This window comes from Hydractinia symbiolongicarpus, chromosome 1, assembly GCF_029227915.1.
Source record: "Hydractinia symbiolongicarpus strain clone_291-10 chromosome 1, HSymV2.1, whole genome shotgun sequence".
NCBI lineage: Eukaryota > Metazoa > Cnidaria > Hydrozoa > Anthoathecata > Hydractiniidae > Hydractinia > Hydractinia symbiolongicarpus.
The window spans coordinates 17,591,425-17,734,613 of NC_079875.1; the positions used below are offsets into that span (position 1 = coordinate 17,591,425).

Genomic DNA, 143,189 nt, shown 5'->3' on the forward strand with positions numbered 1-143,189 from the left:
GGGATTAACACTGCTAGATATAAAACACTACTAAATATATTTTTAGGAACAACATTGAACTTTTAAACTGGAGTTGTTGCCACATGACTTAACACCTTCAACATTAGAAAAAAAGTAACGAAAAAAGAAAATATTTGTGGTTTATCTACTAACTTGCTGAATAGTGTACCGCAACTCATTCATATCCACATAAACAATTTTTCCTCAAGATATGATCGAATTTCAGCGTCAAATTTTCTATCACTTTTGATAATTTCAAAATGTATGTCCAATTGGAAACTCAGCGAAAATGTTTAAAGAAGGGAGATGTTTGCTTTAATCGCAGAAACGTTTAGTACAGACAATTTCGCAGTTTTTGGCACTGAAACTTTCCACGATCAATGTGTGAATGCGAGTGTTTATTGGGTACAATCTTTCTAAAGTGGCAAAAAATGTTCCACTAAATTTTTTTAAGTTTGCCTCTTTGAATTGCCTAATTTCCCTTAAAAACTATGCAAAAATATGACTAGACTTTGACTAGACTTTCAACGAAGCACTGATGCTTAAACAACATATATATGTGTAAAGAAATAATCAAATAATATTTTCTGACAAATCATAAATCGCGAAAGTTTTTTTTGCAAAATATTTCCTATTTCGGATATCACTAATTTTTTCATTTTGTAGATTCAAGTTTATCCAAACGATTTTTAAATTTAAACTATTTTTTACTACACTTTCCTGTAACGTTACCTCGTTTCATTGCTTATCAGCTTGTGTTAAGATTCATATTTTGAAATTTTATTGATAGATGTCATTTAGCGTGTTCATTCAAGTATAACATTTTTATCATAATGAAAGGTGAAACTAGAATTTTCAAGTTACCGGGAAGATTACATATGGAAAATCTAGCACAATCTCGTCCTCATCGTTTGTCGATAGCAAAGAGAAGTAATAAGTACTATGGCACATGGTCGCATCGAGAATTTTTGACATCGAAAATTTTTTCCGTCCACCCACATTAGGAAAATGATGCAAAGTTAACAAACAGAAAAACAAGAATAGGTCAATCCGCAAAATTAAAGCCACGCGAAAAATCGAGAACAGAAAATTTCGCAAACATCATAAAAAAACGCCGTTAAAACTCAACCGCAGAAATAACACAAAGGGTATGATTGTACCTTCAGGGGCGTAGCCAGCATCAGTCGACTCTGCGATCGACTGACCTACTTTTTTCATCTCAACACGTCGTTTTTTCCACCGCCACCGCCAACACATGGATGGGCGCACCAATATTGTGCATCTTCGGCCACGACAAATCTTTTCCCGGGCGGCGCAAAAAAGCTTCGTGCTTCGCACGTCGTTTTCGCAGGATTTAACAGTATCCACTTTGTTTTGCAGGCTGAGGTGTTGAATCTCTACTTTGTTTCGCAGATAGGCTTTTTCGCAGGATTACCTGCGAAAATTATGCCTATGTACGGTCTTGTGTCTTCCATTTATGGTATTGGCTAGTAAATTTCGTAGAGAGGTTAAAAATTCGCTCCATGTATGGCTATAGAAAATACGCAAAAAAGTTAAAAAAACAAGGCTGGCGAAGTTGTGAAGGTGAAACGTTAGAGCTTCACGAAAATTCTCTGTACTTGAACCATCTAATTTTTGTATCTGTATGTAAATCTTCAGATTTGTTTTCCTGTGTAGAAAGCACTTTCAAGTTTTCAGTTAGCTAGCCATTCCTCTTCTGTAGCTAACTTTGTGTAGACAGCCAGACCTTATACCTACACAGAATAAAGCTATTCTTATAGCCCTTTACAGTTTATTTAAGAGAAATATTTTAACTTTTTATCCTGATTGTGGTCATCTATGATTCAAGATGGTTGTAAATCAGAAGATTTTTCCTCATCTGCCTTCAAATGAAAATTTACAACCAGTATCTATTTTATTTTGCGATAATGACAAACATTCTGGGCAATTTAAACCGAATTCGTTCAGTTTTTTTAAGTTTGAGTAAAGCTACGTTAAACCGTTCTGCTCAATATTTTTAGCTAGGTCATACGTTATGATGACAAAGCAAAATAAAAGAAAAAGGAAACGTGTTAATCATCTCGAAGTTGTTCCTTTTGCATTAGCCCAAATGTTAGTTAATCAATGTTGCACTTCTAGCACTAATGACGAGACTTCTTCCATTTGTAAAAAGCAAACCTTTAACTTAAAATCTTTTTCGTCAAAGGAAATTCTAAATCGAAACCTATTAAACCTAAACAAGTTTTATCTGCAAAACCTTGGTAGATTCATTCCCTTCAGGTTCTATTAACGGTATTGGAAAATATAATGTAGGCACGCACTACAATAAGCTCCACACCTCAGTGATCACGATAATTCTTCCCATTGTAACTTGCGAAAGGACGTCTTAAAGTTTATTCATTGTATTGATACATATACAGAATTGATAAGGTCAATGTTATGACGATGCTGGCAATGTATCTGTTAAAATTAATAGTTGTCATGCTAACATTTTAAAGCAAAACAGATTAGCTTTATACATATCCTTGTTCTTCTCATTGCTTAAATTTAGTTGTTTGTAATTCATGCTTTGTACATTATTTCTGAAACATGAAGAATTGAATCAAACGTAACATATTTTTACAAATTTTCCAAAAGTAGGAAAAATTTTTTACGGAAAAATGTTTCTTACTTAACTAATAATCCCAACTATGCCCATAATTTTAATGTTTGTAACACGATGTGTGGAACAGATTATTAGCATAAGGATTTTCAATGATTTGTATGAAGGCATTTTGTCCATGGTTCCATTTCATTATATTTTTGAATTTTTTATTATACTTATGAAGAAAGAAGATTTTGATTTGGTTATTTTTTTTAATAACCTCCAATCTGCAGAAAACGTTATTTTAGTGCTAAATATGAAGAAAGAAGAATGAACATTCTAATTATTGCTGTAATAACTTTCAATCTATAAAAAACATTATGATGGTGTTGTGTTGTCTTATTGCTGGTTTGATTACAACCTTGATAATAAAGATTTTAATGTATTTTATGTTGTCATTTATTCCCTTTTTCGATCAATTGTTCAGAGTACTTAACGTCTATCGCGTATGTCAGAGAGTCGGTTTTATGGCGTTTTCGTGCTTAAAGGGCGTAAAGATAATAGCTATAATACATTATCTTTCACCAAAAATATCCAGCCTCAATAATTCCTCTTTAAATTAAAATTCATGAATAATTAATTAGTTATTATAGTAACTCGCCGTAGAATAAATGTGGTAAAAAAGTCAAATATAAAAAACAATTTTTAAAATAGCATAAGCTTTTCGGTTAAAATTACGTTGGTATGGCCATCGACAGAAAATTTATGTATTTTTTATGAATTATGAAGGTATTATGCAGTATTATGCAGTATTATGCGATATTACGTTGGTATGGCCATCGACAGAAAATTTATGTGTTTTTTATGAATTATGAAGGTATTATGCAGTATTATGCAGTATTATGCGATATTACGTTGGTATGGCCATCGACAGAAAATTTATGTGTTTTTTATGAATTATGAAGGTATTATGAAGGCATTATGCAGTATTATGCGATATTACGTTGGTATGGCCATCGACAGAAAATTTATGTGTTTTTTATGAATTATGAAGGTATTATGCAGTATTATGCAGTATTATGCGATATTACGTTGGTATGGCCATCGACAGAAAATTTTTGTATTGTTTATGTAACGACAGAAAGTATTATGAAGGTATTATGCAGTATTATGCGATATTACGTTGGTATGGCCATCGACAGAAAATTTATGTGTTTTTTATGAATTATGAAGGTATTATGCAGTATTATGCGATATTACGTTGTTATGGCCATCGACAGAAAATTTATGTACTTTTTTTGAATTATGAAGGTATTATGCAGTATTATGCAGTATTATGCGATATTACGTTGGTTATGGATTATTGACAGAAAAAATATGTATTTTTTATGTAACGATAGAGAGTATTATGAAGGCATTATGCAGTATTATGCGATATTACGTTGGTATGGCCATCGACAGAAAATTTATGTACTTTTTTTGAATTATAAAGGTATTATGCAGTATTATGCGATAATACGTTGGTTATGGATTATTGACAGAAAAAATATGTATTTGTTATGTAGCGACAGAGAGTATTATGAAGGTACTATGCAGTATTATGCGATATTACGTTGGTATGACCATCGACAGAAAAAATATGTATTTGTTATATAGAGAGGATGTCGGATAATGCGGTTTCATTTGTCGGGTCCATTTGGTTGGAGAAGTATGACTGAACGTCTGTCGGCTTTTTATGTCGATAAAGTATGAAGGTTGTTAGTTATGTTGTACGTTGTGTGTCGGGACCACTTAGCCCGGTGCTAAATGAAGTCGTTGCCATTAATAGAGATGTTTTCGGTTTTTCTCATCGTCAGCATGTACTGATAATGAGCAAACCAGAATTTTTATATATTTTATATTTTTCCTATTATGTATTGTAATTGTGCCGTTCGATAATTTTTTCCCAATGTTTACGCATTTTTGTACATAGACATAAAAACAGGACTACATGGGACAAAATGGTTGTTGCTCAAATTCATACAGATTTTCGATCACTGAAACTCAACTTTCACCAACTATGGGGAGGAGTGCACATAGCTGTTGTTCTCAATGAATAATCAAACATACGTCTCACGGAAAGTAGGCTATAGCAGTTAGATCTCGCACGTCGGTTGCCATAGACGTGCTTAAAATGATTATAGACTTGCGATTGAATAATAACAGTTCTAGACCGTCACTTCACCACGTAGCTACAATCCAATTTGTTACCATAGCAAATGTTTTTCAAAAATTAATTTTTTTTAACTGGTTAGCTATTTTATGAACAAAATATATTGCTGTACATTTAAATCGAAGATAAACATCATTTTTATATGAACAACTAATGCCCAAACTTTTAATCACATGACATAAGCATTACCGTCAATTAAGGGCTAGTGAAGAATTATGTAACGGTGAAGAGCTACCTGAGCAATTACGCACCATACCAATGATTGCTGTTGATTGATCTACAGTTTTTGTTGAGGCATATTTATTAATCTATGCACACTAAGAAGACATAAGTGGCAAAGTGTGTGTGCATTGAAAAGAAAAATATTGACGATTTTTATTGATGCTTTTATAAGACAATCATACTAACTTCAGCGGTTTTATAAATTAAGATTAAGAAAACTTACACAGGTTTCTTCTTCTTTGCAAAAGTTTGTGCATATTTCGACAGATGTAATATATTGGCAAAGGTAAATATATATTTGTTTTATCTAAACATGTATGTTATGGGAGTATAAAATGAGATTACTTTTACGTCAACAGCTATTCCCAAAGCTTAATGCGTTGAATAGGACGTGCTCAAAAAGCCTGACGAATCAGAGTAAATAACAACCACAGTGTGAGTATGGAATGCCGTTATTTTTCCTTTAATAACGGTTTTTGTAAACAAAATTACCACAACTATATCTATAGACAAAAATAAAGGACGAACTAAGTATTTAAATTCATCTGCTATCTTGCAAGGAAGTTAATTTTGCAAATAAACAAAAACTAAACAGCTGAGAGCACCAAAAGTTCAACGATGTGGAGCTATACAATTACGCACCATACCAAGAAACGTTGTTTATTGTTTGAAAGCTCATTAAATATCTTTATCATCACAAACCAATTAAAGCTATTGGTGGCAATTTTTGTATTTATCGAATTTAGAGTAAGAATATGTTACACGACTTTACATTATTTTTTACAGACAAACAGAACCCCATAATGTAAACATAGATCTTATATAATTTTCGTCTTTATGTACATATCAATATTGTTACAGAAGTTTACGTAAATGTTATGCAAGAACTGTTTAGATGAAATTTTGATTTTTAAAGAAGACGGAAGTGCAGAAATTCTATGTCCACTGAAATGCAAATCCAACGTGAGAATTGGTAGAGGAGAGACCACAATTTGTCTACCAACAAATTACTCACTTTCGGATATTGTAGATCAGACAGAAGCAGACAGAGAACCGTAAGTTCACCTTTTCTTTCTTATCTGAAAAGCAAACAGCACAACGTTTGTAAAAGGTCGTTGAAATGATGAATCAATGAAATGCTATAGTCTAGGTCGAGGCAAAAAGCCCCATCTTAATTGTGTACGCCACCAAAGATTAGCTTTATTTAAGATGTCAAACCAAACCAAAGCAAAGTAATATCATTGTTAAGCAGTTTGTTTACAGTAAGTATTGCAAGGCAGTACTCCAAGTTAGATTACATGCTTGCGTGCAGTACGGTAATGTTGCAAAAGGGGATTAATGAAGCCTATTTACATCTTCATATTTTAGATCATAAATAAAAATTTCACCTTGTATTTAGCTCGTCATGTCATCAGTCTAAAATTTGTCAGCAGTCAACACAGTGCAAGAAGAAAGTTACTTTCTCCTGTACAAAGTGTGGAATGAAGATTTGTGATCAGTGCCAAATTGTACATTCTTGCAAGGCAGGATCATTCACTGCAATAACTTTCGATAAAAAATCGGAAGTAATAAAACCGGTGTGTGAGCAACATAACTCGCTTGCAAATAACGTTTGCATTGAATGCGAGAACACGTTTACATGTGTCTATTGTATCAACAGGCAACACAAAAACCACAAAAGAAAAACAATTGTTGACTTTGGAGTTGAAGCAAAGAACTGGTTCCAGTCATTTATACAGACATTTGAGGACACCAAAAGGGTATTACTGGAAACCCTAAACCAGAAATATGGCGAAGCCTTGACCGGATTTCAAAATAGCAGAGAAGAATTAGTTCGTGAATTGGAAGTGAGAAAAATGAAACGGGTGAAACAATATCTTAAACGTTTGAATAATGAACAGGAAAATATACTAAAGCAATTTGACGAAGACTTTAAAGCCTTCAAAACCAATGTTATTGCAAATGGTTACACAGATGATAAGAAAATCAAAGATCATTTAGAATATGTGAAGGCGTTCAACGCCAAATCTTCCTTTGAACTAGTAGCTGAAAAAGTGGAGATTGAGCGAAATCTTCGTGAATTATCTACTATTCCCGCAACTGTCCCTTGTTTTAATTCACATCTACATAAATTGAATGAACATAATTTAGTAGTAAATCCGTTAGGCGAAATAGAAGTTTCTATTGATAATGTAAACCCTGTTAAGGATGCTGGGCATATTAATGTATATGATTGTCGTATCACTGAAACCGAAACACATTGTAATAAATTGGAATTACAAAAAAAATTAATGGATTTAGTTGGATGTCTAAAAGGTAAGTATTTGTTTTAAAATTATTATTCACCTGCAGAATTCGAATTGGCTCTTTCACCTTTACCTCTAAGTTTTGCACGCACGGTTACGAGCCTATTTTTGGTAAAGAAAGTCGCCCTTTTTTGACCTCTGATTATTTTGAAGTCACGAAGACAAAAAAGCTATTATAATTAACATAAGTTATGAAGAACCAGTTCTTTCGTAAAAGTTGTGCCATTAATTTTAAGGAATTGCGAATCCAGTTGGTGCCACTGGTGGTCTGGAAAAGGAAAAAAGGTTGGACTAATAATTACATTTTTGTTATTTGTACTATATATAACTAGAAACCCCAAAATTTAATTGCTGTAAATTTAAATTGAAAACAAGGTAAACCAATTGGACATCCCTTAAAGTCAGGTGTGGCATTTGAAACACGTGCTATACTATTATTGTTACTAACGTTGAATTCTTTAAAAGTTTAGCAAATTCTTCTCCACTTAACGGTTTCCATGCAGATCTTACAGACAAAGTCAGTTCTTTTAAACTTTTACGGCGCATACAGAGCTAACAACAAACAACTCATCAGGCCTTATTATGTCCTCTTAGTTAAGACACACTATTTTGCATGAAATTAAAACAGGGAAAGCAAGAACGCTCTGAAGACTTTGGTAAAAGTTAAAATAAGAAAATTTAAAGTAAATTTGAGAATTAAAAGTGATAATATATTGTGTTTACTTTTTAGTAATCTCATGCTAGGAAGAGAAGTTAGAAAGGTGTATACATTTGAAGGTATTATATTTTAATATTATATTTCCTAGGAACCTAGCTGTACATTTCCACTCATTTCCAAATCATAAATGTGATTTGGACGTCGTTCCCTGCTTGATTCTCTTTAAAGGATTTTAAATGATTTACTGGTTTTTGTACTACTGTACCCGGTAAATTTCGAGAACATTTAACGAAATACTTCTGTAAATGCACTAAACAATAATTTACAGTCTGTAATTTTTATTGTTATTTATATGTTATTTATATGCAATAAAAACTATATTTTTTATGTTATTCATTATTCGGAAAAATTATATAAGAATTAGCATGCGAATAAGTACCAATACTTTTTGGTATTTTTTCATGCGAACATCAAAGCAACGCCGCTTGATCTTTCTTGATCTATGAGCTAAATGTATCATTTTAACTTTAAATTAAAAAACCAATGCTGTGATCATCTCAGTCGTAGAAAACGAAGCACAAGACATAAAAATAGTCAGTTCAGGAATAACAATTTTAAAGAAGACAGGTGGTCATTGCAACAGTATATCGCAAAATTTAGAGTCTTTGGTGACGTTAGCACATAGACATGTCATCAAATATGAAAACTAGGCTATAATTTTTGATATTCTACGATAGGTAGCATACCTGCCAAGCAACTATGAAAGCAACAGTAACTCAAATTTTTACAAGTAACATCAACAGAGTTAATTCTACTACCCTTTATTCTCGCATACCACATAACGATTAGCTAAATAGTGGCCTTTTTTCTTTATGTTTTCTTCCTGTTGGTGTTTTTTTTTTCTTTTCTACGTTACTACTATATCATAATTTGCAACAGAAATTGTTGAGCTTTTTTATTTAAACGGCCTGAACAGAACAAGGCCCTGGACCTAGCCATTTATGTGAAGAATTTGATTGGCCGTAGAACCTAGCAAAAATGAAACGCGCACAACGAATTATTTTAGGGGCAAAATTATGTGGCGAGAAAAAATGAAATTTCGAGAACTTTAGAAATAGTTGTTGTTGGAGGTGTTGCGTTGGGTTGGTGTTGGTCTTCTCTTTCCTATAGCCAAACAATTAGTATATCATCACATAATCTGTTTTAGAACTTGTGAAAATCATTAAAAATGGTGATGTCAAAAAATTCCAATTAATTCTTATTGATGATCCACCTATCGTTGAAATGAGAGGTGATAATAAAAGCACACTGTTGATACAAGCTGCACTTTATAACAATCCATTAATAGTGAAGTGTTTGATTGATGCTGGTAGTGATGGGTATGCTGTGGATGTATATGAACGTAATGCATATCACTGGAGTGCATTTCAAAACAATCATGATGTTTTAAAAGTTTTAATTAATCTAGACGTCACACGCATTAATAACGTAGACAAATTTAATGACACACCATTACATGATGCATCTTATAATGGTTGTATTGAATGTGTAAAGTTGTTGTTGTCTGTACCACATATCGATGTAAATATACGAAACATTTATGGTAAAACTGCTTATGATGTTGCTTGTAATGACACTACCAAACGTTAATTACAAGAACATCGAATGAATAATAACTAACTAATAAATTACTTTTTTATTTTCTTACGCAATTTTAAGTCGTGTTTACACATTATTTTATATAAGAATCTAGTTTTAAGATCATTTCGCTGAGAAAACATTCTGAATATATTGCTTGAAAGGATAATCGGAAGTTGATTTTAATATTTTTTTGGAAATTTGATGAGTAAAATGATTTAGGAAAGTGTACAAGTTTGTAATATGTTAGAAGATATTTAATTTACTTAAACAATTTCAAATTAAAAGCGAATAAGATGAAATTAAATAGGATTTGTATAACTATTGCTTAGAATTTTCTTTTTTCAAAAGAATTAGTATGTTTCTTCTTCGTCAGCAATTCATTTGACATTTTTTTAATCTCATTTATAACAGACCTACAGTGTAGCTACATCACTGAAATGTGCCGCACAGTTATTAACCCTTCTCCATTTTTCGATGACTATGTATTGAGTATTATTATTTATGAAAAATACCGAACTAAAATCGCATTTATTTTCAAATAAGAATGCAGAAAACTACAGGATGTTACGTGTTATTTTTATTTGATATTAACAGTGCATCCCCGATACACTTGAAGGACAATAATTATAAGCTTTAAAGGTTTTTAAAGTAAATTTGAAAGATTTTTTATATAAATTTACAAGGTATCAAAATAAAGCATGAAGTTTAATTGACTAGTCGTTATCCCGTGAAAAGATCTATGGAACTCGCCCGTCAGCATAAAGTATTACTTTACAGGAAGGAATGGGCGAAATAAATATGTGCAGAAAAGAAATACGGGTGTTAATGATAGAAATTAACTGCAGGAAAGCTATTGCTTGTATTAAAATTTGAGGTGAGAAGACAGTCGTTAATAATTTTACTGCGAATTGAATAATCATCGGATAGTAAATTACTTGTTTTGTTTGTTCAAAATGTCTGCGCACATGTTCATCATTGTGGAACAATGTATGCAACACACGTGCAGGCTCTTTAGGAAAATAATATAAAAAGAAGAAAAAAAGAAGGGATAAATATTTAAAATGGTGCTGGCTTATCGACTAGTCAGTCCTCTGTGCGTCTGTGCGTCGGTGACTTTTACAAAGTAGATGTTTTTTTTTCGTATTTGATTTTATTGACGAATTGTCTTTGTCATGATGTTAATACATAGTTTGACGTAAATAACCTGATTTTAATTAAGTCAATTAAGTTAAAAAAGGGCGAAAGATACTAAGGTCATTTCCTGCGTGAGTAACTATTGACCGCCTGTAACAAGAATGCAACCAATTTCCCGAAGCTCGGTCATTCTACCTGTTCTGGAACAGGTGTTGGAATCATTCAAAAACTTTAATGGCTTAATATCTCTTTAACCGCTCGTATATAACAATACGGTAACGGTGTAACAGGCAAAGCGGACGTGTTTGTTTTTCTTTGAAGTCGTCAAAATGTTATGAATCAAATTAGGCCTTATTTACATATGATTACAAATAATTTAAAATAAATCATATGCAGTCAAGGAGTGAAGCAGAAGGTGGAGAAACCTTTGTTACGGACCGGCGAGTTCTCTAAAGTGATTGGTGCACATATGGCATAGATAATTTATTCACGCGTAATAACATTGCAACGATTTGCTTTAAAGATGGCGGAGTTTGTTGCAAAACCATTAAAACATGAGAAAATTCCTTACTTTGAAAAATGCTCTATGCATTGAACAAAAAATGGGAAGTCGTGCAGTAAATATTTTTATAAAAGATGTCATTTTAGTATATTCCTTTATTGTTAACATTATAAATGAAAATAAAGGTTATTTTCACAGCTAAAAAAACATGGATTATTGCAATGTGGTGAGGTGAGAAAAGACATGTCTCTTGCTAACATGTACATGGACAGGTATAAAGCCGTTACTAAATAAAACTAAATCTTATTTTTTAATATTTTTTTACTTAAAAAAACCATTAGTCCTCTAAAATTTTCGTTTTAGTCGAGCTAAATGCATCTTCCAACTTTAAACAACTGATGTGACTATTTCAATAAAAGTTTAAACCTTGTTGCTCTGTTATGTATAGCTAGTAGACACATCATCACACTTGTGCAAAGATTTTCCTGTTTATTCTCTGTACTTCCAAACACAGGAATAACATTGGTGATAAAAAATTATGAGAAGCAAATTTAGGATTTCTGACGTGGTTTTCAACTTGCATGTCTAAAAAGAATATGAAAAAGATTTGCAACTAAAATAAAATTATTCAAAAGACATACGTTTAAAGATTTTCTAAAAAGGTACAAACCAAGGGAAAAGATTGTCATACAATATGACATTTTGACGTTCTGTTCATAAGTGGTGAATATAAAACACTAAAGGTTAGTTATGTGAAGGAGGAGGAAAGGGACCGATCATACCATAGATGTAAAGCCTAAAAATTGCTAAGCAATTTGCCTAATTTAAGGCCCAATGTTAAAACTAGTCTTAAAACACATTAGATGTTTTGCTTATCAAGCTAGCCTTTGGTAAAGTTTATTGTTTCCTCATTGAAATATAGCACGCTAGCTAGATGTCATAATCTAGGAATTACTCCTTTGTCTCAAAGGGGTACTTGACTTGTAACTTGCAAAAAACTGTTACAAAAACTTAATAAATATAGCGAATTTTGCCAAAATGTGCCAAATTAAATCCACGCTAAACTTAGCAGTTTGACTATAGGCTAAAGTAAATACATGCCAGATTCAAATAGGCTATTACGAAACCCTTTTTTGTGACGGATGGACAAACGACACTTTGACCTGTCATAAGTTCACTGGTAATATAGAGTTATGAGTCTATATGTGTAATAGTTAATAAAACGATCCGTGACGGATGGACAAAATAGAAATTGAGAAAAAGGGTAATAGAACATTTTGATTTGTTGCATCTCAGATTCTTAACGGTACATAAAATTTGATACTTCTGAAAAAACTTACATATATCAGTAACTCTTTCAAATAATTTTTTCTTTACAAATTTTAAGTTTTTCTGAAATTTATGACTCATTGTTAAGTGTACTCCAAGCGTGAAGGATAGACGTGACGGATGGGCAGTAAAATGTCACAAAATTAAAAGTATCTTACTATTCGAAAAATCATTTTCGTTATTATAAGGATGCTTGTGAAAAATATGTTTTAAGTAATTAGTTTCATTTTAAAAATTACGCGTTAGTAATTTCCAAATATTTAAAAGTGTTCATTCGTCACGAAATTCAAAATTTAAGGATATATGAACTTTGCGTAAAATATTGGCAATTGATAAAATAAAAAAGGGTAGTATAATCATGTAGTATAATCTACTTGTGGATGAAGTGTTTGCTAATTTTAAATATCTTATTGAATATCTCCATTATAATTGTTCATCCGTCACGGTTAATGAGTAAAATATAAATAAACTACTTCAAAAAAAAAAGTTTAATTTGGAAACTTCATCTTACAAAAATGTTTTTAAGTCATAAAACAGCATTCATGGAGTCATTGTTTGAAAATTTACAGTAACGGGTATATCTATTTTTTCGTGATGGATGGACAAAACATCTAAATGTTGATAGAAGTGTTTTAAGAATAACTGTCATTTTTTTATTGAGAATTTTCGTTAAACGGTATAACTGAGAGATAGTGAAATGATAAATTTAAAGTATAGACTAAAAATCTCTTTAGTTACGGAAACTTTTATCATCAAACTCTGTGATGGATGGACAAGGCCGGACCAATTTTCTTTAAATTGAATGGAAAAATAAATGCAGAACTCGATGTTACTTTTTATAGTTTGGATTTTAACTGGAGAATCCAGAACAACTCAAATTTTTGGCATATGATAAGTGGATTCCTCTAAAAGTTTATTTTCTTGTGTGTCCAATCGTCACACTCATATGAAGCTATCGAGGTACTTCTCGATAGAAAAATATGCTATATCATTATTTGGAAGTTGAAATTTGGATATTTTTGTAAAATTTAAGGATCAACCTTATTAAGAAATTAGTTTTAACTAAAAATTTAAAACTTTATTTTTTTCATGTCTATGTTAACATATTTCGTAAAAGGCTTCAAATTTCAATTCATCAATTCAAAAATAGAAAACAAATTGCATTAATGTGAAATTCTAAGGTAACGCTTTCAACTAAATAAAAAATGATGAATAAACAGCAAATAATTATGAACATTGTAATGACGAAAGCAACACCTGAAAATATCTTAGTTATCCTACTGACCATATGCAATTCAAAATATCGAAATGGTTCCTTACATACGTTATCATGATGCGCTTGAAATGTCTCTGTCTTTTGGATGTCTGATTTTAATTAACTGCTAATTACATCTTTTAGTTTACTTAATATTGTAAAACTCTTTTCCAGATTTGTCATTATCTTTATTACACTCAGCCCTGTGATTTTGTGTGTGTATTAAAACGCAAACCCAGTTTTTTCGTTCGAAAAAAAAGTTGACTATCTCCTGTTCCTTTTACGCGACACTCTCGGATGAATCTGCGTATACAACGTTAAGAGCGAAAGTAGACTTTGAATTTGGTGTTTCATTACACAGATACGTACATAGGCTGTTGTATAAAGTATTCTAAAAATTGCATAGGCACAACTAAAGGCATTTAGCTAGCTAGCTGTTCATTATTTGTAATATCTATGCTTTTATATTACTACGGCTGGCAGTAAAAGTAGATAGGTGGAACCACTACTAAATTTTAAGATCGTTTAAGGTTAGCCAGCTGTAAATCTTCAAGCATAAATTTTCAGGATTTCATAAGAGAGACGACACTTGATGGATATTTGTTTTATATAATGAAACTGTTCATGCGGGCCCTTGAGGAACAGCTTTTTAAAGTTATCTATTTACCAAATTGGAAACCCCTAAACAAAGGAATGGCGAATGCCGCCAAATAAGTGAAACAAGACCAGTCCAAAATTGTTCAAAAAATAAATTTTCTTTTGTTTAAAATACTTGTTCAATTTTAATAACAAGAAACATGTGAGTACAAGTACCGAAAAGAATATAAGGTAGAAATGTCTAGCAAAGGCAGCACTATAAAAAATAAGACTCAAAAAATTTTATTGAAAATTGAAATAATGACCTGAAACATGACAGGCATGTTTTAAGGCAGGTTTGTTAAGCCAAAAGAAATAGCCACCATTATCATAGTTTCAGTGTTCCTGATTTAAGCAGTTTTAAGGGAACCTGATTTTTTGGCAGTATAGCAATTCTGACAAAAATACATGTGCAAGAAACAGTAAAATCATTTTTTATGATCAGATAGCGTCTTGATAAAATGCATGTCAAAATTTCTCGCAAAATTTATTTCTTCGAAAACTTTAAATAATCGTGTTTCGCAAATTCGCAAAATTTTCACAATAATAAAAACATTTTCTTTTATCGCTTAGATGGTTCCAGCTGTATATCTGGAGTGTCTGCTGTCGCTGACTCCCTACATGTCTTCAATGACTGAAATGATTATTCTTTTGATGAATCTGATTAGAACAATTCGATGTGGATGAAGCGCTATTTCAACTATTTGATAAATAGTTCCAAACTTGTGCTAGAAAAAAGCATTAAGCATCCAAATTTTGGAACAATCTCAGCTCGTTCGCGAAATTAAATTCTCGCAAATATTTATTCCATTAATGTTTTTTTTTTAACTGGAATTAACTTTAATGATACAGGTTTCCTGAATTTCATGTGTTTTAAAATTTTCGAATTTTGATGTTTTGACTTTTGGATCATATTCAGCATCATGTAAGTGACAATTTATCACTTACAGAGAAAGGGGACCTGAAGACAAGACATATTCAAAAGTCCCAGCTGCAGTAGCAAGCTGGGACTTTTGTAGAAAGAAAAAATAACTACGCAATACATTTTTTTAAATTTAAAAAAACAAAGGCGTAATTTTAAAATAATTAGGCTGGGATTAAAATTTAATTAAAACACATTCCAACAAAACACATTGTTTTTAACAATAGAAGCTTGGGGAATTTAAATAGGAGTTATCACAATATGCAATTACACAAAAGATTTTGAAAAAACAGCAAATATTGAGACCACTTTGTCATTTATCTTTAAGCATTGGCGAGTAGAGGACGTTGTCACTACCTAGAACTAAAGATGTTGATTGCACGTGCTTTGATAGTGTTTTTCTGCTTTACCGTTGTGACAAGCTATACCCCCAACCGGCGTAATTTACGCTCTTCGTCATTTCTCAACGATTATGCGCCGTCCAATGATCAGAAAGAACGGAAAGAACTGTTTCCACAAAGAGATTTATTCCGTTCACACATGGCGGATAATCAGAGATTTAACAACCAAATGAAGAGAGAGAGGCTGCCGTACTCTTTTGATTTTGTGAGACCTAGATATAGAGCAGTTGAAAATGGTTTTGAACAACGGCGACGTGATTACTTCAAGAGAAATTTCCAGTTGCGACGAAGTGATTTTTTAAAACGAGAAATAGATTACCAGAGGTGGTAAGTGTTTACTTTAACATTTATTTTATTTGGTACAAATTTATTTAGGCCCGCTGACCATGAATTGTGATGGATTGCATTTTTGACATTAACATAATTACCATTTTGTTGACAGACCTATGTTATAATATATGTGATATGTAAAAGGCCAATTATTATAAAAAAATGGTATATATTGGTTTGATAAGTATTTAATTTCCCCAAGGATTGTTTTCTAATTTGTTTGGGCTCCACATCAATTAAGATAAAAAGAAAAAAAGTTCTGATATTGTTACGGCCAACCCAATTATAATATTGTTATCTAGTAAATTCTTTACTATCGTATCTCATTTGTTTTTCGTAGTTTTAATTCATGCAAAGACACTCCAAACCCGACAGGGTAAGTATGATTTCACCATTTCAGCTTCTCGGGAGGTATAAAGTCGCTACCTTGAGAGAATTAATTTTCGCGTTTTTTGCTCGCATAATATCTGCATAATTTTTCAGGACATTAATTTTGCGAAAGTAAATTCCCGCAAGGATATACACATTTAGTGAAATTTTAACATTGACCCTACTTTTTGCTGTGCATATTGCTGCAAGCTATTTATAATAAAAAAAACAATTTTGTTAGCGCTTTATTTGCGTATTCCATTAGAACGAAAGATTTATTTTTTTGTACATTTAGAAGAAATTAATTTACGCTAAAAACTGAATTCTAAAAAGCCAAAATTTGTTCCTTGAAAGTACACTGTTCAAGCTATCCGTGTCACATATCCAAAAGCAGCCAATTCACAATTTAATTTAATTCAATTTTTTTGCACTGTTTAGTTTTGTTATGGTTCATATTTTTAACTTTTTAATTTTTTGTTTCTAGATGCTGTCAAGCTATATGTGTAAGTACCATTACTGGTGTTGGTCGAACCCTTAAGTTTTGTATCTCAACTCCGCTAAAAAAGAGATTAAGCTTTGTATATATTGGTTGAAACAAAAATAATAGCACTTGAATAATTCTAGGCCAAAAATGACAAAAATTTCTCAGACAAAAGCAACTACCTGGAAGTTGTCTTTAAATAAACAAAATTGTACACACAACTTGTGTAAACCTTTGTAAAAATCTTTCTAGCTCTGTCTGCTAAAAAAGCTAGCTAACTGTGGAAAATTACTTATTCATCATAATAAATGCTATCCGTTATTATTCATAACTCGTCTTTTGGGCGATCTTTCGACAAAAATCACTTCAACCAGGTTTTGTTCCCCATATACCAAGCCCCTATTATTAATTTCGTTTTATTTTATTTTTCACGCTACTATGTTCATTGCTTGATTAACGTATCCTCCATGCGGACTGGCATAAAAGCTGAATTTGTACCCCTTGACCCAAATATTCGCTATATGCAAACATTTTGGTCTTTTAGGATTCCATAAGTGGATTTTTATATGTTCCGCTTATTTTATTTTACCAGATAATTTATTTATTAATTTGTTTTGTTTTTAGAAAACCGTTTCCTGTTCGCTATAAAATAGCGAAGTGACGAACTGAAATTTAACAGAAAGTTTTTAAACTTTAGGATGTCATTTTTTTCTGAGTGTGAGTGAAAATGTGTATAATTGATTCCTGGTTTGTGTCGTTAATTATATTTATAATTTTTTTCATGGGATTGTGCTGTTTAATCTGATGAAATAAACATTTGTTGAATATTTATGTTATTAATAGTTCTTTAAATTATTTTCTGTCGGCTGACAGTCAAAGAAAGGACAAAGAAAATAGAGATAAACTAGTCAGTGGCGCCAGGGAAAACAAGGTTTGTTTGACAAGGAAATAATTAAAAATGCTTGTAGTTTTTGTGGATCGGGTGTGCGTTTTAACCTTTGAGTCAAACGTATTGAGACAAAGTCAATTATAAGCATTAATTAGTATTCAGGGAATTCATAAATTAGTCTTAATTGGAACGCAGATGTTAGAAATGTGAAAATCTTAATCTCCTTAAACAATGACGAGTAAAAAAATTCTAAATTGCTGCACTTAATGAAAAAAAAACTTTATTTATTTTCTAACTTCTGACACAGAAAAGACTCAAGAATTTCGACTAGTAGTGGCCGACATCTTAGTGGTATAAGAACCGTGTAGTTGTAACAAAATATATCAGTTACATCTGCATCTGTTCCGAACTAAAGTGCAACAATTAATTTACTAGCAAAACGATTCCGAAAGCTACACCGGACTAAATAACTCTTTCCTAAGGGGAGACATATCCTTGGACCTAGTGCTGCAGCCACTAACTCTCTAAGGTTAAAGGTAACTTTAAAAAAGCTTCGATGAAGAAAAAAAACATTATAAACCATACACAACAAAACATGCTGATATTACAGATGGACAAACAGTTTTAACATTTACTGGTAAAGAAATAATTGACATGTGCAAATGTTCAACCGGAGTTATTGTCGTGGAAGTAGGCGTTTAGCGGCTTCGAGCATATTTTTTGGCAAAGCGTAGTCGTTGCACCGACCTCGCAAGCTCGATCGCCACTTAGACCTCGGGCGATATTTTGCGGTATAGCCCGGGGTAATCGGTTATTATTGTATTACTTGTAGCATGTCAGACTGTGAAAATAGCTTCAGGATAAGAGTTGTTTAATTAAAGAGGCTGGAGATGAAATATAACTGAAAATGACAGAGAAGTTCCCTACATATATTAGATATCCATGATTTATTCGATTATACTTACACTGCTTTTAACTCAAACTGTTTTATAAAATAAACTTCAAACCTTTTTAACTAGCTAGCTAGCTAGCTAGCTAGCTATATCCTCCAAAATTTTGCATAGAAACATGTAAGTTTATTAAACAAAAAGCCTGTGAGCAATGACTTTAAAATCTTTTTAAAGGTATTGATTAACTTCTTACGGCTCCTCGTGTTGTCTTTGTACCCTCGTCAGAACAATCTTTAGATTTAATGATATTTAAAATACTTTTTAGACTAGAACTTATTTTACCCCCTAAAACTTCATAAACAGACGTCTATGTGGTTCTAAAGTGTGCATAAATTCCTGTACCTTGACCTTTTAAGTGTTTCGTTTATTACACGCTATTAATCGGAAAACCCAACGGAACTCTTAGTCGCAGGGCTGCAATTTGGAGACAGAATATTTTTGACACCATATATTCCATCAATCAAAAAATATATTACGGTTACATCGTAATTCCGTATTTAAAAAAATCCTTGTCAAGAGTCAACCAACTGTTCTTGAGATAACATTGTAATGTTGTGAAAAATTTGGGAAGGGGAAAGACTGGTACTGTGGACAACGTTAAATGTGTTCGAAGGTTAACTTTTTCTTGGGTGCCTTTTTCTTTTTCAAAGCAGGATTCCCCGCAGCCTTCATCTTTTTTTGTCCTCCAAATCCCTGCTAAGATTGTCCTACAAGTATTTGTAACAGCGGCCTATCCAACTAGAAATTTGTCTGTAAAACGGATACATTTATTTCGCTTTTCCAAGTAATTCATGACTTAATCATTTTTTTCAAGATCTTGTGATTGATCTATCTTGCAACATTTAAACTATGTGGCTGTTTGTGGCCTTCACAAGGCTGGCTTTAATTGGTGGAAAAAGCTCTAAAGATTTCTCCACTCGAGAGAAAAATGCAGTCATATGGAAACTCACCTTTATTCAGGTATTCTTACTGCTGACATCAGCATTCTGAGACATTTATATGCTATATCTCAGTGCGCTAGTTAGCACAAGATAACTTCATAAATGTACGCAGGGGAGAATTACAAAATTATCATATCACCTTAATCAATGATGTGTTGAGAATTACATTAATTAAATATAATTAGATTTGTTACTCTGCGCCAGATTTTTTTGTCAGTAAGAAGGCTTTTAGTAAACCAAAAATGGCTGTAAGGAAATTCCACATTGTGTCGAAATCTATTTAATTAGCATAAATTACTTCGCGCAACTTTCGCGAAAACAAAATTCGCGCTAAGGCTGCGAAAACTGTAGTCGTATAGAAAATCACCTTTATTAAGAGATGCTGACATCAGCTATATATAAAAAAAATATTATCAAATATTTTCTTTAATGTCCGCCATTTTCAAATATTTAACTCTCGCTATCAGATCACGTGACTATGAGCATTGTTTCATTAAAGGATTCCCGCTAGAGATAGAGAAATGTTCCTTCTGGCACAGTCGACGTCGACCAAAGGGAAATTTCCTAAGTCATCTGCCAATAATCGACACAAAATAATATTAAATGATATATAATAGTATATTTTCATATTATACAGAATATGAGTAAGGGAAATTCCCTAATTGTACTGCTAGTAACCAACACAAAATCATATGAATATACCAATAACCAACACAACACGTAATAATAGTAATATATGCTGACATCAACAAAAATAGAAATATATATGACGTCATCAACGCATAGGTGAAATCATAATATTATATAATATATAAATGCAAGTCACCAACACATACTCATATTATACAGAATATGAGTAAAGGAAATTCCCTAATTGTCAATTACCAGAGTTCTATCAAATAAATGACTGAATATTGCGATGAATGTGGGATTGATCTTGATAAATATGATAGATGCGAGAAGTGTGGACGGAGGTTACTTATATGTGGAAAAATGCTGTGTTGGCAGCATTATATGATGTATATATCGTATAACGGAGGTTATTGCAAATGTAAAAATCCTTAGTTGGGCCCTGGTTATTATAATAAAAGGATGTTCAAATTCTATAAAGAACCAACAGTACTTGATATTAACGATGTTAAAAATTGAAAACATCGTAATCAGCGATCCCATCCAAGCCAACAAGGGTAAGGATGAGCGATTTGTGATCGGTTATAAATATGACAACAACATATCATCGTTGCTAGTCATAACACCAAAGGGATTATATAGCAATGGTGCATCCAGATATGACGATGGATCTTCGCTTACCATGGCACTTGACATACATCAAAATCCTGAATGGCTGGAAAAATTTAAGTGTATCCTGGACAGGATACAGCAATTGTATGGTAGTGAGTTAGTTATTGGTGTATGATATCATTTAATACGAGTTTGTGTTAGTTATTGGCATTTATATATCATTTAATATTATTTTGTGTTGATTATTGGCAGATGACTTAGGGAATTTCCCTTTGGTCGACGTCGACTGTGCCAGAAGGAACATTTCTCTATCTCTCCGCTGCTGACATCAGCATGCTTGGATCATCATTCGCTATAGACCATCGCAATATATTTAACTAGTCGTTAGCCCGTGGAAAAATCCACGGGTTCGCCCGTTCTTTTTATACCGCATTGCGTGCGTCTTGCTACTTGCGCCGCTAAGCTACCATTTTGCGTGACAGACGAAGGATTGCACATTTTAAAACTTTCGTGTTTCCGTTACGGGACACGGCTTTCGCGGACACACAGACAGACAGACGGAATACGGCTATTATTAAAGAGATAGTACAGTTAGAATCTCTATTTGATGCTGTCAAACATATTTTTGTGTCCCCTTTTGACATAACTTTATATATGCCATTTTTTAGCTACATATCTGCTCTTCTCTTGCACATTTATTGTTTTCCCTGTACAAAATAACTGAAGAAATACTTATTAGAAATGGACTACGCTTGTTAGCACGAGATAAGTTCATAAATGTACGCACGGGAATTTCAAAATTAGCATACCATCTTAAACAATGATGTGTTGGGAATTAAAGTGTGGATAATGACATTGTAATTTCATTTAATAGCGTTAAAATCTAAATAAATTGAGACTGTTTTGTCTCTGTTTTCTATCAGTGAGGACGTTTTTGTTAAACCAAAATGTTTATTGTACAAGTCTTAACTTTGCGCTGCTCTTTTGCTCACTTTTTGCCGCAAGATCCAACAGGTCGTTATGGAAGACACGCTCCTTTATATTCGAACGATTATGTAGAGTTAAAAGGACAAAAGAGAACAGCATCAAAAACAAGCACTACAAATGGCGGATAATCAGAAATGGAACAAACTTTATAACCATATGGATGATATTTATTTTCTTGAAACCATGGATGAAGTTCCAAAAAGAAACCTAAATATGCGCCAATTTAAAGACCTGAAACAAGCAAGTAGAAGAGGACAACTGGATTTTGCCGAAGGTAGAGATAAAGCCGTGAAAAGGGAATTCGAATCACGAAAACATCCTTTATACAAGCGCGAAATGTATCATGGGAAATAGTAAGAAAATATCCCGTCTTCTTAAGGGTGTTGTAAATTGCTACGTCGATAAGAAGGCTCTACATATGCTGATTAATTTAGTTTGAAAAACCCTCTTAAAACATTTCGTGTTTAGCCAAAAAGCCGCTATTAATTTATTTTGATCTCATTAAATCCTTGATCGAGACGTGATGCTTCAATCAGAGAATCAGATTCCCCTAATGATCTTTATATTTGCTTTGATTTTGTCCCACTTAATTTTTAATTTGTCCCAAATGTTACTATTACACAATTTTACTCTTCCTTTGAAAAAAGAATGATTATACAAGATTTGGTGTAGTCAACTTAAAACCAATCACAATTTTTATAATCTCAATAGCCGTATTTTGTCTGTCTGTCTGTCTGTCACGCAAAATGGTAGCTTAGCTGCGCAAGTAGCGAGACGCACGTGATGCGTATAAAAATGACGGGCGAAACCGTGGATTTTTCCACGGGCTAACGACTAGTTATATATAATTCGCAAATTTCGCATTCGCAGATGCGTACTCTGAAACCTGAGGTGTAGTAGCTGAGGTTCATATTATATTTTTTACTTTATTACATTAATAGCGGAAAAAACTTTTGATTTTGACTGCTTTAAAATTTGTTCACGAGAAATAACTTTTACAAACTAGTCGTTAGCCCGCGCAACAAAGTGGATAAAAATATGTCGCATTTTCGTGTTTCCGTAGCACGATTTTCTAATTCAGTGGGGGTCCACACAGAGACAGACAGACAGAATACGGCTATTATTAAAGAGAAGTCGTTGCCCGTGGAAAAATCCACGGGATCGCCCGTCCGTTATATTAACCCACCGCAACAAAGTGGATAAAAATATATCGCATTTGATATTCGTGTTTCCGTAACATCATTTTCTAACTCATCGGGGGGTCCGCGCAGAGACAGACAGACGGAATACGGCTATTATTAAAGAGACTAGTCGTTAAGCCCGTGGAAAAATCAACGGGTTCGCCCGTCCTTTTTATACCGCATTGCGTGCGTCTCGCTACCTGCGCAGCTAAGCTACTATTTTGCGTGACAGACAGACGGACGGACAGACGTATACGGCTATTATGATAAAGATAGTCAGCTCGTGGAAAAATCCACGGGGTAGCCCGTCCTATAAATTAACCCGTTGCAAAAAAGTGGACAGAAATTTATCGCATTTGGTATTGGTGCGCATTTTAAAAATTTCGTGTCTCCGTTAATGTACACGGCTTTCGCGGACACACAGACAGACAGACGACGGCTATTATTAAAGAGATAATTATTAAAACAATTAGTTGCTGGAGTTATATATGAAATTCCATCCATGTAAGTCAAATTGAAAAGTTGAGTAACAGTTAATGCTCGAAACTTCACAAATTATGGATGAAAGTGATATAAAGATATTATCTGGCAACAATTTTAAAAGAATTTAGCTTTCGCAAACCCTAACCCTAACCCTTCGTAATCCAACTTTCGCGATCTAGGCCAGAATTTAATTTTCGGCTTGCAATGTAGATGGCTGTGAGAAAATTTCACATTGCGTTAACTTATTTAAACATTCATTTTAGAGATAACATGGTTGAAGATTGACTAAAACTTTTTAGGAACTTTTATTATTGTTAGCTAACTTTGTACAACTTATTTTACCCTGGTTGTTTCGTTTGAGAAAAAAAGAATACATTTAGATACATCGTCTATTTACTTCTGGCATATGTATTTTGTGTCTACTTATGATGTAACTTTCACAATGAACTTTTTCGTAACAATAGCTGCGGCGTGCAGCTTTGTTTTGGACCCCACACCCGCCACCCAATGCAACCGCCCAACATTCAGGTTTTGAAGAAAAACAAAAAAATTAAATGGACATTACACTTTTTTAACAAAAATAACAATAAAGTTTCTCATCTCCAGGCAGCTCACATCAACTCCATATATGCTATTTTCTAGCTACATATCTGGCCTTTGCTTCATTTTCATTGTTTGCTTTGTACAAAATAAAAGAAGAGATTATTTTTAGATCTAGACTACGCAGTCAGTTCAAGTTTAATAAATTATTTTTTTTTATTGTTTATAATTAAATTTCCATTCATGAAAAGACCGGATTGGAACGACACGAAAAATACTTTTATATCATTGAGTATTCTGCTAATTATTTTTATATTTTATTCCGTTCCTGTCTGCACGAAAAGCAAGAAAAATCAACCAATCAGATTTTAAAATATACAATTATTTGTTCAATTCCGTTCAATTTTTGACTCTAGTAGAATCTAAAGCAGAGTGAGGACTTATTTCAACGCACATCAACACTAGGGACGACAGGTTCATCGAGTTCAAGTGAAACAAGTTAAACCTTGCATTCTACACAAAAGAATTAAGATCTCCAGATCACTGTTCTAGTGTCATAGTGAAGCTAAATTCAAGAAATTCAAATTTCGTGAACAAATACTAAAAATAAATTGATGAAGGGTTGTGTTCGACAAGTTACGAATCCTATCTTAATCTTTGAACACAGTGTTAAAGAAATTAAATCCACGCACTTCAAACTTCCGGGTTTCAAGTGTTAGTCACTATAAAAGTTATTATTATGCAGAATGTGGCAAACACTAGATTTGCCTTTCAAAATATAAAATAAAAGTTTTTATTTATCAATCAAGTACTAAGAATGAAAAACGTCACATTCGTTTAAGGCAGGCCGACGTTGTCAATAGTCACGTTTCGGGTAGACCTTCAGATTAATAATTTTTTTTGTTGCTATCATAATGGAAATAAGAATTAATTATTGTGTTTTAGTTAGAAAGCATGCATCCAAGGAAGATGAAGTAAACATAACAGGGACAAGAGAAGCTTTGGAAACCTTTTTTTGGTATCTGTAAAGATTTAAAATAAAATTAACAATAAGTAAAAACAGTTTGAAAACATTTTAGCTAAATTTGCAGTTTTTGATTTTTTACTTGTAGGGTATTCAAATACGCCCTGCAGAATCAAACAAACTTTAATACTTATATTCACAAAACCGAAAAGAACGCTCGTATTGAATTAGCATATACAGAAAGCATTTAAAATTTGCAATATAAATTGAAGATTCTGCTGTAGTTATTAATCTGCCATTTTCAATGTAATATAGTAGGACTGTACGCTCTTGTTGCAATAATATTCTTTCTTAAAGTATTTCTTTCAGATATTATCGAAAAAGAGTATATTTTTAAAAAAAAGCGTCTGAGCAAAAAAAGCTCACACAAAAACACGGGTAGCATGGATTTTTAATTCATTTTGAATATGTATTCACCAGCGCTCAATGTGATTATTCAAGTTGGCATCTGTTTCGCGCATCTTCTGCATGCATTTGAAAGACACTTGATTGAAACAGAGCGTGTTTGAAAGGTACTTTAGATTTCTTGTAAGTTTTCTTTCTTTACTGTTGGAATGCTTATGCAACAAGGTCATGAAGTTTAATTGACATCTGGTGACTTTTTTTTAGACAGTTTATTTTTGTTGGACGCTATTTCAATCTGAAAGAAAGAATAACGTTCATTGGAGAATATTGTAGTCCATTTTTTTAGCGGACTACATTAACATAAATTGAGAGTTATAACTAAATACAATTTAAATAATTTGGAGAAGCATTTTTTTAACATGCAGACATTCTACCTTCTTCTGTTGGTGATCTCATTAAAAGTTAATTACTTACGAGCCACAGTTTTAGCTAAAGGTTTCGACGCCTTCTTGTATAAACCTGTCATTGCAAACATTACTTGTGGTTCTCCACGTGAAGAATATTATAACACAAAGGAGGGATACGTAGCTCCGCGATTGCGTGTTTTATCCGTTTGTGATGCGCAGAACCCGCTGCTAGCAAGACCAGCAAGATACTTGACAGATGGCAACATCAGTACGTCATGGCAGTCGACTAATAACGTTGACAAAGCGTACATTAATGTTAACCTTCAGCAGGTAAGCTCCTAATACACTTAAATCCTAGGACTTGAAATACGAAGTATTATTCACATTGTAATCCGTAGTCAAACTGGCACTGGAATTACAACCTATGTGGTGGATATTTACAAATGGACTTTGACTTATGATTGACTATATACCGTAAAATCTTAAATGCAAAACCAAAATAAAGCAATTTTTTAACACCAAAACATCTTAACATCTCAAGTAATAGAATAAAACATATTGTAGCTTGTGGTTCTTTAGAAATATGAACAAAAAAGCGCTTAAATTCTTGTTGTTATTTTTATTTTTTTGGATCTTTTAACAAAACATATATACTGACGGGCTTAAAACCAGGGATATATTTCTCATTATATCCAGAGCTGATCCTTATTGGAGATTTTTAAGGCGTCGCTGTGAAACTATTCCTATCATCCTGTATTTAGGAATCACTTTCTAACTTCGTCATAATAATACAAGTATTTTGAGTGTCTTTTGTTTTGGCTCTCCAGTGAGCTTATCTGTAAAGGCAACAAGAGCCATTTTTGGAATGACAGCGAATGAGAATTAGCTGTCCTTTCTTAGGTTTTTGTTTTGATTTGTTATTATTTGCAAATAGTCAATATTAACCTATATTTCAGGCTGTATTTGGCAAACAGATATTATTCCAATTCGGTGACTACAGGCGACCAGGTCAAATAGCTATCTACAAATCGTCAGATTTTGGAAAGACATACACTCCATGGCACTACATGGTGTCACAGCGGCAAGAATGTACAACAGTGTTTGGAATTCCAGATAGCGAAATTTATATTCTTCCAGACCAAAAGATTAACAGAGTGTTATGTCAAGAATACAGCGGTTATCCCTTCGAGTATGGAGAACAGGTGAGAATCACAATCTCTTATAATAATACGCCAGTTCTCCGTTCCGTCTCTCTATCTGTTTGTTACATACAAAGGGGATTTCGGTGTCTACAATTTTGTGCTGTTAGTGTTGTCTATTTCGTTCACTTTTTGATTTTTCAAGCGTTCTCAAAGCTGAATTTCCACACAAAAGTAAAATGAATCGGAGCAAAAGGAGAAAAATACTTAAGTTTTATTATTTTAATTTTATAATTTTTTGCGTTCCAGTTCACAAAAAATGTTAAAATATCTCAACTTTATTTTGGAACGGCTTAGAATAGAATGGAGCAGAAAATATTATGAACCAATGAGATTCAAAAAATCAGAATTATCGGTTCCGATCCGTTCCATTACAAACCTTTACAGCAAAGAGTATAGTAAATTTAATAACATTACGAATTCTATTAACTAGTTCTCAAATCACATGAAATCAGCACAAAAAATCATCTCGACAGTTTTCTCTTCTGCATCAAGCCTTGCCTCAGTTGTTATTCTGCATCAAGCCTTGTCTCAGTTGTTATTTTGCATCAAGCCTTGCCTCAGTTGTTATTCTGCATCAAGTCTTGCCTCAGTTGTTATTCTGCATCAAGTCTTGGCTCAGTTGTTATTTTGCATCAAGCCTTGCCTCAGTTGTTATTCTGCATCAAGTCTTGCCTCAGTTGTTATTCTGCATCAAGCCTTGCCTCAGTTGTTATTCTGCATCAAGCCTTGCCTCAGTTGTTATTCTGCATCAAGCCTTGGCTCAGTTGTTATTCTGCATCAAGTCTTGCCTCAGTTGTTATACTGCATCAAGTCTTGGCTCAGTTGTTATTCTGCATCAAGTCTTGGCTCAGTTGTTATTCTGCATCAAGTCTTGGCTCAGTTGTTATTCTGCATCAAGCCTTGGCTCAGTTGTTATTCTGCATCAAGTCTTGCCTCAGTTGTTATTCTGCATCAAGTCTTTGCTCAGTTGTTATTCTGCATCAAGTCTTGGCTCAGTTGTTATTCTGCATCAAGTCTTGCCTCAGTTGTTATTCTGCATCAAGTCTTGCCTCGGTTGTTATTCTGCATCAAGTCTTGCCTCAGTTGTTATTCTGCATCAAGTCTTGCCTCAGTTGTTATTCTGCGTCAAGTCTTGCCTCAGTTGTTATCCTGCGTCAAGTCTTGCCATTAGATGTTAAAAAGTTACGTTGTTTATTGCTTATTTATGCACTATGCATTTTTTAGGTTTTGATTGAATTGAACGGGGAGATACGAGGAGACGGATCCAATGTTTATGAATCGACAGCTCTTCTGGTATTTGTTCACATTTTTTAGTATTTTTTTAAGTGTACTATTTTAAGACTATTCAAATTCATCTGTCCCTGAAAAAGAGAATTGTGCAAAGGATTTTTTGTTACTTCTCTTACCGTTTTGAAATCCCCTTGGTGGCGATTCCCTATGAGCGTGTGAATGTTTCTATAGCCTCGGTTTTAACCCGGCCATGTGGGGGAAAGGGGGAGATGGCACACTGCGTAGGCTGTTGGATTATGGAGGGAGTTGTCTGGCACAGCATGGATGCTAACTTGGTCTACTCAACTCAAAATAAGAATTAAGTACTCTAGGACTTTCTCACTTATGCCATGAGCCCTCCTGAAATTAACAGACAAGGTATATCTCTCGATATTTATGAGGCTAGCCATGTTAAATAGGCCCATCTATGCTTGTAACAATACAAAAAGTGATAGCCTTAGGCATTTTTTAAGGCGGTTATACACGATCCGATTAGTCGAGTTCGATTAATTGGATCTTGTATCATGTAAAAATCATATGCTTTCGGCATGCTTAGACTTGTCGAATTCGATTTTTAAAAAGTCGAACCGGTTCAACTTTTTCGATTAATCGAAAGGTTTTCAGCCAATTAAAATGCCTAAAATCTGTACATCAAATGTGCGTTCGAAAAAATGTGAGTTTCCATATAAAAAATAAACATTAGCAGAGGAACTTTGAAAACATCATGTTGTCAAAAAAGGATAAAACCGAAATCAACGAGAATTTTATCGGTGAATAAAGCTTATTAACAGAAAAGTAACAAATAACGCACACTCAGTTTCTAACGTTTTCTTAAATTTTTAGTTGTTGTAATAATAACTGTAAACGCAGCGAGTTCAACTCTGTCTTCACTCTCTAAAGACATTTTATCGAAAGGAAATTCTAAAAAATCTGTTCAGTTTTATATTAATGTTCAATATAATTTCGATAAATCGAATTCGATTAATTGGATCGTGGATCATCACCTTGCCACCTGTTAAGTTTCAAATTTTTTTTAATGCTCAATATAATTTCGACAAATCGAATTCGATTAATCGGATCGTCTATCACCGCCTTTAGTTTTTGTACAGATCTTTCAACATTTGCAACTTTGAGGCACTCCTATTTGTGTTTCAATTTCTTCCGAAATATTTTATTGGGGACCTGCAGTAAATTATTTAGCAAGTGTTACACAAAATTTTTGTTTTAGAAGCTACAGTACCAGCTTCATTCTGGCTCCAAAATCGTACTGTTCAATACTGTTTATATTTTTGCTTATAGAAATGGATGAATGTTACAAATGTTCACATTCGATTTTCCGGAATGTATCGAAAGTTCGATTTCATCGATACACGTTGGGTATGTGAGATCAGTCTAACAAAATTTTCTTTATATGATATGTCATGTTTTTTTAGTGAGGACAGGGATAATTCTTTTAAGCATTGGGGATCTTTGTACATGGTGTAGACTACAGGAAATTTACTACAGAAACTAAAATTAATCATATGTAGTTCCATATGCTACAAAGATACAATTTAAAGGCATTTTAAGACAAATTTATAAACCTTTGCTTAGGGGCAATTGTAAGTAAGTAACAAAATTCCATCCCGATCCCAATGACATGTATCTTCTCATTTTCAGCACCATTATGTGGTCAGTCAAATCTCTTTGATCGCGCGATGTGATTGCAACGGACACGGCGATGGTATTTCGTGTCCTCTTAATGTCAACACTGGCTCCCGTACCTGTGCGTGTCAAGACAACACATGCGGTACCCATTGTGAAATGTGCTGCCCTTATTATAACCAGTATCCATGGAAACGTGGATCTAAGTCCTCCTGGATATCTGATTCCACGAGTTCTTGTGAACGTAAGTATCTCTTTTACCATTCATCATTCTAGGACAAAAAATAGACACTTTCAGGCGCCCAATCAATTTCCATAATGCGAACCTTTGAAATTGGAATATAGAAGTTGTGGTTTAATAATTTTGGTTTCCGTGATATAGTCAGAACAATTTTATCTTTTACAATACAAACTTCCAATAGTGTTTCTAACATTGAATTTTATTCCGAAGGTGGTTGATAATAATCGATACATTAAAAACTGGAGAAAGTGTTTCAACTTTTTAAAATTTATATTGTTTTATCTAAAAATTATTTGACGATTATACGTAGGCCCATCAAAACATTATAAATTCATAAATTTCAGTTTTAATAAGCACTGTACGAGAATGAGGGTTACAGTTCTGAAGAGATAGATCGATACCTGGTATAATAGACTAGTCATTTTACCTTACCGAATAATTTTTTCATTTTTTCGACACACAAATATTACAAGGCCGTGGCGTTAACTTGCTTATTATTTATCCTACTGTTTTATATATGACTAGCTGTATTTCCATACGTACACTTTAGAATGTAATTGCCATAGCCACAGTCAAGTCTGTAGGTATGATAAGAATGTAGCGGATCGGAAATTAAGTTTGGATATCCATGGAAAATACTCAGGTGGTGGAGTGTGTCTAAATTGCCTGGTAATGTATATTTTTTTTATTAGATTTATGAAGAGCATAGTTATATAGAGGTGTTAACTTTAGACAATGGTCTCAACCTCTGGCACTAATACTCACAACGGCTTGATTGATCTCAGGCTAAAATTTTATTGAAGTCTGTATAAGGCCGTTACTTTTATGCTTCAACAGTGTCCACAGTATGTAAAACACCATTTTTATGATCTTTCTTAAAACTACTATAAATGAAAGAATGAAGAATAGGTAAATTCTTGTAAAAATCTGTTCCTTTATATTTTCTAGCACAATACTGAAGGGATCAACTGTGAAAAATGCAAGCAGTTTTTTTATCGACCACCTAATGTAGATGCTTCATCCATAGATGCATGTCCCCGTGAGTGAACAACTTTTAATAAAAAAAACCTAGCCCATAATCGTGGAGCTCTTTTAAACAAGATATTGGTGAATATTTGTGCATAGTAAGACCAGAATTGTATAGTTAAAAATGTTTTTAACTTTAAATATAAAAACATTCTAGTTCATGCTCGAAAAATAACGATAACTTGGCGACCATACGCAAAATCAACAGTTCTAATATTTTTCAATTATTTACCTTTAAATTCAGTGCCCAGGATATCTTAGATACCTATCAAGTAGCTTTACAATATTCCATCAAGATGTCAAAAAATCAAGATTCGTCTCCTTTTTTTCGCGATTTAGCTACTTAAGATCTGTTCAAATTTATATACGAGCCTATTACGAAGTATGTTAACATAGACATGAAAAAATAAAGTTGAAACTAATTTTTTAATAAGGTTAAGCCTTATATTTTACAAAAATATCCAAATTTCAACTTCAAAATAATGATATAGCATATTTTCTATCGAGAAGTACCTCAATAGCTTCGCATGAGTGTGACGGATGGACACACAAGAAAATTACATTTTAGAGGAATCCACTCTTTATATGCCAGATTTTCCCAAACTCTGTTATTTGGAACAGTGGGAGGGCGGGTGAGGGGAGTAAACACAAAAGTTTAAAGATCATATCTGCGGACTCACTGCTTGGAATGTTTAAAAAGGTTTCTCAAAAACTGATTTATGGTATAGGAAATCGTTGAGATGCCATCACTTGCATGCAAAAACACGTCAAAATTACAGAACCTGCTGTTAGAGATATTTAGTTTACATATAATGTATTATATATAACGTTGCTTTTCATTGTTTTTCAAGTAATATAATATATTACCTCTTTGCATTTCCATTTATCAAATGTATAGAAATGAAAGCAGATTGTGATTAGCATTTCCTAATTTTAATTATTTTCTTTATCTCTTCTCTAGCATGCGGTTGTTCTTTGGCTGGTAGTAGGCCTTCGTCAACAGGTATTCAATACTTGGAATGTATCAGGCACGCTGAAATGGCAAAATTATTTCCTGGAAAGGTAAAGAGCTAGTTTTAGGGCTTTTATCGGATTGCATCAAGCTTTTTCCAAATCCATTATGTACTAGTATCAATACCTATGAAACGGAATTATACCGAAAAAAACTGCAAAGTTTTTGACAGAGAACATATATTTCCTTCCCTTTAGAACATTGGTGACTGTTTTTGTAAACAACATGTGATTGGTAGCAAATGCGACATGTGCATGAATGGTTTCTACCGACTAGAAGCATCAAACAATCATGGATGCAGGCGTACGTTACCCAAACAGAAATAATTTCTTTTTGTTAAAACTTGGTATTCTTGGAGGTCCAATTCTTTAAACTAGATAGACTTAGAATTTCACCTTTAAAGCTAATGCTGCAGTTGACTTTGGCCATATCGAGAAACTGACAGAATCAGGCTTTTGCATGCTTTGAAAGAAGTGTTGACAGCATTTTTTGAATGAATCTCGAAACATTAAACAGTTGGCAGTGTACATGAACAAGATAAAACAATAAGGAAAATTATCTGCAGAACTCCAGCTAGTTAAAATATTACATTACAGCTAATAGAATGAGAATATTACATGCATTTCTAATAACTTTTTTTTGAAACCTTTTGTTCTTAATGCTGTGGCTTTAAAGCAGCTTTGTATCAATCACTTTAACGAAGCAATTATCTTTTTCAGCATGCGCCTGCCATCTTCCTGGAACTGTTCAAAGATTAAATACTTGCCATAAGGTATGTGCAATTAGAACGAAATTTTTAAATTCTTTATTTTTATTTGATTCTGTATTTATTTTGTGTCATGTATTTATAAAAAAGTAAATTCACGCTTTAAAAGTACAAAAATTACAAAACAGATTGTTCACACGTTAAAAAAAGGATTTATTTTTACAACAGCAACCTTCACTACCTTTCAAAGCCTTTAAGCTTAAAAAACTTCGGCCCCATTTGTGCTTTGGACTTTAATTTCTTTTGCAGTCTGCGTTCATGTTCAATAGGTTTCAAACCTTCTGCAATTAATAATTTTTGGTAGCCGTAATCGGCGCGAAATTTCGTTCGAAAGTACGATAGATATTCGACTTCACTTTTTAATACTTTTCCACATAAATATCTATGAAATCGATCCACTTTTTGGTTCATAACAAATGCATTCACATCAACATTGATTTTAAACCCTTTCTTGGTAACTTTCTCTGGTGAACAAATTCTCTCGAATTCTTTGTTCCGTAGTCTAAATTCTTCTACTTCTTGCCAAAACATTGGTCCGTAGTTTTCTATTTTTTTCCAAAAGGTTTTATTAAAATACTGATAAAGTAAATGGTCGGCACGGTTCCAAGTTCTAATCCTATCCTTTGCATTTTCAGTTAAGTTTAAATGCTTCAACCTTTGGTTCTGTTTTATATATAAAATATCGTCATTATCCCAACATAATTCTTTTTTCAACAACACTAAACTCTCATCGAAATATTCCATGATCAACACCAAATGGAATTCAGAATCTAAATTCTCCAACACTTCTTGTATTCGATCATCAGATTCTATGTCCATAAAATCAAAACCTAAGTCATAAAACATCCCACTTTGAATAAGATTCATGGTATCAGGAAGATCTCCAAGCCGTAATGTTAAGTTATACAAATGTTCGTCAGGAAATTGTAGAAATGCATCAATAGGATTCGCAGAGGTGTTTAATTTCAACACTCGATCGAACTCAAAGTAGTAAAAGGAACTCTCGAATTGAGTGACAGGGTCACGAAGGATGGTAATGTATTTCGAGTTATCTTCCATAATCATGTCCATCTCTTCGCGATTATATCTAAAAGTGGGAGATAATAAAATTTGTTGATTATTTGGACGTCATTATGATGGACAGTAAGAGAGATTCTGATATTTTTACTGTCGTGAAGTGGAAATCGTAAAGTGAAATGGAAACAACTTCTTAAGAATGAAGTAGTCCACATTTTTCTCGTTTCTATCCAGGAGTTCTAATTGCCCCAGTTTTCAATCATCGAAATTTATTTTTTTGCAATCAATTTTATTTTAAATGTCAATTATGACGTTATTTTGCACATTGCTTCTTCTGTGTTTTAGATAATTATTGTTTCAATAATATTCTTTGGACCAAAATATGGCAACTTGGAACTGAAAATCTAATAAAAATATAAAAATAAAAATGTGAACTAATCAAAGTGTATAATGTTTAAAAAAGGAGGAGGTGTACAGGCTAAGGGTCGTGCCCTCCTTAGCAGTCGTATTTGGTCGAATAAGTTTTTCCTTCATAAATGAAAACCATGAATTTACACATATAAATTCACCATTCACGCGGTTGTTATATTTTCCTTGAATGAAGATAAAAACATTATTTGTTTCTTGCAAACACAAGAGGAAATTGATTGCTTTACTGTTTTGAGTTAAGAATTGAAACAAAAAACTATATCTACGGCCATTGTTAAAAAGAATTTACCTTGCGTGGTTCGTCAACATATTTGCAGGTTGATCGTGCAATCTTAATAGGTCTACGCTAGACCAATGAAATTTTCTTGGCCATGCAAATCTTGAATCTCCCATAGACGGCAGTGCTACAGTTAGTTCTCGCAAATCAGCATATCTGTTTAGAATATTTGTCACGGTACTGCTGGCTGTCTTGTGTGTTTTGATAAATACGACGTTGGATTGAGGTGTGCATCTAATAAAAACAAAAAATAACTGCGAATATTTCAAAACGTATTCTTGTCTGTGAAGATTTATCGTCTCTTGCAACGAAACCATGCAGGTATTATTTCTACCTCCATGACAAACCTGATAAGCTATATTTAAAAAATTCATAGCTACTGGCAAATTAGCTATTATTGTTGACTCTTTATATTTTTTAATTTTTATTCAAATAAAGGCTGCGTTAGTTGCTTTCGTATTCATTATTCCATCGCAGCTTTTATTGGCTATATTTTTGATACCTAATAACGCAATTTTTACAAAACATACAAATTATAGATCTATAGAGATCTTTATTAGTACAGACTACTGCTTTTGCTGTAAATGCGGAATTACAGAGTAAAAATAAATGCTCAAGGGTTCGTCGCACATGCTTGTTTTTTTTCTGCGGTATTCTTTTTTCGCATTTGCCAACATCTTCGGTCTGAATTTAATACCCACAGTGTCTCTGTATATATATTTCTGCACTAGATTTCTCTTCTTCCTTTCTTACCTTCTTCTCTTCTTCCTCCATACTAAGAACTGAAATCAATCTGAAGTAATTACTTACACAGCACCGCCTTCCATGATTCTTTTGTACTCCTTGGTAATGTCGAAATATGTTGATGAAACCAACTGGTTAAAGCTTCTGTTCAACTTCATTTGAATCTTTCGAATCTCTGATTCAGAGCTTTCAATGTCAAGTGTTTGTGCAATTTGATGACTAAACATACAATGAAAATGGATTGGGTTAAATTTGACATTTGTCATTTGCCAAGCAGCCTTGTAAGCTACTGTTATGATCCCGTCTTCAGATTGTGACGAGATCAAGGTTTTGTTAAAAGATTGAGTTAAAGGGTAAAGGAGTTACTGTGTGCTCTTAAAAATGATTGATCTATCTATCATGTAGTTTTAAATCAATTTCCTCTTAGTGGTTACTTTGTGACAACATTCTAGAAGAGTAATTTATTGAACGGCGAGAATCTTGAGCTTATAACCTGGGTGATCATCCATAGTGATTTCTTGTTCCAATTTGTCTGATCTTAAGTTTGTTAAAATTGATCAGGTTCTATTTATATTTTGGCTATTTAAGCTGGAGAAAGATTTTGTTTCCCTGACTTCAATTTTGTCTTTGTCAAATTAACCATTCTTACATTAGAAACAATGTCTTTTAATAACTTGTAATTCCATGTTGTTGAAAGTTATCTATGCTGTAACTTAATCCATGAAAAAATGAATCAGCGAAATAGCCAAAAAGAGGCCAAAAACCCAGGCGACATAGCTATACTTACTTTAATATTCTATCAGCTTTCTCTTCCAAGTCTCGCAACTCTTTAACAGGGATTAAATCTCTGATAACGTAAGTCCGTAAATGATCAACTTTGATAAACACCAGCATTATCACACAAAACGTAAACAACCACACGACAACAATGGAAAATATTGATCGAATGTAAACCATTGCATTTGATGAACCAGCTTCAATGTCAATGGCAATACTATCGATTTTAACTTGCTGTTTTTCCTGATCTTCTGTGATAATGTTTGTATCCAACATGGCTGCCAAATGTGCTTTAAAAATCATTTACTTGAGTACTTTCCAGCCACATTGTGTTAAAATGGTAGAATCCTAATTAGCAAAACTTAGCAACATTAGTTTCAAAATTTAAGTATTGCAATGTTTCAAAAATACCCCGATCTCGTGCATTGCATTTCAGTGTTTGCCTCGCTTACACCAGATTTAAGAGAAAGGAATTCTTCATAACAAGAACCAATGAGCAAGAAGAATAAAAACATTATACAGATTTCACGTTGGTATCATGTTTGAAAATAGCGATTGATATGATTAAATTGAGCATACTTTTTTCATCACTTTTGGTATGATTTCGTACGCTCTGTTGAAAAACAGTGGCATACAACTTATTTAGACTATCACGGTAAGACGCCCGAAACTGTAAACATACTTTTTTAGAAACCTTAGCGTGAACTATGAGAATCACAATTGTATTTTGCTTGTTTACTGTAACCAGGTTATTTGCTAACTTCTTGTTTTGTGAGTTAGCGCAATAAAGTTTGTAAACACACACAGCAAGTTTGTCTCATCGAGTTCGGGTCAGCATTTTAATGGGAAAAACAACAATTAATTTGTTTTTACGTTTATAGAGAAAAAAAGCGATTTAAAAATAAAAGAGAAATTCTCTTACAACGTTATTTGCATTTACGGTGACAGAAAATCACCATGTATCCTTCGAGTACCTTTTTGTACGTATATATAGGTCAACTAATGATTTGACTTTTGATTTTGTGGAGCCACAAATAAGTAGTTTGGCTTGGCTCATTTTGGCTTGCAAGCTAATGGCTAAATATAATACGATGCCGCACTAAGTCACACCACTCACTAAAATCTGTTAAATAATTTCCCTTTTTACTTTCTTCTCTTCCTATTAACCATCTAGTTTTCACAGATGGTGCTATTTAACGAGTAAAGTTTCAAATAGTAAAACCAACATATCAGTAAAAAAGAGTATACATACAATTCAACAGTATGTTCAACCTCGTCCTCAAGGCTCTTTTTTCACTTGCTATACCATTATCAACGAGTGAAAAAGGAGATCTGGGGACCAGGTGAACAGTGTGTCATTTCTTAGTGTTAACTTTTCACGCTATTCCAGACTATAAAAAAGGTCTAGTTCAGTTCTCTCTGCCATAAAAACATTGTTTGTTGTGTTATAGGATTTTTTTGGGCAGTGTCCATGCAAAGCTAATGTGAAACTTCGGGACTGTTCCAAATGTAAAGATGGTTACTACGATTTAAGAAACGACCATTCTGAAGGATGCAAATGTAAGTATTGAAGAACCTAAAAAAGATGGTACTCTAGAAGTGTAGTATAAACAAGTCCATTAAATAGATTGAGACTGTTTATATGTAGGTGGGCAGCCTCGGCAAACCAAGCTGGCTCATTTACCGGGCTGGTTTTCTATAATGCAAAAAATTACCTCTTTTAGGTGGGCTGGCTTTGAACAATGAAAAGATTAAAAAGTGCAGAACAAAAAAATAATTGTCATAACAAAAGAATTTGATTACGTGAGCATAATAATCCATCTTGCCTAGGCGAGCTAGCCTGCTTTGTTACTATTTATATAGAATTTTATCCAGCCTGCTTGCCGAGATTTTGGGTAAAATGGGCGAGATCTCCTCGGCAACCGGTTGCTGATGAGTGAGTTGGCCGCTTGCCTAGCGAGATCTCAGCTCGAGTTCCATACAGCTCCAAAAAGTCGGACCATTCCCTAGCCCTAGTGACTTTATTTTCTTTCCTTCTCTGAATGACTAAAGGTGTCAACGAATCTCTCCACTACCTGTATCAACTGTAAGCCACTAAAATGAAAGTTTCATAGTCACGTTTATGATTTCCTTTCTACTAATAAAAAAATTAACTTTTGGATCTATCGTTTTTATCGCTACGTCACATAACAAAAAAAATTCTTATTTTTGCGTAGGGTGCGATTGTGATGTGGGAGCTTCGATTAGTCCTTATATATGTCACAAAGTAACTGGTGTGTGCACATGTAGAGCGCATATCTATAGTCGAAGATGTAAACAGTAAGTATTTATTCTTTTTCAAAATTTCTACTCGTGTTTAATTATCTATACATTGTTTAGGCTCGTTGTTTTTAACCCCAGCCAAATATTCTTATAGAGCATATTCTTATAAACAAAAAAAAGAGTATTTTTGTGAATTTTCGTGTGTTATCTCTATAATAATACCCGTATACGTCTGTCTGTCTGTCTGTCTGTCACGCAAAATGATAGCTTAGCTGCGCAATAGCGAGAAGCACGCAATGCGGTATAAAAAGGACGGGCTAACGACTAGTTTGCATAAACGTCATATACAGTTCTTTAATTCTTTTAATCGATGTTGAAAAACTCTGCCCTCTCAGGATAAACAATTTTTTGACGTGTCAAGAAAAGTAAACGCTTTTTAAGAGGGAGATGACCACCGCCCCCCTTAACCTCGTCCCCAAGGCATGTCGGATCTTTTTTTAGATCGGGACGGCGATCGTCTCCCAATATAAAAAGAGAGACGCAGGCGCAAGGTTGGGTTTCCCTGGGCTCAAAGTGTCGCTTCTTTCAGTTACGATACTCAAGCCACTCTCCCAGATATACAAAATGAGAAAAAAAAATCCATGGTATTGTGGTTGAGAAGAGATCCACTGCGGTTTCTCTTGTACAAGAATCGCCCATTTAAAAACGCCTATAATTTTTTTGTTTTGTAAAAAATAAAAAGTATGCGTCAGCCGGGAATCGAACCCGGATCTATTGCTTGGAAGGCAACAATGCTAACCTTTACACCACCGACGCTTGTTTACAGACTGTATTTAATCAAATTTAAACGTTCTTTTTAATTAAATTTAATATATATAATTATTTTGTTTGTTTCCGTGATAAAAAAAAGTTTAACCTATAAATATGACTTTAAGATATTTATTTCGTTATAAGAAATAAATATTAAATGAGAAATTTTAAGAAACAAATTCGGTTCCGTAACATAAAACACTGTCAGATGTAAACATGAATGGCGGATATTTCCACATGTGCGCTCCTTACTTTACTCCTAAACGCTAAGAACGTTTCTTGACTTAAGGCGGCTTTTAAAAAATGGGTAAGGAAATTCGTATTCAGTTTCACGTATCCTTACGTGTATTTTTACATCCTGTGTCTTTGTTATACTCGTGTATAATTCAAACCATGCTGTAACTATTTTTATTTATTCTTTAGGTGATTAACTTGTTCTCTAACTAATTATCTAACTAGCTGTCTGGCTAGCTATCTAGCTGCATCTAGCTGCAAACGATCTATGCTTGCATGCCAGCTAATTTCATTCTTAAATGTAATTTTTAATGTGCGTACAACCCACGAATACCAAGTACAAGTATTCCAAAAAAAGTAATACAATCTTGTTTTTGTTTTTTTTTCTTTGCAGGATCCAAGTGGGATACTACTTTCCAAGCATGCATTACATACAAGGAAGGAGATACCTATATGCAGCAGCACAAGTATGTCTTAATCTTTTGTGGTGAAAACTTACAGTTTAAATAAGAACCGGTGAAGTTTTGTGTCTATTCTGCCATGACAGTTTGGTTCACAAATTTTGTCACATAAATTGTATTCAGTTGATTAATCCTCACAAATATTAATTTTATCCATCGTCATAAAATTTGTCTGCGTAAAAATACCTGGAAAGGCAAATTCGCAAAAGTAAATGTTTGTATAAGTATATATATACTATAAATGAATTCTAAGAATTGACTTTGTGATACTTTGTAGAAAAGCCTAAGGATTTTTCTTTTTTTCTTTTCTAGTTTTTTTTGGCAAATTTTCTTTTTTGTAGTTAATAAAATGATGGCCAGCCTCTGTGAAGGCTACATTATCTCAATAAATAAGCCTAAAATATATTAAACCTGCTAGGTTTACTAAAAAACCTAGTAGTTCAGTCGCGAAAAAAGTTTTGCAAAATATCTTGTCGTGACTGATTCATGAGAATTATTTTTTGTATAATGTATTTTTCGGACCTTACAAAAATAGGTCTTACTGAAGATTAATCAACTTAAGATACTAATGAATTGTGGCACATGAAAATATATACAGAATTTGTTATGTGTGATTGAGAATGAAAAACAAAAATATTTTTGTTTACAGAAAAAGTTGAACTCATTTCATTATTTTCTGTTAATTACAACATAAGAATTTGTCAGTCAATTAAATTTTAGGTTAAATTCTCTCCTTTTACCTTTTTATCTTGGAGTGGAAGTTTACCTCGATAAGGATATGGTAACCATATTCTTATTATTTTTTAAGCAATGGCAAATCAAAGTTTATTCATTTTTTATTTAATTTAGAGTTTTTTAACTATTCAAAAATACAGATCAATTTTATATACTTACCTACCTTCGGAAAAAAGGAGCTTTTTCAAAAATTGGAAGAAAATGTTACAATTTTTTAAACCCTGTAACGCAAAATTAGCATATAAGCTCAGATTCTCTTTACTCATGCACAAATCTTAGACTTTCCTCACCATAGATGGGAATTAGCAGGTCGCAATTGGCAATTTGTTAATCAACATGCCGTCTTACCAATCACATTACAAAGAAAATGTTAAAATTACAAATCCAATTTCTTCATCATTCATTTGTTTCACCTATTTCTATAACTGCTGCTGCAACAAATTTGTTTTTTTATTATTCACACATAGACAGGCTGCATTTCGGCATAACTTAGTTATTGTCCAATATGTGACCTTTTTAACATCATCCGACTGACTTTTGTTTATAAGTTAAAGTTTGTTAAATAATAGCAAAATGTTCTTCTTTGCAATTTTCTACTTATTTTTAGTCAACACTCACTACCACCTTGACAATACCACATGATTCACAGTACAAAATTTTTGCTGGATATATTTTAATGGATGAAAGTATCACCACATTGACTTTAAGTCTTAAACTCATGGGAACAACTACAGCATTATTTGGTCCAAATCTACCTGTTGCTTATCCTGCACAATGTGTCACAGAATGTTACCAAGCCTTTCAACAAGGAACCAATTTTTATTTTTTCCTGAAAGCAGGTGTTTACAGTGTCCAAGTAGCATCTACTTTAATAGACAGTGCCTTTATGATGGTATGTATATGTTATATGTTTAAAAAAAGTTTTTGTTTTTCACTACAGGGGCTTACAAATTATTTTCTTCTAGGGTATATCTGTACACATATTTTTTCCTTATTTTAAGTTTGTTCATAAAATGTGCAGAAGACTCTTTGTATGTCTTAAAGTCTTATTTCTTGGAAAGATTGGGTCAGGACAATTTTTCTAAAAAGCACAAAAAGCAGTAAAAAAGAAAAAAGTGTCCAATGGTTGTGTCAAATGTATAGTAGTGGTTAATTGCATAAGCTATTACAATATACACACAAAATTACGACATAGATTTTTAATATTTTTTCTGCATGCTGCTCCATTTTTAATAATTTTTCTGCAAAAAGTAGAGGTTTGATCCATTTTGGTATAATACCTGTGTATGTACAGCAATTTGTGAACCTCTGCACTATTTGATGTGTTTCACTCCTTTTAAACTTGCCAAAATCCTCCATCCATCAAATTCATATGACAAATAAATGTGCTCAAACCATTATAAAAGTGTTTCACAAAATCATTGACCCAGCTTTAAATTCTTGAGTAAGAATATTGAAATTGAACCAAAACCACTTAAACGTAATTTTTCTCACCACACTTTATAGGAACGCATCATTGCCATACCAGTTCAATTTATGACAGCCTCAATTTTATCAGCTTCTGCTAGAGCAAGTTTCTTAGCATCTTGTAATGTTGAGAATAATGACCTGGGGTAAGTTTATTTCAGTATGCAGCACGATTTAAATGACTGTTTTGTGAATGAATTAAGATTGTGCTAATAATTTAATACTAAAAAGTAAATCTATTTTCAATAAAGGAAAAAATACATATCTGCCATTTTTTTTTTTTTTATTGAGACTAAATTTTTTTTGTCAGAATTGGAACTGCAAACGAGTCAGTTTGCATGGCTGCAGCATACAGTATGACAATCAAGTTTGAGGATGGAGCCTTGCGTAAGTTTGCTAACATATATTTTTTTATCAATTTTCAATGTAAAATCTATATTATAATACCCGTATACGTCTGTCTGTCACGCAAAATGGTAGCTTAGCTGCGCAAGTAGTGAGACGCACGCAGTACAGTATAAAAAGTACGGGCGAACCCGTGGATATTTCCACGGGCTAACAACTAGTATTATAAAATGTTCAAATTTTTATTTAAGTAAAAAAATAAGAAAATATAATATGTTGTATTTTTATAGCCTGTAAATGCAACCCAGCTGGTTCTGTTAATGCCACATGTAACAAAGTTGGTGGACAATGCTATTGTAAATCTGGTGTAGGTGGTCGAGATTGTTCTTATTGTTTACCTGGTTTTTACGACTTCTCCGACACAGGTTGCATAGGTAGGTTTTAATTATATACCTTTCATTTTAGTAAGTTAACTTTTATAGTTTATTTTGCTTTTTTATAATTCATTAAATTTGGAAAATGTTTTCACTTATCCAATTACTCTAAAAAATTTTGTGCAACTATATACCAAACAAGGTGTAATCCAGGAATTCAAAATTTTGGAGTTGTTAGGTTTATTTAATGGTTAACATTATTCATGATGGATCAAGAGGAAAAACGTGAATAATTAAATGCCTCAAGTAAGCTATTCCCAGAAAAAATTGAATATAAAAATGATGGGAAACCGAAATTGTTTACAAACGAACCTGCAAACAGACTCAACAACTGTGCACATTGTTTTTAAAACGATTGCAGTCTTTTTCAGGAGAGGCGTGCGATCGAACACGCACGCCTTGGCACACGCCTAAATTGTTTCAGGAGTGTGATTAATCGCACGCCTGAAAAATAAATATTGAGTTTTCAAAATCAACCTTTATAGTCCATTTTGTAGCGTGCGATGGAAGCCCTCGAAAGAATTTTTGGAGACTCGTCAGACAAAACGTCCGATAGATTTCCGTCATGGTCGGACACGATCTCAGAAATTATTGAATAGTCCTGGTCCTTTTAATCTACGAGCAAGCCTATTCATAGCAAACCTGACCATCCTAGCTAATTCACTGACTCCTGACTTAGTTAAAAGAACTACGTAGACATAAATCTCTTTTGCCTGGCCCCTTCGTCGTTGGTAACCAGGTCTTACACAAAAAATCCAGCCATGCGGTTCTTAAAGGGGGATTTTCACGAAGCGAATTGAACGGCGAATTCGACGGCGAATTGTATCTGAGCATGCGCAGTTTTGTTTATTTTGACTTTGCATCGAAATATTCTCTTCACTAAAAAGTAGAAACAGTTCCTACTTTTTCGCGGCTAAAGATTTTGCTGCTAGTTTTTGACCAATTAGAACGCGATTAAACAATGACTTTGGCGCCTAATTTATTTTGTCGTGAAAATGAAAAAGCGAATTCGCCATCGAATCGCCGTTCAATTCGCTTCGTGAAAATCCGCCTTAATGCGGAGGTGAACGCCGACGGAGCATGGTTGAAGCAAGTCTGCAAAACTGCACTTACAGGCGGAATAGACATTTTATCATGGATTTAATTAAATTGTGGATAATTTCTTCAGGCTCGAACTTAATGGATTTTTTTTATGCCTGTAAAAACGAAACACTTGTGCGGTGTAAATTTTTTTAAAGTTTTGAGCCACATAGATAAAGATTTTTTTTAACTTGAAAACAAAGCATATTTTTGCCTATTTGCTTGTGATGACCTGAATAGTGAACAACAAATATAAAAATGACAGTATAGTCATGCATACTATTTCGGAAATGTAGAAAAGGAAGTTAAGATTGAGAGAGTCGCTATACCAGTAGACGCTTGATCATCGTGTTTGGGGTTCACGATTTAAAACGTCCCCCACTTTAATACCGCAAAATGAATGCGCAACAAAAAATAACCTTGGAGCCCGTGTCGTATGCGTAACAATCTTTGCACGTGCGCTTTACATCGCATGCGTTAATTGATTTACACGTGCGAATCACCTACTCAAATATTCCTAAAAAGACTGGGATTGCTATGGTGGCTTCATGTGTTGTAGTTGAATTTATTTCAATCAATGCCATTGGGGACTGAATGTCTAGTAAATACATAAATTGAGTAAATAGTACATTCTTAGCATACAGGGCATGTATTGTTGTCTACTTGGATATTATTCTGTAAAATTTGCAGCTCCAATTTAGAAACTTGTAAATAAAAACTTTTCTTTTCCAGCTTGTGGCTGCCAAGGGCCTGACCCAATTTGTAATCCAAACACTGGTGCTTGCAATTGTCCCATCAACACACAGGGAAGGGTTTGTGATGCCTGTGCCTGCAATGGTAACAGTGTCAAGTGTGAACGGAATGGAAAATGCTTGGATTGCCAATCAAACACATTTGGAGATCATTGCGAATTGTGCAAACCTGGATTCTTTGGAGATGTTTTACAAGGCCAATGTAGATGTAAGTAAAATATCCTTCAGTAGTAACCACATATCTCTTTAATATTTAGGCTATATATAATTGAAAGTTTGTTCATCGTGATTTTATATCTTCCAACAAAAATCCGGTATGCAGTGGATATAAAGATATTTTACAAAGAATTCAATTTTCTATTTCTTCCCTGCTTTACCAGTTGTGGAAGTTCTATTGGCTTTGAGACAAGGTTTTTGACTTGTTTAGTTGTCCTGTTGATGGCCAAACCTGGCCACTGAAGGGCACTGGGTAAATCAACATTTATTGACAAGAGAGTGTTTTGTTTAAGCAAAACAGTAGTGTTGCTGGTGAAATTTTAAATGCGATAATAAAACAAACAAACTAACTTTCAAATATAGATGGTTTTATTTTCTGTACAACCATGATATTATAAGGATTAGCCGTTTAAAACTCAATGTCATTGACTGTACTTCAATTCATGCAGCTTATCTTGTCGTTTAAATTTCTAAATTTTACAGTATGATTAAACTTCAAAAACAAAAATGTAAATAAATAATGAAAATAAATAAAAGAAAAGAAAACTATTGTGATATATATATTGCTTGAATGTTTTATTTTTAGCCTGTGATTGCCATGTACTGGGCTCTTACAATCAATCATGTGATTTAGTCACAGGACAGTGTCCTTGTCGACCAGGCGTTGTCAACACCAAATGCGACAAATGTGCTGTATGTTTCATTATTCCCTTTCTTGATGGGTGAAGGACATACATTTGTTATTTAATTTTTATGTATGGTGTCACACGAATTAGAAAATGTAAAAAAGAGTTGAATTTTGTTAAGGTTATCATACCTTCTTTGCATCCCTCGTAGTCAGTTGTCTCATAAAGTTTATGTAGTTATTTAAAAATGACCTAATTTCCTTTTTGATAAAATACAATGCCTTCATTTAGAAAGCTCAGAGGTTTGATTTTCATACATATTGGCTGTTTTCTCTTGTTTAACACCTGTTTCATTTATTCTTAGACAAATTACTTTGGTTTAAGTATAGCCGGTTGTACCCCATGTAATTGTAACTTGAAAGGCTCAATGAATACACAATGTGCCGAGACGGGTCAATGTTCTTGTTTCATATCGGCCGAAGGTTTGAAGTGTGACAAGTGCAAGCAAGGATTTTATGGTTTACCTTCAAAGTCATGTCAAAGTATGTAATCAAAATTCTCTTTTTATTTCGTAGAATCTTGGAAAATTCAAAATGAATAAGTAAATGTTTTGTTTCTAATTTTCACAAAAAATATTACTGAACTAAAAATTTAAAAAATAAACGCAGAAATAAAGTTTACTTCTCAACTATAACACAAGCTAAAGGTGTTTAATAAAAATCAAAATCAAATAACATTTAAGTTCAATCATTTGCACAAGTCATGGATTAACAAATATGTCAATATTTTCACTTTACGTTGTAACTTCTACAGACATGAAGAATTAACTTTAACCCTGGTATCATGAGCTGTGTTTTTATTTTGCAGCATGTAATTGTAACTCCACTGGAACAGTGCTAAACACTCAGTGCATTAATGATGAATTTGGACAGTGTGATTGCAAAAGTGGGGTAATGGGAAGAGCTTGCGATGCGTGCATGAAGCAGTATGCTGAGTTTGGCATCAATGGGTGTAAACGTAAGTTTAATTATTATTGTCAGTATATGCAGGGTATTTAATGGGGAAGAAATAACATATTACCATCAATGTTGCTGATACAAACAACTAGAGTGAATTAGTAGTAGCATTTGTCTTATATTTTATTGATTTAAGTGTTGAAGAGCAGCAAATTAATTTTTCCGCAGTACTGAAAATCCCAATTATTGGGAGCAAATGGAATTCAGTGGCATCCTGTCAATCACATTTAAATATACTGTTGTTTATTCCAAAATGCAAATAGAGTTATATGTAGCGCTTGATTTTATGTATACATTGCTGCTTTAGATAATCAAATCCTTAGATTAGGTCTTTTGTAAATTCAGTCTTGAACAATGCATCCTTAAACTCCATATGACACATTGCTGCTTTAGATGATCAAATCCTTATATTAGGTCTTTTGTAAATTCAGTCTTGAACAATGCATCCTTAAATTCTATAAGTCATGCAGGAAATCCCTTATTGATATCGTCAATTTGATTCATGCCAAAAGCTGTGGTTGGTGTAGTACTACGTAAATGAAGTTCTAAATTCCTTTTTAGAATGTCCACTTTGCACAAGGAAATTACAGTCACATGCTGATGAAGTTGCAATAAAGTTAAAAAACGTAAAACAGGACTTGAATTTAACAAAGAATTTATCGAACCTTCAAGCTGAGTTGGTATCAACTCAAGGACGGTTGCAACAAGCTGAAGTTAGTTCCCTTAATTTGTTAAGCTGTTATATGTTTTCTTTGTGAAAAATTATATGTTGGTTAAGCAACTTAACTTGTATCTATCGCAAAGCTATCACGTAAGTTGCTCCTTACTGATAATGGATTTGTGCTCATAGGAAATATTAGATAGAAAATCTGAATTAGTGAAGTATAAAGGTTGATTGGCTTTTTCAATAAATAAAAATGTTTTACATATTTCACATTACTGCAAAGCTTCAGTATACATGAAATTATACATTAAATTTAGTGTATATATATCATGTAAAATAATGAATGGAAAGATTGGCTTTAGTGAACTGAACATTGTAATGGATTTGGCCATTCAATAGGAAGGCAGGAGCAAAAAAATTATCCTTGTGACCTGTATAATAAGTCAAATGAAGAACAGGTCTGCAACACACAGAATGACAAAGCATTTTTTGCTTCTGAATATCTGTTGTTCTAATTTTATTATTTTTAGATGAACTGTCACTGCATAAGCCAATTAATTTCATATATATATTTATACCAGTTTCTTTTTGTTTTAGCGTTAATTTTCATTTTAAGTAACCTATTTAACCAACGATTATGGATAACACATCCGCCATCTTTTTAGTTAAATGCAGCATTGTTTCAATTTCGTGTGGCACAAGGACGAAAAGATTATAAGCGCTTGCAAGACAATTATTTGATTCCATGGAATGCACGTTTGACAAGTTTAATAAACCAGGTTAGTATACTACACTGAAATTTGAAATTGCCAAGAGTAGCTTTTTATTTTTGCATACTTTTGATTGATGTTCAATATATTTACCGATCAATCTTATCTACTATTTAAATGTTAGTCTTCTCCACTGTAGTTCAATAATTTATTTGTAAAGTAGACAGAAAAAAACTGGGAATTAATTCCTTAACTGTCCAAAAGATGTCAGAAGTTTTTTCAAATTTCATAGTTCAATCAGCTGAACTCTCATATTGTTCTTTATGTGCCTTAACTTACATGGGGAGTACAAAAAATATATTTTAACGGTTTCTTATAATTAAATTACATACATGAACCCTTTTACATGCACAGATTTGTATTATCTGAGAGTGTTTTGTTTCATGTATCAGATAAACATTGTTACCATGCAAGCTAGTCAATTGACTGGTGTCGCGAATGCTGGTGGTGCAAAGATGTTATTGATATATGACGCAGCTCTAAAAGCTTCGCAAACTAGTCAAGGTGCAGATATTTCTTGTTTATTCTTACTGCGTTTAACGTTTAATTAAATAAAGCATTCTGTACATGAAATATTTTCTCCACAGTATAGCATAGCTTAGCATTATATTGTTCACTGCAAATGTATTAACCGCATTTCCTTGAAAGAACAGTCGATGTGTTTTCTGTTGTTTTGGAAATTTCTGTTAAAAGTTTTTAGCTAGGGTAGAAAATATTTTTTTTATTTGTCACTTTTTCTAAGTTTCTTTTTTGTTGTTTTCCTTCAAAAGTTTTGTTAAATAAATCCTGCATTGAAAAATATATATTTGCTTGTTATAAGGAATAAAAAGTCGTTTATCAAGTCTTCCATATTTTTTTTTTAAAATCTTTTCTTGTTCGTAAGATATTTAGCTTTGAAGATTCTCTCTAAATATAAATTAATGCTTAGAATATCTTGCAAACTTCAAAAATATCAAAACTTTTAAGCAATGTGGACTAATGCTCTCAATGATATCTTGACAATGCAAAAATTTAAAATCCCAGAGTGATTTTATCCATATTATAAGTAGAAAAATGTAATGCCAGCATTTTTTTAAAAACTTAATTATGACATCATAAGTTTTCAAAGTTAAATATTTAAATCTTCAATAACTTGAAAATGAAAAAAGGGACTTTATAAACAACTTCTTATCTTTTAAAACATAAAATAAATATCATTTTCAATCCAGAAATTCTCTTATTAAGCAACACAATTGGAACCCATATAACTACTGGAAGTTTTAGTCTTTTCATTTCAAAAACTTTTCATTCCAACATGTTAACATTCTTCTTTTAGAATCAAACACATTTGCATCAACAACGTTTTCACAACTTGTGAATTTAAACTCATTAGCATCAAAAGTTGTCAGTATGGCATATTCATATGTTCAAAATTCTCCAACATTTGATTTTGATACTTACGAGAGACAGATCGATTTAGATTTAGCGCTGTCCAATCGAGTTCTTGGTAACATAACTAATATTGGAAAGCAGGTAATTTTTGGTTAAAAGGTTCCTGAGAGTTGGAAACAGATAGAAGTATATATTTGATGTTTTTATTGTTCATGAATATTTCAGGTCACGTATCAACAAACGTTATCTGTCGCATATTCAAAAGCGATGGATCAAAGTGAAGAATATTTTAAAAACAAAGAACAACAATGGGCATCATCGCGTGCAGCATTCTTGCAAAATGTTCAAACTGTGTATGCGACAGGAAAAGAAGTGGAGAGCTTATTGAATCAAACAAAGGTATGTGTATTTCTCTGCTTGTATAAGTTTGTTTTTACTTTTCTTCGTGTTCCAGTGTGTGTAGTTTGGACCTTGGCATAAACCATGCCATGTAAAGTAGTATATACATGTGATGTGTCCTGACAGTCCTATGCATTACGGTATATGAAGAATGTCAAAAGTCTTTTAAGAAGCCATATTATCTTGATGTAAAAAACGAAAGAACATCTAGCCGGGTTTTTTACTTGACATACTTTGTCAGATTTCCATGCGTTTTCCAGCAATCTAGAGGTGCTAATTTTCAAAACATTTCTCACGTGCAAAACTAATTTGTCCTCGAGAAGACACTATATTGAAGTCCCCCTAAAAGGAAATTGCTTCTTAAGACACTGGACCTAGACTGTTCTGTTAGGAATTTTATTTTTTGCATATGAATAATTTCTTGATGTATGTTAACCAAATATTTCATTGTGAAATGAACTGTAATACATATTGGCAATTTTCTTTTAGAGTTATATTGATTCGCAAAGACAGTTTATAATGGCAACTGAAGATGAACAGAACATCATTCGAACATTATTGGCACAAACTGATACGTTTTACAAACAGACACAGGGAGTTTATGAGGTATGTATTTTCAAAGTATCAGTTATATTTGGTTCGAACCTCGTTGTCAAAATCGTCTAGATGAAATTGTTTGGATATAAAATGTTGATTTTATATCCAACCTCAGTTTTGTCCTTCTAAGGAGCTGACTTATATTCAACAGCTCATTGTATCTTTTTAGTTTTTGTATTGATAAGTTTGTTTGACTTGCATTTTTATAGAGTGACAAAACCTTATATTGAGACCTTCTTAAAATATTCTAAATAATCTCTAATTTGGACACAAAATATTGACTACTCCTAAAAAGTTTTCAAATGTCTATTCTGGTATTCCTTTTTTTAAAGCAGTTTTTTTTATTGCTACATGTTAAAAAAAAGATCAACCAATGTGTATTTTAAGTGTTAGGTTAGGTTTGTTTTCTCCTAAAAAAATTTTGAAATCTCCTTCAATATAAATTCTGTCGGAGACTAAATTTATATTTGTTTACATTAAAAGCTATCTTTATACTACCCTGTGCCATGTTATCAATTTAATGAAGCAGGTAAAAATAGGCAAATTAAGTTATAGAAACATTGTTTTCCTTGTCTAGTGCCTGCGTCTTGTAATTATTTGATAACCTCTTTTTTATAATATCTTGTTTTTTATCTTTAGCAAATTCGTATGCACACCCAGACTATTACTGGTGGTATCGAAGTCATGTTTTTACCATATGTTCCGCAAAATAGCATTGTACGAGTGAATGTTTTACGGGGCTACCATCTTGTTCCTCGTGATTATCCATCATTAAAATCGGACCCATATTTTAAACTTTCAATATTTCCGAGATGGTTTAATCAAGGGCCTTTGGAATCAGCACCTAAAACAGGTTTGAATGTTTTTCCAGCTTGTTATATATATTTTTTGTGCAAAATTTTATTTTCGATTTATTTTTTTTGTTAACCCCTGTGTTGTTACAGTTGATTCTTAGTATTGGTCAATGTAGCATTAAAGAAGTTTTAACACTGCGAAGAAGGGTCGATGGAAATACCATAATGTCCTAGTATTTCCTGCCTGGTTGTCTTCCTGCAAAAAATTCTTTGCATTTATTGGTCCAAAATGTCAGGGAAAATTTCAAGGAGAATTATTGTTGAATGTGTCATAGAAATCTTTTTTTACAATTGCTGTTTTACATTCTGTTTTAATTTCTCTGCATTTTTCCAAATGTTTGCAAAACTTTTATATAATAATACGATACGTTTTAGCTACATTGGATCCAACTTGGGACTGGCCAATTGGCGGAACGTACACATTTTTTATCACGCCAGAACAAATTCAAGTTACCAAGCTTATTATTTCCCTTTACGATTACGATGCAGATAATTCTGATGATTTCATGGGTGAGGTTGTCATCAATCTGGCTGACATCATGCCAATTAAAGACATGCAAAACACGTACACGCTGACTGCACAAGTGAAAGAACTTTCATTTTATTGTCTGCCATTTTGTTTATACCTTTTCAAGCTTTAAACATTTTGGGCTAAGAAAGTAAACAAACCGAAAACCGAAACTCTTTAGGAACCGTATTTAGCGAGCAACTAAATATGTCCCTTCTTCTGCGTAGTTATCGTTGTCATTTTAATGTGATGTTGTTACCATTATCCTAAAGAATTATGATGTAGATACCTCTAGTAGCAAGTGTCTTCTGAAAGTAGGTACAGTTCGTGAAAACTGTTCTAGTTGGCTCTTTCCAATGGTAAATGTGTTTTTAGTTTAGGGTAATTCACAAAAGATCATGTTGGCTGTAAATTTAACTTGTCCTTTCCTTCCCAAAAGATTAAAGAATTGCAAATAAATATGAATATATATTATTATATCTCTTTAATAATAGCCGTATTCCGTCTGTCTGTCTCTGCGCGGACCCCCCGCTGAGTTAGAAGAACGTGCTACGGAAGCACGAATATCAAATGCGATATATTTTATCCACTTTGTTGCGACGGGTAAATATAAAGGATGGGCGAACCCATGGATTTTTCCACGGGCTAACGACTAGTTTTTTATGATGTAACACTCTGTTTATTATTTCTTTAATATTAATTTAATTTACTTTTTTGATTTACTTTTTTAGCATTACACTGAGAGATGGTCTTCAAGTTATCCTGGTGCTGGCGAAAATGGTTTGCTCGACCTTCAAAACATGTTGCGTCAACAAATAAATGTTGTGGAATCTTTACTGACTGAAGTCAATACAGTACATGCTACTGCTAAGTCGCACGCTAACAGCTTGCAAACACAGGCTCAACTGCTGACCAGGTTAGAGTTTGTTGGTTTTAAAATTTACCTTTCTGTGTTTACTAATGAGCATGTTTCTGTCTAAAATGGATGAATAAGTCGCTAGCATTGGTTGGTTGACGAAGAAATCAATGACAATAGCAGGTAGTTGGAAGAAGGAATACTTTTGATCGCCCTTATAGGATAGGTCCATCCGTATCTAATACTATTGTAAAGGGAATACTATTAGAAGGATTCTAGATTTTATACCAACGTCAGATCACTGCAGCATTTAAAAGACACCAAACCCTTAGGAATTAATTAGTGATAGAAAAATTGAAAGTTGCTCTGAAAATGAATTCCGAAATAACCAATTGTAATTTTCCACAGGCTATTCCTTAAAAAGGTAATAATTTAAGTTTTTGTTTTAGTGAGTTTGACAAGGCAAAACAATATGCTGCCAAAGCTGTGAACGCAGTCAACACATATAATGAAATATACAGACTGATCAATTCCTCGCTCGAGGCTGCTGTGGCGGCTAATACATCCGTACAATCCATTACAAAGATTGTAAGTGGTTATACTCTGATACTTGTCTAATGAAAGAGTGTAGTTAGTCTTGGAACGCAATATTGATAGTTAAATGACATTGTTTCAGCTCAATGGTATATCTGTCACCTCGTTTACTTCTCAAGCAAATGCTGAACTACTTACAGCTCAACAGTTTTTAGCACAAACGAAACAACGAAATGTAACTTATGGATGTAAGCTCTTGTTTATTCGTTCGGTTGTTCGTTCTTTATTTTTTTATTTATTTATTTATTTATTGCTTTATTGTCTTTGATATTGTTGTGTTGTTGTTATTTTCTGCTCTCTTTTTTTGGTTTGTTTACTGATCTATAATAATGTTAATGGGTATCATTTAGCTTTGAACCTTCTCCTGCAATCTGAAACTCTTGGCAGTGCTGGCGTGCAGTCACCTCCAAGATCAATAATTCAAATCAATGGCATTGATTACCATCCACATCTCAATGGCCACAGTGTATTGTTGGTCAATTACAGAACGGGTGCTGTCGAGCAAGTTCAAAACTTTCGCACTGATATCAATCCCACTGCTGCTGTGATGTATGATAGATTCCTGCAACAAATACAAAGTAATAGATTGTTTTAATCTTACACAATTTTATGAACTTTTGCATCAAATTTGTTTTAAAGATTCGTTTTTACATCCCTAACGACTCTTAAGGCCATAACCACTGAATTATGAAGTCACACTGCACTGCACAGGCCACAAAAAGGAGGGGGCTACTTTTTGTCAGTCTTAATTATAGTGAAATCCGCTCAACCAACCAACGTTTTCACCTAAAAATCCCCTAAAAAATATTATCAGCAGTACTTCCGGGAGACCTATCATTTACAACCCCCACGAGCAGGACTTAACCAGAAAAGCCTCAGTTCCTGAGCACAATGCTGCTCGACTAAGCCACTGCTGCCTAACAGGATAAAGAAAGGTTTCAGTAATTCAAACGAACAGGATATGCGCAACATTGTAAGCATTAAAAAGATGACGGAAAAGTCTTGAGAGGGGGTGGGGTGTCCCCGTTTTCACGATAATCCAAAATCTAGGATAAGTTTAAATAGTATCATAGCTTTCGATGATCATTTTTTTATGTTTTAGCTGGAAAGGTAGTTATTATTGTCAAACAGGGATCTGGCAGCATAGCTACACAGTACCGCAACAATATCATGAGCCGTCTGTTAGAACTGGGAGGGCAAGCACCTTTCTTTAGTGGACATCGAGGCTCATATATACTTTTGGGTTATCGAAGACAAACTGGTGATATTGTTCCTTGGATTGCACAAGTGGCGAAACTAGAAGGTGCAGGAGCATCGGAACTGCGACGCACAGTCCAGCTAAAGTGTATGTAGATTCGAATTGTGGGGTTGGCTTGATTTTCTGTGCCTGTATACTAAATTCAATTATACCTATTTTCTTATAAGATAAACCTTCGTGAGTCAATTCAGAAATTCAAGTAAATTTTAACTTCATCACTCCCCTTCCACGGTCTCAATGTTGTAAATTCAAAACATTTGCCAAGGAAGTGCAAGTCCAGGCTCCCTCTCCCATCTGTTTTCCCAGCATCCTTGATAAGGGCCCTCCCTTATCAAGAATGCTGGGAAAACAAGAAGAATGCGGAGGTAATCCGTGAATTTATTAGTCCTCGATTGTAGAGCCTTTAACATAAAAATAAAAATAGCGTACTATACTAAATTAAGACCGCCTTTACATGGACCCAAAATGAAGTTCCAAACAAAGGTGTCCGCTACATAGAGGTTTTGTTATGGGAGTGTGACTGTCACTTCATCTGTTCCTGAAAAAAGGGTCCGTTTTGGTTGTATAGAAGTGCCCATCATAAGAAGATTTCGTTTGTATAAGCTATATAAAAATTCTCTTGTCACTTGTTCTTTTGCTGGCTTTTTACTTGAAACGATCAAGTGTTTGCTTGCTAAGTTAGATTATTGTATCAATCAAAACAAGGTTTAGTTTTCATCATATTTGTCGTATGATCTTCATGTCGTTTTGTACTAAGGTGTTGTGTTTTTCTAATTCTTGTTTTTGCACTTATTTATATTCGACCACTTCAAGCTGGCTGTTGTTTAAACATTGATTCGTGCCTCGTGGTGCCTATAAAAAAATGGCTATCGAATTAAATTTAGTTGGTCTTCAACACACGCTTAATTTGGATAAGTTTTCTATTCCTTAGCTTGATTTAGGTGTGTTTTTTATTCCTAGCGACGCTGCAACAACTTCTATATACAGCCAACACAACCTTCCATGCTGCTCTCCCTCAGTGGAACGAAATCAATCGTCTGTTCCCTGTTTTAAAAGTCAGCGTTGCTACTCTTCTGCAGGAATCGTCAACGGGTAAGTTATTTACCGAACCAGTTATTTTTCCGTGGATACGTCTTCAGGCCTGTTAAAAATTTTGTTATGACGTCTGTTTCCATGGTGATTCATCGGTTAGCAGGTAGTCAGGAAAAAAACAGATAATTTTCTTTTACTTCACATATCCTTACCAACATTTCTAAAGTCATTTTTTAACCTCTTTATGTTCCACCGTTTTAGCCTTTTTCAGGTTCGAAAATATATTATATATTTTTGACGTCATCTTGGACTTCATGACGTAACCCAATTTTTTATTTAAATTTTTCTCCAATGTGCTAACAAATATTTGTGCCAATCTTTATAATACGATGTCTCCTTCGTCCTTTTCGAAGACGAGAAGGGCTTTTCAGAGCTGACAAAAAGCCCGGCCTGTATAGGATTAAGTCCTGTTTGTATTTCCGTATTGTACATTAGAAACCGAGTCTTTTCAGTGTTAGAATCCCGTTTTGTTGTTGTTTTATCCGTTTTTAGATTTAAATCCCTCTATAAAAGCTTGTTGAATAAATTTTCGTTTTTGAGTATCATTTTTTAGCTCATCTGCTTAGACATTATAGGGAAAGTAACGCGACAAAAGTTGTCGAAACCAGTTGTGCGATAACAACGCAATCGAAAAAGTTGCTCGTTTTCGCATGCGCTTTTCCGCTGTAACAGTTGCAATTTTGATAGCATAACCTAGACAAACATTACATTTCGAGCCCGGCGGTAGAGTGTGCAAGTAAACATTAAACCTTCTAGCACGTTCAGTCCCGAGTCTAACGTTTCACATCTCCTTCATGTAGCTTCAGTCGTCCAAGCAGCTTTGGAAGCCGCAAATGTCGTCATCTCGCAAGCTGTTTCGTCAGCGTCGCAAGTGTTACGAGAAACGCAAAATCTTCTCAACAACGTGAATGATTTGACTTCGAAATACAACTACCTCGTGTCATCTTCAGCCAACATTACCAGCACACTGAACGCGGGACAGACAGTTGGTAAGTTTGAAATAGTCAGCCAATCATGTTGCGCGATTTTTATGTAAGCCAAGCAAATCTGTGTTTTGTAAGGATTAGTACCGAAGATTTTCTTAGCTAATTAGCTAATTTGAAGGTAATGAAAAAAAAATAGGAAATGACTAACTTACATTAAGATCTCGTTTTTAACTAAAAGAGAAATGGCCAAACAGAACATTAATTTTTCCTAATTGAAAATAAATCCATAATTAATTTTGACCTCACATGTTTTGAGTAAGTAAGTCTTTTTAAGCTATTTTTTTAATAATGAATGATTTATACATTTTCTTTTTCTCTCTCGCGCATCCTGAAGTTCGTGCATTTTTGTGCTCTTGGTGAATTTTAGTATAGGTGTATCCACATTACCCTTTTTTAACACAACATCTTCCTTTTTCGTTCCTCCAACTAGTCACACAAGCCGAAACAAAGGTACAGAGCCAGCAAAGCAACCTGCTCCAAGCCGTCAACATGCAAGCCTCCTTCGCCATCATTAACCAAAACATAGAGAACAAACAGTCAGAAATGAATTCGAAGCTATCACAACTGCAATCAATCGCTTCTCAGATGCCGTTCACCATCGAATACAAACAGCGTGCGCAGTCCACCTTCTCACTACGTGGGGTCACTACCCTTACACGTATGATGTTCACAGTCGTGCAGTTTGATGTGCTAGTGAAAAGTTTGAACGGTATTCTGTGGTATTTGTTCTCAAATACAAATCTAATGGTGAGTACGAATGAGTAATTTTTATTTTATTTATTGCATCCCATAAAAGGGAACCTCTCAATATAAAAGCTTATGTTTTCGTATCAGAAGGTTTTATAAGGGTTTCTGAAGCATGGGAAATAAATGTGGGTTCGTATAGTAAAAACGTTATATTGAAGATTCGTTATGTGGAGAGTATACTGTATATTTATTAAATTTAAGTAATGAGTTTCCAGGCTTATCTTGGCCAAGACGTTTGAGGCAGAGACAGTTTTTGTTAATTTACGAATGTGAAAAAAAGCGACATATATTTTACCAGCGCGTAAACCAGGTGAAGATCGTTGAAAATTATTTAGTGGCACTCTCCAGCACGTCCGCGCAACGAAATAATGTCAGGAATCACGAAAGCATAGAAATTAACGGTAAACGGTCATGCTGACGTCAACAACAATTAGCACAACATAAACGTTCCGACTTAAACTGATGGCTAAGTCCACTCTAAACATAAACAAGTAAACTTTAGCAAGTTCAAGATGCGTGAATTTAATATAGAAATAGCCAACGCAATTACTTTGTGGCGACAAAATTCAAAATTAGCTGTCTTCTCTCAATGTATTTGACCAAGATTGTAGCTCGAATTTACTATAACAGCTTTTGCAATGTTTTCTATGTGTAACATGGCCTATAAGCGATTATGCTGTGTTTACATTTAGACTGGCACTATGGGTTTGTACATGAAAAACGGTTACATGTATTTTGTTTACAATCTTGGATATGGTGACGTTATCGGTAAAAACTCAATGCAGCTTGCCATTGGTCGATGGTATACTGTCCACGTGACCAGATCGGGAATCGAGGCGTTTTTTATTCTTCGTGACAGCACAGGTGTGTGGTTTTTTGTTTTATTTTACTTTAGTTTCGCGTTATTCTGGTTATCTTGCTGAAAAACTTATGTTGTAAATATGTTGCATTCAGGTTTTTCCTCAATGGTCATGATGAAATCAGCCTATGTTGGTGATGTCCGTTACATGAGCTTCGATGTGAACAGCCGATGGTATTTAAATGGTTTTCCTAGCGGCTTTATGGTAGGGAAACATGTTTGTTTGTTTTTTTTCATTTTGTCTTTGTCCTTTTCATGTGTTTATTTGATATTTCTCTTCTAGATACTTTTATATTATTCCTCTGTTTTTTAATTGATTTTGTTGTTATGAATTTCACATTCGTACTTTGTGGTTATATATATGATACTGGTACACAGATAACCCAAAGGGTCGTATGATTTTTGTAATGTATTCATTAAAGTTAAAACAACTGAATGAACTTCAATCTCAAGTAATGACTGGTGAAGCTAGGCACTTGTGTTGAATGGTAAAGGCGTATATATGATGAGGATGTATATAACGCTATATAAGTCTTTACATGCGTAATGTATAAAACATATATAAACATATATAAAATTAGGCATGTGTCTACAATTTAAATTGATTTTTTTCCTTCTGAACCTATAGACTCAACTTACAAGCACTTACGGCAGTTTTTACGGTGTTTACGACAACTTTTACTTAAATGGAGTATCGTACAATTTATGGAACAGTTTCGACTTCAGTGGGCAAACAATTTACGCGAATTATCGATTCAGGCTGCCTCCAGCAAGCAACGGCTCCGCTGTGACTTTCTTTGGGAACGGCTATATACGACAGAGAGTTGGCACATTCTTAGTCAGTAATAGTTTCTCGTCAGTGCAGTTAGAATTTCGTACGCTGAAAGATAATATCGTCATTTTTGGTGTGACCGGCCAAACTGGAAGCTTTATTTACGGCTTGTATATTTTCGGCGGAAAACTCATGTTCCAGTTTGCCACAAGTTTGGGGAGCAACATCGCCATTATCACTAATAAGTGAGTTTTTTTGTTTTTGTTCCGAGTTATGCAATCTAGGCCTGAGTTGTGCCAGCTAATATCGAATAGTAAAAAGAGATGTTTATCTTAGCATATGTCGACATCCATATTGCACCATCTTGGGCAATATTTTTTATTTTAATAAATAAAAAAATTAGTTAGCATTGGATGAAAAACCAGAATTAACATGCTAGATACAACTGTGTTAAAAAAGTCGTACCGGGTATCTAGCTAGACGGCTATTTACATCTTAACCCACAAACCTTTTTTGTTTAGTAATTTTTACAACAACGGGGACTGGTATCGAGTCATGATCTCTCGGAGTGGTGTAAACGCGACACTAAGTGTGCGATCTTTAAACCCAGCACATTTGCAGCTTTCTGAGTTAAAGACAAACTACATCGGCGTGACTAACCTACCCACAGGAATCGCAATCATCTTCGGCTCGACTTCAACCAACAGGTTAGTAATTTTTCGTGCATTGTGTAGATGGAAGTACCTATAAATGTTTATTTTAACATTCCAACTAAGACGTGCATCTTTGTTATGGTTTTCTTATTTGTATATCTATAGTCCCGTTCCTCCACCCGTCAGCGGTAAATTTGCTGGCGATATGCGATATGCGTCTTTCAGTGATGTCACAACCGGGAAGTTAATCCATCGCAGTTTCTTATCGTCGCAGTACCTAATCGAGGAAAAAGATACAAGTTATTATGGGATGATAAATGGGCAGGTACAAGTTGTTTGTTTGTTTGCTTGTTTCTTTGCCTGCCTCTCTGTCTGGTTGTATATTTAATTTTTATAGCGCACTTTCTGGGTAATACACCAGGTCACCTGTCATTGGTAAAGGATTCAGTTGGCCAAGCCTTCTATCGGCTTGATGTATATTTAACCAGAGATTGTAAGAAACACAAAATGAAAACTTTTTTTAAGCTCCTGGTTGTAAAACTCGGACGATTTAACTTTCTTAGCTTCTGGTACTTAGTGTAATCAGGATTTTTTAAAGCAGTGCAGCCGTTTTGCTACTACGTACAGGGTATTCCTGCAACAAAATAAACAGCATGTGTATGTGAAAATATATTAACAAAATAAAAAAACAAGATTTTAAAAGGAAAGAGCGTAGCTGCACGACACAGAACAGACATATAACGAGTTTACAATACATTCGACAACCACTCTCATTTATCACTTTGAGCACTGAAGCAGCAGAATGATCGTTAGCTTTGTGCCTTGGTCAAATTACTGGGTAGGAATCGAACCTACGACCTTGACACTGTTTAATGTCACGCTCTACCAACTGAGCTACCAGTGAGGACCAAGACAGTTAGTCGACAGATCAAACCGCTTTTTAAGTACTCATTGAGACAAAAGAGAAGTGGTCATCTGAACATTACAAACAAATGTACAACCACCACCGCTTCCCTTTCAAATATACAAAATATACAACGTGTGTGAAATGTTTTTAAAATCGGGAGGTGTCCAAAAAGACAGCTTCTTTCTGTAATGTCTGCGATGTTGCACAGATTGTGTCCAGCATAGCAGCAAGCTTTTGTTTTTCTGCTAAAAGTTTTTTCTTTCCAACAAAACGCCAGCGTTGTGCAAGCCTTCGCTCAATTTTTTCAATATCAACTCTGATTTTTTTTTCTACTGTATCCAGTTTAGTAACTGATTTTTTGATTGATTTACCGACAGTTGTCTAAAGAGGAAGTGTATTAACAAAAAATCTAGAATGAAAATAAACTTCAAGGGAAGATCGTTGAAACTTTTTCAAGCTTCCTCGTAAGCGTTTGATTTTTACGGCGCCATTTGTATCTTCGCTAATTTAAAAAAAGGTTACGAATAGCAGATATTTTACAAACTTACTTTTATGTCAATCACACCGGCTTTGATACAAGAAATCTCCTTCTCTTTCTCCCGCAGCTCGACTTCCTTTCCACTAAGAACCAATTTGAGCAACTCAACTTCTGCAATTTTCACTGCAACAGCCTCTTTCTCTTCCAGTAACTCCAGCTTTGTTGTTTTGTGTTTTTCAATCAGCTTTCTCATGGACTTCACAAGAACGGTTTTCTTCTTATCAATGATGATGGTAGCTTTGCGGAAACTGTGAAACTTTTGCCTCTTGTTGGTTTTTATCAAAGTAAAATCCTCGCAATAGGACACCTCATCTGAAAAGGAAACTTTTCTGGCTTTGTTGTTGTTGACAGCTTCATCTGTATCGAGCATTTGTTGTCCCTCCAACTGATCACTCTGTGTTTTTTTCTTATTCAAGAAAGATTTTATGTTCTCGTGTTCACCCTTTTCCGTAGCTTCGCTTTTACCACCATCTTGATCTTCTTCCGAAGGCTTTCCTTTTACTTCCTCTTCTCCTCTAGGTACTTCCCATGGCTGTTCAGCTTTAACCATACGTTTATCTACAATTTAATATATTTTGTAATGAATTAAAGGTTCATTTTTTTTGTTCTATAAGGAACTGAAAGTCCCTACTTATTTATGTAGATAGGTTTTATCGTAAGAACTATTACCTCCGCTCAGATCTTTCGCCGCTTCAATATCGGCAATCATCTTCGACATGTTGTCATACTTCATCGTCATATGACGAGATCGTCGTTTTTTCCGTCTCATTAGTTGCTCATCATCAGCAGTATCTACCGGTAGTTGTATCCTTTCAATATATTCGACATATTCTGGCGAGCAATCCATTTTAACTTTTTTTTATTTATATTTTTTGTAAAACGAACCACTTGCTGAGAATATTGACGTAGAATAAAGTTTGTAACCAACTTTTACTAAACATAAATCAATTTGACGTCATATTTGGTTACGCAACATGATTGGCCCGGAATTTTATTAATTTCGTACCCAGTGCACCAGTGTTGTCGAAACGACGTTTTGACGGCTGTAAATCTGTAACGTTCTGTATTGTTATACATATCGATATTTTATCGTTTCGTTACTTCTCTTGTTACTTTTTTAGTTCTGAATGTCTCAACTAAACACGCGTAAAAAGTGTGAAAACACGACAAGTATAGTGAATAATACTTAGATTTTACCTGTTTCTTTTTTTAGATCGTCGAAGGGGTCCGTTTCTATGGTTACATGTGGTGGTTAAAAACTGGTTCGTACGCGATGATTCAGACATTCCGATCGGTTGTTGTTTCGTCTATATACATCAGTTTCAAGACATCTCAACTCAGTGGATTGATTATGTATAAGACGGGAAGCGTAAGAATTTATCTACTTTGTTTTACCGCGTTAATTTTTTTTTATCTTCGAGCGTGTGGATCGTGATTCCCAAATTTGTATGGAAGCTTTTAAGTGTTTTTGCTTTGTTAATGTCATAAATCGCACAGCAGATCGTTTCCAGCTCTAAACAGTAATGGTCACACGTGAAATAGTGATGCATACATGTAAGGGGGGTTAAAAATCATGTGCCTGATACGCAAGAGATTTATTTTAAAACTCTAGGGTACAAAATAAGGAAGGTAACTGAAAATTGCAGTCTTCTGGGCCTGCTATAATGTGGAGATGATAATTATCCCGCTTCTGGGAAATAATTTCTCTTAGAGTTATTATTCTTACCTGATTTAGGCATCGCAGCATCATTTCTATATGGGCTTGATAGCTGGAAACTTGGTTGTTATGCTTCAACGCAGCAACAGCATAATGGCGCCGTATGTTTCCTCCAATCTTACGTTGAGTGACGGACAATGGCATAATATGAGCCTTGCTTACACAGGAGGAGGGTAAGTACTCTCCAACGTTGTTTATACACTGCAAAGATGGACAGATAGCAAGCTAACTACCGAACTATTTCGTGATTTTATAAGAGGTACCCTAGAGTACTAAGTACCGCTGGGAAAGGGTGAGTGGTTAAACGGGAGGGATTAATGTAATAAAAATTAACATTGGCTGCAGAGTGGACAAAATGGATACTGCTAGTATACTGGTTGTTTTATTTTGTTAAACGGTAAATAGCAATGCAACACTACTCTCTTGCTTCTCTTCTGCAGACTACTTGCACTGTGAATTTGATAACAGATAAAAAATAAATTTCTAACGAAAAATACTTTGCTCATCTCGATAAATAGATAAAATGGGAGTTTCCAAATTGACAATCAAGGGAGGAGTGCGCCAAACTACCAATTAAGGGGAGGGGTGTTCCAAATAAACAATTAAAAATACCAAGTAATTGGTCATCTATAGTACCTGTTTTCAACTAACACAATTTGAAGATGGTGTACATCAATTGTAGAGTAAATTTAAAGCCATTAAAGAACGGTACCAGTCTTAAATAGCCGGCGATGAAGGAGAGAATTTAACTATACTTATACCAGACCGCATTGCACCAAAATTAAAACAGAATCTTCCAAACATCTTTGAACACACTTTGACAGCTTTTTTGTTTTCTTACTTTGATATTAAGAAGCAAATGTTTTTTTTAGTTTCCAGTTGCAGATCGACGCAAAAATCGTTTACACTGGATGGTTTGGCAACGTTGCACTGACTACAATCGGTACTGGTGACGTGTACATAGGCGGGTTATCAAGTGGCGTGCAAATAGGAATGGCTGTGCCCACTACAAGACATCTGCACATAGATTTTGAAAGCTTCCTGATTAACAGAATGTAAGACATTTTGTTTTCAGCTTACTGAGAAAAAATGCTACTTCGTTCCCAGGTCTTCTTGTCATTATTTGATGAGTCGGTAATGTTGGAAGAAAACCTGGAAAAGAGTTAGAAAGTGCTGAAAAGAGACTGCGTTGTGAAACGCGTAGGTCAAAGAGTAACCGACTAAAATTTAAATGGCGCGAAATTTACAACAATGAATAAGATGCTAATTTGAATAAAACTGAAAGGAGCGTTTGCGGCTTAAACAATGTGATTTAAAAAAAACCCAACAAATTTCCAATTTCTCTTTTCCATAGGCAACAGAATTTCTTTAGTGGAAGCTATGTTGGTGTGTCATACGCTGGAATAACGCCTGGGAGTAATCAAGCTCGACCTCCGCCAGCCTGTGCTGCTTCGTTCCCAGACCTGATATTCGCTCCAGATCCTTTACAAGTTCGTTTCGGAAAAGTACCATGGGCGAGCATTCAAAGTTACATCGGCTATCGATTATCAGCAAGTACAACGCAGAAGTATTTTCAGACAAGGTAGCCTTAAAATATTATCTTAAGTTTGTTGATATTTTTAGCAATCAAGTTGGCCTTTTAAACGAATTTAATTTAACAAGGTTTTTGGTGGTTTTATAATTGACTCAAAGCCACAACTTTTGAAATTTGAAACCGGTTATTATCCTGTGTACTGAAGTTGGATCTATAAACAAATTTAATTTATTGCGTTATATTTTTGCAGTTTTGTTGTAACGATGAGCTTCCGTGCCGTTTCTGGTGACGGTGTCATATTTTACATCGCCAACAGCGACACAAACCCGACGCAGTATGTGTCACTAGAACTTATCAATGGGCGTTTGCGTTATGAATTTCATAATGGCCAAGGCAAGGTAACCATAGAGACCGGAAATACGACGAATTACGCGGGAGAAGGAAAATGGTATAAGGTTAGAGAATAAAGCTTTATAATCAAACTCCCCTCGTTTAGCTCTCCTCCGTCCCCTTCAGAAGTTCTAAATGCTTTGTACTTCCCACTCCTGGAATTTTCAATCAGTTTGAGGTTATTCATTAACCTCGTCCACAGGGTCTTGTGGCCCCTGAGCCGTTATTACGCCGTTATCAACTTCATCACAAGGCAAAATGCCCTGGGAACGAGGCTGGTGATTTATGGCTACCTTTATCTTCAAATAAAGAACTCGATATCATTTTAGATATATCTGCTCCGTATTTATCAATTCGGTGCCATCCTAATTCCTGAAACGATGGAGTACAAAAATTCGCGTCACGATCAAGCTGCACAACCGCTTTATTTGACCCGACCCCTGTACATTGGAGGCTTACCTAACAACATTGTTGCTAACCACTTCATGAAACGAAAGTATGGCTTCAACGGTTGTCTGCGCAAATTCGAAATATCGTCGGGATTCGAAACGTACGCAATAGATTTTACACGACCTGATCTCGGTGGAACGCAAACGGGAACAACTTCGTGTTATTCTAACACGGAGACGGGTGTTTATTTTAACGGAAAAGATTCGTGGGTGAATTACGGTGAGCACTTCGTTAATTTTCTTTTTTAATATTCGCTTTTTGGTCTTTTTTTCCATGCTTAACGAGGACTTGTAATTAGGTTGTAGACCCTCTCTTTAATGCTGCTAATAAGTAAGTCTAGGTTATGGGGTTTCCATCATTAATCCTGTACTCATGCTGAGACCAATGCCAAAGAGGTCGCTTAGTGATTGCAGCTGTTTTTTCAATATCAGGGATTCAACACACAAATTCCAACATTTAGTGCTTCCATTGGATAACTACTTCAGTTCCATGCAGACTGAATTGTGCTTGTTATTGTATCCGACTTTTTAATTTCAGCCAACAATTTTATCCTGCACCCAGATTTTACTCTCGAGCTTCGATTCAGGACGTATAAACGTTCAGGAACACTCCTGTATTTATTCTCCAACCAAACACCAAATGGAGTGGGTGTCGGTAAGATCTTTAAACAATTTCGTTTATGCTACGTCCACGATGGTTTAATGTTGTCTTTAAAGGATTGAGATTCGTTTTTCGTAGGGAGTGGATTTGGGTCATATATGTTGTTGGAGTTAGAAGATGGAAAGGTATGTATGGTCGGTCTTACTAAGTATAGATATTAGATGTTTGCCTAACCTAACAGCTTGAAAAAAGCACGCATGCTCAACCAAAATCACCATTAATTTTTGGTCGCAAATAACTAATTACATGAAATAGGTGTGATTCATCACACCCATTTTATGTAATGTGTGGACATCCGCAACTTAGAAGAGGAGGGGGTTAGCTGCTGTGAGCAGACATTCTTTACCTTTTTGGTATTCCTTGTTGATTTTGTTAGCTTTCAAGTTGTTGTTATCTATGTACGTGAGTAGCATTTTGAATAAAAAATTTGTACTCAGAAACTATACTAATACTAAATATGACAATTTGTGTCCGCACAGACACGGGGAGGAGGGGTTGGTTAAAAAAAATCAGGCGGGTACGGGCAAAAGAAGAATGATGGGTATTTGAAGTACAGCCTAATACTTTTTCGGATAACTGTTCACATTATTTGATCAAAGAAACTGTCCCCAGCAACTCTGTCATTTTTTATTTAGATCAACTTTCACTACAAGCCTTCCATGCTTCAACCAGGTCAAACATTTGTGTGGAAAGACTCAAAAGGAGACAAATCTTACTATCTGTGTGATCAAAGATGGCACACCTTAAAAATCAGTAAAACCGCGCGAAGTTTGAGGATCAAAGTTGATTCTCTTTTAAACATGGGAGGCGGAGTTGTGGATGAAACCAATAGTGGACAAATTAATGGTTTTATGTACATTGGTGGTGTCAAAGGTAGCGTAGATTATTTTTTTCCCTTACGAGAACTATAATCATGCTCAATATATTGGGACAAATTCAGCTTAAAAACCCCTCACCCCTTTCGTAATGTTGGAGAGCCAGAGGACCCTGTATCCGTGTCTCATCACTGAGGTAAGGGGGGGGGACGTAAATATTTGGATTTAATGAAATAAAAATTTCGCTTTGGTCTCCGGTCTTTATGTTATACATGGATGGTTACATGATTTCGGGAGAAAATGTTGCGATGTTGATTCCATCCCGACCTCATGTAAAGGCTGCCTAGGTAACCTCTCGTCTGTCATGGTATCTTTTTGTTTTGCTTGTAGGAGGTATACAGAAACCTGGCCAGGTTACAAGATATTTCGATGGATGCTTGCAGCTCGTGTCTCTCGGGCAGAATTCAGAACGAATCCAATCGAGCGTGGATGGAAACAATGTGGTGTTTGGTTGTCCAACATTTTAATTTCTTTCTTTCATTTTTAGGTAGTTGTAAATAAGAATTAGTTGCTCAAAAAATCAAGTTTCTTTTTAAATTTCATCAAAAAATAAATAGTTCCTCATATACAAATATATACACACTACATGAACGACACCATTTTGTCCGTCAAGTCACGTGTCAAACACAAATGCACGCATCTCTTCTAATATTTTGTGAGCCTCCATGCTTCGTTTTCCACAGTTGTTAGCAATCTCTAAACAAACCAGACATAAAAAAATTGCGAACCAAAACCAGTGCCCAACAAAAGCCCCTGACATAAACGTAAGTTGAAACCAAGTTACCTTCTGCTTTTTCGTACGCGCCGTTTCGTTCAAATCCAAGACGAACAAATGAAGGCTCTAAATAAGAAAATAGCCTAGTGAAGTAACACGTACACACACGGTACAATTTTATCTAATAACGAGCGTTTTGTTCCTACCTTCAAATGTTGAGGCTTTCCAATCGAGTAACTGCTTGGAAACTGAATGGTTATATTCTTAAAAATGAATGACAAAAATTGCACATCACTTTTTGTCTTGAACACTAGTTTTTAGGATAAAAACCAGGAGATCGCAAATTCAGAAAAAAAATGAAGTAAAAACTCATGAACTGGATGGGGTCTGAGTATACCCCATCCCAAAAAAGGGCATGCCACCTAGATTACTTACTAGATGAGCAGACATCCATTTCACTACATATTCTGTTGAGTTCTTTAACTTCGCCAAGTTGTGGTTCACCTGGATAAAAAAATAAAGATATTACAGTACAGTCAGTGGCTGCAACGGTATATAGCTGATCCTCTAAAGTTTCGGAACACCCTGTTAGGGTTATCGTTTATTTAACAGTAATTGCAAACTGAGACGAGAGAACATGTATAATTTGCGGAACTATGCATAAACAAATAACAATTTTTCGCTGAGAATGAAACCCTTCGGAACACCCTGTTAGGGTTATCGTTTATTTAACAGTAATTGCAAACTGAGACGAGAGAACATGTATAATTTGCGGAACTATACATAACAATTTTTCGCTGAGAATGAAACCCAACATAAAATTACCGTTAATAATTTCAAGCCAAGGTAAAAGTTCCACAATCTGTTTTGATGCATCACAGTTGGACGCGTAAACTAAAAAAACAATAGCCAAGTTCACCAAACATTCTTAAAAACAAAGGCTGGGCAATTCATTTTCAACTCTTAAACATAGATCTAAACACAGAATACATTAAAATTGGAGTATAGCCTATGGCAGTAGGAACAGCACCACAAAGAATTGGATTAAATAAGGCGAACTATAAACTATTTAAACTGAGGCGAACTATGTTGTGTCAGGTAAAACGAGGCAAAGAAACGAGTTCAATAGTCACGGCAACAACAACCAAAAAATAGGCAACCCGGCATTCCGAAAAATAGGTAACCCGGCATTTAAAACAGTCTTACGCGGGTTTGTCAAATTCTTTTTATCGTCTTTTAAAATCAGCGTTTTCAATTTGTCCAATTTTGTCAAGGGGAGTACAGTGTCAACACTGAAAGAAAAGAGTAAAGGTTTGGCCATTTGCATTTCAGCAGAGTAAAATCAAATGTAGTTATACGCACCTGTTTAGGAAATTGCCTGAAATGTTTAAACGTGATAACGATTCGAGGCGTTCCAAGCCAGCTAAAGAAATGTCAATTTAAGGGTTATTCCTTCAGCTCTATAGGTTAGGCTGAAAATTAAGTAAGGTTGAACAAGGACGTTTCATCCATGACCATACTTACACAGTGCCGCAAGTCGGTTCGACGAAACATCTAAGCTTTCCAAGCAAGTTAGTTTTCCTAGAAGTTAAAAAATTCACCTGTTCCCTGAATGGGGATTACAGCTATTCTCATAATCAATTATTTGCCGGATTTATTTTATGATGCAATGAAAATACAATATGGAGTTTTGCTGGATATATATGATAATATGGTCCCCAGAAATATATTTGGGAATCTCTTTTCACGAATCAGATATTAAACAAACATTTTACAATATCGTCCAACAATCCAAGGAAACAAATTCTACTCTTACTCTGCCAACATTTTTATGAGGAATATTTAGAGATCTTACGAAGCGCCATGACACTGGACAGTTTGTTTGATGACAGATCCAAATAAACAAGATTAGCGCATTCTCCTATGCAACCAAGGTCGAATATACCTAAATAAATGGAAAAATATATTAACGGAAATTTGTCGCAACATTTTGTCGTTGAACAGATGTAATGCTGGTATCCTGCTTAATATTTAGCACGACTTTTTGTGCGCCCACAAAATAGTACGCTGGTAGGAAGAAGTCATGAAACAGCACACGAAAACTTTCTGACAAAATGACGGAAATGAGTAGTTTTGCTCCTTCTATGGTGAGAATCACGACGAATATCTCCTAATTCCCCACCAGACGAAATATTCAGTTTGAAAAAATATTTGGCCATTTGATTTTTTAGAGGAATATTACTGTGCACGCTGGCAGTAAAAAGCTACGAATCTGCACACAAAAACTTTCTGATAAAACGACGGAAATGAGTAGTTTTAGTCCGTATATGCCCAGAGTCTTGACGAATATCTCTCAATTCCCCACCACACGGAATACCCACTTTGAGAAAATATTTGGTAATTTATTTTGTTAGTGAATTATTACGGTCAATATAAAATGTCGGATTTAATTTTCAATTTTGCGACGTAGTAAACGCCACCACCTAGTAAGATAATATTCCGCTTCCCCCGTGACAGTAAAATACTATTTCGCTTCCCGCGTAACATTAGCATAGTGGATAAGAACAGCAACGAGAAAAAGTTTCTTCCTTAGGCGTAATGTACAGTTCGGAAGTAAAAGAAAAAAATCTTACCTCGATTATTCAAACTTAAAACAAAGATGGTTTCTAAATCAAACTGCTGTGTTTCATCTTTGAGAAACCGCGAAGTAATTACTTGAGCCATTTTTTTAAACTAAACTACAGACCAGAATTGAGATGCTTCATCCACCATCCATTATAAATTTCACTGTAACTAAAAACTACAAAAAAGAAAAGGATGTAACAAGATATCATTTCCAATAACTCAAAATGTTGTTTGTCTTAACAGAAGACAAAAGTTATCCCCTTCTTTCCGTCCGGAGCTCTCTGAGATAAGCTTATTTGATACAACTACGCTAAAGAATGGGACTTTTCTTACTATAAATGACAAACTATTTTTTATGTTTAAACATGTAGACGTAAAGAAAATTGAAAATGAGATTATGAATAGAAGTTCAAACTACAAAATTCAGTTTTAAAAATTTTCGCAGACTTCTCACAGTCGACACAAATAACCCGCAAATAATCATACGATCTGCGTTTTACATAAATCATCCTTTACTCCTCCCGCTTAAAATCCTACGTTCTCCTTCGCAGAGGCTAATAAGTAAAAAATTGTGAAAGTGTATCTTTTTTGTATTTTAACCAGATTTTTTACAAATGCTACTAAACTACGATAGAATGCATATTTTGTTTCTCTTTCGTACTAAAAAAAGTCCAAATATTTAAAGCCGGTGTCGTATATGATACAGAAGTAAACGCATTTTCATAAATTAAGTTTTCAAATGTCTTCAACAATATCCTATACTTTTAAACAAGTAAAAAAATCTTGCTAGATCTAAACATGAAATTTATGAGTCAGAGAGAGAGAAAAAAATGAGAAACGCAACATCCTAAAAACACAAACTGAACAAAATACCAAGCTAAAAACGACGATGAACTACTACATGACGCGTCAGATTAGTCGTATTAATTTCGAACGATTTCCCGACGAAATCGAATTTGTTGACGTCGTCACACGAAACAAAATCAATAAAAATGTCAAGGCAGCTAAATTAAATACAAGAAAAAAAACGACATCAAATTAACGTCATAAAATAACGACGTCGTTTAAACCAACAAGTGACGTATAATAATTTTACAAGCATTAATACATTATTTTTTTTTTAACTTAAAGATCTGTCAGAGAAAAACATGTAAATGCATTTTTTGTATTTAATTTTTACTCAATCTAAAGCAGATATACAGAGAAAGCAGTTTTAACAATTTTCAAAAAGATTTTACAGTTCCTTGCAGCCAGAAATAAACCGGCCTATCCTAAGCCAACATATACGTATTTTGTCTTCACAACGGACATCTTTTCTAACGGTTGGCAGACCAGTAAGACTGATACGGCACTTTGGAATCTCTCTTCGCCTGATTGGCATTAAACTGCATCTGATGGACTTGATTGCGGTGGGTGGCAGGGTCCACGTGCTGCTGATGATGGGGGTGACCCATATGGGTGGCTCCAACAGGTTGCTGCAACAAGTAATGACTCATGTTGCTCAAATGTGCTTGGTTGTGCATGTGAATGTTTGCAGAAGTGGGACTGTTACCAAGAAATCCTTTGCTGTCCTGGGTGTACTAAAGAAGATAAATTTCTTAATATTAATCCTGATGGCATCGTGGACGCACAGTAAAACAACACTTCATAGCGAGAGTGTAGGTGTAATAATACCTGTGTCTTAAAAGCAGATTGCTGGGATGGTTGAGGCGTTGCCTGAATTGGACTACTAGTGGCTAAATAAACAGAAAGTGAAGCTTAAAAGTTAAACTTTTATCCTTAAGTTTTACAACTTAATAAAAACTACTTTGTTTTCTACCAAGAGAATTTCAAAGCAAATCCCTTTTTGTACGGACTTACCATTGTGCGATACTTTGCCTTGCTGAGACAATCCTGTTTGGTAACTCGCCTTATTAAAATCATGGTTGACAGAGCCTAAAAACAATCCAACTTAACCTCCTTACGACACTCGATTGATTTACAACTTCAATACAAACTGAGAACGCTCTAATTTTTAACATGACCAAAAGAAAGAGAGAACCTACTTGAATATTTAGAGCTGTACACACCTTGTTGGGCGTGGCCTTGATATTGAGACGGGTACTGGTTACCTCCAACACCCTTTCCCTGTGGTACCTAGAAAAAGGAAAAAATACATGGAGAATACAGGGTAATGCAAGATGAACGTAGATTACCAAGTTCATAAAGACTGAGGTACCCGATGTCGTTATCAAGAAAAATAATGCAGACAGAATGTTAAATTTTATGTTACATTTGTCCTCTAATATTAGTACTCGATCAAATATCAGAAGTCGACTGAATGTATAGCTTGGGACTGAAATAGGGGTCCATACCTGGTACATGCCAGATGGTGCAGTAAAAGTTGGGTAAACCCCACCAGTGGGTACAACGCCAGGTTGGTATGTATATGTGTAACCAAATGGTATTTGACCAGTAGCATTCAAGTAAGCTGCCTGTTGGTGTGCAGCTGCTGCAGCCACATGATGACTACCTGTAAAGTAAAATAAACATGCGTAGATGATGAAGATATACTGTCGCTAAATCCAAATATAGAGACGAGTTTGAACGCAAAAAGGATGATAAAAGTTGAATGATTACAAACCTTGCTGTAGACTAACAGGGGACGATTCATCCGTACCGCGTGTAAATTTCGGATCTGTACCTAAACATGTAACAAAACAATTCATTTCACTGGTTCCGTATACGATTCTAATTACGTTTATCATGTCTTATACACCATAGAAGACACTCGAATGTGCTGTAGCTATACATGTGACAAAACAATTCATCTGGAACCAATTATCTGAGGCTTCGCAAGCATGTGTTCTTGTTTAAACATTGCTGAAGGACCTGACAGCATTCGTGCGTTGGGGATCTATTTTTCTCAAAATATTAAGCAAAAACTTAAGCGTAATCGACAAAACAGGTTTTGAAAGACGATCTACATTTCTCTACTGCATCCCACAAATTCGTAAAGCCTCTCCGGGTAAGTGTCGATTTTGCCATAAAATTGAAAAACAAAAAATTACCTTGATACGCCTGCAAGCCCTCTCGTGTCGTATTCACACCAGCAGATGCAGCAGCAGCCGCTTGGAACACAGACATATCGTAAGCATACGGAGACTAAACAAGGATGTACACATAACTCCACTGACGACAAGTTTAAATTGCACTTCTAAATCATAGCTTCAGTCTGCTCGTGTGCACTATATCACATTCACTTCAAGTGGGTTTCCCTATTTTTTCCAATATTTAGCCATGGTGGGTGTTACGGCTGTGCAGATGTTTAGAAAAGCAAGATGTAAATCCGGCTTCTTCTTTAAATTTGGGTGCGTTATAAGCACATACATTGGGTGAGGGTGAAAAGAGGGGAGGGTGAAGAGAGGTATGGGGGAGGGAGGCATGGTGGAGAGAGGTAATTTTCGTGTGCAAATAAAAAAGAATAGATAAAAGATATGAAAAAACATTTTTAAACTCCACGCTTAACAAGCACTGCGACCGATTAAAAAATATGTGTCCCGAAAACTACTGGGAAAAAAGTAATGGAATCAGATCTATTATTTATTTTTACCACTCCTTGCTAGTGATGCAATTGCTAAGAGAAATTTTAGGGAAAATCGAGATGATTATTATTTTAAAAGCAAAATGATGCAATGTCCGATGTCCAATGTATCGAACGATGCGCAGTGATTTCACTGATGACAAAAGGTCTATGTAAAACTACTTAAAAGGAGAATTAACCTATCCATCCTCACTTGCTATGAAAAGAGGTAAACAAAACTCAAAGAATTAACTTTAACAAATTCGTCCATAATTCACACTTTTATATGGTCACTGACTAAAATTATTAAATTAACGAACCTTCTTCGTTTATTATAGCAAAGAAGACCACTACTTCATCAAAATTTAAAGACTCTCCTGATGGAATACATCACCTGATTTTTTTAGAAATGAATAAATTTATATCTTTTATTTATTCATATGAATTTGAATTTATAAAAGGACACTTGTAGCAAATTCTTTAATTTGTTAGAGAAAATCAGGGGGTGTAAGATTGTTAAAAGAATGGGATAAGCAGGTATAAATTTTATATTAAAAAACAACAAAAATTGTTACATCTTAAAAACACACGCCTCAGCCGAATACACCTTTCCCAAATTTCATAAATTATTATAATTATGACGTCATCCAAAATTTTATAATGGTTCTGTGCTCTTTACATAAGGATATTCAGATAGAATAATAAATTATTATGAAAAAATTGAAGTTTTAAGAGCAATATAATAATCTGGTTGGATTTTATTTAGATTTGAAGAAAATAATTATTTTGAATACGAGGCTAATTAGAAAGCTTAGTTATATGAAGGGTTTGACCGTAACTTTTAGCTTGCAATTAAGTCATTTAACGAAAAGAAATATTTACGAAATTAGGTAATTTGTTCTACTTGTTGCTAAGAAACTTAGGGATAAGAACCATTTTTAATATTGACCCCTTTAATTGAGTTTGGCATAATTGGGAAATTCGGGAATTGTCAATGATTTTTTCCTCGCTAATTAATTTTATCTCATCATTACTTTTTTCGCAAGAAACATTGACCCCCGGGAAAAGTTATGGCCTAATCATATGAATATCCAATAAGCATGTGATGAACGCATGTAAGGTATTCACCAAACGTGCGAAATTTAAATGACGTCTGCAATTTTCCCCAAATTTCCGACAGTTTTAAAATTTTACCAAATCAACGAGCAGTTACTAAAAAGGGCAACGAAAAATTGAAAAGAAGGAAGGACTTGATGTGGAGGACTTGATAAAAGGTGAGTTCATATTTTTTACAACCAGCTGACCCCTTGCCAATAATTTTAGTCCGAAATGGCGAAATACCCTAGAAGCGTGTTAAAAAATTTCACATTTTAAGTAACAGAACAGAACAAAGACTGGATAATCATCTTATAAACAATGGCTTTCCTATTATGGCTATTTTCAACTTTAACAAAATATTCGGCGGAACGAACATCAGAGCATGCGTATTAAAAATGTTTACATCACGTGAACAGAAAATTTTCTTGTCCGTTCCGTTCCGAGCAAAGTTCACGTTTTTCTTGCGTTGTGTACGGAAACGACGGGCAGAAAATTATTTAGTCAATCGGATTATTTCATTTCGTGGGAATTGCGAAGTGTTTACTTTTTGAATTGAAATATGTGCAACATTATGAATTACCAGTAGAAAACTTTCTGTTCTGTTCTGTCCCTGAAAGGAAAACAGCCTTTACCGCCATTTTCACAGTTCACCACCAATCACAGTATTTTATTCACAACAAAAAAACACAGCAAAAAATTTACCTCTGGAAATGACTTAACAAAATAGGGTTTTTCTGTAAAGAATACCCACTTATTCAGTGTTATATGTAACTCACTCAATACATATTTTGTTTTTCACCATAGTTACAATAAACCTCGCAAAAAAAAGTGAACTAATCAAAAATATAAAAGTCAGATGAATCAGAGACGAGCAGTGGATGCATAATTAATATAAAAAAAACGGACATTCCTGTGTGATTTAAAAAACATCTCGAGCAAGCGAACCATATACTGCGAATCATTGCAACAAAGAGCGTCACAGATGATCACTCCGAGGGAGATCAAAGACTTCCTCGAGTCCTTGACTATGGAGAACGATGAAGTGAATTTACCACAGATATTCAACAGTCAAAGAAACAACCGACAACAAAATAACAATAGCAATGTAAATAGTAGAAACAACAACAACAACAACAACAGAAGCAACAACAACAGTAATCCAATAAACTCGACCAACCAGAACCAACAAGCAAGCGATCGCCGTAACACCACAAACAATCGAGAACAAACAAATCGAGCTCAAAACATTTCGCAATCCAATTCGAACGACGAATCGATAAAAATAGAAGACGCCATACGGTCGCGTGTTTACGGGTTATTATTGGCGAAAATCGGAGACGTCTTTCAGGCGAAATATAGTGATAATTAAACAACAGGCAATCCGTTAAAAACAGAAGCGATGATAAATACGATGAACAATGCTTCGTGTTATGTTAAAGACGTAAAAAAAAATTACAAAAACAACCGGCGACCGAGAACACAACAGTACACTTGTTTATATCATTAAAATCTTGTTTTTAAAATAGTATGTTAAAAAGGCGGTGTTTATGTTTTGATACGAATCATGTGGCTGGTTCCAAGTACCATGAATACCTCGTAAATATTTGAACAATGCAGACCTATTATGCACTGCGATTACACGTCGTCAATAATTTAGTATTTTGCACGGCAACAGATCACGTCTAAAACCATCAAAACACGGTTATAAACAATGACTAATTCTGATGCTGAGCAAGCAAAAAAAAGTTACTACGGCGCACACAGCCGCAGGTACCATTATTAAAAAAGAAAACAGCGGGTGCGAACAGAAATGGAATATGACACATTTTGTGGGACAAAAATATCCTATATGCTTCATTACATATTTATCAGCAACAAAAGAAAAATCGTAAATAAGCTGTATTGATACTTATGTTATAAGAAGAAAAATGACTCTTGCGAAAAGAATTCTCTCTTAATTGACACACCAGTAGTTCTATCATTTAAGTTTGAAATTTGGTGTACCTACCATTCATCCTTGAATTAAGTGTAGGGGTTAACGTTTACTTTTATAAGGAGCTAATCCTGCTGAAGCATGGTCAATAGGTTGTAAAATACTACCCCCCCCCCCCTCCAAAAAATATAATAATAATACGCCTACTGTTGCCATAGCAACACAATTAACATTAGGGATTTTCCCGTTTGATATATTTTTCACTTACAACGAGCTGTCTTTGCATTAGCATTTCTTCATAGTTGTATCCATGTATAGGTTGGTGCTGGAAAAGAAGATTTCGAAAATACTAACACAAATTTTATTTTCATTTTTGATAAAACTTGATCTACGGTAGGCAGTTTTGCAAATTTTAAGCGTGCAATACATAGCAACCACAAAAGTAATTATCGGAAAGGGAATTAACCTCTGCAAAAAAGGCTTGCGAACCAAATTTCGTTAAAAAATAAATTCCATGACATTATATTTCTTAATTTCCGTGTTTTTTTCAAGGACGTTTTTGTCGAAGACATAAGATAAAAACTGCTGCAGTTTAAATTCACATAAATATGTATGTTCCCAAGTAAACCAGAAGAGAGAAATCAGCGTACATCGTGTTTTGAAAAAGTAATTACTTTTGCAATAGCGAGTTTTCCGATAATTTTCCCGGCAACTAATATCAAAAAAATTCGAAAACATAAAATGAAATAGCTAACGTTGAGTTACCCAGCCTAAAAATCTACTTTGAAGTAAACGTTATCTCAAATTTCCCTTCTTCAAATTTTTTATGGTAAATGTAGCCGGGTGGTATATACTCTTACACAAAAAAAATCAAAAAGAATCTCCTTGCTGCAAAATAGACCTAAGATCGCTCTGCATACCATGATAATACTAGGGGCTTTAAAGAATCTTTAGAGTTTTACAGTAGGTATTTCTTTGACGAACTTCTTAGCACATTTCACCGTGAAAATTTGATAAAAGAACACGTCTCTTTAAAAATTAACGTTAACTCTTAGACGGAATTACATTTTTTTACCTGATAAGCTGGAATCATGCCAGGTTGGACACCAGGATACATATTCATGGGAGGTACAACACCAGGAGGTGCACCCGTCACTTTATCTAAAAAAGAAGAAGCAATGAATGTTTTGATAGCCTTGAACGAAAAATATTCGTTACATATTTTATCACCACCTGATCTTCCCATTAGAGTGAGGTTAAAGTAACAGAAAATTTGATCCCTTTTGATCTAACAATTGCTCCGAGCAGACTACAAACACTGCAGTTAGAGAACACTTTAGTGGTGGGAATCAAATCCAAACTCTCCTGGTGTGCACCAAAACAAAATACTTACTGGAAGAGTTTTGTGCTTTTGCTGTCGTTTGAACTCCAGTCGCAGTTGTTAGACCCAACATTTCATTTGACACTGTTGAATTAGACGCATACGACGATTGATGACTTGATGGAGATGACGTCGCAGAATTCCCATGTAGCTTATTCGACAGATAGTTAACATCGTTCTTAGGCGGCTTCGTATTATCCTTGAGAAAGAATAAGAAATAATTACACCACAATTTTTCTAAACTTCGCTACATTTTGTGCTTCCTTGCTAGTTTATAGGTTATACACACTTTCCCTTGTGTATATTTAGAAAATTAAAACAACAGCAAGAATAGAGAAAAAGCCACTCACTCCACTAGAATCATTCAAGCCTGTTCGCGTATCGGAACCGTTTTTCATATCGGTTAGATCTAGAGACCTTGAGTTGTCACTAGAAGATAACAACGTTTGTTGAGCCAATGATTTCTGTTCCACAAATGCCCTCTGATCAGCCATCATTCTTTCGCGTTCACGATGCTCGGACAACGCCCTTTGATGATCAGCAAAGTATTGCTTTTCAGCTAACGCCCGTTGCTCAGCCAAGACTTTCTCAGCATTTAAGTTCTGCTCTCTGTCATCATAAACCTGCTGGTCTGGGAAATTCTGGTGTTCGTTCACACTTGTTCCCAAGCCACCACCACGAGAAAACACATTCAAAGAAGATGAGTTAGTCGGAGATGTATGAGATGTTGATGGAGGAAATGGAATAGGTTCAGGCCCCTGAAATTAGAAGTTTGCAAAATTACAAATTAACAAAAAATATTTCTATTTTGCTACTTTGTGCCTCATAAGACGAGTGTAAAGGAAAAAATGTATTTTTTGAGTCGAGTCGATTTAGTTCTGTGGTCGCCAGAACTATGAGCCACAAACAAATCCATCACACTGTCTGGGGCAATATATTAGTAACACATCCCGATGATAGATTATAAATCTTCATTTACAATAAGTTAGCTGTTTGTCAGTTTGAGAACGCGGTGCAAATACTACCTGATTGTGATAATAATATGACAATATAATGGAGCAAAATCTATTTAAAGTTAGCCAAAGTAAATCACAAGTAAAGCATCATATAAAATAGTACTAGTCATGATGCAGTAACTCATTCCAAGGAAGAATATAGCAAGGTCTTTGTTTATGAGACTATTACAAACACATAGAAAAGAAATCTAAAGCTTACCATATGATTTATCCCCCTTCCGGGGGATCCCATATAACGTGGACCTGCCTGCTTTTCTAGAGGTTTAAAACCTGGTGGAGTTTTCGGCATATCACTCTTTGAAGTTGACAATGTACTTGTAGGTTCTAGTTTGGCTGGCGATGAAGGAATCACTGGTTGCGATTGTAATCCTTGTGATGATTGAGTTAGTAAGGGCTCGTTTTCCAAAGAAGCTACGACATGTCTTGAAGATACGTCAGTTAGTTCTGTTCTACTGCTTGTCACTTCAGATGAACTGCTTAAACTAAATTGAAGAAAAGCACAAAAGTGAATTTCGACAGAAACATTTAACGCCGAATTTTCATTGTGAAACATTAGAACTTTATTGAAACACCATTAATTTAAAGTATACCTAGGCATAACAACAGCTGAGCTGTCATCTACTTTTCTCGGGCTTATTGGTCCACTGCCAAATTCTAGACCAGCAAATTGATCTTTTATGTCATTGACCATTTGTGCTGAACGAGGCATGACGACAGGTTGCTTGGGCAGTTGAAAGAACTTATTTTGAGACTTTCGAGGTTTGCTCATTCGTTGCGGCTTTAACTGTTCCTGTTCCAGCTTATGACTTTCGGTGACTCCCGATATCATTGGCATTGAAGCAACTGTCCGATTGACTGAATCGGAAGCCACAGAACTGGACGGGAGAGGAAATGCTCGATCATTCAGACTGCTGGTTAACCCACCTTCCTGATGGCTTGATGGGAATTGATTGCTTGCTGCATTCATGTATCGACTTAAATCATTTGTTGGTTGGTACGAGGTGACTTCGCCAGATGTTGATGAAGTAGGAACTGACCGAATAACTGCTGCATCAACACTAAATACAAAAAGATGTTATTAAGTAATGTTTTTAAGTCATTTCACTTTCATGAAACCATATGTAAACAATTTTTTAAAAATAATGTTGCAATTTTGAATGTTCTTAGGCAAACAAACGATTTAAAATTGTGCAGCATTTTACCATGGAAAACAGAAGAAAGATAAAGCCGAGGTATAAGTCAAAGAGTGTGGGGTTACAAAGCTCATTTATGCAAGTTGCAAACTAACTAGGCTAGTGATAATAGTAAAGCAGAAAAAAATTGATTTGATTTTTCACACACTTACTTTTCAGGTAAATATTTTTCCTTGTCATCTTTGGGAATGCTACTTGGTTCATCCCAACTTGCAGACTCCTTGCCATTCATCTGAGACCAATTTAAATCGTTTGAAAACAGGCTTGTCCCTGTTCCAGCATCAGGCTAAGCAGGAAAAGTTAATGTGTTGACATATCAATCCTTTTTTCAATTTTTAAAAAAAGAAAAGCATAAATTTTACCTCATCACCCCAGTTACCCTTGGAGGACCAGTTGGAGTCAGCAACAGCTTCTTCCCCCCAATCTAAATAGAATGTAATATATAAATGTATTCAAATATGTATTATTGTTTAATAATAAAAGGGATTGTAAAAGACTCCCTTAGACGGCAAACCTATCAATAAGAAAATAGCACCCAAGCAATAAATCGCTTGCCCAAGTTTGCAATAATTTAGACCGGGTGAATAAAAAAAATAAGTTAAAAAACACATATTTTATTTCAAAATCTTTTTTATCTATTTTAGTTATTTTTTACTGCAAATAATACGAAAGATTTCCATGTGAGATGAATTAATAATGCTCAGTCAGACAAACTTTTTGTGGAATTGGGGAAGCAATTAATGGCTTAGCTAGTTTCTCATTTCTCAGAATTGGACGAGTCTTTGCATGAGCAAGAGCGATCACTCTCTCCTTACTGACAGGCCTGAGATGGTGTAGCAGCTTAACACTATGTCCATACTGCCAAAACTTCAAATATTTAGATTTATATATCTTTTGTTTTTCCTAAGCAATATTGGGAGCACACATTGGTCATTTTCCTGACGTTCATGGCATACCTTCTGTTTTTTTATCTACAGGCTCAACCTCGACATCCCAAGATTCTTCTAAACATTAAAAAACACCATTTACTCCAAAAACAAACATATTTTTTCAATATTTTCAGAGAGAAATTTCTTTATCGTAAGTAGTAAAGAAAGAAATGATTTACCACTAGTCCCAATATCACCATTTTCTATTTTTTTGTGATCACCTGGTTTTGAAAATCCTCCTCTATTTGTCCCCCGTTGTTGACGGGATCTAAAATGATTTAATCGAAATAAAAAATGTTTGCTGTAGGAGCAAAAATAATATAAATGACACATACAATTTTAGCAGAGACACGCATTTTGCGATACTGTGAGACTGATGTCTTAAAAAAAGCAATACCCTCTATTTGCACCTCCTCTTGATCCAAAGCCTCCTCCTCCTCGACCACCACGTGATCCTAAAAGAAAATTCACAACAGGAAAATTATCAACACATTGCCTGTTAAGATAATCATCACCAACACTATGTGGCTGTTGTATTCAAAATCACCTAGTTCAGTAGAGCTCGTCATAAGTAGAGCTGATACAATAAAAGTTAAAATAGAAGTTGAGAATTTTGCCAAATAATTAAGCTGTCTAAGTAGAAAGCACTAAAAATTGTTTTTTATGCTGTGAAATTCTCTACTCGCAAGTCTCCCATATTAAAGTAGTTTCAAAGTTCCTTATAAACAAAACATCGAAATTGCACAAAAAAGTACCTCTCGCCACTCCAGCACCACCTCTCACACCTCTTCCTCTACCCCTACCACGCCCTCTATCATTTGTGGAACGGTTTCTTTCTCTTGATCCTTCTCTATTGTGTGGAAGGTCAAACTTTTCATCTGTAGGAGTTTTTTCATCGTTACGCCAGTTACGTGATGATGATGAACGACCTGGAAACATATTAAACATGGTGTTAAGAGAAAATCTTCTTTTGTGTAAGAATACAGTATGCTTTGAACGTAAAAAACACAAAAAATCTTTTTTTATGTCATCTTAATTAAAAATCTTTTCCACGGTGAAGTTATTTATCTACTTTTGATACTGGAAAATGCTCTCTTCTAACATATCTTTTTTATGTTGCTTTATCAATGTCACCTTATGGGAAAGTATCATTCTCATCAGTATGCTTAACAGGTAAGTATTTTTTTGCTACTTTTTTTATATAGAATTCCACTGCATTTTAAATCTCTTAAGCTGAAGCATATATATATAAAGGTGTTTTTATTCTTGTCTATAATGTTTATCACGCATCAGCGATTTCTAAGGACATTTTATGTAATCTGCATTATTTGTCACAAAAATAACGAAATGAGATTGCAGAGAGCAAAAAGATCAATGTCAACGGTTAAATTTCATGAAAAACAGAATCACATAAAGCAAGAACATGACTGTAGATTGTGTAAACATTGTCCTTAACGTTATCGTAGGAAGCAAAAACATTCCCGCAGATCGTTTCAACATAGTCAATTCAACACAGTTTTTAACATCATTGAAATAGGATCGTACAAGGTCTTACAGTTAATTTCAAAACTATTTGCAATTTTACTAGTCCATTCAAAGAAATTAACCTTACATAAATTTTTGTTCATCTGTTGAAGTGAAAAATAGTTTCAGTTTATAATTCACCATTTTTAATTGCTTTTAATTGCTTTAAGGGAAACAATTTTTTTTAGAATTTGTTACAACTTTGTTTAGATTCGTTTAAAATAGTTTCAAAATTGTTTTCTAATCATTTCCTACTTGCATCCACATCCAACCATTCTTGAACTTAAAAACTAAATTAATTACAGTCGTTTCCAAATGTTTTTAAATCGCTTCCAAAACGATCCGTAAACAAAAATACAATCTTAAAACAATTATGATTGTTTTCATTCATATAAAATGTGCAACGATTGTGGAGGGAATAATTTTTATATAAACAGAAACTTTTTAAAATAGCTAAGGTCCCTAAGGGAATAATTTTTATATAAACAGGAAGTTTTTAAAATAGCTTCTAAAATAGCTTTCAACATCATTTTTACTGCTGAAAAATCATGATTTGATAAAACAAGCATCGTACCACAACTCTAAGACAAAAATTCTAACAAATTATCTACCTCTGGAATTACCACCTCTAGAGGATCGTACAGGCTTTGTTGATGGTTTCTGGTCTTGATCTTCCAGACTTTCAGAATTAGTTATATTGTTGTTCTGGTTGAAATTCGGCTCAGTGGTATTAAGATGATTTCCAGAGGTTGTGGTTGACTGTATTATTCCAGGCTTTTTGCCCTTCTTATTGGTTGTTTGCCATTCACCCTAGATAAAAAGAAATAAATTCATTATCAATAAAAATCTTTACCTCACTGGTAGTGTACTAAAAGGGGCAATTAGTTAGTGTTTTTCTTAAATAAAAACAGCAAAAAAGGTAACACGTATTTGTATAATTTGTTTCCATAAATTAATGCTGTTAATTATGACTGGAGTATTTCATATAAATTTGAGGAAATTTGAGGCCTTTTCGTTAAGAAAAATAAAATCTCTTGAAGCAAACATAACATAAAATATACATAAAGCTAAGAAAAACACAACACCTGATCATCATCGTATCGTCCCTCGAGAATATTTTGAATAGTGACATTGGTATCATAGTTACTGTCATGAAGCGCGATCATTATTATATCAGGAGGTTTGCGTGTAAATTCTTGTATCTACAATAACAACAACAACAAATGTGAACTTATTAACTCATCCTACTATCAGACTATCTGAACTATCAAAAAAACTACAAATTGAAACCTCTTTTATCTTTTCCTGCACTTTTGCCTCTTCTTTTGGATTTGATTGTGACAGTTTCGCATACCTTATTTGTTCCTCTGTAGCCTGAAATAAATGTTTAATAAGAAAAAAATATAGCTATAAAAAAAAATAAGAGACCCATACAAAAAATAAGATTTCTGCCTTATTTCAAATATCTTTCTATAAGTTTCAAAATTTTAATATAAATGGCATAAAAATGACTTTTGTGCTAGAGTGAGATAAATAAACACTGCATCAGTGTGCAATTCAGGAATTTAAAATAGTGGCTGTTAAATCCAAAATAGGAATTTTATCAAAGTGATTCCAAGTATTAATGAGATATTTTGGAGTAAATATAGTTGGAAAATTTGTGATGAATTCCAATTGGGAAATAGCTGTTTAAATGACTGTCTCCACAATTGTTTCTAATTTTATATGAAATGAAACGATAATGATCTTTCCTCAATCTCCTTTTGTTATTTTTGTGACGAAGAATGCAGATATTTCCATAGTTTGATAGTTAAATTTCTTCAGAAATTGATGATGTGTGATAATTATGTGCTTAGAAGTGTTGAAACGATTTGTAGTGAAACGAATTTTAATGAAATGTGGAAACGAATTAATTATAATTTTTGAAATGAGGAGGAAACAATTACGAAATGATTTTTTAACCCAACAAAATGCTTTGAAACCATTTTGAAATGAAAAGAAACAAATTTGACACAATCTTTTTTGGTAACTTCAGTTCATAATTATATAGAGATCGTTTCAAATAACTTCAGTTCATAATTATATAGAGATCGTTTCAAATATATTCTATAAATTGAAACAATTTTTTGAAACAATTGTGGAGACAAAGCCTAACAGCAACCGATAGTGCTGGATTTGTAGCTGTAGTTTGGGAGCACCATCGGCCACTTGTCGTTGATTCCTTGTTATGGTTATTTTGTTGCAACCACCATTATAACAGAGCTTAAAATAAAAATTTAATCCCTTGCGGTCATCGTACCCGCCAAGAATTTAAAATGGCTGGTCAAGTCAATTTTTTGGTGGTATTGGCTTTGAGTTTTAGTGGTCATAAACGTTATGCTTAGCCGTATGGCTAGGTTCTTGTTAAACAATGTGTTATTTTTGTTGGCCGTCTTTCTTTGTAAAATGATTCACTAAGACTGACCCTTAGCTAACCTACAATTGCCATCTATTATATGTTCTTTAAAATAAAAGGTACATTTTCTATACCTTCGAACTGATCCCACCAGGAGTGTTCAAGTTTCAGGCTGTCCTGGACCATTAAACATTTGCAGCCTCTTATTTATAAGTTAAGTACAACACTTACCTTGGAGTGTTTCTGTGAGACATGACTACTGTCTGATGCAGTAATCGTCTTAGACTTTATCTCCTTCATACTTTATCAAAGCCACATCCACTATTTACAAATATGTATGTACAATATTCTAAAAAGAATAAATAACTAATAAGATGCAATAACAAATACAGACAGTCATGGTATATTATTATGCATATCACTGGTTTCCAAGTCGAAGCTCAAAAGCAAATTCTCGATAATTCCCTGGTAAATCCCAATAATTTTTACTTGTGTCAATCATTAAATTATGTCAACAGTTGGCAATTGTCAGCTTGACAAAGCTTCAACTTAGGTTCATAGAAGTTTAAATCTTCGACTAGAACTGACAAAAAATGATAAAGAAAGGCTAAATTACATAAAAAAATGACTAATTTTAAAATTTGATAACAGTCATCTGACAAGACCACCATAATACAATATTATTTAAAACGATAAGAATTATTGCAATCCTCCAATTATTATTTTTTTAAAAATGAAAATATTCTGGACTATTTAAACTTAAGATTCTGACATTTTCCTCATTTTCCATCTAGTTTGAGTTGCTACAGGCACTCAAACAAAGCTTGGATTACACTAAAAATGTAAAATTAATACATACATTTTATAGAACAGCCTGTAAAAAATGATGCTAAATTCTTTAAAGCACATACAAAATTAAACCGTTGCCAATATTTTGAAAAATGAAATTAGTTTAGAAAGATAGGCCAGGAGCAATCATTCTTGAAATTTTTCTTATTAACAAAACTGTTGATATTTCTGACTTTTTCCTGACATATATAATACCACTTGACTTTTCATCTGAACATTGCGTCTGAATGTGACACCTGGTCATATTACTCTATATATAATCTATACTACCGCATTTACTGAATGTAACTTTACACGTACACATGACAATTTTACGACTTCTCATAATGACCTAATATCTACATAAAGAACCTTTGCATATATCTTTTTTTACACAATAACATAGATGCTTTCTATTGTTATCATCAATTGCAAACTAAAACACAAAGATTTGCGGAAGCCTTTGTTTTCACATTATGGGGCCGAAATAACAGTCAGTTATCGTTAATGACAGAGCAGATTTGACAAATAAAAGATGTTATTCTGGGGTTTTAATGTATATGACGCATCAATAAAGCTGCATTGCATTAAAAATTTAAAGAACAAAGAAGTCAGTGACCGATCAAATTACACATGATTGCCATTTTCTATTCGAATACATGTTATAAACTGCCAAGGATCGTTAACTCCAGTGTGTGACTGTGTTTACCACATATCTTCTTTTTAAAATCCTTTCACAACTGAATTGAATAACAACACAAGCAATTTTGATTATTTAATAACGAAATACAGCTATTTTAAAGCATTGCACAGTTTTTTTCTTTGTACCGTGCGTCATTAAAACATTGAGTTTCGCGAAGTTTACATGACCTAATTTAAAGTTCTTGTGCCAGACATGAACTATTGTTTTTGATATGCAAAAGTAGCTCATGTATCAAACAATAGGCTAATAATAACAGTGAAAGTTCTGACGCTACCTAAAGCTCGTGAAAATGTGATAACTATTGTGCACAAAGTAAAGAAATTTTTTTTCATAAACATGAAGGAACGTGAGCATCAACGCACAACACAGAAACCATTTCAGCATGAAATATAACACCAGGTCAAAAGCAATTCATTGTCATACTTTCACATTTAAATATTACAATGCGAAAAAAAAGACTTTACTTGCAATTTGTGTGTTCTAGTGCAGAAAATGAGTAAAATAATTGTGAAGTCTTTTTACAGCCTTTCTATTTCAAATTTGTTCTTGTCAAGAAAAAAATGCAGATATTTTATTTTCTTGCTTGGTTTGTTTACACATTTGTATTGCCAAATGCTAATGTGTTTAGGAAGGCTTTTTTACCTGTTTTTTGGACAGCCTTTGATGGGTGGTGCACAGTACAAAAAGCAAAAGGGATAAAAGCTATTGTGAACATAGTGGGGAGATATACATTTTTTTAACATTTGTGATGCTCTCTAGGAAAATTGACCGCTTCAACTTTTAATTCCTATTTTTAAAACAATAGAATCTGCCGTATTTTATTCTAAAATGACGAGAAAACGTTCCTGCGAAGCTCTAAGTTCCTTATTTCCTTCTAAAATGACAAGAAAACATCCCGGTGAAGCTTTTAAGTTGCTGTATATCATCCTAAAATGATGAAAAAATATCCCTGCGAAGCTTCAAAGTTGCCGTATATTATTCTAAAATAACAAGAACACGTTCCTGCAAAGCTCTAAAGTTGCCATATTTCATTCTAAAATGACGAGAAAACGTCCCTGCGAAGCTTTAAAGTTGCCATATTTCATTCTAAAATGACAAGAAAACTTTCTTACAAAGCTTTAAAGTTGCTGTATATCCCTCTGAAATGACGAGAAAACTTTCCTGCGAAGCTTTAAAGTTTGTGTTGGTGTAGTTTTTCTATTCAATTTATTTAATCACTTGATACATGTAATAGTTTTAAAAATACGAAATTCTATTTTTAAAAGTAGAATTTCATACGTTCATCTTTAAAAATAGGATTTCCTATTTTCTATTTTTTTAAAAAAAGAATTTCGTATTTCGCATTTTAAAAATACGAAATTCGTATTCCGTATTTTTCAAAAGTATGAAATACGAATTTAATATTTTTTAAAATTGATTTGCGTATTTTTAAAAATACGAAAATCCGTATTTCGTATTTTTTATTACGAAAAGAGAAGTGGTCGATTTTCCTAGAGAGCATCACATTGACATTATATAATTTAACCAAAATGATATCCACCATTATAAGCTCCCTGTGACTTATCATGCTATGATCTATCTATTTATAACTTTGTAAAAACAGCAATAAATGGTTAGTAGTCGTGATTTCTATTTGATGTTGCTAGCAACACTGATTTCAAGGGATAACTCTTTCAATATTGTTTTTCTAGGACAGACAGAAAAGCTACATTTGTGCTACAGAAAAATAGTGTGAACCCCAAACACTAACTGGGGAGGCTAAAAATGATTTCAAATTTCCCCTTTATGGGAAAAATGGAAATTTCTAAATATAATCTCTATAATAATATGGAGAGTGTGTGTGTGCGTGTCTGCCTATAACAGGCAAAGTGGATGTGTTTATTTTCTTTGACGTAGCCAAAAGTGTTACGTTTTAAATTTTAAATTTTCTGACGTTATGGCGCAACATCAATATCACTACTTTACCGCCAATATTTTAATTTAAATTAATTAAGCTATTACAGTGCACTTAAAACTTTGAAGCCAAATAACTTAGAGAGATAGTGACGTCAATCATTTTTTACCGCATGGGTAACTAGGGACCCCTTAGGACCAAATTAAGGAAGTTTCCCGAACCCAATGGACAGGTTGATGACGTCATCAAAAACCTTTTAACCCCAATATTTCTGAAAGGTGAATTTGCTAAGCTAATATAATCTCTAAAATAATAGCCATTGCTGGCTGTCTGTCAAAATTGAGTCATGCAAACCACACACAAAATCTTATTAACAAATACAATATATTTTCATCAACTTTGCCGCAACGTACAGATTTCGGTAGATATTCCAAGCGCTAACAATTAGTTTAGATTATAATATAGACTTGTTGTCTGTTTGTCAGCCAAAGTATACTAAGTTTCAGATGAAAAGCACAATTTTTAGCCAAAAATGTCACTTAAGCCCACAGCATTTTTGGTGAGTAAACACCCTCATGATTTTATGACCTCATTAAACTTATGAATTTTATAAATAAGGCAGGGTCGACCCTGAAAGATCCTAAAGGAGTAAGTACAACCTTATTATAACAGTTTATTCTTGCTTCACCTAATGAAAATGTGAGAAAAACCATATTATATTTTTTTCTTAGCTGGATGGAAGAGAGAAGGTCGTACACAAACACAACTAGCAAATGCTTTCTTGTCACTTTAATTTTTAAGGATCCTGTCAGTAGAATTATTAACTCATTCATCCTAGGTCAAATTCATTCAACCTCATGCCTTATAACGTTTGCTTCTTGTTAATGTAGCAGAAACAGTAGCTAAAGTAATAAAATCTTGCTGCGTAAAGTATAGCTAGCTAGGTAGCTAGCTAAACATTTGATACATTTTTCCAGCTTAGAATTAAAAAAATAGTGCTACGGGAAACAAATAACCTTATAAATGTGTTAACTTACTGAAATCAGTTTAAAAGAATCAATGAGTTATTTACACAATCCGATAAACAAATTTCGTTTCACTTACTTCGATAACTCTTCTCCTACAACCAACTCAAAATGTGCATTTTGTCACGTGACCATGTTTGCCGCGACCTGTAGTAGAATTGTTGCAGGGCATACCCGCGTGGCCCCCGAGTAAGGGAACCTGGAAAATTTATTTTCCGGATGATAATGTATTGTACGGCGTAAAAATTTAAAATGGGCTTCTTTTTTCTCGCCGTGTTTACTACCAGGACTGGTGACGCACGGAAGGGTACCAGTCTAGTATATAAAGTATAAGTTTTTAAGTGTTGATAACAAAACTACCCTGTTGGACTAAGACCTATTATTTTAACAAATAAATTAATTGCATTATTATTTGATGTTCAGTTGGTTTCGTCAGTACCAAGCTAGATTTTCATTTGCTCACAAGGAGCTCCAACAGGCTAAAATTCTTTTTAAAAAACTAAATAAATCAAAAATAGTTGTTTTTATTGATTTGTACGTTTCATTTAGGTTTCATAAAATCACTATTTACAAACTTGAACTCATTTATCTGCTTTCTTTTTTTTTTCGTCTTTTTGCTGTGCCAATTGAAAATATTTAATTATATTTTAACGTGAGCACAAGTGGAGAACTATAGCAAATACTCCTCCATATGGGATTGGTATAATTCATTTTAAGGTGGTTCCCCTAGAAAAAATTATAAATTTCAAGAATTGTCTTTTAGCTGTTTTCTGACAGCAAATTCATCTTAGAATACCGTGGCAAGTAGTGCTCATGACAAATTTACGTTTTATTGTGCATTCTGCCACTTTTTCCAACCAAGCGGAAATATAAGTGCATAGTTACACCCATAGCAATCATTTTTTGCATTTTTAGACAGCTTTCTTGTCCCTCCGTCGATGTTTAATTCCTTGCAATAGCTAGATGATACTTTAGGGCCTCCTGAGACAATGCATGACAGTTCTGAATATAAAATGTGGTATTCCATAAGCATTCAGAAAGCTGTCTTAACGACGCACTCTCAGAAGTGAACTCGTAAGAGTTTACTCATCATCAATTTGTCGATCCACAAGTCAAGAATGTCCGCAAAATAATCTTTAAACAAGTTTTTTGCGGTTTAAGTTTGGAATCCACAACGAGAATTCTCAAGATCGAAGCATCCACGCTTTACAATTTCTTCTGTGGATGCAGGCAATAGTACCACCTAGTGTTTAAATGAAACCGATTTTGAAATCGAAGTTTTGTCTTTCAGTTATTTTGTCTAGATATTGCCTGTTTCGCCCTGTTTTAGCTTTTCTGTCGTCAAAAAATACTGCATCGGTTCTCTAGGAAGACGAGTTAGCCTTGCGAAGATGCGCTGCACTAAATCCATACACGTGATCCTTGAGGAACCAAAGCGGCAAAAAAAGCGCTTGAGATAATGCATGTTACTCAGTTATTTGGTTAGGCGTCGAGCAGCAAAATGTCATATTTTGCCTATACTTCTCCTACCAACGGGTAACCATGGAAACTAATCAATGAAAATTTTGACTTAATTTTGTCGCACCGTCACATACTACGATATCCTTATCAAGTATCTTCAGAAAAGATAATCCTCTGCGATATAGTTTTTTTCTAGGGGTACCACCTTAATGCGCCGTATAACTTCCTGCCAAAACGGCTGGTTCATTGACAAATAAAATGACTTTGTCTACATTCGCCGCCTCTTCTATCAACCTCTATCAACTCCTCATCTAATATTAGTGGCGGTACTTATCACGATTTCATCTGCAGAAATGACATCTTCAACTGTTGTACCTTCAACAACAGTTGAAGCTTTTCGATCTGATTTTGAAGGTCTATGACTGAGCATCTGAGTAGATTGATGATGGCAAGTGTTTAAAAAAAACAGTACGAGTTATTAAGTTCATGTTATCGGAAGTTCGGGTTATCGGAAGTTCGAGTTATCGGAAGTTCGGGTTATCGGAAGTTCCAATTATCAGGAGTGTACTGTACCACTATGACTCGCAACATATCGCTCTTGCGTCTGGTGTACCTTATATGTTTAGTTTAGCAAAAAATATCAGCTAATACAAATAAAATCAGGACAATATTTAAAATAGTTTTGTTGCACAAATGTGCTAGAAACTAGAAGGTTTGATATGACAGAAGAATTGAAGTAAAAACGATGTTAAGATAATCTTCATAAAGGTTTGCTGACCACTAAAAGAAACAAAATAACCAACTTCTTTCGTAGGAAGATACGGAAATAAGACTGTGGGAAATAAATTTAATAAAAGTGACAAAATAGTTACGGTTTTTGACAGTAAGGGAATATAACATCCAGAGATGCAGTCACCTGAAGCTGCAGTTATTGAAACGACAAGACCGAATAGAACACTCCACACGATAATTGGATTACAGTATGTACGATTAACAGACAAAGACTGGCGCATTAATGCAAGTTGAATTTGGATGTTTTTTACACAGAAGATATCCAAAGCTTCGCGACTGCATTGTTGATTTTTCTGCTATAACCTCAACGTCTTGAAAACCGTTGCGCATGTTGGTGCAATGAACATGACGCCAAATGACATTTTCTTGGCCAAATGAACTAACGAAGTTTAAAATGGAAATATGTCTTATTTAAAATTCACACACCTTAGCGTTATCGTCAATTGTCCGAAGAATTTTGCCAATGGCGGACTAGATTTTAGGATTTATTTGTGGCGCTGTTGCATCAGTCATACCGCAAAAAATAAATTTAAAGATTTTCCTGCTATTTTGTAGACTCTTTGATCGACTAAAAAAGATGGCACTACCAAACACCTAATACCTAAGTCTTAACTCTAATTTTGAACTGACGAATTAAGAGTGACAAGTTGACCTCAGAGGTACACCAAGTATCTGTCTCACTACTTATAGAGCACTTCAGTTAGTATTCATAACTGTGGTATATAATCTTGAGATGCTTTAAGTGGCATCTAGTAATCATAAAGCGTCACACATAGACCAAAAACTTAAAATTGGTTACTATGTGTGTCGCTATGTAGTTATTTTCTATTTTAGTTGCGGATAGAGCCTACTTTTAGCATTTAAACCTATTTTTATGATAGACACTTTTCACCCCTGCATTGACAGGTCAATTTGACGGCTATGAATGGATAAAAAAGTTAGAGAAATTTGACCTTGAGATGTGGAAAGTGTAAATTTAACTCCTATAGGTAATTTTTGCTTTAAAAAGAAGGAAAATCAAAATTAATTGAAGTTAGGCTGACAAAGAATCACGCGTAGTTGTTATCAACATGCTGGAAACGTTGGAAGGTGAATCAATCAAAACAATGAATCTCCTAAGAAAAATATACACAACAGATTGCGGTATGTTTGAGGTTACAAATCGCGACACCAATGACACCGATGTATTACCAGTAGCATTGACGAAAAATGCTGATGTAGTCAAGATTCTGTTCTTGAATCGTCAGAGGTTGTCCTGAAGAAAACATTTTTAGATGACATCCCAGTGGACATTTCAACGTTGAAAAACGTTAAGAAGATGTTGCATGTGACTTTGAATAGATGTTGAATTTGTGTTGAAAATGAAAGATTTTTGACGTCTCTTAGGGACGTCTATTTAACGTTAAGCCAGTGTCGTGTACCCACTGGCAGTATTCACAATTTAAAGACTGTTGAAAAATCAAACAGATTATAAAAGAGATACGGGGGTAAAGGTATGGATAATAGGAGAAATAATTAATAAAAAAATACCCGCTGAGGTCTTGTATATGTGTTGGGACCGAAGGAATCCCCCCTAAATATTTCTCTTAAAAAAGCAGTGTGCTGAGAAGGTAACATCCGGCACACTAATTGCATTAAGCAATTACATTATTCTATTTATTTGTGGCAATAAGATTTTCGGAGACTCAAGTAATACGTACAATACAAATCAGTTACAGGGATGCTTAATGCATCGTTAGAAATAAACAAATCGGATCTTTTGCAATCAAAGATGTCCAAAATATCAACCAATCGAGGTCCAGAACCTACAAAATCTCTGTAAAATATCCTTGTAGAATTTGAAATATCAATTTGATCGCAAAAAATCAGTTCTATTTAATTCAACTTTTTCTTGCCTCTCTGTATCCTTTGCTATGCTTACCTGCTCTTCTCCAATGCTGAATTTAAAAAAAATCAGCAAAATTGTCAAAGAAATCGGCAAAAAATCGGCAAAAATTGTTGGTAAAAATTAGTTAACAAAAAGTTAGCAAAAATTGTTGGCCAGTAAAAATTAGTTACATTTTGCTGATGTTTTTTTTTGATAAGGTAATGAGCAGCGATACTGTTTTATTAAAAAAGGGTGTTAGGATCACAAAGCTAAAAATTACTTATGCAATTTTGCTAAAACTGTATTGTAGTTGATGCTAGGGCTTTTCTACTATGACGAACGTAGTATTCTAAATTCCATTCCTGCAAAAGCCTGAAAGAGTGTTCGGTTGTTTGAACAAAAACACAACAGTAGATAAACATGTATGTGTCATCTTTTTGCCACAGATGATTTCATCACACTTTGGTGACTTCTATCATGAAAACATATATACTGCCTTACGTCTTCAGCTTTTCTTACTCGTAGCAAAAACTAGGTATGTGTTGGTGTGAGTAGTATTAGACAAAACATATGACATTGACGATTGTTTTCTTAATTTAGGCATGTATTAAACTGTTAGATACTTTAAAGTCAGATTGACAACCGAAAAAGTACTGCGCACATGTTTGTTGTCAACATGCAGAGTACAACTCCAGGGAGATTAAGTAAGAAAACTTAAACGGCGGATTCAATTTAACAACAAGTTGGTTACAAGACGCTCCTGCTTACTGTTTATTCTTTCCTGTCAGAGAACAACTGCAAGGAATAAAAGTTGACAACGAGGAAATCAACGGACACTAACTTTTAGCAACACGATTCCAAGAAACACTTGGGGGGGGGGGTCTTGTGCTTGAAAAACTGCAATCATGAATCAGCACGACCCGAGACAAAATCTGCATTTTTTTGTTGTATTAAAAGATATAGGAAGAGATTTTGTCTTCCCTCAACTCTCTTTTACTGATTGTAATGCTATTTCTTGCACCTTTGTTTCTGCTTTAGTGTCCTCCGTTTTGCTTCCCTTAAATAAGTTAAAACTTCGTTGTCTTTAAATTCTCTGGAGGAAATTTGGTCTTGTATTCCTGGTCTTTTGCAAAAGGATATCAACTTAAAATTTCGTTTATTCGGGTATTTTAGAGACAAGAAGAAGATCTGAATTCAAAAGGTCCGAGGGACACCTTCGTCAGGAACAGACATTTTTGCAACTTTCGCGATTTTCTTCCATTTTTCCGAGGGTAGATGAAGGTCTTGGGTGGTTTTGAATACCATAGGAGATGTTATTATAGATATTGCTTTTCCGGTACTACACCAGGGTAGAAAATGTGTTGCGTCCCTCCCACGCAAGAACAATCAAATATTGCTAACTTGAGCAATTTGAGTTCCAATCTGGTACAACACAAAGTAACTTTATTTTTACTAAAGTAGAGCTATTTGTGCATCACTACATACTGCCAAGCAGTGAGCGGGATTCGAGCTGTGGTCGCCAGACCTAGGAACCGCGGACAGAATCACTACACAACGTGCTACAATGTGTTAGCGATACACACCCAGATAGCTTATCCTAGTGGCGTGTATGATAAACTTTCATCTCCTACAATTTTATTCATTTTAAGTGGAATTTGAAATACCAAGGATGCAAAAAAGTAACGTTTGACTTGCAATTGTTGATCTTAATAATCCACTGTTTTCATTATAAATTCTACAATTTTAATTCCTATAATAAAAAAAAGATTAAGAAGGTAGACAACATAGTACAGAAATCACCAACCTTGGAAACAGCATTTTCCTTTTACAAGTCACTATTGACTTACCACTTGCATAGAATCACACGTACCGTTGACACTAATAGACAAGGATCTAAAATATAAGTCATTCCTTGAATATACTAAATACAGTTCATCTCACAAAATCATTTTTCTCCTAGTCAGACTGGTAAAATTAAAATATCGAAGTAGAACTGCTTATGCATACTGAAATACAACCAACATTTGGAGAATGTCGAATCTAACCTATCTAAAAAAAGTAAAGGAAAACACCTGGACCGCGCACAAATCCAGAGCAAAACGGAAAGAACAAGAAAAACCATCCAGTTTGATCACACATTCAGATTATTAGAAGATAGTGGAGAATTGAATTAAAAACTAGAAACATAAAGGAAGAAAAACAAGATACTGAAAGATCCAGACCTTGAAATAATTCTGTCTTTTTGTAAATATAAATAACTTACACTTTATTATTGTTATTATTGAAATTATTTTCCCAGATTAGCCTCTTCAGTTCCTATTGGTACTGCCACTAGTGCATTAAAGCTTCCATATTTGAGCTACGAAAGTCGTGCAAACGCAGCAATTGCTTAGCTAGACAACCGCCTAAGACATCAATCCTATTCGCATCCACATATTTATAGTCTCTGGATGACTCAGACCTCCCACGCTGGAAGTAAATGCTCTACAACAAGAATCCTGCTCTGGTTATCTGATTGTCAACCATGGCTTTAAACAACGTAATTGTTTGATCACTGTTGGAGTGAAAATGGATTTGGTAGTAACTTTTAGTAGCAATGTAATAACCAACAAGAATAAATCACGAATATTGAAAAAAGGCTTGAGTGGCCGCGCCCTACGTCTTTACTTTTTATTTACGTTTTCATCGACACTGGGAAAGCCAGCCTAATCCCTTATTTTTTCCGATATTTAGAACTCACTGTTTTGGGTCACTGTTATACTCATATTGATTTTAAGTTAGCAGTATGGCCTATATGTTGTGTGTTATATGATTTGTCACTGTAGTGTTATCAAAATGAAAAAAGCACATTTCTTTTTTTTTACTATATTTTTACGTGGTTTTTATTAAATATAAAAGTAACAACATCTGAATATATATTTAAAAATAAACACTTTACAGTTACATAAAACGAGGCGAGAAAGTTCGTTTTTTTAGAATTCTAGATGATTTTTTTTTAAAAAATTATTGCCCTGGACCTAACTTTGATGGGTTCTCCTACCAAAATATAGCCCATCCACTATTTTGTTCTGGTATCGACGGCCCTGTGATGTTGACGGCCCTGTATTACAGTTTTGTTGTTTAATTTGTTCGTTTAGCCGTCTCTTCTCCTATTTTCTTTTCCATAACAAAGAGTTAATAGAGCCAATGAGACAGTTGTCCGAAAACAAGGTTGGTTTAAATCAACCTCGTCCCCAGGATTTTTTTTGCTTTTCCAATGCGCACCGTCCCCGATATCAAAAAAACGAAAAAAGCACCTGGAGACGGGTTTAAATATAATTTTCAAAGATTTATAAGATTTACACGTCAACGAAATATTCTTTTGTCTCCAACAGTTACATAATGGCTGATTCACAGCTTGTTGTCATCAGCTGAGGCTACCCTCTAATAGTTATTAGCATTCTCAGGCAAAGAATTATGCATAGAAAAGGAAATAATAAAAGATTTATGAATGAATGAACCGAGGGTCTGGTAAATAAGTGGTAATTGGGTATACTACAAAAAAGAAAGCACAAATGAGTCAAAAAAAAGATTTGCATTGAACGTGTTATGCCAAATTTTTTTGTCAATAAAAATATTTTTATTGTCATGCGGTTGTAGTATGCGACCATGTCATTTAAACGTAATAACGGTAAGTAAATAAATAAATACAATAAATAAGAACAATATGTCGAAGCGCTGTTTTCTTTTGAAGAGAATTTGCGCAAGTAACACCTTTCGGGCTGTCGAGTTTACTCATTCTCGTTTACTTGGTTTTGTTCACACTTTTTGGATTGATGACACTCTTATGAACAATACACCGTGTTACAATCTCGCCGAGCCTGTCAGAATTTATTTGGGTTAATACAAAGATATGAACGCAAAATCCTTAAAAATCTGGAAATAGCAGACGCTTGGTAGTTAAAATCTTTCTAAAGTAGAAAAAGTAACGAAGAAAAATTTGCCGCTTTTCAAAAACAAACTTTTTAAACCGCTACGAATAGCGAAATTGAAACCAAACTATACAGAATGGAACTGTCATTTTTCTAAAAATTTACCTAAATTTTAAACGTAAAATTTAAAAACAGCTCCTTTATAAAAAAGGTGGAAGATGTAGCTATAGCAGATTTCGGCTCATACTAACCATATTTCGCTTTACACTAGATCGCATGCCAATTAAAACTGAATTATAATCCGATTAATACTAGATCATAATCCGATCGGACAACAACCTGGGCATAATGGGAATAGCCGTTTTTGCTGGAAATGTCCAAACGGAATAACTTGGCCATTATTCTATTGCTGGAATTTTGAAAAAATTTTGGTCAACAAAACAGCATCGAAAATGCGGTATCCGTTTTGAATATCGACTTAATAGGCTTGGAATGCGTGTTACTTAGACACAAACGGAAGTTTCTTAATTGCTTGTGGTTTGCCATCGAAATTCCATCCTTCTTTCCACTTTTGCATGTTGGGAGTCATAGATGACATTATTATTGACACTAGATGCTTGTAGTCAAGGTGTCCATGTCCCCATCCGACACGCTAACAAATGTCTAGACGTTATATTTCATATATAACACAACCTTGTTACCAGGACTATTTCTTTTTTCGGAATGGAAGAATTTTAATTGTGGTACTGTGCAACCACGTTCCCAGGGCAATGTGCCTTTTTATTAAATTTATTTTGCCAAGAGTCCCTGCAGAGAAGAATAGCACTGGTGGTGTCTATTTCGCGTAAGTTTTCATGTCATTATTGCCATATTTTAATAGGGTTTTTTTTTACAATGATGGTTTGTTATAGCGCTATGTTGATTTAGAAGTTTAGGGGAAAGAAAAAGTTGAGATGTTGAATCAAAAGTTTTTTTGTTTAGAAAATATCTTCAGAAAGATCTATAGCAAAACCTGCTCTAAGTTAACAGTTTTGGAGCGTAGACAATTCTGTTAGTTGAAAATATTTCGTCGATAATAATTGTGGCAGAAAAATGTTTGTGGAAAATTTTTGCAGGTATTCATTTTCGCGAATGACGATAAAATGTTATGAAATATACTTCAGGGAACAACTTTTTTATCAACGAAGTATTTACACGGTTACTTTTTTCATAGTCCTTTTATGATTTTCACGAAAGTAAAATTTCACGAATTATTTGTACTTATTAATTTTTGTTCGCGGGTATAAATTTTCAGGAGCGATATTTTAACTAATTTTTCCTGGGTATATAATTTCATAATTTGGCAAACAAAACTTTGAGAAGCGCGAAAAACATAGCCGTGAAAATAAAGATCATTAACTTTTTTCCCATTTAGCTTCCAAAAACGACCACAAATAAACTAGACAGGGAAATGAAAGTACACTACAGTGTCTTTATTATGCAGAGAAATTGAGACTAAAATCAAAGAACTCAACTTCGTTCTCAGGTTCTGTAGCCTATTTTTTAGGACGAACGAAGCGAATTGTAAGTAGTACCCGGTAGCTTCTGAAAATTTATAGATCTTTTTTAAATTCAAGAATGTAGAAGGTTTTTACGTATATCTGTCTATAGACGCCGCCTAAAAAATAATCTTGCTAAATAATTACAAGTTAAACAAAAAAATACTCATCTATTTATCGGAATAATTGTTTACAAACGGCCGCAATTAACATTAGTTGCATTTTAAGCCTATTTTTAGATATATTTTAAACTTGGTATGTACTAGTTAAATAATATATCAAAAAAAGTGTTTATGTACAAACTTAGCCGGTCAAAATTACCATTAATTGCATTTATGGATATATATTAGACCAAAGTGTTCATAAAGTTCATCAGTAAGTGGCAAACATGAGCAGTTGTTTGTTTTAGATATTATACACAAGTCAGGTTTTGATGCTCTTAACAACGATTTGTTGTCATGCAAATTCGAACATGCTACAACACGAAATAACTTAACCCTATTCGGTCTGGGGTTTTTCGAACATATTATGACTGGAAGGATCGCCCCCAACCCAAAAACTTTTTATAGGCTTGTGAATCAAACTTAGCAATATATAGTATGTAGTAAATTTTTGCTTACGTTAGCACATTTTTTATGACGTCATCAAAAGCTTGACATTTGTTCAAAATGCCACTATCTGCTTAAAATTTAGTTACTTTAGTTTTAGAGCGAACTTTTGGATTCTGTTTGAAGTTTTTGAAAACTAAATAAAATTTATGTAACATATTTTCCGGTTTATACATAGATTCGCACCATAAAAAATTGCCAAAAATTGTCCGAAAATCAGTTTTTTGCAGATTTTCTGGTAAAATCCGAAAACATCGAGTTATCGAATTAATTACCTGTCCAAAACATGTAAAACGAGTTTTCTTGATGAAACAAAGTTCTAAGGACAATCCTAACAAGAGTTATTATATATTTTCCCCATTTTAAAGGTTTTATAGAGATTTTTAGGGGTAGTTTCGAGTAATAGCCAATATTAAGACTTGATGTAGTCTTGTTCTAGGAGATTTCTAATCTGGGCTTTTTACCAACAAAATATATTTGCATGAGTGAAGTCATTTACACAAAACGTGAAGAAATAGAGCTTTTTCGTATTGACTACGTGTACAAAGAATAATGGCAAGGAATCTATCATCAAGCGCTGTCAATTTTTAACCGCAGAAAAATCGTTTGCAATCCATCGCTTCCATTTCCACTTTTTCTTACCGATTTCATGTTTTTCTTAAAACTTTTCGGAAAAGAGTTAATAACGAATCTCCTGGCTATAAGTTCAACTTCTCCCTTACTTTGGGAACGCGGCATGTTCCAATTCTGTTGGGATAAAAATTTTGTACAAATTTTAAGACTCAATATAAAGAGCATCGTGTAGAGACTCTACTATCATTTTTTCCTATGTCACATGTCTTATGATTCCGAATAGTTTAGTCGCCCGGGCGGTAAAGAGATTAATGTACGCCTTACGATTTAATGATTGTATTGTAATTATGAAGTGTATAAACGCCCGGATGATAATGTTATGCTCTCTTTGTTTGTGTTTGCCTAAAAGATGATCCAACATCCTCTGTAAAATCTTAAACTTTCCTGAGCATCTCTTCTAATGCGGTTGAAGAAGGCGTATTAGCTACTACACTTACCAGACAACCTACTTGATCAAATTTTCTCCTAAATAAACACTTTCTTTGAGATAGTCTTTGACTGAAACAACATGCTTTATCGTTTTTTATATTTAAATGATTTATTTCAATTTTTCCCGCGAAATACATAACAAGGTCGACATACATTGTTTACAAAATTGTCAATTTCCTGCCGACATATTGATCCTGTACACACAGAAATCGTTTCGAAGCATATCTCATGCCGCAAAGGATGTTTATTCACATGAAACTGAATCTTCTTTACAGTTAAAAGAAGTTGGTGAAGAGTAATCAAAATACTAATATTTTGAACCGACCAAAATATTTTACCGGCCACCCATTTTTCTGGCTTTCCTTTTTGAAGACTAAACAAATATCTTTGTGTATGACTAAATTTTGTTCAGGTTACTACTGTTAATGCTTACAAAAATTATTTACTGATCTTTTTTATGCCGACGAAAGATTCCGTTTTGAAATAAATAGTAAAAAGATTTCGCGCTAAAATCGCATCGTGTGGACATGAAAAGGGTAAGAAAATGGCGGCATTAAAATGTAAACAAGCGATAAAGTTTTCGCTTAATTATTGGATCAGTTGCCTAGGCCCTCTAGTTAGTCTTACTAATATCTCAGAGGGATTTCTCTCCAGAACGGTGTCTATCAACATGGTCAACAAACATTTTTAAAAAATAAAAGTAAAGTTGCGTGCGATGAAGATAGATAAAGTAAATAGTTTTAATTTGTGCGCTAGTAGTCGTACTCTCCCATTAACACAGATTGACTTGTGCAATACCTCCAAATATGTGTACAAGTGAACACAGACTCAGACAGCTAAATATTTGCAATAAGAATGTGTTACCTAGACAATGTAAACAGTCGCCCAATTTATTGTTATAATTTATTTTCACTGAGTACATTGGGTTTCCCTTGAAACTGAAACCTTTTGATTATCCCGTCCCGAAAATACAATTGCCACCTAAGGTATGTATACATAAACAGACTGGGAGCATTTTAGGGAATCTCACTATAGATGGTGATAGCTGCGTCGATGAAATAGAGAAGACGAAGCACCACTGTGCCACTGATAAATCAACAATGAATGACACGGGACGTGACACTTGTGTTTAAAAAAAATACTTGAAGACATTTTTGCTTTTTTATTTTGTTTAAAAGGTTTTTTGAAGTTTTTTTCATACTGACGTTCTGTTGTTGTTGCTGCTGTTGTTATTGTTGTTGTTTTTTGCTTGTTGTTGTTTTTGTTGTTTGTTGTTTTTTCTTTGTTGTTGTTATTTATCTCTTATTGTTGGAGCTACTGCTGCTGTTGTTGCTGTCGTATGATTTGTTTTTAGTTAGATCTTTAAGCGTTTTTAGAATTTTCTCAAAGTGATGTTGGTCGCAAACTAATTATTTATTTTTGGAGTCAACCACATCTTTAGCAAAGAGTATTTATTTCCTGGTTCATCTGTGGTTTTATTTGAACACAGTATTTTAAAGGAGCTGGGTACAAAGTTTGTTTTATTTTTGTGTACTTTCATAAAAAGAGCGCCTGTTTTTACATTATCGCGTCTGGTATGCACAACAAATTTTTAACAAATGTGTGATCGTAAATCTTCTGTTGTTTATGGGAAAGCGAAAATAGTGCTAAAAGTGATATCACACATTTTAGGCAAATGAAGATGAATTAGTTAAAGCAGATTATTTATTTATTTTTTCATTGTTTATCTATTGGTTTTGTTGAAGATTTAAAAGATCATTTTCGCCTGCTGTATGTAAGAAACAGCCACAAACATGAGATGTTTTTTGATTCTTGTTGTCATATGCAGTCAAAATATAGGAACCGTAGCTGCAAAGAAAGGTAAGAAAACTAAGCATTGTTTTTTTTTCATTCTTTTTAAAGTTTGTGTGTCTGAGTATGCATAAGAACATCAGACAAGTAAATATAGATTTTTTGTCTGGAAAATTTGTCATAAATGTAAATTTTCAGAGTCTGGTTGTTTAAAAAAAATGGCAGAAAAAATTGAGAACGGTTTTGAAACAAATATGGCGGGTGAAGACAATTTCTTTGTCACACTAAACAAGGAATTAAATAATGTCATGGCAGTTAAAGTAGATAGGTATGGCTATATTTTAAAGAAACACAACTTTTCCGTATGTCGAATTAAATCTGTTTACCGTACATTTTATCCGAACTCAGCATTGTGCGACTCTAGTTTAGTATTCGTCATTGTTCAAAAGCACTAGATATGATCATTATCTTCGATGGTTATTTAAAAGTCAGACATTAGGAAAAGTTTGTAGAAGTTGATATATTTACCTCGTAGCCATTATACGCTTATTCGCCGCATTAGGCGCACCCATCGACGCATTTTTTTCTGGCTATCTTCTGCACGATGGATAGACAGTTTGTCTTATAAACCACTAATTGAGACTGTGTAATATTTTACCAGCTATAATTTTCGTGTATTAGGAAACCACAGGTTGAAAGATGCGCTTTAAATACTTTATCAAACAATAGACATTATGTTTTTACGTACTTTGATGTCAGAAACGCAAGAAAAATATTTGGCGATGCCATGTTTATTTTTTGGCGTTAAGTATATTTCCCAGAAATTGAATCATAAATTTATATGTAACTGCAACATTTTTTTGCGTGGAAGTCAACTACTAACGTCGTTACGATAACGATAAAAAGTTTTCACCAAATAAATCCAAATAAGAGAAATCCAAATAAGAATTTCTCGCACAAGTCGACGATTTCTGCCATCCTCAAAAATGCAAGTAGTTTACAGTTTTTTTAATCTATCCGTTAAATCGACGGTTGATCTGATTTGTGAGTTTTTAACTTCGTATCCAGGTCTTTTTGTGTGAAAATTCTACTTAAGTGTACTATGAGGCTTTTGAAAGACTCACATTTGAGAAGTGGTTGTTTATATCATGTTTCAAAGAGAGGGTTTGGTGGACCAGCATAGAGTGGTAAAGTTTATGTAACCAACAAAGTACTGAATTGATTATTTGTTTGTGTAAGCCAACATGGTGTGGTCTAACTTTTATTTACCAAATGAAGTACTGAATTTATCATATGTTTGAGTTTTGTGTGCCAACATAGTTTGATTAAATCTTTATTACCAAGCGAAGTACTAAATTCATTATTTTTCTGGGGATTGGTGTGCCAACATAGAGCGGTCTACTGTTTGTTTACTTAACAAAATAAGGAATTGATTACTTGTTTACGTTTGGTCTGCAAATACCAGCCTTAAGTTGTTAAGTTCTTTAATAACACATATTTAAACAATAATAACAACAAAAAATGTTCACAAGATCAATTTTCAATCAGATTCCAGAAATCACAATTTTGCGATCCAAGTCCCACTCTTGAGTGAAAATTTACCTTAAAGGTGAATATTCTCGAAATAATGAAATGAGCAGAATGAATAAAAAAGTGGTAACTTTTAGAATCTGATTGATTGGTTGTTAAATATTTTCGTTCCCATCCGTTTGGATCTAAACTAAAAGTTAAAATCATTTTAACTTTTTTTGGAGACAGGAACAGACAAAATATAAAAACAAAATATTAATTAGCACCATAGCCAATCAAATTTTTCTTCCATTCCAATCCGTCTTGTTCTTGTTCTTAACTTTATTCCCACTGGGTTATTTGAGGAGCTTTAAAAAAGTCCTCCCTCTCACTTCCCTCTCTTAAGCACGAATAGGGTTATGGGCAAAATGATTTGACATATAATTGATACAAACTTCACGTAAGAAAATTCGGAGTAAAGCTGCACGTCCAACAAAAATGTGTTCATAAAAGCACGTGCAGTCAACAACGTAGAGACCCAGCATGTTTCTTCTTTACCACAGAGAAATCGGAAGAAGGTTGAAAAATATCACGCTGAGCTGTTAACGAATTTTTCGCGCTTAGAATACTCCGCCCTTTGATTGGTTTGTGCTTATTCTTCTTTAATATTGAGAAACTTTTTTTGTCTGCGACGTTTTAAGCGAATGGTTTTACTCACAAAAATAAACATAATTAATTTCCGCACTGTTTAAGAGGGTGAGATGTGGACACGCTGGCCTTGTGCTCATTGGCCGATTTTAATGAACAACGTTTCGTAAGAAATCAGTTTGTTTGTCTTGGTTGATTTAAAATGGGGTTTGGTACAAGAAATTTGATTGTTTCTAAGCTTTCGTTTTAGAGAAACTGAATTCCGACATCTTCGATAAAAGTAATCTTAAGAGATTTTTACGAGTTAAAACTGACAGACATATTTCTTTGAAGAAACTTCGCAAATCTGGAACTATTAGTAAATTTCGCGAAATTTATTTTCGCGAATTAGGGTGAAATTTGCTAAAAAAATTTTTTTTTCGCAATGGTAATATACTAGCCCTATTTGTAATTAGCTTTGTCTATAGGCTTGATATACAGACCATGGTGTTTCAGCCTCGTTCACGGCAATTTTTTTCAGGCATCAAAAAAGCCAGTAGTAACTAGCTCTTCCTTTTTATGTGCAAGTCTACAAAAGGACAGTCTCTTCTCCTGCAACTAATTTCCCTACGACTCTTTTCACCCTGACTAATATTATTTTCCCTCAATAACTTTAATTCTAAATTTTTCCCGATACGTTATTAGTTTCTCTGTTTTAGGTTTTTTATGTTGGACTGCAAAGAAACAAGACATTTGTAGGAGAGTTCTTGGGTACTTCGACAACTCTCCATCGTGTTGCAAAAGCGGAGGCACTGCAACGACGGAGTATGAATCTGCAGCTCTTGCTTTCAAATACAGATACGGTTTAATCAAAGCACCATGTGTAACTTGTCCAGGCGCAACAAAAGGTAGGAGAAACATCCTCGTCCCAGGGCTTGTTGCCTATGTCAAAGCCGCTTGTGCTTCCCCGATGCTAAAAATGCAAAAAACCCTGGGAACGAGGCTGGAAGAAAAATCGCATAAGAATTTTTTTCGATGGCATGGCATGTGATTCTCGATATTAGACCTCTATGTAAGTCTTTCTCCGAGAGCTCTAGGGACGAAAATACATAGATATTAAACAGGAAAATATGCATACCTCTTGAACTTCGACCCTAGATATTTTTACATCAAAAAAGCTCCATGAGAATTTAAAGTTCTCCACAAAAGCAAAGAAAATTTACGAAATTTTTTTTTTTCATTTCTTTGTTTTGTTTTGTGAAGAGGAAAAGAATTGCTAAATTTTAACCAATGATCGACCTTATCTCCAGACCTGCAATCCTTGCTGGATTCAAGCAAAAAGTTTATATATCACAACTCTGTAAATTTTCCGTTTTATTAAATTATATACAAGTGAATTGTGTCGTTACATAATATTCCAGTGAAAGGTCTTCTTTGCCACTGGCGACATCGGTGCTCAAACAATTCCAATTATATCCAGGTCATGACATGACGTGCTGGTAACTAAAAGTGAACACTCGACTTTATGTAAATAAAGCAATACAGAAAAAAGACAAAACCAAACATACCTACACCGAACTTCCTGTTATTTCGCCACGCTAAATAATGTGATATTACGCAATTATTAATAATTCCTGGATTAACAAGACTCGATGCTTTTATCAAACAACTTAGTCAGTAACCGTTGTATTTGTTTACTAAATTAAATCCAGTGGAATGTGTTTATGTGTAGAAAATTGTTTTTTGTTTGCATTGAACATCAACCCTGTTTATTTGATTGGTGTAAATATGTCACTGCTGATATTTTTTTTCTGTTTTATCACAAGTATGTACATGGTGCAGAGTAATTGGTTTATAAATCGAACATTTTTCGAACCCATGGAACTACAATTCAAAAAATTAATAGATGTACAGCAATCCTGTATATAAATTTTTGAAAAATAAAAATTTTTTTTGGCCATTTATAAACAAGCACAATGTGACCAGCGTTTCAGAATCACCGTTTAATTTTTTTTTTTTTTGTTTGCCTTGATGTCAATTTCCTTCGCAAATAAAAAGAGCGGGAAAAAATGGAACAAAAAATTGTAATTGTAAAATGCAACAAATTCAATATATCGAAAACTCAATGAATAAAAAAATTTGAAAAGCAGTGGCAAAAAAAATTTGTATAATTTCAACATCAGCATTAAAATTCCTCAATGTCTGCCCTGTCAAAACATTTACCTGAAGATTAAAAAAACTGTCATTTTTTTCTGAAAATGTACATACATTTTATAAAAATATCTCTCTTTTCAACTTTTAAGTATACATGTGCAAAAGTTGTTATTGTTTGCACAGTCTGTGTAAAGTTTGAGTTATATTTAGAATAGACAACCTTCTTTGAGGGGGAGTGCTTCAACGATCGTGTGAACACGGTTTTAGGTTACTATTTATAGTGTAAAAGTCAGATAAAATCGCTACATGCTTTTTTATAAGAAACTCGTTTATAAGAACTTTGAGGCTGATATTTTGCCAAATAATAAGAATATATATTCAGCTTGAATTATAGATTAAAGAACAAAATAAAGTGTGTCTCACTAAGAAACAGTGTTTTTCTTTAATTAGTAGTATCATATATGTATGTTTTTACAAATATGCTTACTTCCAACCTCCATGTTACCAGGGCATAATAAAACGTTTTTGCGTTTGGACGGCGCTTCGGTGCCACCCAGTGTCAAAAAAAGACAAAAAGCCCCGGGAAGGAGGTTGGCTCACTTCAACATTATCTATTTTCTCCATTCCCAGAACTATTCGTCATCGTCATTATCCGTAGAGTTCAATGCTGAATAAGTGTTAAAAAAGTACATCCTGCCTCAGATTGTTCCCTGATAAAATAACTTCAAATTTTGTGTTAGTGGTTCTTATTAAATATGGCTAAGGTTTTAATTACTTCTTTGTCATAGGTGCCTGCAAGGAAACGATATGCAGTGAAAGCGGAAATAATTGCAAATACTCGAGATTATGTTCTAAGGTGACAGGTAAAGTGTGTGGCACAGATGGAGTGACGTACGCAGATGGTTGTGAAATGAGTAAAATATTATGTGCAAGTAACATCAACAACGTTGATATCGCCTACAATGGAAATTGTAAAGGTATATTTTTAACTTATCAACCTCGTCCCCAACTCTCTTATGTCAAAAAGTACCTAAAATAAAACAGGGGAATGAAAATACAGTGGAATCTCTCTAAAGCGGTCATGGTCTAAATCGGAAACCTCTATATAACGGACACTGTTCCTTGGAACGGACTGATTTCAGGTCAATCTCTCACAAAAAAAATCTCTATAAAACAGACGGTCACTTTTTTTTGCATTAAATGACATTTTTCCTTGAAAAAGTTCTGTATAAAACGCATAAAAAAACTTTTCGCAGCCCTATTACTGTCGAGGAAAGTCAAGACATGCTGTCATCAGTTACGAAAAAAGTGGAGGATCTCTAAATATCAAAAAGGAAGCAACCTTCAATCCGAGATTTCTTCGAGTAGATTATAAAATACAATGTATTTGTTAGTTGATATTTGTTTTTGTCTGTATAACAGTAGAGCTTAAAAATAATACAAGTTCACATTCATCAAATTATTTCTTTCATTTGTAAGGAATAGAATAAGTCGTGTTTGCGACAAAAGTGATTTTTGGATACAACCTCTAAAAAGCGGACACCTCTATAAGACCAAGACGGACACCTTTTTTTGCACCAAGGGTGTCCGCCTTAGAGATATTTTACTATATAAATTAGTTCAAGCGTTTTGACATTCTGATTGCGTCGGTCTTAGAGGAAATTGGTTGATTATCATTTTGATCTAAACTGTACAATCACTTTGAAGCCTGGGAATTAAGTTGAGATTTTGATGTAGTTTAAGAGGCTCTAAAGGTACGATCATGATGGTCAGAGAAAAAGGCTATAGAAACGAAGTTGATTAAAAACAATGGGAAAGATATTTTATTTTTAGATTTTTGTAAGGGCGTTACATGTTCAGATGGAAAGTCTTGTGTTTACGATCAAAGTGGCGCCTCATACTGCATCACGCGCACGTGTCCGTCCTCCTGCATACCAGGACAGCAACTATGCGCAGCGGATGGGAAAACATACGAATCTCATTGTCACCTACTTAAAGCTGCATGCGACTCGCATCAAGTTATAGCAGTTGCCCATCATGGTCCCTGCACGAGTAAGTATATGCAAGTTCGTTTGCAGTCTATTTATTTCAATGATGTCAAAGTTCAGTACGACCACGGGTTTTTTCTCTTTTTGATATAAAGGGACAGCGACCTCGCAGCCCCTTATATCAAAAGTAGCACATCAAGTAAGAGTTTATTTAGCGCTTACACGGCAAAATGTTCAGAAGAAGTTTGAGCATGTTTATGAAATTTTGTTACAACATCTTATATTTTGTTTTTAGCAAAAGAGAGGTGTGATGGAATTATTTGCAAGGTTGGACACAAATGTGTTACCAATAGTAAGGGTAAACCTCAGTGTATTAATTGTTGTGAAAAAAACGTTAGCGTTGCTCTGTTTGAAATTTGTGGTTCAAATGGAAAAGTTTATTATGATTGGTGTGACCTCAAACGTGAATCTTGTAAGACGGGAAAGATTATCCATGTAGATTTCAGTGGTAAAAAATGCAAAACTTGAGATACTTGGTCATACGTATGTAAGTAAAACATTTGGAGATAGAAGCTGTTTCTGTCAAATCTTTTGACTGATAGCCGCCGGAAGAAAAAAACTTCGAAACGGAATAAGAAGAAAGTGTAGCTATGTAGAAATTTTTGGCGCTTGTAATATCAACCTTGTTTTTTGTAGCTTCTTCTGTCGTTCAAGCAATAAGGAGCCATGGGAACGAGATTGCTGGTAAAGTGAGCTATAAGTTAAAAAAATATTGGTTAACCCTTGAATGCCTCATAACTTTGGAAATTTTCGAAACTTCAAAAAAAGCCAAACTTTGCCTTTGATTATATCCTTAACAACCGTTCATATCAGGTACTTAACAGCGACCCCCTATCACATAGGAAAGCAATAGGGGTATGAAGACACCAGGCACGAAAAGGTTAAGATGTTGATGTGTCTATTAAATAGTTCCATCAATATTCTAATCTCCAGAGCTCTTTCAGATAAGCCAAGATTAGAATGCCCTGAGTGTCGTTAATTTTTAATTGCATAATTTCTCCTCGAGAAAGAGCTTAACAATTGCGAACTTTTGAAATTTATGCTGATAAGGGCCAGAATTTTATTATTTTTACCTTTTAAACCTATAATTAATTGTTTACTAACGAAATTTCTGTAGATAGCATTTTGTAATTCATTATGTCCGGTTTAGTTAACGAATCACATTCGCGTTAATCAGCCATTTTTTCATAAAATTTTCCTGTTAAAAAAACACGCCTAGTTCGTACTCTCTGTGTGTGATTTGTTATTTTTTATCATATAGTATACTGTATATGTACATATTTATATATCTTTTATATTAATACTCAATTTTTTTATGGTTCTACTAAAGAAAAGAAAATGTTATTTTTGAAAAGCTATTTTCGTATTTCTCCTTAATCAAGTTTTTAAAACAGATAAGTTCTTGTGGGTGATGAAATTTATGATGGTTATATTTCAACCATATTATATTAACTTTATGTGTAATGATACAGCCTCGTGTTTCTCTACACAGATTTGTACTTTTTTAAGTTGCATATGTAACCTGTGGGATATTTAAAACCTTCTTTTCTCCTTACTTTTTAGCATGTTTCTAAATTTAGATACAACTATAATGTGGATAGTCAACGTCTTTAAAATACGTAAAAATATTGGCTTGATATGACATAAATCACACAAATTATTCCTCCTTCCACCTCAAATTTCTCATTTGGTTATTCGAATTTTCAGACATGTTTTTTTTTTTGCATGTGGGTATTCTGTTGGCGATGAGGTCAAGGTTCTCTTGGTCACGTTAATTTTAACCCCCTGTATTGCTATGATCAAAACATGCGCCTATTATGACGTCACCCGCCTCTCCTGTATGGTATCATCACTAGAGACATCGCGATTATTTCTTCACTGTGGCATTGTGATTGCGACATCAATATTCAACAGCGTGACATACTTTCGTCCATGACGTCACTAAAGACACCGTGTCAGTATTTCTTTGGTATCACCGCGGTAACAGATTCGATATCACAACATTATGACGTCATCATAAGCACATGACATTTTCTCTTTCATTTTTTATGTATGTATATATTTCGTCAGAATATTTTTTTTTCTTTGTTCATGTTTGTTCGCGTTTACAATCAAATAATGACTGGAGCAAGTAGAAGACATATTTTGTCATATCATCAAGCTCCATGTAGTTGAGATAGGTTAAAGAGAGGAGGTTAAAATTAACGTAAAGAAAAAATATTTACAATACCTCTAGAGTTGTAAAAAATTACAAAAATGTGATACTGAAAATATCGCGAATAATCTAAATCATTAAATAACAAGAAATGTTTTGTGGTTTTCTCAAAATGCGTCAACATCTGTTGGCGATGAGGGCAAGGTTCTCTTGGTCATGTTAATTTTAACCCTCTGTAATGCTATGATCTAAACATGCGCCGATTATGACGTCATTGCCTCTCCTGCTCAAACATGCTAGCGCTTTTTATGACACGATAACGTCATCACCAATAATAGCCATTTTATTTTTGTGGCATGATGACGTCATCACCAACATACTAGCGCTCTTTCATGACACGATGACGTCTTCACTAACGGTAGACATTTTCTTTTCATGACACGATGATGTCATCTCCAACATACTAGACATTTTCTTTTCATGACATGATGACGTCATCACCAACAACATGACATTCTTTCTTCCATGACATTAATCCCTTCACAAAGTGTCGTGGCTCCTTTTAGCTGACTCGTGCATTTTTCATCAATGTCACCCAACTGTGTTTTTAATTCTTTTACAAGTCCATTGAATATTTCTTCGACATTGTCGTTATTTTTGGCGCTTGACTCGATTAAATCTATCCCCAGCTTGTCCGCCATTATTTTTGCTGAATTAAAATCAACTTCTCTCTCAGTCTCTTTATCCGATTTATTCCCCACCAATACTTTGTGCACGTTGTCACTCGCGTATTTGTCAATTTCTGACAGCCACATGCTGACATTGACAAAGCTTGCTCGATCGCTTATATCATACACAATTATTATACCATGAGCTCCTCGGTAGTAAGACGTAGTTAGCGTACGGAATCGTTCTTGACCCGCACTGTCCCAAACCTATAATATATTGTAGAAAAAGCATCTTCAAGAAATAGTTAACAAAGCACCGTTCTCTGCTTTGCTAAGTAGATGAAGGTCTGCCTTATGACACAAATATCAAGGAAATCAACCTGGATCCCAAAAGGTTTTTGTGCCAGCTACAAGTAGCAAAAAAATTAAGCTGGAAATACTAAACAAGAAAAATGTTGTGAAGTGAATAAAAACAGTCAGTTGTTGTTGTTTTTTACCTCTGGGAGGAGCTCGATAAAAACATTTTTATTTTAAAATAGTTTTCCTTCTCGGTGTTTCACGATACAACCTCGTCCCAGGATTGTTAGGTTTTTTTTATATACGACAGTGCCTGGGGACGAGGTTGTCACGGTACAACATATTTAGACGTTTGGATTTGTCCCTCCCTCCTGTTTTAGTTTAGACTATGTTTATGTGTTGCGGATACATGTCGTTCCGAAGAGAAATATTTCGGAATAAAATGTGTACTGGCAAACTAGCAAGACTGACTTAAAGGTAATAGTAAAACTTGGGAGTTTGATTTTCTTTTAAAGTCGCCAGTTTGTTTACACGATGCCATTTCAGTATTCGAACGAAGTCATTTCACTTTTTGCATCGAAACGGAATCCAACTGTTTCGCATATCGGATAGGGTTAGCTTCCTGTGGACAAACACACTCATCGATCTCTATCCGCAAAGTGTGAACATAGTCTTAGCGTACACTTTTCGGTTTGTGAGTTATCTCTAATCTGATGATAATTTCAAAACATTCAAAAATGAAATAGAAGAACAGTAATGCTGCAATTTGATTGGTTATCCTTCTAATTATTTTTTGTGATGATAAGATTATTCGTTTTAGTTCCAGAAGTAGTTTAAGTATCATTTTGAACAAGATTGGATGGAAAAAAAACAAAGAGTAGCAGTCAACCTCGTCCCCATGGCATTTTGTATCTTTTCTGACCCCGGGACGTTCGTATCGCCATCTCGGGGTCAGAAAAGATACAAGATGCCCTGGGGACGAGGTTGAGTAGCAGCATAAAGGTTACAAGGTTGTCCAACAACCTCGTTCCCACGAAAAAAGAACGATTCTTAATTAATGCCTGGGAAATGTCATAAGAACATATCAAAGTCACTGCACGAAATTAAAGATTTACGGACGCGCGATTTCATGAGATTAGTGCATATTGTCGGATATAATCGTCGTCTAATCGAAAATTATCAGATAAAGCTCATATGAAGCTACCTAACATTATCGCAGCAACAATTCTTATCATTTTCATTCGCGCCGATTATATGATATTATTGTACCATATGATCTATTTGTCGAGATATAAAAGGAGTGTTCACTTGGATAACGACAAGCTTCTCGACAATGCCAAATTATCTGTCATTTAACAGATTATTATGGAATTGGGAGTAACAGGTGCAGCAAAAATCTATGACCTAGATATTTTATTTCTCCTAATAAAACTGAACTAAAATACGGTAGGAACTAGAGGCCAATCGTCTTTAAAAACAAAGGTTAACCCAATGCCATAAAAACACTGTGTTCCAAGCTATCACAAGAAATAACAACAATAAATAACTAACTTGTAATTTTATCAGCTTGCCATCCAATTCCAAAGTTTTTATTTTAAAATCCACGCCGATCGTACTGATGAATGTGTTGGAGAAATAATCATCACAGAAACGAATAAGAAGCGAGCTCTTCCCCGTTCCGCTATCTCCTATCAGTAATATCTTGAAGAGGTAGTCATAATGTAGATAACTTGGTGCGAACATATAGTGCTTTTTCATTAAATCACGTTCTTGTTTGTCAGACCAACTGTGGTTTTCTGACCAATTCTTTTTATAGGACATATTGAAAGCTCTAAATACAAAGACAACCTTTGTTCTGAACATATTAAAAAAATTAAACTGTAGCCGACACTGTTGAAATAACAGAAGCTGTATTAAGGGCTGTTTTATCATATATCGTAAGAAGGACATATTAAATGACCTAAATGTAAAATAGAATTCATAATTCGACATAAAAACTAGGATTCGGCACCAATTTTGGAACTGGGACCACATGGTGCAATCTTTCCCATAGTAATTGTAAAAAATCAAAACGTAAAAAAGGAAAATGGCGAAGAACATGTGGAAATGTGTTGAAGCAAAAAAGGGTTGGTGACAACTTGAAATAAATAATAAATAATGAATAAACGTAGATAAGTTAATATGAAGAAAAATAAGAAGCGAAATGAAAAATAAAATTAGCCTGGGGTAGGAGTGGGGGTGGAAGTGTGCCGCCGTGTGACCCAAACAAAAAAAAAGTCTTAGAATGTTTTTACGTGGAACGCCAGTAGATTGATAAATGTAACACTGTTGCGAAGAGCTTTGTGCATTTTTATATTTTTTTAATTTAAGTGTTTTTTTTTGAAAATACATAAGCCGGTAGAAAGCTTTTAAATAAGAAATAAAATATTAGTTTTCAGAAAATTTGAACAAAAAGTGTAGTAGAATGAGGAAGAATGGCTACGCAAGAAAATAACATCAAAGTTAGGAAAATGCATCTGTAGTTGAGTTTATGGAAAAAACGAAACACATACTAAAATATTAAATTTGAGATGATGAAATACCCATACATAAGTAGAGAAAAATGCGACGACGCTAAAATACAGGTACAACTGCGAAAAAGTTAGCGACGATGCTTTGAAAATCACGACTGTGACGTCATCCTCAAGAAAGGGTATAAAAGATGTTATAAGAAATAAAATTAAATCGTGCTCAGAATGACTTATCCATCTAAACAGTAACACAATTAAAATCTTCAAAAATATACGTAAAAACCATTGTTGAAATTTTGATACGCAACCATTTAGCAACAAATGTTAAACTTTTTTTCTCCAAAACAGTTGGATCAATTCTCCAGGAAAATTATCTCTTATTCTCCTTGCAGGAGATTTATAAAATAACGACCCATCCATGTTTTTTTTCAATTATTCTATGGGTTGCTGTGAGATACCAGCAGAACAAAACATGTTGTTGCTCAAGTGTTTAATAAAACTAAATGATGATATCACTTCTAATCTCTGTTTGAAACAAACGCAGAGCCCTCTTAATTATTAAAATTTCTCAATCCAGTTGGAACCATGCTGTTTGGAAGTTTATCAACCTCATTCCCAGAATTTGTTAACTCTTTTAGTGATAGATGTCGCTTAGTCCTGGCGACGAGGTTAGTAATTTACGCTAAAAGTGACCAGCGTGTCAAAACATTCTAAAAAAATGGAGTACTGCGTAACAACTAAAAGTTAGGGAGAAATATGCTTGGGAAAAGAACAAAATATGTTTGTTACTTGCTCTACTATTATGTTTCTTGAATGAAACAGCAGTGTAACTATCCTAATGTCGCAAACAAACGCAGGGATCTAGGCTTGGCGGCTACAGGATCCTATCATGTGTTGCAGGTGTGGGATCATTGGTGGAAAAAAACGCCGAGTTCATATAAGAAGCAACCTAGTCCCCAGGATTTCAGACTTTTTTTTTTATTTGTTCAGACCTTCCAAATATAAAAAGGACGAGGTTGATAAAAAGGATACACTCTTGAGCATTAAACCTAGGTCTAGCAAACGAACTGAATAAAACTAACTTATTCTATCTTAAGGGTACGTGACTGTCACCGTTAGAACATAATTATATACAAAACATTGAAAAAGTAGCCAAAAACTTGGACAAAACGGCGACTAAGAAAAATTTTGAAAATAAAACACAGTTCTCGCAGCACCTTTAAAATAAAAACGTTTTTAAAATTATCTTTTAGTGACACAGACGAAAAGAAAAACATATTTAAAGAAAACGAAACAGAACAAAAGCATACCGCATGTAGTTGGAGAGCAGTGAAGTTAATCATGCGTTACGAAGGCATACATCGTTAAAAAACTGCAAGAAATTGGCAAGCCTGCTGATTGAGATGCAGTGAAGCGTAACGCTACATTTTTTTTCGCTCATCTAAAAGATTTAAATTTTTAAATATACACTGTGTTGGATTTCTCTATTAAATTGCATGTTTACTTTGTTGATCAAATGATGGATGATACTTTGCTATGCACGCTCCGAAATGGCGGGATACATTTTATGCTCTATTAACGCGTTTCATATATATTTTTGTGTTGAATTTGATTTTTAAGAGCTATAGCTCTTAGTCGTAAAAAGGTTTGTCTTTCGTGCAGACAAAACTTTTATTTATTTATTCTTTTTAATAAATCTGATATTTCGCGGGAAAATTTAACTTGGGTTGTCCAGTAACCTGAAAAACCTGCGATACAAGGAATTTATTGCGTTAAGGAGGAACTGGTGTCTGTCGATTAGAAGTGCTCTGTAGTTTATTGAAATCCTGTTCTATCTTTTGTATTTTTCACAACAGATGTAAAATTCCTCGTTGGGAGGACATTTTGAAACTATTTTATTGAAATTAGACCCTGTAAAAATTGCAGAAGCTAGGAAATTGGTCTTGGGGCCCTTGTTTTTTTATAAACATTTCAGATGATTTGTGAATTGAAACTTCAATCCATTCGTTGCAAACTTTTTACTTTTCATTTATCATCTTTTAGTTTAGAATAAATAAAAAAAATGGTAGTACTAGCTGCGATATTGCTGGGGATGGTGGCTTGCTCAAATGCTTATGTTTCAGAGCTTACAGATAATACATTTCTTGGATATGCTAAAGACAAGGAGGTGTTACTGGTGAATTTTTATGCACCCTGGTACGTACATATATCTACAATATAATTTTTTACGTGTCACCTAGGATTTATATAAGCTAAGTTTGCCCACAGCGTTTACCCATCAAAGCAAAATGGTGCACTAATGAACAAGTGTCGACCACCTATAAAGGCTATGCATTACAGTTTTAACCGCATTTAATATGAGCCTGAAATATGTACTAGATACTTATTCTAGTAGCCATAACTCGTGATCACCTAATTTTGACCCATCAAAATACAGATCCATGTATTAGAGAAATCTCCTTCTCGCCAGTGTCCAATTCCGCCGACGTTGGAGCAGCAGTAAAAAGGTAGTGCGAGATTACCACCGGGAAATCATACATATTTTGATTATTCTGATGGAAACGGGCACAGAGGAAATACACGCACGCGTTAGAAAAAAACGCGCCGCTTGTTACAATTCTTTGTGAATTAAGTGAACAGTTTTTAATAGCTTTAATGCCAGATGTACACGTGTTTAGACTTAAAAATGGTGACTATATACAGCAAACCCTGGGTACAAGGTTGCTTGATTTATTTAATTTATAGAGCCCTAATAAATTAACCGACTTAATACTTTAATTTATTACACAGTAAAGTCAGTTAAAATACATTTTTTTTGCATTTTAGGTGTAGCGATTGTCAGAAATTAGAACCAGAATTTGAACGCGCAGCTACCAATCTTGGAACGAGAAGTTTAGATTTGGCTAAGGTATTTATCAAGCAGTTTATAATTTGACGAAAATTTACTGACGCCTTTATCCGAATATACGGAGATTTAGATATCGCGTGGCCTTGCGGTTATGGCGTTCGCATTACAAGGACCGTGGTTCGGTCCAAAGCGTGGGCATGTTTATCAAGTGTCTTTACTCAGCTACGGGTCAACCCATGCCATGGAAATTGGGTAGGCTAGCCGGTGTATACCTAATGTATACATTCAGAACGCAGGACCCACATTAATAACAGTGTTTCCAACACTGAAGTGGCTGTATAAATATTCGAGATCTATATAATAATAGACGTAAGTGCCCAAAACCCTATAGATTTTGAAGTTGGATAAATTAAAACAACTAAAGATGCTCTGCAAAACATTTGAAAAGATGTGTGTTGTATATGAAAGAAAATAGAATGAATTATATTCGTCACTCAAGAATCTCTTTAATAATAGCCGTCGTCTGTCTGTCTGTCTGTGTGTCCGCGAAAGACGCGTCCTGTTACGGAAACGCGAAATGCGATATAAAAAGGACGGGCGACCCCGTGAATTTATTCACGGGTTAACGACTAATCTATATTATAATACCCGTATACGTCCGTCCGTCTGTCTGCCTGTCAAGCTAAATAGTAGCTTAGCTGCGCAAGTAGCGAGAAGAACGCTATGCGGTAGAAAATGGACGGGCGAACCCGTGGATTATTAACACTATTTTGTGCAACTAAACAGCAAATTGCCAAAACATGAACAAACAAGAACGATTTTGCAAAGTTGTTTTTTACATTTTTTTAATTGCTACCTTTGCGTAAAAAAGTAAACTGCCCTCTACCGACTATATAAGCTTTAAAAAGAAATATTTTAGTAGTATCAGCTAGATGGTAAATCTTTTAAGTGGCAATGCAAATGCTTCGATATTAGAAAGTCACAAAAACAAACTGTGAACGAGGATGCTGTTTGAGTTCGAAGTTGTTAAAATGTTATATTGTAAGCGCGGAAGCAAACTTAGTACTCGGGACTTCTTTATATTAAAGCTAAAGTTGCCTAAAAACTTATATAAATGTTCACGTAATTCACTTGGTTATTAAAACCATACCAACCTTCTCCCCAGTCTTTTTCTTGACTCCACATTTTCTTGTTGTGTATGCGGTAAGAAAAACTGAATTCAAGTTTGTAATATTTTGCTATTTTTAGGTTGATTGTTTTGGTTCGGGAAAGGGATTGTGCGAAATGTACGGCGTACGAAGCTGGCCACAATTAAAAAACTTCAATCGCGGTACATATACTGGTGATTACACGGGAGAGCAAACAGCAGGTGAAATTCACATTTTAGTTTTCTATCTTTTTTTCGCCCATCATTTTTAGCGCACATTTAATTTTCGAGTAATCTTGATATATACAAATATGAGAAGCCTTACTTAGGTACACTGTGTAAAGATGATTCCCTATGAAAATTGCTTATACGAAACGAGAGGCACAAATAATACCTTCACCAAGGCTATGCGCCAAACCTTTTTTCATCTTTTTTTTTTTTGATAATCAAAATAAGAGAGAAGCAGCCCTGGAATTAAGGTTAAAATTGCGTGAAAGAAACAATAAAAATTTATTTGTTTATTCATTTATTTACTTGTTAATTATATTCCCAGAGGCGCTTGCCGGCTATATCACAACAGTGGAGAACTCGGTACCACAGAGTCCTAGCGGTGGAAATCCTTACGCCATGGCGTTTCCAGGCGCACAATCAAGTTACAACCGCCACAAACCAAGTTCACCAGTTGGACCTGCACCTCCTGTTGTCGGAGCGATTAGTTGTGCCAAATGTAACATCGAAAAACCGAATGGGAAAGGAAAAATTAGTAAGTTGAATTAATGCAAATACAACTTCATCTCAAGGAATTCCCTTCTGCTTTTTTTAACAAACACAAAAGAAGCCCCGGAGACGAGATTGATCTATTGATGGAATATTTTTTCCTAAATTAACCTTGTTTCCAAAGTCTCTTACCCAGGAGTAGTTGTAACGGAGAGACCGCCTAAGAGCGTCACAAAATTAAAAGATCCTAGAAACAAGGTTCATTCCTCACAAGTCTTGTGGGTTCAGCCTTGTAAATTTATGAATAAAACATTTAACTTATTTTTTGAAAAGCGAGGTAAACGAACCTCTACAAACGTTTGTTATACCTTTTAGGTAAACACTGCAGCGAGAATGTAAAGAAAGCATGCGTAGAGTTCAAGCAGAGAGAACAAGCAAAGAAACAATATGATGATGATGACAAACGGTCGTTAAAGAAAAAGTCAAGTTAAAAAGAGTGTATCCAACATCATTGTACATAACAAACATTCAATCTTAATGAATATACACAGACGCAATGTCGTAATAAGCTACCTCGCCCCGGGTCTTTTAACGCTTGTATACCATACAGGATGACCAGGGTGACCATATATGGAGTGAAGATGGAAACGATTTGTATAATATTGGTTTCTTTTGTTTTAACCTCATTCACAGGGCCTCTTTTCTGTGTCTCGCCTTCACATGCTAAAAAAAGAAAAGACCTTGAGAACAAGGTTATGTTTGTTCATTAGTCTGCACCAGGTTCACGCACGGTGACCGTAGTTTGTCTAAGCCGCATCCCTATGCAGGAATAGAATGAATACGACCTTTTTTATTTGTATAATACTGTGAAGATTAAAAATGAATAACATTTACTATGCTCACCATTCTTTGTGACACAATTAGTTTTTCGAAGAATTTCTACGTATAATGCCTCCAATACTTTCAAACTTTTCCGCAGGGTCTCATAGTTGTGAAATCAATCACAAAAGCAGACCTAAAGTGGAAAAACATCTCTATGCCCTTGGCTTTATGGACTTGAAAACCTGGTTTTTTATAAGCATAACGTTATAAGCAATATTCAGGCTCAGTTTAGTAAAAAAATAAGAATATAGTAAGCATTTCATCGAACTTTTCACCAGCATATCGCAAGCATAATCAAGCCTTTTTAAAAATTAAGATTAAGCATAAATGAGCCTGATTTTAAAAATTATATATGCTTATAAAACAAACAAGAAACAGTCCAACACAACACGAAGGTCTGTTATTCATGAGGTCGTTAAATTTATCAACAACATAAATTTGCATAAACTGCGTGCTTTTAATGGTGATTCCAAAAATTCCAAATGATAACATTTCCACATAGTTTTATTCATTATATCTTTCTACCCGATATTTTTTAACGACGGTCCTTAACCGCTCCAACATTTTAAAAAACTCAAACTCTTCTCAAGGTATTTACTGACCTAACAACATCTCGCGGACTTTACCGCCATTAGTTGTTACATGTCAAAAAAAATATCCAATAATAAACCTTCATTGGATTGGTTGTCCTGACAACCGTGAGCCGAGAAAATGAAATACACAAATAATAACATGAAAAAACAATATTTTAAAATATTCGAAAAATTTTGTATGCAAAAAAATATTATTTACAAAATATGTCACGTGACAAAGTTACTTATATTAACTAGAACATAAAAACGCAAAAATATGCTTCTCTCTTTTCGAGTTCTTAATAGGAACTAAATAAATTAATTTTGCGTATGACGTCACTAAAATGGTACCAATGTTCGACGGCGGTCAAAAATCGGACAACATGTTATTTGAGTTTCTGTTAACAAGGAGATATCCAAAATAATTGAAGAGAATTTAAAAAAGGAAACACAACAACTTAAGTACTCATGAACTTGATATCAAATGATTTACGCCTGTTATATAAAATACATTCGAAAAAAAAACCAAGACCTTTAGGTTAAAGACTTCTTCAATTACAAAATCGCATCGTAGTAATAAGGGCCAATATACATTTCCAGAAACCATCTTTAAAATAAAGAAAAATCCAGGCTGCACTTAAAAAGTATGTTTCTTATAAAAAAAAAGCGTGCAGAACGATACATAAATTAGAAAATTCTCACTAGACTGAAAAAAAGAGAATCTCGAAATCGCGTTCACTTTAAAGTGGTATTTATAAAACAACTAAACTGAGAACTGTAAGATTCTACAACTACGAATCGTTAATTTAACGTGCAAAAATTATTCTCCTTCTATCCAGCAGTTTATATCTATACATAAAATAAGGAGTCTCTATCTTACTGCATGTATTCAGAACATTGTAAACATTCTTAAGTGCACATACGTCTCCACTCGAGAAAGATGCGAAATTTGACTATCTGCAGAAGAAATTTTTTTACCGCAGCAGAAAAATGCTGAAAATATTCAGCTATTATGCTTCAAAAACAGAAATGCTCACCAACAAATTAGGTCACTGAAATAAACTTTCGTCCTGTTTATTGCAGGAGTAAATATGATTAATTATCAGTCAAATGAATTTTATTCTTAACGCAATGTTTTAAAGCTTAAAAGTTGGGTGTTCCAGTGAGCTTAAAAGTTGGGTGTTCCAGTGAGCTTAAAAGTTGGGTGTTCCAGTAAGCACCTTTTTATATTATTTACCAATAGTTAATTACTTTTACTAGTTCATAAAAAAAAATTGATAAATCCACAAATTAGTTTATTTGACTATATTTGGAGCGTCTACTAAGTCGAACTCGCCTAATCAGCAACACAAATATAGCAATTAAGATAACTATACCTGGAGCACCGAGTCCGCTGATTATAATAGCTAACGTCGTGTCGGAGTATGTATCGCAGGGAGGCTTCCCAGAACCGACCAATCCAACCCTGAAAATAAAAACATACGATCCCTCAAGTTATCAAGAAAGAAAAAACACACGAAAAAATCACTGTTGCAGATGGCAATGCATTATTTACAGTATTGTTTAATACCACATTTCCACTTCTTAGCGCCCCGGCACTAATTTAAAATTAACTCAAAGGGTTCAGCGCTAATGAAAAAGCGGCGCTAATAATCTAGTTTTTAAGGGGGTGCTTATTAGAGGATAGCGCTATTTGAAGGAAATACAGTAGCCTGATTTGACATTGTGAAAAAGTTTTTAAAGTGTAATTGGTTTGCCAACAACTCTGTTGTCAGGTACTTTACATTTGAGATTCTTATACGTTCATCCTTTTCGCTAGTTAATTGGGCTTGGCTGCAAGGCCTGGTGAGCTAAATGTTTTAAGCAAATCTTACCACGTAATAACCGACTTATTCCCCTTATATACATCGTCTTTTGATGAGCCGAACGTGACGTTAACGCCGAAAAAACGAACGTCAGGGAGCCCCTTCACTATTGACCAAGTAATGTTACCCGCGTAAGGTTGGAAAGAACCGCTTTTGTCGAGTTTATCGCTGCTCCCATGATTTCGCGCAAATATCTGATTCTTTCTTGAACGTTCAGGCTTGTCGTAAGCTACCGGCTTCCACGTAGCATAACTTTTATCACCACCAGACTGAAGGTCCGCCGACCAGATGTTGAAGATACCAGGGGTGTATTCGTCGTCTAGATATTCCTTTGTGTCGTAACTAACACTGCGTGAGCCGCCAGTACGAAAAACGACCACCTCAACTGCATATCTGGAATGTACAACCCCCGAGATACCTGGCAGTTTATTTAAACCGAGCGTAAACTCCGTCAAATTGGCATTTACAGGGTTGTGCGGCCATTCATCAGCGTTGGTAGTTTTTGTATGTGCTTGTACCTGCGAAAAGAAGAACAATAATTACCTGGCGTAGTAAAAAAAAATAGGTTGCTACAATTTATTGCATCGTTGATGTTGCAAACCAACAGGCGAACTGCCTAATATAAAAAATAATAACGAAAATCAGCCCGAAGTCAAGCTGAAGCAATTTCAATAATAACAACGAGCCGTATTTCGACTGTCTGACCACGAATCCAAAATCGCACGAAATGACACACCACGAAATAGCAAATGACATATATCTTTACTCATTCAGTTCCCTTCCTCTGCCTCATTGTTTTATGTGAAGGATGCACGAAATACCATCGTGGGCTTCCACGCGAGAACAACAACTTTGATGATACAACAAGCACGTACTATTTTTCACATCTAACTGTAACTTTAATGTTACTATGTTGCAAAGTCTACAGTGCAAAAGTATGAACTCAACCAAGCCGTAAAGCAATCGTGTGTCACTTATATCTTAATAGACCTTTCTCGTATTTGATTTCTTTGATATAGGTTAATCTTTATATAAAGCTAATAACGTAGGTGCAATACACATGTAAAAGTTAGACGTAAATTATTATTTTTATCAAAAAAATTTTTAAAAATTAAAATGAATTTGTTGATAAAAGTTAAGGCTTTAACATTTTGTTATTACTGTACAGGAAAGCTGTGCTTTCTGAAAACTGAAATAACTGTAATCATGAAAATAGAAATGACAGCCAGATTTGCGTGGATGAAGCTACCACATGTAATCTTTACAGCTGGGCGAGTTTGTTCATTAACAAACTTGATCATCCAGTTTTTTAATGAACGTGAAATCTCGGAAATTCTAGCCAACCCATTTTAAATGAATTTTGTCCTTAAAGGTACTGTCCGATTAAAAAACAATATCTTTTCTTTTGTTTTATTAAGTATCAAAAATAACGAAGATTGCACTCTTAAACAACAAAGATTTATCCAATACTTAGCACCATCGTTTGTTTGTTTTGATCTTGCTGCACTAGCCTACCATCTTCACGAACTTTCGAACGCGGCAAAAGGACTGGGTCAATTCATTATTCAGCACATTTTTGCTTGTGACGTAGTTACCTGGCTTCTTATTAGGCGAACCCCCCGACTTGCGCATCGAACGACTAAATGTTTATTTAAAATTTTTTTCCTTTGTTTAAAAAAGTTCTTCATGAAGATAGCAATGAATGAAAATAATTCGCAGGTTCTAGGATTTCAATTCGAGCCGGAAAGAACAGCGAATGATGAGCTAGTTCCGACTTTTCAAGACGTAGACGAACATAATATTGGAAACCTTGTTGCTCCTACTCCTAAATGTGAGAGGATGCCCTCTGAAGTGTAGAATGTTTTTGCTGTCACGAGACAGACTCTCAGTCTTTTTCAGGAATATTTGAGTAGGTGTGCGATGATTCGCACGTGTAAATCAAGTAACGCGTGCGATGTAAAACGCACGTGCAAAGAATGTTACGCCTGCGATACGGGCTCCGAGGTTATTTTTGTTGCGCATTCATTTTGCGGTAGAAAAGTGGGGGACGTTTTAAATCGTGAACCCCAAACACGATGATCGAGCGTGTACTGGTATAGCGACTCTCTCAATCTTAACTTCCTTTTCTACATGTCCGAAATAGTATGCATGACTATACTGTCATTTTTATATTTATTGTTTATTTTTCACAAGCAAATAGGCAAAAATATGCTTTGTTTTCAAATTAAAAAAAATCTTTATCCACGTGGCTTAAATAAAACTTCAAAATTCATTCAAAAAGTTCAGCTACACTTTAACAAAATTTTTACAGAAAAAAATTTATACCGCCCGTGGGTTTCGGTTTTACAGGCATAAAGAAAAAATCCATTAAATTCGGACCTGCTATGGTTTCCAATTATTTTTCAAATGAAGAAATTATCTACAATTAAATCCATGATAAAATGTCTATTCCGCCTGTAAGTGCAGTTTTGCAGACTTGCTTCATCCGTGCTCCGTCGGCGTTCACCTCCGCATTAGTTAAGAACCGCATGGCGGGATTTCTTGTGTAAGACCTGGTTACCAACGACGAAGGGTCCAGGCAAAAGAGATTTCTGTCTACGTAGTTCTTTTAACTAAGTCAGGAGTCGGTGAATTAGCTAGGATGGTCAGGTTGGCTATGAATAGGCTTGCTCGTGGATTAAAAGGACCAGGACTATTCAATAATTTCTGAGATCTATGGATTTTATAGGTTGATTTTGAAAACTCAATATTTATTTTTCAGGCGTGCGATTAATCACACGCCTGAAACGATTTAGGCGTGTGCCAAGGCGTGCGCGTGCGATCGCACGCCTCTCCTGAAAAAGACTGGACTCTATTAAATATTTTCAATTACATGGTATAAAAGTTTTTACTCCTTCATGAGTAATTCTTAGATGCGAGTGTGATTGAGTAATATTGTAATATTTTTCAGATAAAAAATGTATTACGGAACACGAAGAATTCCGAGCGCTGGTTTTATTGAAGAGTACGCTGTGAACATCTTTGGTGGCACTCCATGACAGAGTTTCGAACGACCACCTAGTTACCAGCCCCCACTCACCTCCTTAACATCCTTTTCTTTCCTCCGTTCAGATATTTCTCTGACTTTTGGTTTTTCCTTATACGGACGATTTTTTTTTGGATCCTTGAGCAGCGAAAAAAAAATTTTATCCTGTTTTTTTTTTACTGTTGTTAGTGCAATTCACAACAGCGCACCACGACATTATTCTGCCTCTAACCTTACTGAATGTGCGATCTGAGTCTAATCTCTCTGTGGCGGGACATCTAGTGAAGAGGAAACTAATTTTTAATTATTGATTGTTGTCTTTAGAGTAGCTGAAACAACTATGCAACCCTAAGGCTAAAGTCATATTGAACTTCAAGTTTTATTAGCGAAAGCTTCTTACTTAGGTTCGTACAGAATTAGCACAGTGTGTGTTTACCTTAAGGTCTAGACACATCTCTCGCTTTCGATTTTTTAATTCCATATGAATAATTCATAAAAAGCGTTCTTTCACAATTCAGGGGGTAAAATTGCCAAATTTTAAACATATAATAAAATATCAGCCCTGGCCCACGTTTTATCTATTTTGGTCAGTTCGGCGCGCTCCAGGTAAATACGTCACACGCGACATATTATTTCAGCCTCGCTTTAGTGCCTATCATCCGCCATCCATATAAACAATCGAAGTGAGAGACCGCATGCTTTTTTGTAAACAAGAATGAGATGTTGTTCAGTTGGTGTTAGGAAAGAAAACAAATAATTATTTAATTATTTTATAGAAATTAGTTCCAAATAAGAATTTTTTGTCAAAATTTTAGTTGATTTTTAATCGGACAGTACCTTTAATGCAAATTTTTGAAGCTTAAAAGTTGAGTGTTCCAGTGAGCTTAAAAGTTGGGTGTTCCAGTAAGCGCCTGTTTATATTATTTACCAATCGTTAATTACTTTTATTAATTTATAAAAAAAAATCGATAAATCCACAAATTAGTGTATTTGGCTATTTTTAAAGCGTCTACTAAGTAAGCTGGGTCGATTTTTTTTTTACGTGATAGGCTCCTTAGTAAATGTGGAAAAACTTAAAAAACGAGGCAACTAGTCTACTACCATCCTTTAGTTAAAATTTTGTGCAACCCATCCTTTTTAAACACAGCATCAACACTCCTGTCACTTATATTTAACATTTTTTAAAAAAGTGCAATATAAAAAGGGTGTATATCTTTTGTTAGCTTTAAAATATCTACTAACAATTGCATTATTTTTGCCAAACAAACAAACAAACACACACACACACACTCAAAGTACTTACCTTAAACATAATGTTACCACCAGCTGGATAGTGTCTTGTAGTGCCATTAAAAATGGCAGAGTCCTCTGCTTTGTCATTGATGTACTCCCACCTGTAATTGTCTGCTACTTCATATTTTATATTGTCAGTGTTAAAGTTAACAGTACCGTCAGGATCTTCATACGAAAAGACTTTAGTCAGGATCAGCCCGCTTATACCAGAGTTATCCGGGGTAAACTCGAAAGCTAAACCTTTTTGATCGCAAATACTTTGATTATTTACTTTCAGAGTGGTTTTGTTGAAAACATGTTTAATCAGTATGGTGGGTCGATTGATTGCACACCACACATAGTGGATGACATCATTTTTGTTACTCGTGCTAGTGGCTGTTTCATGGATGACATGGTGGGTTATGTTGCCACATGATACTTTTTTAACTTCCCTTTTGACCTACATTATAAAAAGTTTTAGCTCAAATTAATTGAATTTACATCTAAGACAAAATATTTAAAGGAAAATTTTTTGGAGATTTTGTACCTACAAAAATTATTAATCATAAAAAAATGCTGTAATTACTCATTGTTAGGACTGAAATCATAATCAGACTGAAATAATTGAAAATTTTTGTTAACTCCCAATTTAATCACACTCCACAACAGTGACACATACAAAACAATTTATTTCCCGAATTTGTGGACGAACAGGTTTCATTTTCCAGATATTTTAGTATGGAATTCTCAGTCAGTTTTTGACCTTTAAATGTCAACATTAACTTTTTACCATAAAGGTCCTAACAAAACTAGTAATTCAATGTGATAATCAAATTTAGGATTTCTGGAATTTCTTGCACAATGTAAGCCTTAAATTTGAAGCAACTTAAAGCATTTTGGGTTAGCTTACAAAAAGATTCCCTGATTGTTTAATGAGTTAAATAACTATGGTATTGGGACAATGCCTGTTACGCTTAAAAGCAAATTTAGGAATTGTTTTACACATTTATAGTTCATTAAGGACTACGGCTAATTCCTCTTTTTATGAACCCACCAACCCAAAATTATTTCCTTCATCTATAATTCATTCACATTAGTACTCCAATCCCACTCCACTCCAATCGCCCCAAAAACAAAACCAACAACAACAACAAAAGATTTTCATGCGTATTACTTTTAAAACTATAAGACACAACAAATCGCACTGCATACCGTTCTTGTTAAATGAGTAGAAGCGAGACAGAGAGGTGCTAATATTAAAATTGTTACAAACAATCCAAAGTCTTTCATATTTGATTGTATTATACACCTAAAAAAGACAATCAATGCAACTGTAACACTGTGGATGGACCCAGCTACCCTAACATTCATGATAACAAAAAAAAATGTTAACAATAGAAAAAACGTTTAGATACATATTTCTAACCAAGAGACTAAAAACCAGGACGGCAGCAGAAGTTGCTATGGGACACATACTTAAATGACATACACAAGGACTATGCAAAGAAAAACAACATTTGCTGGAATAAATTGTTAAGTTATGACCATGTCAATAGACCGGGACAGGTCTTTTTCAAGGGCTGATCCCAACCAATTTAGGCATCGGTATATCGATTTTGGGAACATCTAATTTGGGCGGCCAAGTTAGAGAAACGTAACTTAAAATGCTTTAGAGCTGCTTTATTTCTTATTTTCTGGATATTTTTAGACTCTTAAAACCACAGAAAAGAGATATTTTCATAAAGAAACTATGTTCTTTACTAAAAAAGAAGACAGTGCATATGCTAAGCCACGTATTTCTTTTGCCCTAAAACAATTTCATTTGCGGCGCCATCGACGCCCAAAATAAATTTCTGGTTCAACCCCTGTTTTTATACAACTTTTTACATTACAAGTTGTTTAACCATTTACTGTATTATGGAAAGGAAAAAATAGGGAATTTTCCTTTGGCCAAGGGAGTTTTAGAGTAAAAATTTAGTAAGCTGCTGGCAGTCACTCTATATGAGCTTTAAATTTTGCATGTGTGTGGGCATGAGCATGAACCTTTTGACTGGATATGTTTAGCCATAAGTAGCACACTTATCCACCTTTCGTGAAGCCATGCAAACACCTCGGCCAAATTTCATTTTGTTATATGGATATAACACTGCCCTTACTCTAACTTAGCCCTAATATAAACAAAACAAATCATCAGCAGTGTCACTAGTGTAAACCTGTCTTTTGAAAAAAAAAGTTTTGTATATATATGCGGTTACAGCTGAAAGCTTAATAAGAAATAATTACCAATAACTTGAATTATTCATATCCTGTATAGGAACTGTAAATATATTCTACCAAAAATAATAGTTTTCTTCCTTTTGTAATTCTTGTTGTGAGAAAGAGACATATAATGCTTGACTGGAAATGTGAATTTGTTTATTCTGTTTGGGCACCTATCATACGTGTCACTAAAATGGAACATTTTATATAATTTTAATTCAGTCCATAGCAAAGAAAACCTCAGAGTTGGTATATTTAACAGGAATTGATCCTACATGCACAAATCTAGCACACCTAAGATTTTCTGTTACATATAAGTTAACCTTTGCTATTGCTAGAGACCAAAAAATTACCACAAATATAAAACAGATACAAACTCAAAGAAAACACAAATACATAACATTGCATCAACCAAATAATCTTAAATGGAGACGTACATTGTACTAAAATGAGACCTAAAATCACTGAAAATTTGGTATGCACTGTTCTTAATTTAATGTATATATTCTATCATAAACACTTTTCTATAAGAGCCAGTAGAATCTAACACGATGGTGGCCGTTTTTTATTTTTTAAACATTTTTTAGTCTGTTTTTTTTTCTTTTTTTTTGTTAACTGACAAAATTTAGGCTCGTTTTGTTCATTTTTTTTATGGAAAAAAGATCAACATAATTATGTCGATGAATGATTGCAAGCAAAAACAATTATTGACAGCATTTATCAAGAGAAGTTGGAAGGCAGGGTGCCACATAAACATTTTTTTGCTCTTAGTACCTTTCAAAACATCAACTATATTGAAAAAAGATTTTTTCATCAATTTTTGATATTAAAAAAACTAAAATTTAGGTAGGAATTAACAATCACAAAACAGTGAGAAATAATCACGAATACTATAAGAATATTTCCACCCATGCTATATCAAATGTAAGTGGTGTATCTCATTTCACAATTTTATTTTTAAAGCTACTATATTCAAACCATCAAACTCATGCACAGTACTTTGACCTCTGGATGGTGTGCACAAAAATAGCCACAAATTATCTTAAGACATTCTGAGAAAATTAGAGAAGAAACGCTGTTTGTTTTTAGTGTTTTTTAATTTTACAAGATTTTTGAAAGACTCTCAAGGGAGCAAGGAGGAAGGGTAGGGTGTAAACCTCACCATCAAAAAAAACATAAGTGTGGAAAGAATTAACTGGTGTGGCACCTTTACCGTACGAAATAACCAATTCCAGTTCCTTTTTGATCTTCCATTTTTTTCGATCTTGAAATTAATAAAATATAGTTTGCATGTAGTTTAGACATGTCTAGTCTATATCAACCTGTTGGCTTTTCAATTTATTTTTTGCACATTAGCAAGAATCCTGTTAAAATGTAAACATTGAAACTCGCATTGTCCATTATATAGCTAGCTAAAATCACACACAAGTGAAGATGAAACATATAAATCTGCTAATTCTATAGAATGGTTAGCTATACTGTGTTTCGGAAATTTAACTTTTATGATATACAGGGTAGGATCTCCAACTTAGGCAAAGAAGACTAGACATGTAGGCCATGTAAATGTATAGCGTTTGGCCACATCCATATACTAGCTAGCTTGCTAGCTAGCTTTGTAATGATATAACTTTCTCTCTTTTGCAGGATTAAGCACGTTTACGTTCACTACCTAGCACTACGCATAGCCCTGTCCCTAGGAGCATTAAGCACTCTGGTGATGTTCTGCCTGGATTATGAACGCTTCCCGGATTAAGTACGGCAGCTTGCCCCATTTGTAAACTTGGCAAAAAATATTTAATTGGGTCAACATAATCGTAATTGACCAGCTTATTATGTACGACAGTTAAAAAATATTATTTGCACTTTTAAAATGAACATAATCAGCAGGCTCATATATCATTCGTCATCACTTGTGACAAGCAAATGGCCCTGGTGGCAAAGTTATTATTGTTCTCAAATGAAACAAAATTTATTGGAAACTAAATTTTGGGAATCGCAAGTTTAATTACTTTCACCAAACTTAATTCCCGCAAAACGAATAATTTAGGCCATCCTAAGAGTTCAATTCTTACGAAAAATAAAAATGAGCCCACCCTTATCCACAAATTTAGTTCCGTGAAATTTAGTTACTTCAAAGTATATTATGTTGAAATGAACTCACAAGAGGAGCTTATACTAAGAATTACGTTGAGACTGTTTTCACCTCCAGTTTGGTGTTTTGTCCTGCAGAGAAAAATTATGTCGAGATTTTTTTCTTTCGCTATGCCTAGTCAATATTTCATTCACAAAAGACAAAGAAAATGTCAATCACAGCCTGCCTGGCCAGCCATTATATTAACGTTCACAATCCGGCCACTACAACAATCACAGCAAAAAACATAATCGGGTCATGCACACATAATCTGACCGTCCTGTTTATAAACAGGCTGTTTTTACAATCCAGGCAGCACGGTGACATGTGGTATGATCGCCTGCGACCTAGTTAGGGTAAACAAGTTTCAATACCATAAACACGAGGGTGCCGATAAGCTGCATACCCCGTATTAAGTGCGGGCGTTTTCGAGTGAGTTCGGCATTTTGAAAAAAAAATCAAGTATTTGCCCGAAAACCCCGAATACACCCGAACAATGCCCGAAAAAGAAAAGAAAAACAGACACTAATGATTCAAAAAACTATAAAAATTAAAATAAACTTACTATGTGGCAGCGAAGTTCTTAAAAGAACTGATTTTGATAGTTTAAAATAAGATTTACTTGATAAGTAACTTATATATAAACTTCATTAACTCCTTTATCTTCGAGCGCCTCCTTTATCCTCTGAATGGTATATGTCACAAGGAATTACATTTCGGGAATGTTCGCCCGAACTCACTCTTACATATGCGGGTGTTTGCGGCTTATTGGCACCCTCTTCCATAAACTATGAATTGACAATGGTTTGCAGTTCAAACTTCATACTAGCTCAGCTGAGAAGCCAAGATACGGCAAAACAAGCCTTGGGATAAAGTTAAAAATTTGCATTATTTCCATAAACTTTGATGCTAAATTCACATTTAAAATATCCAAGGACAGGCTTGTTTCCACAACGACACAACTGCCGCGCGCCCAACTGGCTCATTGGCAATTGGTAGTAGCTAGGCTTCAACAAGAGTTACAGGAAATAGAGGGAGAAGAGGCATTCACGATTGCAGACACAACACTAGCTCACACAGAGTTACATCCGAAAACCGAACTGAATAAAATGATCAGATTGGATGATTCCAACTACTTTGCGTTGCTGCATCCACAGCTCACGGTGCAATATTGCTTTCTAGTGACCATCATGTGATTCAAACACGCGGGCATACGCAGAAGAAGAGCTCTTTTCTGCGTTTGAGTATGTGGTCTCGATTTTTCGAATTTTTATTCAACGAGGGATACGCGGTCAAGTCAACTCACTCAAACTCACTCAAAAATTTGGAATTTGAAATATATGAATTTATGCCAATAAAGAGTATGATTATATGAGTAAAGAGAGTTTTTAAATTGAGTGAAATTAAGTGAGGTGGTTGTGGTTGATTTTTAAAAGTTCCTGTTGTACGCGTGTGATTCAAAATGGCCACATTCAAGGCTCCACAAGAGGTAAATGACTAGGTCCTAGTATATTGTGTAATTAGTGAGGCTAACCATAGCTACCCTAGTCTAGTCCTAGCCTCTCTAATTGCACAATATACCCTGTTAAAGCTCATTTAAACTGCAAATGTTTAAACTTTAACAGTCAGGTATCTGAAAATTAAGTTGTCATGCCGCCGAATTATGATAGCATCGTATTTGGACTATTTTATATTTTATATTGTAAGTTTGTTCAACAACACCAAAACTATTCAGCGATTTGGTTTAGCTTTGTTGCTGTAGTGATGATTAACATAACCGTTTTTAACTAGTTCTCAGGACCCTTTTTCGCATTTTAAAACAAAACACAATAATAATGGTGTGTAATGGCTGTGGGGAGATAACAAGCGTATCATATTTTTTTGTCATTCTAGCTTTTCCGACTCAGTATATCAAAAATTCCCATCAAAAATAGAGTCTGTTGGATGAGCAAATATTTGTGACGTCCACCTAACGAAAAGTAACCACAATAAAAACCTGTCCGGAAATGATGATTGGCTATCTAGATTTTGGTCCAAAAAATTATCTTCGCTTAAACTTCCTAACATTGTTCAAAAAAATGTGTAATAGCTCTGCACTCTCTAGAACTTGGAAACTTTCACCTCCCAAAAAATTGTTACAACGTCAAATTGAATTGCTGAATTTTAAGCACCTTTAAAAGTCGAAGTCTTCTAACAAATCCCTCACCCTCAATTGCAGCATTTGTCAAAAAAGCACCTTATAAGTAGTATATGCAGGTTGTGTTTTCGTTATAACTAAGTTCATCAAGTTAAAGCAAAATTGCTATCACTTTTCCACCAGTCATCTTTCCCTGTCTAATTTTCCTGGTGTGTCCACATGGGAACACACTAAGGAAATTAGACAGACCTCTTCTACAAGCAATACAAGAATTAATTATATTTGTCCTGTTAAATGAGGCCATTGATTATGTGCCACCATTGAGCACTCATGCAAAAAAATCTAAAATTTAATAAGCACCCAGGGCGTTTGAATTATTAAGGTATATTGTACCCTAATTGCTGTTATCTGTGACTGTTAAATACGGTCTTATAAGAGCCAGTAAAATGTGATGGTCACATTTTACTGTTCTATTTCTGAAACATTTTCCAGCCTGACTTGTTCTTACTTTGTTTTTCTGTAAGAAAACACATATTAGTTGTAAGCTTTTCAGGATTTTTTTATGGAACTCATTTTTGTGGATTTGGTCCACTTTCTGTCCTCGCAAAATCCATGTGACCATGCATCATGTGGTCAAACTCCCAAAAACATTGCAGATAGGATTCGATGGGACTTAACACTCCACAAGGAGTCAGGGGAACCTGTTGTGTATCTGAAGTTAATGTGATAGTAGTATAACTTTTGTTTGTCATCGTGCAGTTTATGTATATCTTGAGGGAAGCCAGTTATTCTTGCATTAAGTGCCAGTAGGCCTCCACTCTACAAGGAAGTAATTTATCCTCATATATGTCCTCACTTCGCCTTTGTTTATTATGTTATTTTGGAACATGGACAAAAAAGGGCAATAACGGAAGTTCGGCTTTTTATGTAACTTTTTTCCTTCGAATTACATTTCCCTAAAGCCATTAACCACTGCAACAATTTTACAGATAATTTTCATGGACCACTCTGCCTTAGCACTTTGCTCTAGCACTTTGCTCTATTGTCTGTTGTGTAATACATCGTCTGTGACGGAGGGTGTAGAGCAAAAGCTGATGAACATGAAAAGCTAAGTGATGTGTAAATATTTTGTTTAGTCAGCGATGTTTACTCAATTCTTTGCCTAACTGCTTTTTAATGAATGGATACTTTTTTAGATATCAGAAGCAGACCGTTTTAAGCAGAAGTTTCCTGGACATGGTGTGCCCAAGCAATCAGATTTCTTGAGGAAACGATTACAAGGAAAAGGAGGGGTAAGTTGTGAAGTAGAATTGTGGTTAAAATCAGATTTGTTTGTTTTCTTGATTTTCTCCGTTGATATACAAACAGTTAACAAAAGGATTCTGTTTTTGTTTTATTTATTTTTAGGCAAAATATTTCGATTCAGGTGATTACAATGTAGCAAAAAGCACCAAAAAGAAAGACGCAACTATCGTGATTGGCAAGGCGATTCCCACGCCCGATAATCTGCCGCAGCGAAAGCCATCTTGTAGTAAACAAAGTAGTTTGCTAGAAGGCGATACGCCGCACCCTCACCCGAGCGACGAGAAGGAAACGCCGACCGTAGATTCCGACGAGCAAAAATCGAATCAAGTCGTAATGGACGAATGACGAGGAGAAAGTCTGAAAGATGCATGTTTCGTATTGGGCTGACAAATTCTTTCATTTACTTCTCAACGTGAAAAAGGGGTTGAATAAAGACGTTTTTCTGTTTTTGTTCTATTTTTAGTGGCGTTTAAAAAGTTTCTCTTTTTACGGTGTCTTTTTCCTTTCTCTTTACGACAAGTGAGCATGCATTAGCTTGTATATAGTGTATATATTCATTTTGTCCACGTCCTACCCGTGTTAATTCTGTACGTTAAAACAAATTTCTACATCGAAAAGTACCTACTGTCTCTTTTTTTATGTGAGTTCATACATGAAGGTACAGTGTGTAATTTAGAAAATGTTAAAAATTGACTTGATCTTGTCACGATGATGTCCTTGATGGCCTTACATGCTTCCCATTTTGTGATTTAGAACTTTCATCGAAACATCTTTCTTACAATAAGGGTATTCAAGGCCTTTCGTTACATGCTTTCGAAAGTTCTTATGTTTTGAATTTGAGTTAATTGTTCACTACACGCAGTGAATTGAGTAAATTTGTACTTCACACAAAATCCGATAAGTAATAAGCGAATTATCCATCCACCAACTTGACAGGTTGCTGGGTTCATAGGAACGAAGTTGCATAGGGTATAGTAATAGGAGCTTAACTAATGCTCTTTTATTACCAACAATGGTCGAATTGTGCATATATTTTTGTCTCAAATTGTAGCCAGCAAGGCGACTTTACGGATATATTAGCCATGTCTGCAGTGATAACTAAGGACACAATTTCTTTTATTCCGATTGTTAATTATAATAACGAAGCAACTTTATTAAAACCCTAGTTTTTATTTTAAGTTTAAAGAAACCATGATGGTACGACCTTTTTTGGTATAACTTTAATATAACTGTTTAAGTCACACTCTCACAATCTATATTATAATGCCCGTATACGTCTGCCTGTCACGCAAAATGGTAGCTTAGCTGCGCAATAGCGAAAAGCACGCAATGCGGTATAAAAAGGACGGGCGAACCCGTGGATTTTCCACGGGCTAACGACTAGTATCTAACAAATGACACTGTAAATACGTACAAATGCGATTCAATTGCTTTACTTTTTAATAATTTACAAAATATATTTCTTGTATACATGAATAATTAAAAATTGAGAAAAAATAAAGTGTAGAAAAATAACATCGTAAGGTTATAAAATTACAAAATACATTTTTAGCGCATTAACAACTGTATTTCCTCAAATAAGCGCCATAAACGCGACTAACATTTAATTTTCTTTTCCAGAAATAATTACTGGAATCACTTATATCCTTGTTTACTCTTTCAATGAAATTTTTTAAATAATCCTGCCCTGAAATAAGCTTCGCCCTCTAACAAGCGCCGTACCTGAAAGCATTAAAGTTAAATAAACGCCGTCACGCTTATCTAAGTAAAATACGACATTCAACACAAATTGACAAACATTATATTGTCTTCCCCAGTTTCCAGTTAAATAAAACGGCTTAAGAATAATCGTAAAATAGGGGATTAATTTTTTTTAAAGGGCGATAAAAATTTTTTTCGACGAATTATATATTGAAATACTGACTTATAAACAGTGCAGAATTGTCTAGAAATCCCAAAATGATAAATAATTTATCTATAACTTTAAACAGCTTAAAAATGAATATTTGGACCACCTTTAAAACTTCTATGGACCTACAAAATGTAAAAAAATAAAATTTAATGAAAATAACATCTCAAATTAATACTGCGCTAATGATCAAGCCATCCTAATTTCGATAAAACTTTCCGAAATTCTTCATCTCTTCGTCTTCTCGATAATTCTGAATCCTACGATATATAAAAGCAGAAGACTTAACCGTTAAACGCTTTAATTTTGTGACTATAGAGAGCAACTGGTTTAATCCAGAACCTGTTTTTTTAAAAACAAAAATCCATGAAATTGTACCGATAGCACTGCTAAAAATATCCGGACAGGTAAATTTTATTATGCATGAATTCGTGGAGCATAATTCCGCTTAAGAAATGTACAGTGTACAGTCAAACTGGTAATTACGGATACCCATGGAGAAAATCCGAAAGACTCTAATCGATTGAGGGATTAAGAACGGCCAGTTATGTAGTAATTTTAAAGTTAGTAATTTTCGGACAATTTAGAACGTTTGGGGTATAGAAAAGTACAAAAGCCGTTCTATTTTTAGAAGATTTTGACAAACTTTATACCATTAAAGAGTTAAACTAATGATCTTTTCTGGCAAACATACTGACATGCGAAAAAGCTACTACATGGAAAGAACAAAATTTTACATTTTAGGAAAAATCAATTTTTTGGTCAAGTATTTAGGTTATTAAGGGTTAAGTCCACTTCGATCGCAATACACGACACAACCCTAAGCGGCACAATGTCTACTGTGGACGCAGAAATGCGCGCACAAACTCAAAATGGCAGCTTTTCAGGCTAACTTATTGGTCGAAATCATGAAATTACGTTATTACTTTCTATTTTTAGAAGATTTTGACAAACTTTATACCAGTAAAGAGTTAAACTAATGATCTTTTCTGGCAAACATACTGACATGCGAAAAAGCTACTACATGGAAAGAACAAAATTTTACATTTTAGGAAAAATCAATTTTTTGGTCAAGTATTTAGGTTATTAAGGGTTAAGTCCACTTCGATCGCAATACACGACACAACCCTAAGCGGCACAATGTCCACTGTGGACGCAGAAATGCGCGCACAAACTCAAAATGGCAGCTTTTCAGGCTAACTTATTGGTCGAAATCATGAAATTACGTTATTACTTTCTATTTTTAGAAGATTTTGACAAACTTTATACCAGTAAAGAGTTAAACTAATGATCTTTTCTGGCAAACATACTGACATGCGAAAAAGCTACTACATGGAAAGAACAAAATTTTACATTTTAGGAAAAATCAATTTTTTGGTCAAGTATTTAGGTTATTAAGGGTTAAGTCCACTTCGATCGCAATACACGACACAACCCTAAGCGGCACAATGTCCACTGTGGACGCAGAAATGCGCGCACAAACTCAAAATGGCAGCTTTTCAGGCTAACTTATTGGTCGAAATCATGAAATTACGTTATTACTTTCTATTTTTAGAAGATTTTGACAAACTTTATACCAGTAAAGAGTTAAACTAATGATCTTTTCTGGCAAACATACTGACATGCGAAAAAGCTACTACATGGAAAGAACAAAATTTTACATTTTAGGAAAAATCAATTTTTTGGTCAAGTATTTAGGTTATTAAGGGTTAAGTCCACTTCGATCGCAATACACGACACAACCCTTAGCGGCACAATGTCCACTGTGGACGCAGAAATGCGCGCACAAACTCAAAATGGCAGCTTTTCAGGCTAACTTATTGGTCGAAATCATGAAATTACGTTATTACTTTCAGCGTTCATAAAAAATGATTTTGCTTTTTTAAACGAACAGGCGGACAAAAGCGCTTCTATATATTGCGCAATATTGAGCACTTTGACGCGTGCGTCTTGAACCGACGTGCTAAAATATCGAAGTGGACTTTAGCCTTTAAGCAGGCGTCAGAAGGCGCGTCCACCCTGTTGTGTGTTTTCTGTTGTTACATGAATGTCTACTATGTATAAAGGATTGATTGTAACGTGTGTCCAACTGTCCTTTTAATCAAGCTAACATTACTAATGAATCGACTTCTTAATAGCGAAATAAATAATTCATGTTTAGTCAGACCGAAGGAAACGTCAAACCTGTGGAGAATTATATAGTGTCTTACTTTCCACAGTATAACCATGCCATCGTTCCCACACGAAATAAAACCTTCCTTTCCACACTTAATCACAGACTAAACAAAAAAAAATAAATATATATAAAAAACATCATCAAAGAAACAATATTACGTGAAATGTATGAGCGGAGTATAAAAATGTTTTAAAAAAAACAATGCATGCTTTATTTATAAGCAACACGAGGCTTAAATCCGAAAAAACCGAAACATTTAGTAAGCAACATGAGGCTTAAATCCGAAAAAATCGAAACATTTGGCAAGTAACATGAGGCTTAAATTCGGAAACCTCGAATCATCTGGTAAGCAACACGTCATCTCAAAGTAGTCAAAAAATAAACAAAAACAGGGATTATTAAAACAACTGATTTCCGAGACAAATCATGTTCGAAAAATTAGGCACCTTTATTACTTGAATTTCGGGCACATCTAATTTTCGCGCAGGGGCAAAGCGCGAAAAAATGGTTTATTTAAAATTATATGCGCGCGAAACAATTTTTCGTTCCATATTTGTTCCATATTTGTATCATGCTTCTTTCAATTATCAATTACAATTATAGTTCGTCCGTCATTTGTCCGACTTTATTTGTCAATCCCTACCGTCAAGGTGGAGGGACTCGTTTTCTCAACGTCGTCTCCTTGTTCATTACTCTTGTTTTCTAACTCGTTGGCAATGCCAGATCCATTAAAAACAATAAAATGCGCGAAATTTAGACATGCGCGAAATTTAAACATGCGCGAAATTTAGACATGCGCGAAATTTGAGTGATTTAAAGTAAGTTTAATGCGGAAAAACTCTCAAAACTTTCATGCTGGATGTTGTATATAAATAACATGATATAAAAACTACAAACTATAAAAATTTATCAATTACCTGGACAGAGCTGGAGTGGGCCAAACACATTCCAACCAGCTCGAGTTTGATTGGAAACACACGACAATCTTGAATTCTACAATCGAAAAAAAATGTAGCAGTACTGAATCAGTGAAGATAAATGCAACGACACTAAGGCACGAGTTTCTTTTAAGGTCATCAATTATAATTGACGTACCCACCTTCTTCCAACTAACTTTGACATTGGCGTTACCGCCTGTTGCGCCTTCGCAAGCTCTTCTAAACATAAGAAAAAAGAAAAAGAGATGTCTTGAAAAGTTACCGCATCGTCCATATTAGTTCATGCCTAACTAATCTGTACACATTTCAATAGATTGACAAAAATATTTGTGAAACACGACCAATACTACTTATGTAATAGAACTTTGCACAAAGAAATATTCGAAAAATCGATAACCAACAAATGACAAACAAATTGTTGAAACAATAATTTTGCTGACATAGCACGAAAGAAACTAATTCAAAAATACCTGGAGTCTTAGGGAGAGGTGACGCCCACAATCGGATAGTACCATCCAGGGATGAAGTAGCCAGATATGTTCTAAAACGTTTGCAGTGACGTAGTTTCAGAATATAAACCACCGCTGAAGGTCCACCGGGCTAGAGTTCTGTGATTTTTTATTTAAAACAAACTCAAGATTTCTAGATGTTTTTAGCGTAGGGTGTGACAAGTCACCTGCACGCTTTTCCCAGATAATAAAATTTAATAAATTTTGGAATAAAGGGAATGAAGGATAGTAAAAAATTTGAGATAATTTTAGGTGAATTTTAGAAAAATTATTATTTTATAGAATTCATGAGAAGTAGCTAACCGCTATTGTCACTTGGTTACAAAAAATAAAAATCTATTAAAATCCTTCACAATCGCAATACTGGACTGACGCACACTTTTTAAAATGATGAGTAAAAGCGCACATACCCATTGTCAAGTAAAACCATGGATGTCACTTGTGAATGATGCGCGTTCAAAATTTTCGCAACACATTTATCTATAAAAAATTACCAACCTGTTATTATTTAACCATTGCTAAGTTTTACTTACAGTTGTCGCGTCTCTGATCGTTCTTGATAGCACACAAAAACATTTTTTTAAACGGCATATGTACAGTGCTGATAAAATGAATTTTTTAACATATACCTAACATGGGGTCGTACACAGCAAAGCCGGTACCTATCGCAGCAAAGATATATCTCTAAAGTAAAATAAAGAAAAGCAACATCAATTTTTTGAGAGTTCAAAGAAAGTAATAATCGATTAGGGGCGGTTTTTAATTAACGCCTGGGGCGTTGTTGGTTATTTAAGATACCTGGTCTGCAATCATAATATGTTGAACAGCATAAGGGTAGGTATGGTCCAGTGTATTCATAAAAGTTTCATAGTGATTGAACTTTCTAGTGGGCTCGAGGCGATGTGTAGTCCAAACAATAATAGCGCCATCCATTGATGCTGAAGCGAACATGGCGTCTAAAAAAATGAAAAGTAAATACAGAAAAGCGCTTACTCAGATAGCTACTGAAGTTGACGAGTTGTCATTGCAAATGATTGAAATCTGTTTTCCAAATTTGTGTCTTAGCCGACGCCATAATGAAGTAATTTCTTTGTCATACTACTCCCCTTATTTTGTTTGCCAAAACAGAATACGAAGCTCAGTCGAAGTAAAATTGAATAGTTTGAAGGCGGCATATACTACAACGCTACATAAGTCTAAAACAACATGTGTTCAAAGTGTTTACGAGAAGTAGTACCAAATACTGCAGGAATAAGTATGAACACAGGTTTACTGCGATATATGTACCCACCTGATATAAGAACCAACGAGGTTATCGATTCACGATGACGTGGTAGCCTTTTGAATTCTTTAATCACATATTCTTCATGTGAACTTCCATCACTCTCATTCTTAATATCATACACAACTGGAGAGAAACATATATCATAAAAATGGTTAACCGATACACATAAAAACAGCTGAAAATAGTAGAATACAGAGTTCAAAGTAAAAGTAGTACATGGCTTAAGAAGACCCGTAAAATTCCTATGTATTTTTAAACTAGCCGTGGTTAGACGCACCTTGAAAACAAAAAGGAACAGATAAAAACATTAACAACGCGGGATACGCGGGATATTTTTTACCTTCAAAACAAATTTGTAATAAAATTAATAGTTTTTCTTTTTAAGAAATAGAAAAAAAAAATAGGTAGGAGAAAATATACAAAAATAATTCATTTAGTAACTGTTATTTTTAACGAGCATTTCTAAACTACAATCCTGGAAATAATAAAATGTCGGAATTTCGAAGATCGCAACCACACAAGAACGCCGCTCCTGTCTAAGTAACACGAACTCTGAACATGTCAAACTTCTCAAATTTTTACAGCAGACCTAAGATCTTATGTTATTTGGTTAGATGCAAAATCTTAAAGTGTGCTAATTTGTGCTGACGTCAGACCTTTCCGAGTTATGGAGCGAGTTGTTTTATAACGCGGACATTGCAGAAAGTGCAGCAAGCGCATTTTTGACGTTGATTACTCGGCCTACACCCCTGCCAAAGTAGGTCTGCCCAAGCGATGCTGTTTGAAGCATTTCAGGAAATCACGGACAATTTCCCAAATATTATTTCCAGGGTTTTAGCCTAATTTTTAAGTTAGTTCTCCTTTGCTCAGCAAAATCTTCATACGAATCACATTTGTCATTTTTCATATAGGGAACAAGGACACTTTTTAAAAAAATTCGTGGATATTTAAATGGTGGGAACCCTGAAATGTCTCCCTAGTATAAAAAGGTAAGTCTTACTGAGGTGTGGCTGATCTGTAGCTGTAACTATCCGATCCGTTTTTGCGTTGATGAAGGTGTGGACATCTAAAAGAAAAAGCAGGAAAGCTTAAATGCATGCGTACGTTTTTTTACCAAGTAGCCTAAAATATACTAATACGTCTAGCCTTGGTGTAAATGCCAATAGAAATATCTCGCCCTTAATAAGCAAAAAAAAATCATTTAGACATTAAAATTTAGAAAAAAACTACAACTGATTCATTAACAACACTAATTGAAATAACCGCTTACTTAAATCATTAAATGTTGTAAAATTTAATACATAAATGGAATGACCCAAATATCACTTTTTAGGAGCTATTTCACCTTAATATTCTTTTTGTTATCCAATTACTCTTAAAAAAATTCAACTGAAATAGAAAGATTCTTTGTCACAACGTAGAGAACAAATTTCACCGCAAATTTTACCGCAAATTAGTTGTAAGCAACATACAGTCAAGACTATTGCGTTGAAACTTCGACAACAATTGAAATGAATGACTCCATAAAC

At 34.4% G+C, this 143,189-nt stretch overlaps 11 protein-coding genes and 1 non-coding gene across 18 annotated transcripts in view; 5 read left to right on the forward strand and 7 right to left on the reverse strand.

Moving 5' to 3' along the window:
* The first annotated feature begins 15,750 nt into the window (after nt 1–15,750).
* On the forward strand, nt 15,751–17,813 carry LOC130635970 (uncharacterized). The gene is made up of 4 exons (XM_057445560.1): nt 15,751–16,129; nt 16,473–16,508; nt 16,986–17,004; nt 17,607–17,813. Exons 1-4 carry the CDS (start codon nt 15,771–15,773, stop codon nt 17,628–17,630), a joined length of 438 nt encoding a protein of 145 aa, XP_057301543.1. The 5' UTR covers nt 15,751–15,770; the 3' UTR covers nt 17,631–17,813.
* A 7,913-nt stretch (nt 17,814–25,726) lies between these two features.
* On the forward strand, nt 25,727–67,401 carry LOC130644231 (laminin subunit alpha-1-like). 2 transcript variants are annotated; one of them, XM_057449756.1, is made up of 52 exons: nt 25,727–26,301; nt 26,928–27,173; nt 28,398–28,466; nt 29,742–29,819; nt 30,102–30,330; nt 30,878–30,996; nt 31,276–31,366; nt 32,315–32,415; nt 32,563–32,668; nt 33,085–33,137; nt 37,827–37,935; nt 38,592–38,694; nt 40,076–40,148; nt 41,485–41,769; nt 42,384–42,490; nt 42,655–42,731; nt 42,980–43,123; nt 44,936–45,163; nt 45,758–45,864; nt 46,162–46,339; nt 46,665–46,814; nt 47,375–47,526; nt 48,143–48,256; nt 48,640–48,751; nt 49,563–49,759; nt 49,844–50,017; nt 50,507–50,623; nt 51,254–51,467; nt 51,844–52,052; nt 52,708–52,892; nt 53,282–53,420; nt 53,509–53,614; nt 53,777–54,004; nt 54,529–54,771; nt 55,645–55,776; nt 56,577–56,765; nt 57,193–57,509; nt 58,202–58,373; nt 58,464–58,573; nt 58,997–59,385; nt 59,662–59,847; nt 59,959–60,118; nt 62,452–62,607; nt 62,974–63,128; nt 63,828–64,010; nt 64,310–64,537; nt 64,740–64,944; nt 65,209–65,548; nt 65,867–65,983; nt 66,068–66,114; nt 66,625–66,862; nt 67,195–67,401. In XM_057449756.1, exons 1-52 carry the CDS (start codon nt 25,984–25,986, stop codon nt 67,329–67,331), a joined length of 8,622 nt encoding a protein of 2,873 aa, XP_057305739.1. In that variant the 5' UTR covers nt 25,727–25,983; the 3' UTR covers nt 67,332–67,401. The 2 variants fall into 2 exon arrangements, with proteins under 2 accessions (XP_057305739.1, XP_057305748.1); XM_057449765.1 differs by lacking the exons at nt 25,727–26,301; nt 26,928–27,173; nt 28,398–28,466; ... (7 more) ...; nt 37,827–37,935; nt 38,592–38,694 and adding an exon at nt 39,636–39,754.
* Nucleotides 33,055–36,746, reverse strand: LOC130644265 (galactosylceramide sulfotransferase-like). The gene is made up of 4 exons (XM_057449804.1): nt 36,386–36,746; nt 35,665–35,817; nt 34,867–35,088; nt 33,055–34,218 (listed from the first exon to the last, which is right to left on the reverse strand). The coding sequence occupies exons 1-4, from the start codon at nt 36,676–36,678 to the stop codon at nt 33,309–33,311; spliced, it is 1,578 nt and encodes a 525-aa protein (XP_057305787.1). The 5' UTR covers nt 36,679–36,746; the 3' UTR covers nt 33,055–33,308.
* Nucleotides 39,382–39,453, reverse strand: Trnag-ucc (transfer RNA glycine (anticodon UCC)). The gene has a single exon. It is a non-coding gene; the product is annotated as a tRNA-Gly (tRNA).
* Nucleotides 67,373–70,413, reverse strand: LOC130644274 (leucine-rich repeat-containing protein 61-like). Its single transcript, XM_057449816.1, has 10 exons — nt 70,213–70,413; nt 69,435–69,524; nt 69,104–69,160; nt 68,942–69,002; nt 68,786–68,871; nt 68,405–68,473; nt 68,015–68,083; nt 67,786–67,842; nt 67,649–67,705; nt 67,373–67,560 (listed from the first exon to the last, which is right to left on the reverse strand). Exons 1-10 carry the CDS (start codon nt 70,301–70,303, stop codon nt 67,478–67,480), a joined length of 720 nt encoding a protein of 239 aa, XP_057305799.1. The 5' UTR covers nt 70,304–70,413; the 3' UTR covers nt 67,373–67,477.
* Nucleotides 70,414–70,837: 424 nt separating this feature from the next.
* Nucleotides 70,838–89,855, reverse strand: LOC130644243 (protein lingerer-like). Of its 3 annotated transcripts, none has more exons than XM_057449793.1 (24): nt 89,765–89,855; nt 85,467–85,584; nt 84,131–84,214; nt 83,926–84,042; nt 83,452–83,650; nt 82,072–82,245; nt 81,714–81,771; nt 81,496–81,584; nt 81,344–81,391; nt 80,750–80,811; nt 80,540–80,673; nt 79,785–80,252; nt 79,394–79,676; nt 78,529–78,936; nt 78,191–78,377; nt 77,873–77,958; nt 77,066–77,122; nt 73,255–73,348; nt 72,828–72,887; nt 72,559–72,716; nt 72,274–72,340; nt 72,065–72,139; nt 71,879–71,940; nt 70,838–71,784 (listed from the first exon to the last, which is right to left on the reverse strand). In XM_057449793.1, exons 2-24 carry the CDS (start codon nt 85,533–85,535, stop codon nt 71,521–71,523), a joined length of 3,303 nt encoding a protein of 1,100 aa, XP_057305776.1. In that variant the 5' UTR covers nt 85,536–85,584; nt 89,765–89,855; the 3' UTR covers nt 70,838–71,520. The 3 variants fall into 3 exon arrangements, with proteins under 3 accessions (XP_057305776.1, XP_057305761.1, XP_057305768.1); XM_057449778.1 differs by having other exon boundaries at nt 72,250–72,340; XM_057449785.1 differs by lacking the exon at nt 89,765–89,855 and adding an exon at nt 89,698–89,716 and having other exon boundaries at nt 72,250–72,340.
* Nucleotides 89,856–101,949: 12,094 nt separating this feature from the next.
* LOC130644296 (follistatin-like) lies at nt 101,950–110,485 on the forward strand. Its single transcript, XM_057449837.1, has 5 exons — nt 101,950–102,784; nt 105,571–105,759; nt 107,794–107,982; nt 108,839–109,057; nt 109,289–110,485. The coding sequence occupies exons 1-5, from the start codon at nt 102,718–102,720 to the stop codon at nt 109,519–109,521; spliced, it is 897 nt and encodes a 298-aa protein (XP_057305820.1). The 5' UTR covers nt 101,950–102,717; the 3' UTR covers nt 109,522–110,485.
* A 769-nt stretch (nt 110,486–111,254) lies between these two features.
* On the reverse strand, nt 111,255–114,082 carry LOC130644285 (ras-related protein Rab-1A-like). The gene is made up of 2 exons (XM_057449827.1): nt 113,725–114,082; nt 111,255–112,143 (listed from the first exon to the last, which is right to left on the reverse strand). The coding sequence occupies exons 1-2, from the start codon at nt 114,034–114,036 to the stop codon at nt 111,706–111,708; spliced, it is 750 nt and encodes a 249-aa protein (XP_057305810.1). The 5' UTR covers nt 114,037–114,082; the 3' UTR covers nt 111,255–111,705.
* Nucleotides 114,083–116,726: 2,644 nt separating this feature from the next.
* LOC130644342 (protein disulfide-isomerase A5-like) lies at nt 116,727–120,004 on the forward strand. Its single transcript, XM_057449907.1, has 5 exons — nt 116,727–116,879; nt 117,510–117,591; nt 118,780–118,900; nt 119,232–119,441; nt 119,771–120,004. Exons 1-5 carry the CDS (start codon nt 116,746–116,748, stop codon nt 119,884–119,886), a joined length of 663 nt encoding a protein of 220 aa, XP_057305890.1. The 5' UTR covers nt 116,727–116,745; the 3' UTR covers nt 119,887–120,004.
* Nucleotides 120,005–121,005: 1,001 nt separating this feature from the next.
* LOC130644322 (glycosylated lysosomal membrane protein A-like) lies at nt 121,006–132,528 on the reverse strand. 3 transcript variants are annotated; one of them, XM_057449895.1, is made up of 5 exons: nt 131,967–132,528; nt 128,224–128,320; nt 127,043–127,471; nt 122,724–123,232; nt 121,006–122,314 (listed from the first exon to the last, which is right to left on the reverse strand). In XM_057449895.1, the coding sequence occupies exons 2-5, from the start codon at nt 128,299–128,301 to the stop codon at nt 122,140–122,142; spliced, it is 1,191 nt and encodes a 396-aa protein (XP_057305878.1). In that variant the 5' UTR covers nt 128,302–128,320; nt 131,967–132,528; the 3' UTR covers nt 121,006–122,139. The 3 variants fall into 3 exon arrangements, with proteins under 3 accessions (XP_057305878.1, XP_057305869.1, XP_057305861.1); XM_057449886.1 differs by lacking the exon at nt 131,967–132,528 and adding an exon at nt 129,295–130,173; XM_057449878.1 differs by lacking the exon at nt 131,967–132,528 and having other exon boundaries at nt 128,224–128,397.
* Nucleotides 132,529–132,665: 137 nt separating this feature from the next.
* Nucleotides 132,666–135,332, forward strand: LOC130644351 (cAMP-regulated phosphoprotein 19-like). Its single transcript, XM_057449919.1, has 3 exons — nt 132,666–132,890; nt 134,735–134,830; nt 134,946–135,332. Exons 1-3 carry the CDS (start codon nt 132,864–132,866, stop codon nt 135,186–135,188), a joined length of 366 nt encoding a protein of 121 aa, XP_057305902.1. The 5' UTR covers nt 132,666–132,863; the 3' UTR covers nt 135,189–135,332.
* A 918-nt stretch (nt 135,333–136,250) lies between these two features.
* The window catches only part of LOC130644312 (WD repeat-containing protein 41-like), an 11,329-nt gene continuing 4,390 nt past the window's right edge, over nt 136,251–143,189 (reverse strand). The window contains exons 6-16 of one of the 2 annotated variants that reach the window (XM_057449863.1): nt 143,133–143,189; nt 142,661–142,726; nt 141,667–141,783; nt 141,174–141,331; nt 141,005–141,059; nt 140,786–140,855; nt 140,337–140,407; nt 140,028–140,085; nt 139,846–139,921; nt 138,963–139,031; nt 136,251–137,012 (exon numbers count right to left, since the gene is read on the reverse strand). The exon at nt 143,133–143,189 is cut by the window's right edge and continues 58 nt beyond it. In XM_057449863.1, the coding sequence (XP_057305846.1) occupies nt 136,935–137,012; nt 138,963–139,031; nt 139,846–139,921; nt 140,028–140,085; nt 140,337–140,407; nt 140,786–140,855; nt 141,005–141,059; nt 141,174–141,331; nt 141,667–141,783; nt 142,661–142,726; nt 143,133–143,189 (875 nt within the window). In that variant the 3' untranslated portion in view covers nt 136,251–136,934. Of the gene's footprint in view, nt 137,013–138,962; nt 139,032–139,845; nt 139,922–140,023; nt 140,086–140,336; nt 140,408–140,785; nt 140,856–141,004; nt 141,060–141,173; nt 141,332–141,666; nt 141,784–142,660; nt 142,727–143,132 lie in introns of both variants that reach the window. The other variant, XR_008982596.1, reaches the window with a different exon arrangement.

Bases quoted from the DNA above. Each gene is read 5' to 3' on its own strand.
- LOC130635970 (XM_057445560.1), top strand. From the start codon at position 15,771: ATGTTGATTGCACGTGCTTTGATAGTGTTTTTCTGCTTTACCGTTGTG. The intron at 16,130-16,472 runs GTAAGTGTTTAC...TGTTTTTCGTAG, and splicing joins GAAATAGATTACCAGAGGTG to TTTTAATTCATGCAAAGACA.
- LOC130644231 (XM_057449756.1), top strand. From the start codon at position 25,984: ATGCAGACATTCTACCTTCTTCTGTTGGTGATCTCATTAAAAGTTAAT. The intron at 29,820-30,101 runs GTATGTGAGATC...TCTCATTTTCAG, and splicing joins ATTTCATCGATACACGTTGG to CACCATTATGTGGTCAGTCA. The intron at 64,945-65,208 runs GTTAGAGAATAA...ATATCATTTTAG, and splicing joins GAGAAGGAAAATGGTATAAG to ATATATCTGCTCCGTATTTA.
- LOC130644265 (XM_057449804.1), bottom strand. From the start codon at position 36,678: ATGATTTTTAAAGCACATTTGGCAGCCATGTTGGATACAAACATTATC. The intron at 35,089-35,664 runs GTAAGTAATTAC...TGTTTTTATTAG, and splicing joins ATCATGGAAGGCGGTGCTGT to ATGCACACCTCAATCCAACG. The intron at 34,219-34,866 runs GTAAATTCTTTT...TCCCACTTTTAG, and splicing joins ATGTTGACGAACCACGCAAG to ATATAATCGCGAAGAGATGG.
- LOC130644274 (XM_057449816.1), bottom strand. From the start codon at position 70,303: ATGGCTCAAGTAATTACTTCGCGGTTTCTCAAAGATGAAACACAGCAG. The intron at 68,872-68,941 runs GTGCGTATAACT...CTTTTCTTTCAG, and splicing joins TCAGGCAATTTCCTAAACAG to TGTTGACACTGTACTCCCCT. The intron at 67,561-67,648 runs GTAACTTGGTTT...TGGTTTGTTTAG, and splicing joins CGCGTACGAAAAAGCAGAAG to AGATTGCTAACAACTGTGGA.
- LOC130644243 (XM_057449778.1), bottom strand. From the start codon at position 85,535: ATGAAGGAGATAAAGTCTAAGACGATTACTGCATCAGACAGTAGTCAT. The intron at 78,378-78,528 runs GTGAGTGGCTTT...TTCTTTCTCAAG, and splicing joins GCTTGAATGATTCTAGTGGA to GATAATACGAAGCCGCCTAA. The intron at 73,349-77,065 runs GTAAGTGAAAAA...ATCCTTGTTTAG, and splicing joins TAATGCAAAGACAGCTCGTT to TCTCCGTATGCTTACGATAT.
- LOC130644296 (XM_057449837.1), top strand. From the start codon at position 102,718: ATGAGATGTTTTTTGATTCTTGTTGTCATATGCAGTCAAAATATAGGA. The intron at 107,983-108,838 runs GTATATTTTTAA...TTTTATTTTTAG, and splicing joins CTACAATGGAAATTGTAAAG to ATTTTTGTAAGGGCGTTACA. The intron at 109,058-109,288 runs GTAAGTATATGC...TTTTGTTTTTAG, and splicing joins CCATCATGGTCCCTGCACGA to CAAAAGAGAGGTGTGATGGA.
- LOC130644285 (XM_057449827.1), bottom strand. From the start codon at position 114,036: ATGTTCAGAACAAAGGTTGTCTTTGTATTTAGAGCTTTCAATATGTCC. The intron at 112,144-113,724 runs GTTAGTTATTTA...AATATATTATAG, and splicing joins GCAAGCTGATAAAATTACAA to GTTTGGGACAGTGCGGGTCA.
- LOC130644342 (XM_057449907.1), top strand. From the start codon at position 116,746: ATGGTAGTACTAGCTGCGATATTGCTGGGGATGGTGGCTTGCTCAAAT. The intron at 117,592-118,779 runs GTATTTATCAAG...TGCTATTTTTAG, and splicing joins GAAGTTTAGATTTGGCTAAG to GTTGATTGTTTTGGTTCGGG. The intron at 119,442-119,770 runs GTAAGTTGAATT...TATACCTTTTAG, and splicing joins GAATGGGAAAGGAAAAATTA to GTAAACACTGCAGCGAGAAT.
- LOC130644322 (XM_057449878.1), bottom strand. From the start codon at position 128,382: ATGAATGTTAGGGTAGCTGGGTCCATCCACAGTGTTACAGTTGCATTG. The intron at 127,472-128,223 runs GTATGCAGTGCG...TTTATAATGTAG, and splicing joins CTACTCATTTAACAAGAACG to GTCAAAAGGGAAGTTAAAAA. The intron at 122,315-122,723 runs GTAAGATTTGCT...TTTTATTTTCAG, and splicing joins AATAAGTCGGTTATTACGTG to GGTTGGATTGGTCGGTTCTG.
- LOC130644351 (XM_057449919.1), top strand. From the start codon at position 132,864: ATGGCCACATTCAAGGCTCCACAAGAG. The intron at 132,891-134,734 runs GTAAATGACTAG...ATACTTTTTTAG, and splicing joins CATTCAAGGCTCCACAAGAG to ATATCAGAAGCAGACCGTTT. The intron at 134,831-134,945 runs GTAAGTTGTGAA...ATTTATTTTTAG, and splicing joins GATTACAAGGAAAAGGAGGG to GCAAAATATTTCGATTCAGG.